The sequence below is a fragment of the Podarcis liolepis genome, assembly GCF_965112155.1.
Source record: "Podarcis liolepis genome assembly, chromosome: 5".
Taxonomy (NCBI): domain Eukaryota; kingdom Metazoa; phylum Chordata; class Lepidosauria; order Squamata; family Lacertidae; genus Podarcis; species Podarcis liolepis.
Genome location: NC_139556.1, coordinates 48,387,890 through 48,528,576, shown reverse-complemented (window position 1 = coordinate 48,528,576; position 140,687 = coordinate 48,387,890). Strand labels below are relative to the sequence as shown.

Genomic DNA, 140,687 nt, shown 5'->3' with positions numbered 1-140,687 from the left:
ACAACAACAGAGTCCTGTGGCACCTCAAAGGCTAACCAATTTAGTACGGCATCAGCTTCTGTGGACTAAAGTTCACTTCATCATGTAGAAGAGGAGCCATGGCTCAGTGATAGAGCTCGTGCTTTGCTTGCAGAAGCTCACAGGTTCAATCCCTTGCATCTGTGGAAAAGGCTGCCTAAAACCCTGAAGAGCCACTGCCAGTCAGTGCCAGAAGTACTGACCTACATGGATCAACGGCCTGACTTGCTATAAGGCAACTCCATGGGCAGTATTCATCTACCATGTCCCATTAGCAAAACGATTTCCGCTTGCACCATGGGACTTTCCCCCTCCTCCTCCTCTGTGTGCACCCTGCGCCCTCCCCAAACCTGCTCCAGAGGGTTGGCAAAGCACCTCAAATAGATTTAGGGGGTACACTGCAGGAGGGGAATAATTTTCCATTGCGAAAGCAGAAATCCTTCCTCTGGCAGAACATTCACATTCGCATATGGAATTGTGTTCAATGTAAACCTACACAGGAATAGAAAATGGGAGTAATGTAGATGTTGGAATTAAATAGCAATGGAATGCAAATAGTAATCTGTGCACATTAAATGACAGCTTGAATGTATTGCAAAATAAGCACAGTGACCCTTCACAAAAGCAAAAATAGTAGATAACAGTTGTCTTAGCAATGAGTAGTAAATTAGCACCTGTAGTGAGACAGGAAACTACTGTCTGTATTCAGACCCAAATGAATAGAATTGAACTTCTTGATAAGTTGCAATCTAGCAGTCATGCCTTTTTCCAAAGCTGCTTTTTTTAAAAAAGGATGACCACCTTATTATTAGTAACAGAGTGTCCCAGTAGGCTGAAATTTTTCGTTATTGGTTCCTGAATGCTGCTATTTCTGATGTCAGATTCTTTTGTATGGAGACTGGTCTGTTTGCCCTCTGTGGAAACACATGGCTGACAGATGGTGGCATATGTATCATCCTCTCTAGAAATAGCAAAATTAGAGGATTCTAAATAGGATTTTAAAATCAGTATTACAGCATGCATACAGCTGAGATGGGAAGCAATTTTTAAAATATTACAAAATATAATGCCAATGAATGGATGCATTAAAATGGTTGTGAAACCTGAAAACATCACTACTTTCTAGGAATACAATGAAAGGTAGTCAAATGCATAGATGGCATCAGTATGAGTCTGATCTACTATTTTTTAAAGAATCATATGCCAGTTCTTTTGGGACTGTGCCTGTTCCAAAGGCAAGTATGTAGAGAGATCACATGTTTGAATAGTTTCTCATTTGATAACCTCCATGTGCACATGGGAAGGTTGCCCTGGAATGCTAGCTTCCCATAGGATAGAGGGTGTTTTTTTATCTATGGGATCATTCACTCATGATATTCCCCTGGTTCTTTTCAGAAACAGTACCATTGGGAGGCTCTGCCTTGAGTCTTTTGACTCTGTAGGTTTAGGGGTAGGGAACCTTTTTTCAACTGATGGGCCAGATCCTGGGTTCCCCCATCCCAAGTGGGTCATTTTGACAGGTGGTCAGAGATGCCCACCTGTCAGTCACCTGACATCACCAATTCCCCCTTGGCAGTGTAGTTTGACTTTTGTATATGATACACAACGGCATTCGTAGGGCTAGTTCAGATGTTAACGGGCCTGGTAATGTTATGTACTGAAGTTCTCACCCTGGGCCAGCAGGGGGATACTGTAGATAGTTTTCACTCAGGTCCACATATGCAAAAAAAGGATCGAAAGTAACATTCAGTGATTGGCTAGTTACAGAAAATGGTTACTGTTACATTCTAGTGGAGCTCTATATAAGCAGGCTGGCTGAAGCCTTCAGTTCAGTTCTGTTCTGGCCTGTGAATAAACAAGAGCTGATTGAAGAATCGCTGTGTCGTCTGATATGTTCACCCACAACTTAACAGGTAATCTCTTCTGGGGCTTGGGAACTACCACAAAATGTGTTGATGGCCCCCAACTTAGATGGCTTTAAAAGGGGGGCTAGACAGCTTCATTAGACAGATTAATGGATCATAAGGCTATCAATTACTGCTAGTCATGATGGCTTTATGTTTCTTCCAAGATCAGAGGCTCCATATCATGACTCTGCAGGGTTCTGCTTCTAAAGTTTTCCCGGCATCTTGTGGAAGGCTATAAAGACAGGGAACACGACCTACAGGAATGGGAGGGGCTTGTCAGTGCTCCCTTGCTCTCCTTTACATGACTGTCATCACAAAACTGAACAGAATGCCCAAACAGGGCTCAGGTGAGGTGAGAGTCTGTGGCTAGGCTAAAACTTAATCAACTCCAGAGTTCAAATGAAAGGAGCAGATTTACTTAAATCAGTATAGAAGAACTAAAGAAATGCATAGTTGCCTAAACTAAAAAGGAAGTTGTCTTGGGTGTGGCACATTTGGGAGAAGTGTATTTGGTGGCAACCAGGAAAAGGGCCTTCTCTGTTCTAGTGGGGCCCCCCCATGAGATCACCTTTCTCTTAGGCAGTCACTGACACTATTGCTGTTTTGACTTCTCTTGGAAATACACCTGTGCTCTCAAGCTTTAACTGGTGCTTAACTTCAGTGGGATGTGGGTGGCGCTGTGGGTTAAACCACAGAGCCTAGGACTTGCCGATCAGAAGGTCGACAGTTCGAATCCCCATGACGGGGTGAGCCAGTGTGGTGTAGTGGTTAAGAGCGGTAGTCACGTAATCTGGGAAACCGGGTTCGTGTCTCCGCTCCTCCACATGCAGCTGCTGGGTGACCTTGGGCCAGTCACACTTCTGTGAAGTCTCTCAGCCCCACTCACCTCACAGAGTGGGGGAGGAAGGGAAAGGAGGGAGGTTGTGGGGGAGGAAGGGAAAGGAGAATGTTAGCCGCTTTGAGACTCCTGAAGGGGAGTGAAAGGCGAGATATCAAATCCAAACTCTTCTTCTTCTTCTTCTCCCATTGCTAGGTCCCTAGCAGTTCGAAAGCATGTCAAAGTGCAAGTAGATAAATACTTTTTTACCTCCGGCGGGAAGGTAAACGGCGTTTCCGTGCACTGCTCTGGTTTGCCAGAAGTGGCTTAGTCATGCTGGCCACATGACCCGGAAGCTGTATGCCGGCTCCCTCGGCTAATAAAGCGAGATGAGCGCCGCAACCCCAGAGTCGGTCACGACTGGACCTAATGGTCAGGGGTCTCTTTACCTTTAACTTCAGTGGACGGTACTATTATTTTAATTTGCCCTTGACTGCTGCTATATTTTTAGAGGGTGATTCCCAATGCTAGTCATACTCAGAGTAGGGCTGCTGAAACAAAGAGACCGGCATTATTCCATTCCCTTGATTGCAATGAATTCTACTCAGTATGACTAACACTGGATATCAGGCAACATTTTGCAGGTTTTTATTGCTGTTTTTAATGTTTTAAAGCTGTTTAAATTGTTGCTGTATCTTTTATTGTGAACTACCTTCGGATGCTACAGGAATGACAGTATAAAGCGCTTGAGTACAGTGAACCCTCTAAAACATATAGTCGCTGAATCATACTCTAAGGAAGGCTACAGACAAAGCATCTTCCGGTGGCAAGCAGACTACACGAGTCATCTGGGCAATTTGTAGAAGGCATTCAAGAGAGTGACAAAACCATTGGGAAAGCCTACTCTTATTAGCAGTGATCCAGGAAAGTGTCTGGGGTGGTGGTGGAAATAAGGATCTGATCAGAGAGACTTCAGGTGAGAGTCAGATCCTACATGTATGGACAGATGGCAATACCAAAAACAGTGTTTAGCCCAAGAGTAGGGAATCTTTGTCAATCTGAGGACAACATTTGTTGGAGGGCCACCTTGCAGGGGCTACATGCTACTGGTGGGTGGGGCCAGAGAAAAATGGATGTGATTCCCAACTTTGCACAATAGGCCACATTCCAGCCATGCAAAAACCAGAGGTTCCTTGTACACACACGCATGCACACACATCTCTATATCCTTCATTTAGGCAAGCAAGAAGTATTCTCACAATTCAAGGACACATTCCAGCAAGGCAAAAGCTTTTGAGGAGGGTGCAGGGTCAAGGAGGAGAGTGGACTTGGGAGGCATGGACTGTCCCAAGTCCCAATGGTGGGAAGGGCCTAGAGGGCTGCGTTCAGACCCTGGGTTTGAGGTTTATCCACTTGCAGTTTAGTCCCTGGATGTGGCTTTGGGAGGTGTAAAGGTTCCTCTCTCGCCAGGGGCCTCATCTGGAGTCATCAAAGCACAGCCTACATGCTTGCTTGCTTGCTTTTCAAAAGGTTCAAAAGGGAGTCTTTCAGCCAAAATGGCACACTCCAAAGAGAAACAGAGGCACTGAGTTTTTGGTTTCCACTATCCCAGCATCTTAGAAGGCACCAGCTAATCCAGTTCAGAGCAATGCTCCAAATGCACACCTCATGCTATAACTAGTAGAGCACATTGCCTCTCACGTTGGCTGTGATGCTGACTCACAACAAACACAACAGTATTTCATGTGGGACTCATGCTGGATCGCTAGAAATAAATTAGGAGTGAATTAATTTTATGGCCAGAACTACACACATGCAAGGAAATTCACAGGAAAGGGTGAAACCTGCCATCTGCCCTTGACTGCCTTGGCACAGAGGATTCATTAAGAGGCAGTTAAGGGACTTCCCAGTTGTTACTAGATGCCTATGTGCAGGCATATGTTGCTTTTCACCCTTAACTTTTGGATTTCCTCAGGTTATCGTTTTCTATACATCATAGCGAAATATGTTTGCCCAATAGCGAAGGCTAACATTCTTTTTCATCATCTCCCATGACATTAGAGATATTGATGGGACCAACACTTGGTGTAAAAGTGATACCATTGCCTGGTTTTTATTGGCACCGACTGCAATGTAGGAGAATTACAGTAGAATTTCAGTGACTTCCACCTCAGAAATGGAGGTTGTTCATAAATCACAAATTATATCACCAAAGGCCTTCCGAGACCCTCCTGCAACCTACTCCTCCAAGCTCCTTCTCTATTTCGCTTCCTCCTACACTGGAAGTGGACAACATAGTGCCCTCTATGTGTTTTGGACTCCCAACTACCATGAACCCCAGACAGCCTAGCTAATGGTCAAGGATTATGGGAGCTGTAGTCCAACAATACCTGGAGGACAATACAGTAACTACCCTTGTCCTAGATTAAAGAACCTAAGAGTATCCTGGCACCCTTCAGCTCTCCAGAGTACCTGAATCCAAGCGTCCCTGATACCCACCACCAGATTACCTAGCACCAGCAAGGATCTTGAAGCAGCCTTGGCAGCTTCTGCATTCAAGCAGGAAGTCAAATTTCCTTGCAGATTTCCTTGATAGGTTGCATCTTGGCAGCTTGTCTCTTTGACTTTCTGTTCAAGTACTGTATCTGGAACTCTCAATCCTCTAATCCATGCTGGTTCCCCATTCCCATTATAAAAAAGAAGTCAGAGGCTTAACACAGTAGCAAGCGGGGTGTATTTGCTCTCAATGATCCTCAGTCACAGTTTTGTTGCATATAGAATAGACCAGACACACATTTGCCCTAGGATGACTCTATCCTAGGTTGCTCCTAATTTCCATTATTTATCTTGCCATTCCTCCAACAAGTTTAGGATTCTCCCACTTCCCAACTCACAGCAACCAGTGGCGTAGGAAGGGGGATGTGGGGGCTGTAGACCGTCCCGGGTGTCATCAATGAGGGGGTGACAAAATGGCCAATCAGCTGGGAGGCGGGCGGGCCACTTCCCCGGTGCCAGCACTCGGCTCCAAGGGTGCAGCGCGCCCGCCTCCCGGCACTACCATCCTGAACTGGGGGTGGCTGCCACCAGCTTTGGGAACCGTGGGGAGGGGGGGCAAAGCCTGACTCCATCCCACTGGAGATGTGAGGCGGGGGTGAACTTGGAAGCAGAACCTTCCGCAGGAAAACAACAACATACACAAGCAGGCTCCCTGCAGCAGCAAGGGTCTTTCAAAACACAAGCAAAGCAACGAGAGGGGTGCCAGAAGGGCACAACAGCCTCCGCTCGGGGCTGGGGTCGCTCCAGAGGTGGTGGAGGTTGGTTGCTCTATGCCTTTGTTCTCTGCCACTTGCCCCTCCCCCTCCCACCCCAGGCATGTTGGAGTCATGTTCTGCCACTGACAGCAACCTCCTATCGGTCCCAAACAGCATAGTCAATGGTCAGGGATGATGTACTCCAGTGACATCTGGATGCCACCCCAATGGCTTCTACATAGTCAGGAACCTGGATTGTGGCCGGATTCCTAACTGCATATACAGACGCCATGCACATTCTCCCTTTCTGTTGAATGTGCAGCCAGAGGATGGGACAGACTCAGTGGATACTTGGAGACGGGGGGCAGGACCCGTGGGCATGATTCAACTCCTCCATATGTTTGCATGCCCTGCTGCTACCCATTATATATTGCCTTTGAACACTGAATAGATCTATCTTATTTTCCATACATTTGTTTGATTGTTTTTCAAATAATTTGCATTAGGGACCACCAATATTCTGCAGTTCTTAATCTAATACGTTACGTACACATTACAAAAATAGGTACTTCCCTCTGTTTGTCTGGAAGCTGCTGGCAAATAATTAATTTCATCTGGGTAGACCTCTGAGCTTCCATTCAGAAGACAGAGCCTTTACATAACGCTTACTCTGAAATTATATGCAGGGTAAAGTCTGACTCACCAGAAGTTTGTCACCCATTACCCAGCTCAGATTATCTGCCTCTGGATAAAGACATAATTTAGCTGAACATTGCTTGTTCTAAAAGTAAAACTGAGTTAAGTCTAACACTAAAGAGCACCCTGAATTTTGTCTAGGATGATATGAAAAACGCTAAGGAAAGGCCAGAGTTTAAGCAAAGGTGTTGGATTAAGGCAACGTGAAAAAATTGTTTTACTAGATTTATATCAGCTCTTGAGGCCACTTTCTGGCTCTCACAGCTACAATTCACAATGGTGAACACACTTCTGCTGGGTTTTTCATTATATTCTCATTGGGAGTGTTGCAAACTGCAGCAGCCTTGTCCAATGGTGTGGTTTCTCCTCCCTCACCTGACAAGCTGTTATCAGTACAGAAAGTGATTAAGCAGAATTTCTCCATACAGATAGAAGAAGAGTTGTCAGCTTTGGCCTGTTTTCTTTCTGGAAGGTCGAAGTTAAGGGCTTACAAGAGCTGAATGATCTGAACAGAAAGGCTCTTGCTGGATGCAGAGGTGAAAAGTTGCTCCACATCTAGGAAGATATAAAGCCTCCAGGGACAGCAATGATCTAGATGTCAGGAAATAAACATTGTGGGGAGTGGGTTGAAATGAACCTGAGCTAACCAGGAAAAAGTGATTCAGAGGACTAGTATAATCTACTGAGATAGCCAGAATGGCACATTGCACCTTTGAACAGGAGTTACAGAGATGCACATCCTTTCCCTCTCACAATCTTGGTATAATATGGATGGAGTGCAAGAGCCTGTGACTTTATTCTTTGAGAAACGAAAACTGTAACCATCACAGGTCCTATACGGTTGTTGCTCTCCACATACCTGCAATCATGTGGTGGTGGAGAACAAGGCCATACCCACTAGCTCTGCCCCATAGGAGCCAACTCCTAGGGGCCAAGGTCCCTTTGCCCCCTAATAAAATATTTGAGGGGGTCAGGGGCGCCCAAGCTGATGGGCATTGCCATTCAAATGGTCTTTGTGTGCCCATGCCATGTTATTGATTATGTGGAGTGGAGCTTACCATCTCCCCCTCCCAATATTTTATTCAAGTTGGCACCTCTGCTCTGCCCCCTCTGTGTCATCCCCACCACCACTGTCTATGTGTTGGGGGGGGGAGCCTGTAAAGGGGAGCTTGTTGTATGCACTTAGGCTCTCCCCATGATCGGGAATCCTGATCGTGCAGGGAACCCAACTTCAGGGAGATGGTTTTTACATATAATAAGCTCTTCGTTACAGACATTCCCTACACACCCACAATGTATGGGCAGCATGAGGGTGGGGTCAGTGAGGAACAGAAAGAATTTATGTCACAATTGCCTGGAGGGGAATGCCCATATAATCTTATAATGCCCAAGGAAGAGAGGTTTAGGCAAAAAAAAAATTAAATTACTTAGAGCTAATGGAAGAAGCAGAGACTGAACACTAGTTCCGAATAAAACTTCTGCCTAAACCTCTCTCTCTTGTGAGGTTCTGCTAATTAATAATTGTTGAAGGAATTAACCATTTTAACCGATATTTTCCATGGTTTGTTAATAAGGACAAAACTGTACATCCTGATATTATAAATGATTTGTTTATAACATTGTTTATAAAATTATAATATATAATTTGTTTATAGCTGCAGTTGGGTTAGTGTGTACGCAGCCTATATGGCAGCTGGGAATTGTCACCTCACACTTTCCAATGTAATTTTCCATCACTTTTCTCATAGGACTTTTTGTAGTTAGAAAAGTCATAGGATAATTGTACCCTGAAAATGTGGAAAGCAACCAAATTTTGTGTGAATAAACATCCCATCTGAAAGCACCCTAAGAGTAAAAGCCCTAATGGTTAAAAGCGACACCGAGGGTAAAAACTGAAAAGCAAAATCTGAAAAAATGTTCAAACATTTAAATTCAAATCCTGACTTTTTGCCGAAATTTGAATTGGTGCAATGCAAAATACTTTCAAATCTTCACTCCTCTCACATTCTCAGCCTGTCACTTTGGTCATGTAAATTCGAGTTTACTCATCCACCATCCCCAGTGGGGAATTTGTGGTCCTCCAGATACTGGTGAAGTCCAAGCCCCATCGTCTCCAGAATAGCCAATGGTCAGGGATGATGGGAACTGTAGTCCAACATCTTAAGAAGCACAGGTTTCCTATTCCTACCTGATCTTAGAACACAAATATGTTCCTCATTTTTGAAGGCCAATGCTTTTGAGGGCAAAATCTAGTCCAAATCGATGTTTAGCAAGTTTTGACAGAATGCCGTTTAATTCAAGAAGCATTAATTTTAACCATTTATCTCACATAGTCCCTGTTTGAAAAAAAAAGAGAGAGAAACATAAAGCTAATTACTCTATTATGTATTATGAGGTCTGGGTGTGTAAAACTTTCACACCAGAAGTGTCTTATTTTGCTAACTGCTTGAACATTAAACTTGAACAGAAAGGAATTGTTCCCATGACTCATATTTTTCATCATTTGGTCATTAAATTGTGATGGATATAAACCTATAAAGTACCTAAACTGAACCTTTTAACAATCCATGAGCAATACTATCATTTTTTTAATAGAACTCGCTGACCGTGCCTTTCTCAGATGCCATTTGTCACTTTCAGTGGGCAATAATCAATAACTTGGCTTTGAAATAAATAATATAGCAGTCGCAATATATTATCTTTCAGGCTGGCCTTATACTAACCACAAAACAGGGTCTGGGAAGATGAGAAGTTTAGGTAAATGTTAAAAATGGAATGACACTGAGAAGAAGAGCTAAATGAATGAGTGGACAAAGCCTAATCCTTTCTTATCCTAATCCTTCTTCCCACTTTTGTCCCATTTTGTCATGTCGTTGAGCATGTTGCATGCTCCTTGTGGTGGTTGGAAAGTTTGCATCGTATTCACATTTTTCAGTTAGGTCAAATAGTTGGTGCAGGTTCCAGAATGTCTGAGCGACTTCAGATTATCTAATCTCCACTTATCTATAGTTGTGATAGATGATCTTTGTGGTCCCTTCCAACTCTACAATTCTATGATTCTATTAATGACGCTCCCTGCATCAGTCTCCCCACTCAAGTGAAACAAAGGCATTTACATCCTCCTCCACCATTCTGCCTCACATTCTTTATACTTCTCTCTTTAGAACAAAAGTGGGGTTTCAGGTCCTAGCGCCCAATGTAATATGGGCATGTTTAAGAGGATGTGTTCAGTGTAGAAGAGGTTGACTCAGTGCAAACAGGAATTAAGCAGGCAAAACAAACAGTCTTGAATTATTGAGGGGATGTTTACTGAGTTCTTGCATGGGTGACATAGGAGGTACTGCCAGGCACACCAGTGCCCACTGGCACTGTGTTGGAGATCCTACTACACACATGACAACTAATCCTGGCAACCATCAAGTTCCAAACTAATGCTGTGTTAGATGTAATTTCTCTACGCTGGACTCTGGTTTCCAAATTTTTTAGATATACAGTGGTACCTTGGGTTAAGAACTTAATTCATTCTGGAGGTCCATTCTTAACCTGAAACTGTTCTTAACCTGAGGTACCACTTTAGGTAATGGGGCCTCCTGCTGCCACAGCTCCACCAGAGCATGATTTCTGTTCTCGTCCTGAAGCAAAGTTCTTAACCCGAGGTACTATTTCTGGGTTAGCAGAGTCTGTAACCTGAAGTGTCTGTAACCCCAGGTACCACTGTAATATGTTAGATACAGCAGCTTGTGTAAAACAACTTCTCAGTCAAGTGACAACATTGTTGTGGCTGTGATACAGCAAGTGTTCTTTCTGCCTGCCAATCAGAAAAGTTTGTAAACAGTCATCATATTGATTAGAATATACAGAATTCATTAAACTGTGTAGACAAGCTCACAGAGTTAAGTTGCTTGGTGGAAAACGCAAAGTCATTGTAAGGCTGCCTCTGATTTGGTTCACAAGAGATAGTGAACCAGTGAAGATCTAGAAGACTGGAGCTTTCTGCACTGTTGAATTCAATACTTCACTCAGTAGATGCAAGTACTCTGTTATTTCAACAAATATCACAAAACAGCTTTAAAGCATTGCTAGACCATCAAAGATCTTGAATGTGATCTTTATCACCAGATGTCACCATCTCTATTGACACATGAAGCACAGTCAATAGACTTGTTATGTAAGAGTGGGGAAAGGATATCCTTGCTGTTACTTGCAACTTTGGTAAAAATGGCTGGTTAAGTGATCCTGTGCTGGTGAAGTTGTACACAGTCTCTTCTTCAGAAAACTCTACTAGCACCCTGGATCAAACTATTTAGTTTTGGTAAGCCAAAGAGAAGCACTACACTCTCACATGTGAAACTTCAGTAATTTCAATTCTGGGTGTTTCAAATTCACTGTGGGTCCACTGTGTAAGTCAAGGTCAATGTCACCATTCGTAAATAGAACTCTTGTTTATTCAAACTTCTGATTATTGTTTTTCTAACCTCCCGCAGGCAATTCAGATAAGTAAAGCTGTACTATGTTTAATATTTATAAGGCTGCAAGAGAACAGTGGGGAACCCTTAATTACAATGGAAATGGAGATTATGTACTTAAATATACTGGAGAAAGGCTTGAATCACAGCAGCATTTATTATAAATAACATCCCCCTATACAAGTCTAAAAATAATCTCCTTAATGCTTGTGTGTGTGCATGTGTTTGATATTAAAAATGACTGATTTAAAGGAATGTGCTTCACCTTCTTTGCCAAGTAAGAAGGTTTGGTTCCAGTATGCTCAGGCTTAAATGCTGCCAGTATTTCATGTTCGGATAGTCATAAAGTTAAAGGTTAATAGGCTGTACAAATGACAGAGTTTAAAGGGGAAAATGAGCACCGGGAAGATCTCTAGTACTTAGGCAACATTTTAAAAATGAAGCTTAGCTTCATTGTAATATCTTCTCTCATGATGTTGATCATTAGTGAGAATAATTCTATTTGCATAAGCAATTTCTTTGCCTATAGCCCATCTCCGCTTATTTTGAGGGTAATTGTGACACATACTGACTCATAAGCCTTTGACACACACCGACTCATAATCGTGCTCAGTGACATAACAATCTGCTGCCCTGGAAAATGTAACAGTGCAAATGTAAAATGGTGGCCTCTGTGCAATGATGAAGGGCAAGTAGATGTTGTAAATGGAGGAAGCTTTTCATACTAGAAAATGAGACTGGCATGGAGGAAAAAAATAAGAAAAAAACCATTACAGGTTAAAACCATGTGCAGTGAGATCCAAAGCAAGTCTACTCTGAAGTAAGCCCCACTGAGTTCAATTAAATATATTCCATTGTTAACATGCATAGAACTGTAGCCTTCTTTAACAGTCTCAGATTTGATTAGAGGCTTTCAGCTGCTGTGATTTTAAGAAATAATTGTGATCTAAACTTAGTTACAGTTAGTTGAAATCTGTGTTATCTTGGAATGCAGGGGCAGATGGGGCTCATCAACCTGGCAAGGTAGCCCATCTAGGAAAAAGAAACTTTGATCCTAAACATCTGCTGTCTTGCAGTTAAACTAATTTGTGAGAAATCCTTTGGAAGTAAACCCTGAGGAACAATTTGTACCCACTGCTTTGTGAAATATCTCCCAGAGAAGAAAAGGCTAAGGATTAAACCCTACACAAATCCAGAGTGGAATCCCTAAGGCAGTTGGATGGTGTCTTGTATGCCTCCTTCTGCCAACTCCTGCAGCCCAGCTGGTGCCAGATGTATTGCTTTGCTTTGGACCACACCAAGAGGGGAGTCTTGTCATCTGGGCAGCCCAGGATCTCCATACACACTGCCCAGGCTTGCACCCTGTGGAGGTCACTGCAAATACAGCAAAAACTATGTGGGAGGCACCAGCTACAAGTTATAAGTTCAACCTGATTGGCGTAAGGTACAAGTACTACAGGTTGTCTTCATTGGTGGAAGAGATCATTGTGTCTCACTGGTCAGCTATGGCTTAAGCGGGGCAGCCCTTGGTCAACCCATAGCAGTGACCAGAAGAATGACCACTGGGAAGAGCACAGAGAGAAGATATGTCATGGTGCATCTGCAGCAGCACAACCAGAGAACTTCATCTGTCCCAGTTGGAACCACACATGTTTATTCCACATCAGTCTCTGCAGCCACAGCAGGTACTTCAACCTTCCAACAGTTTGACTTCACACCCAAAGGTGCACACTTTCATTGTCTCCTGAGGCAGACAGATGCCAACAACAAGTATACTAATTCAAGAAATAGGATGCAACATAGTTTTAATGATAAATCCCTGCTTGTTTCTTAATTCTGCCCTCAGGATCCTTTTCTTAATTTGTATGCTACCAGTCTGGACATTTTCATGGTGCTTGAAATCACTGGAAATGTTCCAACACCAGAGTAGCTAACCTGTGGCCCTCCAAATGTTGTTAGACTCTTGCTTCCATCAGCCCCAGTCAAAATGGCCAATGGTCAGAAATGATGGGAGTTGTAGTCCAGGGACAACTGGAGGATCAAAGGTTAGCCACCACACAGGTTAACCACACCCTCTCTTGCTTTGTAGTCTCCAACGGATTTGTCATTGCAGGGAACTTTATGGAGGGGGGAAGAGCAGAAACTTGGGACACCTCAGCACACTCACCAAACTATTCCCATGATTCTTTTTGGAAGCTGTAACTATTAAAACAATGGTTTATTTCTGGTAAAGGATAGAGACGGCCCCTTTGATACTTGAGCCTGATAAGTGCTTAATTGGGTTGTCCCAAACTAGTTGCTTATTTTACCTTTCCAAGATTTAATTGACGTAGCTGGAAGTCAGGATCAGAGTGAAGAATAAGGCAATTTTTGACAATTTCCAACTATTCAGGACCTTGAATGCACAATCAGGAAAAGTGTACCCAAGAAGCTCACACGATTTTGGAGTTTCCACAATTGTTTCAATTCTTGAAACTAACTTAAAAGGTTGCACCGGAGTGCTCTTTATGCAAGCGGAACAGATCAATCTTATCACCATCTCTATGAATTTTAAATAATAGCCACTTTTCTTCTCTTCCTTGGCTAACTGTTGCATGTTCAGAAGCTTTCCTTTTACAACGTCATATTTCTTCCTTCTTTAATAGAAATTACTTTAATGGACAAGATGATGTTAAAATTTTGATTTAAATGTACTTGGGCACAGTGGGAACATCAGTATTTTTATATTTAGCCTTCAAAAGCTCAAGAAATTGTGTTCTCATTCTTGGCAGGAGCAACTTTGCCCCACCTCTCCTAGAAGAAAGAGACTCAGGTTGATTCCTTCTTCTGAGAGGGGGATAAGTGGATCACATGTGGCCTGAGTGGCCAATGAGCAGGGAGGGTTAGCCAGCTATTTAAGGCTGACTCCATCCCTCTTCACCTGGTCATCCTCACAGACTTGGTGCCCTTAGGGCCAGGCCTGCACAGCCAGCAGGACTTGGGTACACCAGCTAAGCTTCATTTACCCAGTGCTCACTTAACAAAGAGGGAGTTTTCTTCAGTCCTCAGCTGGGAGGCAAATCACCTGCTAGTTTACTTGGCCAGGGGGAGGGATACTTCACTCTCATATTTCCATTGATTCCCCCTGCCTGCGCATATTTATTTGGCTAATTGCAGATCCTCCAATTTGTTTTGTATCATTGCCATTATTTATATAATGAATTTTTCCCTGACAGGAACTCAAGACAGCTTACAGATAAAATAAGGACAGATAAAAACATAGATATAGTAATCATTAATTAATCTACCCTTGTTGCCACATAAAAAGTTGCCCTGAGTCTTCTTTCTAGGTATGGGGCCACATATCTATGTATATGATCCAACAGGAAAGGGGAAATCTGGTTGCCATATTTACTTCATGTGCCATCTGGAAAATATGATGTTGGCACAGGCAGCTATGTTGCTGCTTAACTGCAGTTTATATCCATGTGCACTTATATCTACCATTGATTTTAATGGAGGGCTAGCTGATCCATCTCTCCAGCCTTCAAGCCAGGTAGCCATATAGAGGTATGATATTGTCTGTCATGTTTTAGATCTTGAGAGAATAGACCTAAACATATCTGAGCTACCAGTAATAGTTGGAGAATGCTGGTTGTCATAGGGGTGACTTACTCCTGATTTGCCATAATGTCAATGTTCCATTTAAATATGAATTAAGATGATGTCACCTAGCATCCCTGGACATCTTTGCAACTCATTAGTGTTGCAGCTTTTTTTTAAAAAAAATAAGAAACTAACATTCTAAATATGTTCTTTTTTTCAAAAAGAGGCCATAACTGAAAGTTGAATGAGAAGAATGCTTTACTCTTTTATTAGTTCACTTTCTGCTATATATCTAGTCTGTATGCCAAGAAAAGTATAATCAAATGGCAAGTTATTGGTTTTTCAATAACACAGTTTTAAAAAGAGAATAAAATAGCATATCTTACCTGGCAGTATTTATGAAACAATTAATATTGCTAGTGTATTTTCCACTTCCTCAATATTTCATATGCCGTATCAGTTTTTATAAACCTAAAAAGCAGGCATAGGCAAACTCCGGCCCTCCAGATATTTGAGACTACAATTCCCATCATCCCTGACCACTGGTCCTGTTAACTAGGGATGATGGGAATTGTAGTCCCAAACATCTGGAGGGCCAGAGTTTACCTATGCTTGTTCAAAAGACTACAAGAAAGACTAATCTGAGAACTAATAAGGAAGTGAGGCAACACTTTGGGGCAGAAATACAGCATTCATGTTGTCTTATCCAATTCTCTGACACAAAATCAAATGAAGTTGTAATTCTATTGAACTTTAGGGAGATGTTTCTGAAGGCACAATTGACCGCAATATCTTGTTTTTAACTCTGTAGTCTTAAAATTTATACCCATATCTGTTAAGCTTAATTCCACCATTCCTGTTGAGATTTATAATCCTGACATGTTTCTAATACTTTGGTTTTGCCCCCAAATGACAGAAACAATATAATGCTCTCTCGCGCATAGAGAAACACATGGTGGACGTGATACTGCAGCTCATAATATATGGATATTTTATTGTGGTCACCAGCCAAACAACAACAACAACAATAAAATTATGTTTCCCCTATATTGCATTCTAACCTGACATCCATATATGTAGGATAATGAAATTACTGTGGAGTGTGAGGAGAAGGCCTGTATTGCATAAAGAGTTTAATTTGGTCTGGAGGTTTTTGCTTATTCCCTTTGATGTATCTCAGAAATCTTCCAAGTAAACCAGCCAAAGGACCGTTCTGGGATTAGTAGAGTGACCTGGTCGCTGTCCATGGTACTGAAAACCAAAGCTAAGTCATTCTTGTTTGTTTTATTGTGAAGTAGGTGCTCTTTCATAGCCTCCCTTGCAACCTCATTTAGCCAAGACCGATGAGGCAACAGCACACTGTAAATGTTACTGCAAGAAGCTATTCAGTTCAGTTTGTTTCTCTGGAGTCTGTATGGTGGCGATTGCACACTACTTGTATCTTCACTTTATTTCACCTGCACATACATAACGGTAGTATTTCGGATTTGCAAATCGAAGCCTTGATGCAACTGATTCCATTTATCCAGGGGCATCCTTTAATCTTAAATTCAGCAGCTCCTCTGGCATTACTAAGGTATGTGATATAAATCAGATATGAGAGCCCTTTTAAGAAACTGATTTTTGGCTCAATGGACCGTAACCACTTTGAAATCAATGATTATTTAGGAACTCTTAAAACTGTAGATAATTTAGCTGCTGTACACACACATATTGGTTCTATTTTCTTCTTATTGGTTTACATGTGAATAATCTATATTTGTCTGGGTCTCTCCTACACAGGTGGTTGAGTATGGATTATAGCAATTCTCCTTTTTTAATACACCAGGCAGAGCTGTAAAAGATTTCAGCACCATCCCCACCCTTAGAAAGAGACTTAAAGGGCAAAGTTGGAAAGTTTGGTGTTGCAATTCTACTCAATTTCAGTGGAATGTGAGGAGGTTCAGCCTCATGTGAAAGGGCCCTGGCATTTTGCAACCTAATAATTATCATATATTATTTTTCTCTCCACAGCTCTAGAAGCCTTGTGACCATGTTTGCTTCTTGACACATGGTATCAAGCTTTCTAGCTCAGGCTCAGATAACTACTCTAGAATTCGAGGGAGATCCACTTTTAAACTTAAAAGTGCCTCTAGTTCTCGTTGCTGTAGACCCTATAATATAGAGCAGTAGGTGGGAAGCTTTTTTAACCCTGAGGGTTGCGCTTCCTCATGGAAAGCCAGGCTGGGGGTGGTGGTGCCACATTTCAGTAGTGGGTGGAGCCAAAGGCAACACTGGACAGAGCATCAGTTGTTACTCTTACTTTTGTACAGAAGGCTACATTTCTATACACAAACACAAAAAGCACATGGGGAGGGTATAGAAGAAGACCATTGAGAGGTGTGACCTGGAGAGAGTTCTGAGAGTCAGAAAGAGGAGGACAGAGGACCACATTTGACCCCCAGACCTGTGGTTCCCCATCCCTGCTATAGAGTCAAAACTTGTAAGAGTGGGAAACTTCAATTAAAATATTTGAAAACAAGGAGCTATGTGTAGGGCTTCCAGTGGGCAGGGAAGGGGATTTAATAAAAATTAATTTTATAATTTCCCATTTATAATTTCACACATTTCCAAAGTTTTATATCTGGACTTTACATAGGACTGTGGCTTCCATGGAAATGGGGTCTCCAGTATGGTACCCTCAGGTTCCCTGCCCCTGTCTTTTTATTTTCATTTTCATTTTAGTTTTGTTTAATTGATGTTGTTCAAGCAGGAGGAAATCTCGGGGGGGGGGTGCAAACGTTGTCAGGTATTTTGGGCTATGTTATATTTGGTTTTAGGAATGTATGTGCTTTGCCTGTTCGAGGAGACTAGTGAGGGGCTGAGCATCATCAGTTTTTCTTCTGTGAAATTGGTTCTTTGTGGTGCCCACAGCAGTTTGGGGTTTTTTTTAGATTTCCAGGTGTACCCTCAAGCCAAAAAGGTTATGGACTTCTGACATAAAGCATCACAGCTGGGACCATAAACCATACTTCTACTACTATAATCTCAGGAGACCATAGGTAGAGTATTAATATGGAATGAGTACCTTCTAATTATGTTGGTAACAATCTTTGGTCCACCCTTCTGTTCAAACTTACTGGAGAACCCATTGGTTGGGGTTAAGCTACAATTAACTCCTTCCATAAGGGAGAGTCTGCTCTATCCCTCCTTCTCTGAAGATAGAATGATAGGAACAAGGAACAGGGTCTTCTGGGAGGTGACACCTTCATTATGCCCTCCAAGCTTTCTTGGTATCATCACTTAATATCCCCACTTGGCCACCTAATGACAGGCACACAGACCAGTTTCAGATACAGCCATAGAGAAACCCTTTCAGACACAGAGAAATCCTTTCCCAGTACAGTAAAGGGATCAGTCAACACTAAATCAGCAGAAGAAACTATCCCAAACAGTGCATTTACACAATTGATTCTTATGAACATTATCCAATTAATTATGGGTTGTAAAATAGTAATAAAATAATTCTTGTTTAAATCCAATGTTATGTGCAGTTCTACAAACACTAATTAGGGAACAAATATTATTGATGCATGTGGGAATGATGCTAATGAATGTGTGTTGAAGATCTGCTCCAGGACGACTCAGCAGGATGGCAACAAGTATTCCTTAAATACACATAGACACACTATGATCTCATGTGAAAGCTTAGAGGAATTTTTTTTTAATGCAGATTCAATCTGTTGCTGTTCTGTCACTTTCAACACACCATTGTGGAGTGGGAGAGCCATTCTGTAACAAAGGCGATTTCCTGGATGTGTGCAGTGCAGCATAATTCAGCCAAACATAACCATCCCATCCTTGAAATGGGACTTAGTTGCAATGGTTTTAAAATGCCATTAATTTTAAAGGGACATTAAATCTGAAGTGTGTTCTATTCTAGGGGTGGGGAACCCATAGGCCCTCCAGATATTGCTGGGCTCCAATTCCCATCAGACCCAGCCAGCAAGGCCAATGGTCATGGGTGACCACCACCTGAAGGACCACAAGTTCTCTGCCCATGTTCTGTGTCCTTCCATGGGAGCACCTGGGGGCTAGGAGCTCACATAGCCTGTCCACTGAGAAGCTGAGAAGGAGAGTGGCTGCTGAATCCTCTCCCTCCCATTCCAAATAAAGGTAAGATGACTTGCTACACACCTGGAAGAAGAAGGGGATGATGGAGAGGTCTCTACAATGTGTTATGAGAATCCTGTCCACATATGCAGCTCTGCACTGGCCTCCAACAAGAGGGGTGAATGTAATTAGCCCTGACAAAATGTAGTTGCTAGCTAAGCTCAATTCAAATCCAAGGAATTCAACCTGAAATCCTCAATCCACTTGCCTGAGAGTAAGACACACTTTATGTGACTTGCTCCTGAATAAACCTGCCTAGAATTGATGTCTTAGTCATGATTAACTTTTGTTAGATTGTACCCTACATGAGTAACAGTTACCAAGGAATTAAGAGTAGGAGAAGATATGTATATATGCAGTAGTAATTGTTGTTGTTTTTTACTCCAGGCATCATGGGAAATATTATTTTTTTTATTCCTTTTATTTATAAAGCATTAATTTGTATTGAATTAATTTGATAAAGCCACATGCCACACTTCAGATCTCGCAGACATCATACAGATGAGCAAGACTCTTCCACTGTAAAATAGATGTATGACTTTTCTCTAATCTCCTTTACGGGTACAGCCATCTAATGCACACAACTTGGCAATACAAGGTACCTCAGCAATATTTATTGCAGCATTCTGTGTAAGTAGTCCTCATTCTGGTGTCTTCTATTACTCACTGTGTTCTAAAAAAAAGTTATCTCAATTGAAAAATATATGATCAATGTTATTAGTGTAATCCATTCATAGCTTTATAGACCCCAAGTCTTTCAGGGAGTGTCATAAATCTTCAGGATGACCCTGGTAGGCAGGAGTTTGCTTCACAGCTGTGATTCAATGGATGGCTTTAAAAAATCACAGTGCTAGACAGCTCCCTGTTAGATGAGAAAATCTGGAGACATTTGATCCAGCTCAATTCAACAACCCTAAATCCAAATCATGAAAATACAGAACCATGTACTTCACTCCATTTGCCAAATATGCACTGCTTTGCAATGCTTAATATTGAGTTACATGTGTAAACAACTGTGGATTTCTTATACCCACAATAAACTCTTTCGGTAATAGCATGAAATGAAACATTCAGATCCAGATATCACTTAAATCAAATGATTTAGGAGAAATTTAACTGTATGAATGAGTGCATATATATTTGTAACCAGTCCCTGAGTGGCACTGGATTAATATGCATCTGGCTTTCTTTTCAAACACAATTTAAACCATCTAACTGGTATAGCACACACCCAAATGAGCATGATTGCATGTGTGGATTCCTCACACTCTTTAAATACATCTCTGTCCCTTCTTTAGGCTTCTCAGCTTCACCTTGACACCACTTTTCTGGGTTTAATACCTCCTCTTCAGCCACCTCACCCAAGGTATGGTTTGAAGGTCCACAAAGCCACTACTTTGGTGATACTAAACAGGTATGGATCTGATCTGTACCTGAATGGGAATCACCTGTATGACACCTTGGGATCCATGGTGGAAGAAAGATGGTATAGAAAGGGAAGACAGTTAGTAAAAGTATTCTGTTAATGATATTCTGCTGTGTGTTGTTTGGCTTGCTTACTTGAATCATCTAGATTGCTTTGTGCAACAATATACAGTGGTGCCCCACAAGACGAATGCCTCGCAAGACGAAAAACTCGCTAGACGAAAGGGTTTTTCGGTTTTGCGTTGCTTCGCTAAACGAATTTCCCTATGGGCTTGCTTCGCAAGACGAAAACGTCTTGCGCTTTTTTAAAAAAGCCGCTTGAAGAGGCGCAGTTGCGACGGACTGTGCTTCACAAGACAAAAAACATCGCAAGACGAAAAGACTCGCAGAACGAATTCTTTTCGTCTTGCGAGGCACCACTGTATTTATGATGCAACTTGGTGTCTTTTTTTATTCAAACAGCAATCCCATCACATGCTACTTTTGCAAGTATCTTCAGCGGCATGTGAGGAGACACTGGGGAACATACCCCACCCAAAACAAGTCCTCTTGGGTATATAAAATTTAGTTCTGCAAGGTTTGAGGTGGGTGAGTGGGATGATGGTTGCAGGCCACAATTGTTGTTTTCCTGCCAGGGACTTTGTACGTTTCCCAACTGCATAAAAAGTAGGAAAATCAATAGCTGAAGCTTTCCATCACAGCATCTTCAAGCTGGGAAAAGTTTCCCCGTGGTGAATTTCCATCATGAAGCTGTTAAAGGCAAACATTCACAACTTGTATAAAATAGATTAGGAAGGCTTCCCATAATTTCCCTCTGTTCAGAGGGGAAAGTGGCTTGCATTTTTAGCAGCACCTGGAGAGTATGTAAGTAAATAAAAAATGGACTGGATAAAATATTAAACTAGAATTTTAAATAACACTGGAATCCTAAACATACTTACTAAGAAATCTAAATTATTTAAACAAATGTAAATTATTCCTGAGTGGATATATTTGGGATTGGATTGGAGCATTCATGTGAAATATGTATATGAAGCCTGGGGTCTTATCATTTGCCTCCCCCCACAAAATAGTAAAGATTTCAAGGGCCACCATTTCCCAGTTAACTATATATGCTGTATATATAGTAACATTTTAACTCGCAGTATGTCAGTCCTCTCATTTTGTTAACCTTCTGTTGTATAGGGATTCTGTATAGTAGTAGTAGCTTTGCTTGAAAATGTCTACATTTTAGGGTCCAGCAAATCACTACTGGAACTTTTAGAAATTCGGTGTTTTGCATATTTGAATGGACTTATGACATCCATTTTTAAAGTAAAAGCAAACAGCTTGCACTGGCCAGATAGGAATAATTTGAAGACAAACATGTGGGGAAACAATGTACCTGTCCTTTTCTCCTCTCTTTCCACAAAACAATACCCAACCTACCATCTACAAACCTTGCACACATAAATTTCACATATCCAAGGGGGGGGGGGTTAGGGAACATGTCCCATAATCAATGTTCCATGACATGCCTCTGAAGGTACTTTCAAAAGCATCATGTGATGGGACTGCTGCTCAAAGAGGAAGAAAGTGTCAATGCTTTCACTGGGCATGCCCAAAGCCACCTATTTGGGTAAACATCAGGCCTGACTCTATCCTTATGTCAAAGAGTCATGGGGAACCAGTGGAGCTCCAGGTATTATTGCACTACAACTCCTGTCTTCCTTTCTGGATGGGGTTGATGGAAGCTGGAGTCCATCAATAGCTGGGAAACCACACCTTTCCCATCCCTCAACCTGAGGCAGATTATTCTGGGTGTCATGAAGGGTCAGCAATTTGTTAGTCATTCCATTTATTATTGTTGATCCTTTACTCCCAAGGAGAAGCACTTTACTGCATTTATACGCACCTCCTTTCTGCCACTAGACTCAAACCTAGCTTGGGGCCTTCTCTAGATGTTCCTTCTATTGCACATTTATGATGGTTTGTGCTCATGATGGTATTGGGGTGGCTTTGCATGATTATGTTTCAGTACTGTTTGTGCCTGCAAACATTTTGGGGTGCATATTCCACCACAATGGTCTCCTTATGAAATGATGGCATAAAGTTCACTGGTTCTGGTTTCTCCATCAAAGTAGTGATTTGGAACCAGACCAGGCCTTGATAATGATGATGATGATGAAAATAATAATAATAATAATAATAATAATAATAATAATAATAATAATAATAATGTTTTATGTTCTTAACAATTTCCAAATATTGCCCATACTTTTTTTTTCAAAAAATCATTACATGCTAATCAAAACAAAATGAAAACACTCTCTCATCTAATGTGCCTTTAGAGCAAGATAATAGAGAAGGTTTCACAGTTCACTTTTAAGTTAGAGAAATACCATCCTGTCTGAGAGTTTGTAAACTGCGGTGTGTCCTCTGACTTCGGAAAGCCGCCCAAGGCAGCTGATCTACTCAAATTGAAGTCTGCTTTGTCTCATTGGTTTCACTGAAATCCAAGAGCCTCAGCTTAAGTGGGTTGTGGATCTAACTGGCAGCACTGGCTGGTCTATATTTCCATAGATGTTTATCTCACTCGGTACTCAGTCATGCCATTTTCTTGGCCAGGTGAAATCGAATCTATCTTCTCCTCCACCTCAGGCACTCTCCTTAAGGTTGCATAGATACTCAAGATCACTTAACAGCCTTTAACCATCTTGCAGTTGTTACAATTAAGTCAGTTAAAGTATGGTAAAGAGGTAGGTTTTTCTTCCCACGCTTTCACTGACAATATAAAGTGGAAATTATATATATGTTGGTGAATGTAAATGTATAACCAAGGAGGCCTGTTATTCTGGAATACCTATCACTGGGCACAAGGGATGGGACATAGGTGTGCAGCATTAAATGGATTCCTCTACATGTGAATGCATACTATGTGTCAAAATATGGGATGTAATAATAATAATAATAATAATAATAATAATAATAATAATAATTTATTTATATCCCACCCATCTGGCTGGGTTTCCCCAGCCACTCTGAGTCGCTTCCAACACAATATTAAAATAAAGTAATGCACCAAACATTAAAAGCTTCCCTAAAGAAGGGCTGCCTTCAGATGTCATCTAAAAGTCTAAAATGCCTCCAGCTTATTTGCAAAGGTGCCTTTAGTCCCTCTGGCATGACACTGTCCTTCTTGTTTTCCTGAGTGCTGAAACCTTCTAGCGATGGTGCCACACTAGAGGGCAAAGAGGGAGCTGTTCAAGTAAGTTGGGGGAAAGTGGAAGAGGTGCAAAATATTGGGATACCTTAACTTAGAATTCAAGCCATCATGTTTGCCTATATACAAATCTATGCAACTTGAACAAATCTAGCAATTGACTCAACCCATTTGAAACTTCTGCAATCAGGTTCCAGCTCTAACTGAGGGGAATGGACCCTGCCTGGAGACTTACAGCCCAAAAGGGCAGCACACGAAGGAGAAAGTCCAAAATGATCACGGAAACAGAGCAACTCCCACATGAGGAAAGGTTCAGAGAAAAGACAAGTGAGATGAGGCATGACAGAGATGTTTAAAATTAAGCCTGGTGTGGAGAAAGCAGAGACAGGAAAGTTTTTCTTCCTCTCTCATAACACTAGAATTTGGGGACATCCAATGAAACTGAACGTTGGAAGACAAAGGTGGGGAAAGTACTTCTTCACATAGTCAAGCTGTGGAATTTGTTCCCACAAGAGGTAGCGATGGCAACCAACTTGGGTGTCTTTAAAGGAGCTTAGACAAATCCATGGAGGATAAGGCTATCATTGGCTATTAACCCTGATGGCTATGTTCTATCTCTGGGTAGTCAGATATCCAGAGAATACCACTTGCTGGAAACCACAGGAGTGGAGAGGGTTGTTGCACTATGGTCTTGCTTGCATGCTTTCCACAGGCTTCTGGTTGGCCACTGTGAGGACAGGATAGTGGACTAGATGGGTCACTGGCCTGATCCAGATTGCTTCTCTTAGGTTCTCATGGGGAGAGAAAGGACACAGCAGAAAAGTACAGAAAGGAATATATACTGCACACTGTGTGGTAAATAATCCCAGTTCACTTAGTTATATTGTAAAATATGTAACCACGTGTTTTCAGTGCTTCCTTCCCCAATACACACAGAGAGAGAGCTAAAAGAAATTAATAGTTTGTTTGGTGTACATTGTTAAACTTGCCGTGTATTTCAGACTGGCAAAAATTGCTCTGTTCCACCTGAAGGTCCATTGAGCTGCGCGTCGCTCAGTCCAGGAAACGTGTTCGAGGCACAGTTACTGCTGAAATAGGGATGCTGAAATCCCATTGAGGTGAATGGTATTTGAGCAGCTGAACTGTGCCCTGGATTGCAAGCCAAGAGATGTCACTAGTTCTTCGCAGGACCCAGAAATAGAAACACTTCCATTCAGCCATCAATATTGCATAAGAAGAAGCTGGTCCTTCCAGACAGAAGGCAGGATCACTTGATCTTTGTCTCTTTCTCCCTTTGCATCAAATGCAGGGCCTTCAAATACACTTATTTCCTTTGAGTTTAAGACCCAGTAAGTGAAAGTGCTGTTAAAAGCAGTATAACCAGACAAGAACTTCTTGTGATGTTCATCAGAGAAAGCAAAAGTGGCTCCCTGTGGCTATTTTGGACTACAGCTCCCATCATCCCTATCTCTTGGTTGGGGTTGATCAGAGTTGTAGTCCAACAATATATGGCAAAGCCTGCCTGTACAAGATCCCTAGGTTGGTTCATTTGCCATTTGTATCATGCTAAGGCTGTGTACACATGACTGGTTTAGACACAGCTGGGTTGTTCTGTTTCTCAATTCAGGTCAAAACTGAGTGGGGGGGGGATCACAACAACATTTCGTAAGAAACAACAGGACATACACATAAAGTCATGTGTGTACTGTTTGCCAAACCAGCATTGGATGCAGAATAAATAGGAGTGGGTAAAAAGCCTAAATTCATGTATTCCAGAGGGCATGTAAGCATGTTAAGTTTCAATCTACTAGGAGTAACGGAGTCAGGCTTCCTTCTAAGTATGCATGTGTAGGATTGCACAGTTAGTTAAAGCAGCAGGGCTGGGCCAAGACATTTTGCTGCCTTGGTATCCTTCCCATTTCCATATAAAAAATACAAGGGGGGGGGCAGCTGAATCTGATTTCAACTTTGAGGCAACACACTTGCTTAGACTCAAGCTTGGGACACTCAGGGGATAGGGTTGGTCCACTGTTACCGCCCACCCTCAGCTTCTGCCGCCTAAGGCAGCTGCCCCACTCTGCCTAATAGTAGGACCAGCTTGCACAGCAGCCACCTTAAAAAAGAAGACGACAGATTTATTCTGGCGAAAAGTTTGGTGGACTAGGGCCTGCCTCATTTCCTAAGGAAGAATCCTGTAGCACCTTAAAGACCAGCAAATTTATAATGGTGTAGACTTGGGTGAACGACTTCTCTTTAATTAAGGTGCTGCAGGACTCTGGAGGTTTTGCAATAGCGTAAGCACAGCCTCCGGAAGCATGAACTTAATTCAAGCACCTCTTGAAGTGGGTACTAATCCACAAAAGTCTTATGTCACAATAAAACTGTTCGTCTTTAGGATGCCACGGGTCTCTTCTTTCTGGATCTCGGTGGAAAATGGACACAGTCACACGCACAGCAGTTGGACCCCAGAAGACTCCTGAACGGCCGCGTAGAATAAAGCAGAAACCACGGTTCTTTATCACAGGGAAGTCCAACAGAGGGCGCTATGTCCTTTAGTTTTGCTAAGGGGAAAACCGGAGCCGGGAAGAGTGCAAGCGGATTATTTTGGTTGCTCCACGTAATTAATTCCCCCAACGCACACACGCGCTCCACAAAGTGCTGGTGGCAACGCCATTCAAAACAATGTATATCCGATATATATAGAATTGAGGCAGTCAAACTAGTGATAGGCATCTGCTTTTCTTTTTGATCGCCGATCATGAAGACCATGCCAATAATTACATCTTGACTACACCAAGACTGCACTATAGCGGCAATGGGTTTGGGGGAGGGTGGCGGTGGGGGAAATCCATGTCTTACGTGACTTTCATTTGAGAACGATCTCGATAAGAGGAAGAGAGAGCCACGATTTCTCAGAAGCAGCAGCCACTTAGGCAAATCGGACTTATAAAGAGATCTATTCTGATCTGTCCCGTGGTTATTCATACAGCTACCGACTTCCACGGCCTGTGACTTTGCCGAGTTACATAAGCAAACAAACAAAAAGGGGGTGAGTGGGAGGAACAACAACAGCCACCTCCTTCTCCCAGCAATGACATTAATAGGAACTTCTATTTCATTACATTTTTCATATCTTTTCAGCCAACTATAATGCTCTCGGTGAGTGGATGTGCGTCTAGATATATTTCACAGGTCATCTTCGAAGTCTATAAAGACCAATCTTCATTTTCTGCGAGACCCAGATGTGACACTGGTCAAAAGCTTGATTTCACCCAGGGTGGTTTGTTTCTCCTTAGAGGCCCCTCGGCAGCATCTTCATGTTTGCCCGGTTTTTTTGAAGGCATCTCAGATAAGCCAAGCCAACACTGTTCTAGAGCGGGGTGTCGATAAAGTTTTAACGCGGATTTCTGTCTGAAAGCAATGACGTGATCCATGATGCTTGTCCTCTTCCCCAGTAGTAGTAGTAGTAGTAGTAGTAGTAGTAGTAGTAGTAATAACAACAACAACAACAACAACAACAACAACAACAACAACAACAATAATAATAGTGTGAAACATTCGGAAAATGTGTCTTTAATTTTAGGAAAGATTCGTAGAAGGGCAATATGGGTATGGGAAAGGGGTCCGTGACTCTAAAAAGAAAGAAAGAAAGAAAGAAAGAAAGAAAGAAAGAAAGAAAGAAAGAAAGAAAGAAAATTTGCAAAACTGGTAGGTAGGATGTGGCAGGGATATCTGGAAAAATATGGGAAGCAAAACGAACTATTGTAGCTGAATGGATTTTTTTTCAGTTGCAAAGTAGTGACTTTGATTAGATTCCCACGATCGCTTCCTTCGATTTCCTCGTGTCAACAGCAAAAAATAGATGTGTGCAGGGATGCCAAAGTATTTTTAAGTTCAGGGTTTTCTTTAAAAAAAGGGGGGGAGAAATTTGCTTCTGTTCGATCTACCTTATAAGCACCCTTCACATTTCTTACCAAATTTGTTCCCCCCAGATTTTTTTTTACCAAAAAAGCAATAAACCTAACTGCAAAAAAGAAAAAATAAATTCAAACAAGGCGCATTAGAGGAGAGTGTGTCCGGCGTGTGAATGTAGAAAGCACTGTGTCCTCCACATATGTTTTATTCTGTCCCACTTTTTAAAAAAACAACATTTTGGCAAGTAGCAGGCAACCTCTTTTGTTAGGTGAAACCTCCAAAACTACCTGAGCATAGTTGTGCGGCGTTCTTGCTTTAAATTTACATTACCTATATTTAGGAAACCATATTCAGTCTTTAACAAGGTGATCCTACAGTGTATATTCAGAAGCAAACCCAGCTAAGTTCAAAGGAATAGGATTGCCCTAAATCTATTTTGCTTAAACATGAGAGAGTTCAGAGGATGCAGAAAGCAACCTAATGAGAGACAGACCGGTTTTACATGAATGAAAAACCTCTACGCAGAATATTCACAACGAGCAATAGCTTTAGGCTCTTAGACTTATCCTCGCTCCTAAACATATTTGACTCACCGGAACCAATGGGGCTTAAGTTCTAGAGTATATTATTATTATTATTATTATTATTATTATTATTATTATTGATAGGTGCATCTGTGGCCTTTTGGCGTCCGTGGCGAGGAACACTTTGCTTTCACCCCGTTCCTGTTCATCTGGTCTTTGGCTGCTGGTGACGTTTGGTTTGGCAACAATTATCTGTCTTGATCTATAGAGAGAACAGTCTATATCTATTTGGATCCGATTCTCCATTTATCTTTATTTCTCTCTCGGGAAATAGCTCTGTGGAGAAGCTTTGAATCTGACACGTCAATTGCGAGCGCCTTCTCCAAAAGGCCAGCATTTTTTATTTTTTTTATTTTGGTTTTATTTCGGTTTTGAAGTGATCGAGCTATGGATCCCCTGGGGAAAGGTCACATCCCACGTCGAAGCTTTTGTGGGGGGGGGGAGAGAGATGGGATCGGTGGTGTGGTGCTGATGGTGTTGGGGTACTTTTCCACCCCGAGGGCTCACCCCGGATGGGATGAAGCTGCTCTGGAGAAGGGCAGCGCCGGCTGCCCCGTTTTAGGCAAACGGGATTCGCTCCCGCAGCGCCGGGGAAGCGAACCAGAGCAAGGCTGGGTTTGGCTGCTGCTGTCGGTGTGTCGGAGGCGGCCAGCCGAGTCTCCCCCCGCCCTCCAATCCTTGGGGAAGCAACCCCATGGAAAATCCCTGCCGCTGCCTCCTGCCCCACCCCTAACCCCATAGCGCAGAGGAGGTGTCCAGGCTGGCTGGCAGGTTTGGCGTGCGACCCTCCTCCTGATCTTTCTTCCGGAGGGTCAGGGGTAGGGGAGTTTGTACAGAGTGAGCAGTGTGTGTGTGTGTGTGTGTGTGTGTGTGTGTGTGTGTTGCAGGGGGGTCCTCACTTTGTGCGTCCTCGTCGCCCCTTCCTCGGCGCGGCGGTTCTTCAACCGAGCCAATACCCTTTTGTGCTAATAGCCCTGTCCTCATTTGCTGCCTAATTGGACTATATAAAGCCAATAAGAGGCGAGCTCTCGTAGCCTGGAGCCAAAGGACCAAATCGAAGGGGGGCGTGGAGGCAGCGAGAGATGGACGGGGCGGCGGCGGAGGCGGCGGGGAGAGGCGAGGGAGGGGGGTGCGCGCCGCCTGCCTCTCGCTTCTCTCCCTCTTCTCCCTCACTCACTCTGTTTTGCCCTGCCTAGTGGCACTGGGGGAGTCCGGGGGCCCAGCCGACGCCGCCGACGCCTTGCCCGGCCCGAGGCCGCTTGCCACGCTCCGCGCCCCAGCGCCGCTGCCGCCGCCCAGCGCCACCCCGCTGGGGTTGACATTTGGATTTCCGCGTTAGCATTCGGCGCCGGGTTGACGCAGGAGAAGCCGCAGCAGCAGCACCGGCAGGAGGAGGAGGAAGAGGAAGAGGAGGAGAAGCGGCCCCCACGGACTTCCAAGTCTCGCTGCCTGCCTGGCTGGAGGACCGGGACTCGTCCGGGTGTCGTGCGGCCCCCACCTCCACTTCATCCCTCTCCCCTTCCTTCCCCCTGCCGTCCTTCCCCCATGCCATCGGCCAACTCGGAGCCACTCCGGAGCGCAGTGTGAACGCCGTCCCGCGGACGTGGGCAACGTGGGAAGGATGCCCGAGACCGGACAGGACGCCCCCGGCAGCCAAGCCCAGCCGCCGCCGCCGCAGCAGCAGCAGCCCCCTCCGTCGTCGCAACCCAAGGAGTCGCCGTTCTCCATCAAGAACTTGCTCAATGGGGACCACCCCAAGGCGTCTCCTAAGCAGCCCCGGGCGCTCTTCCCTCCGGCGGCCAAGGGGGCTCTGGAGGGAGCCGGCTTCGCCCTGTCGCAGATGGGTGACCTCGCCTTCCCGAGATTCGAGATCCCGGCGCAGAGATTTGCTTTGCCTGCTCACTACCTGGAGAGGTCCCCTGCCTGGTGGTATCCTTACAGTTTGACGCCCGCCGGAGGCCACCTGCCTAGGCCAGAAGGTACTGGAGATCAAAGTCCTCTCTCCATCTCTCTCTCCCTATTCCCCTCCCCAGTCTATTCAGCCCCCCACCCACCCATCCATTTCAGTAACCCATACGAGCCAAAGGGGTCCAGGTCTCTTCCTGAAGGAAGCCCAAGTCTTTGTCACCAAGATGATTGGACTCCATCTCCATTGCTCCGTTGTGGTTTTCCTCGGTGGTCTCTGCTCTCCAGGGTCAGCCAGGTCTCCCCTTCTCCCAAACAAGCTCTCCCCCGGGGCAAATAAAGCCTTCCAGGTGTGAGCTAGGGTTTCCCGTATCAGTGAGAAGTAGCGATGTTTCCTTAGTCATCACTGACTTGTAGGCACTCGCCAGAAGAACATTTATTTAGTTTTGTGGAGATCAAAGGTTGGCTTTCGTTTCCTCACCAAGAAACTATATGCACTGAACGGAGTCCCCCACTTTCACCCCTCTTTGCGCCCCATCTGTTACTCTCCTCTCCCCTCCAAGTTTGGTGCCCCTCTAATTTCCACGGGATTTATTCAGAAACAAGAGGCATTTATCATACTGTATCTAAATATCTTCTCTCTGGTTCCGTCTCTCGTCCCAACCACACTTTCTTGGAAGGAAGTCCCATGAAATCCCCCACAGGACTTGCTTCCAAAGAAGTGTAGCTAGGATCCGACGAGGCTTACTCACAAGGAAATCAGCCTATCAGCTAACGGTGGGGATGTGCCTGAGAAGCAAGGAAAAGGCCATTTCAGGAAGTTCATTGACTTCCACGGTGCTCATGCTCAAGTTAGGAGCAGTTAGGATCGCAGCCTTTCGGTGGAGGAGCCCACGGCTGCAATCCTTAAAAACTCAGAACTTGAAAGTCAGCTCCATACAGCTAAATGGCACTTGCTCTCCAGCCCATTGCAGGAAGAGGAGGGAGTCAAGGCTGCTGGGTGGAGGGCAGGAGGAAGATCCACAGTGCTCAATGGGGCTTAGTCCTAAGAGAAGTGTCCTAAGAGGAATAAAAATGACTTCTTCCCAAGCATACACGTATTGCAGATCTCCCTGTTGTCCTACTCAGAACAGACCCATTGAAACTAATGGACCTAACTTAGTTATGGCCATTCATCTCAATGGATCTACTCTAATCATTCTGTTCTCAGAACTGCCATCATACGCATTTTTTCCTTTACCGAGCAGAGAAGTCCTATTAACTGAATCAAACTTGCCAGGTCTATTTCTCGGAAGTGTCTCTGCAGAGTCACCCCGAAGAGGCAGCGTCCCAGCGTCCTCCTAGGTGCGTTTCCTCGGAAGTAAGCCCCAGCTGTGTCCCACTAGGCTTACTCCCTTGTGAGTTCAGTCACAAGCCCGCTTTCCAGGGAGTGAGCTCCACTCCGCTCAGCAGGGAGGAGAGAGAGAGCGAGAGCGAGAGAGAGCTTGACAGTCGAGCAGGGCTGACGGGGGCCTCGCTGGCTGCTCGGATCTTGACTTTTGCTCTTTGTGTGCGTGTGTCTTGCTGTTCCTCTGCAGTTTCCGTGGACAAAGCCTTCCTCAGAGACTCCTCGCCGGCCTCGGTGGGCACAGACAGGGACTCCCCGGACGAGCCCTTGCTGAAGGCCGAGCGAGAGGCGAAGGAGCTGGACTCCAAGAGCCCCGACGAGATCATCTTGGAGGAGAGCGACTCGGAGGAGGTGAAGAAGGAGGAGAGCGGTGCCGAGGACTGGCCAAAGCGCGAGTCGGAGGCGGGCAGCCCGGAGAAGAAGCCTTGTCGCAAGAAGAAGACTCGCACCGTCTTCTCGCGCAGCCAGGTCTTCCAGCTGGAGTCCACCTTCGACATGAAGCGCTACCTGAGCAGCTCCGAGCGCGCCGGCCTGGCCGCCTCGCTCCACCTCACCGAGACTCAGGTCAAGATCTGGTTCCAGAACCGGCGCAACAAGTGGAAGCGGCAGCTGGCCGCCGAGCTGGAGGCGGCCAACCTCAGCCATGCCGCGGCGCAGCGCATTGTCCGGGTGCCCATCCTGTACCACGAGAGCGCCGGCGCCGACGGCGGGGGCAGCGGGGCGGGCGGAGGCGGCGGAGGCGGCCCGACGGCGGCCAGCGCGCCTGTCAGCCAGCCCCTGCTCACCTTCCCCCACCCCGTCTACTACTCGCACCCCGTGGTCACCTCCGTGCCGCTCCTGCGGCCCGTCTGAGAACTGGGCCTAGCTCAGACGGACAGGGGACGAGTCAGGGAGGCAGGGAGGGAGGGAGGGAAGGAAGGCATGAGAAGGGGTCATGAATGGATGGAAGGAGGGTGGCTTCTTTAAGAACCGCGTTGAGGGACAGCCACCCTCTCTTGCCTCTCGCAGCCCAGGCCTCCGGAACGAAGCATCGCCCCCCATCACCAAGGACCAGCAGGAACCAAGCAAAGATTTGGCTGTGTAAGTAGCGCCCGGATGCTCTGCGCAACGCCGGGCGTGGAGAGACTGTTCTCCTTCGCGGTTCGCTCCTTCTGCTTTTGGGTTGTTCAGGAGGAGGACAGAACAGTCGTGGTGAGACCACCACAGAACTGCAACCCGGGCTCTGTAGAAGTAGAGAGTGGGGGCTGATGAGAGTGCTTGGCTTTGCTCTGCTTTAAGATGGATTTGGCTATTTAAAAAAAATATGGAGAAGCGTTGCGCAAAAGGAGATCACCCTCGTGCATTGGTGGTGGTGGGGAGAAATCACGTGTCCAGATGGTGCCAAATGCTGGCGGGGAGAGGAGGGGGTGCTATGTTGCTTGGAAGCCTCCTGGCCTTATGGCCCTGGTCCACTTTTGAAAGGATCTGTTGGTCCTAACTGCCCGAGTCTCCAGTTCTCTGGGATCTCTAAGGAGAAACGCGGCAAGCGCCACCGTGAACCATTTTTGACTTGATTATTTATGACACTCCTTATTTTATTCCCTGTTCCGGGTGCGTATATCTTTAGTTCTTTCTTTCTTTCCAGAATAATCATCATGATAATCATAATAAAAAAAGATGTTGTGGAGAGCTGTAGTTCTTTGCCTTCCCCGGTCCCCCGTTTCTTCTTCAAAGCAGCAGCTCCTCTGGTTTATACCGCTGACCTGTGCAATATCGTACGATTCTGAAAGCACTATAGGGTGTATTTTTGTGGGGGGGGGGAGTTGTAGGTGAGGAAATGTCGGGGTTTGGGGGGGGAGAAGTGCACAAATATATCGTGGGAGACAAAAGGGGGGGAGCGGACGAAAGGCAGCTGCTCCTGAACTCCAAACTTCACAAGAGGTCGAGGGTGTCGGGCGCTTTAAGTGATGGACAATCAGTCTCTTTAAAGACGAATTGTAACTTATTTGCTATTCTGTACAGCTTTCTTGTCAGTTTCAAGGAGGGCGCGTGGGGGTTTTTCGCTTGAATGGGGTGGAATCTCGAATTCTTTCGTGTCAGTCTTTCTCACCTGTTGTCTGACAAATTATTTCCGGGCCTCCCCAGATTTATTTCCCTCCCCACCTTCTCCCTCTCTAGCAGGGATCAGTCCTATTTTTAAAATTTAAAGAAGAAGAAGAAAATATTGTTATAAGAATTCAGTGTCGTGATTGGAGGGAGGGGCGGGCTGAAACAAATAAAGAAAACCTGTTCATTACTGGTGACGATGGTGGTGTTTTGCTTGATTATTTTAGAAACGGAAGGAGGGGACTTTGGGAAAGGAGAGATAACAGGTGTCCTAAACCGTCTCACTAGTGGGACGCAGGCAAGCCCGCCTCTCCAACTCCAAGGGATCGCTGCCTGCAGAGGTAGACAGAGGAGTCTTTGTTCTTCCCCCCCAAAAAAAAAAAAAGGCGGGGTGGAGGGAACGAGCCGGCTAGGTTTGCCTGCGCAGAGGAGACTTTTTCTAAAGCAGTTTTTAAAAAAACAAAAACCCTCCACATAAGTCGAAAACGCCTGTTGCTGAGACTAGCAGGCGTTTTAGGGGCGTTTTATGGATAATCGGCTGCGCCTTCGAAGTCCTACGTGCGGTCTCAGGTAAACGTTTCTGCTCCAGATCATCCATTCACAAACAAAACGACGTATTTTGGCTAAATTTACAGACCTCGTCGCTTTCGGTAGGAGAAAGAATCAGGAGACTGGGATAAAACTGAGAATCAGAGCAAAGAGGGATTTTTTGTTTAAGGATGAGAATAGATCGGTGGGTTGTGGAGCTGGGAGGGTGGGGAGAGGGATCTTTGTCCTACAGAGAAGTCCTTAAAAAATAAATAAATAGGGGAGACTCTTGTGCTTGCAAGAACCTATGCGCTCTACGTCTGGTTTCGGCCCTTCTCCTCTCTCTCTGGAGCGTTCTGCAGTAGATAGCAGGCTGATGGCTTCACACGCCGCGAGCAACGGGTTAAAAAACCCCTAGCGTCACAGCTAGAGACGGAGAAAGGCAAGCAGAGGGGAGGATTGATTTGCACAGCCTTTTTGCGCGCTGAAGTGGGCAGCGCGCGCCGCTTGTTCCAACTGTGAGTCGCCGCGTGGTCTCCTCCTCTCCTGCAGCTCAGCATTCGAACTCAGAACCCTGAGCCTTCGCCAGCATCAGATTGGTTGACAGAAACTTCTAATCGGGAAAGACGCGCGCTTGGTCCTTTTTTTACTTTTGGAGAGACTCCGACTCTGGAGCCTTTCTGGTGTGCCTGGAACTCTCCAAGCGCACGGGGGCCGGGATTAGATTTCCAATCCGAGTGTATCTCTGCTGCAGAACTGCTCCAAAGCCACAACACTCTGGGGCTGATTCAAGGCACCTTATACCCTAATGGAAGCCCCTTCCTAGTCCTACTTTGAATCCGATTTCACTCCGGTTTGCCAATGTAAAATGTTTCTAAGGGACAAATCAGGCTGCTGGAGCTTTCCATTCAACTCCGAGAGAATGAAAATCATTGATGCTTACTACAGCTTTTTAATGAATTTGCTCTTCAGCAGTCCATCCAAGGGAGGGAGGGAGGGAGGGAGGGAGGGAGAGAGAGAGAGAGAGAGGAAAAAAAAAGGGTCATGGTTCTGTTGTTATTCACTCCAGAGAAAACTTACCCAGATAGTATTTTTCTGGGCGATTTTTGTTTTCTTTGTTCCATCTCTTGAGCTCAATTGGTACAGGGCGTGTGCTCTTCAATAGATCTTTGGGGCCCGCTTTGAGAGATAATATCGTTTTCCGTTTATAGAAAACTGTCGTGAATAATTCTGTGTGTGTATGTATGTATACAGTTGAGGCAAGGTTTCACCAGAAAAGAAAGAAACAAGAAGGAAGGAGAAGAGATAACCATTTATTTTCCTTTCGTTTGGGATTAAAACCTCTTGGCCTGTGTGATAAATGGAAAATAAACAGAAATGTAGAGTCAAAATACGATCTTCCTTGTGTCACCTGCAAACAAGCTGATGCCTTTGGGCTGTTTGCAATACTAACTTTGGGCCAAGCCACTAGCAATCCATTAAAAAGCCCTGTTGCAACAGCAAATATCTCCTTCCATTGGCGAACACCCTGCCGCAATGTTATCAAACGCCGAGAAAAATAACTTCTCTATTTGTGGTTAGTGCCTAGAAAACGGTTCCTGGCTCACCCTGTCTTTACTCAATCGAGAAAGGACCAGTTGGAGGCGAGCGCAGCTTGTTGCCCCCCCCCCACCTTATTTCTTTATCTTTCTTTTATATGTTACACCTGCTTCTGTTGCCTGCAATTCCCCCTCCCCTCTCTGCCAAAGCGTTCCGGTTCAAAATTGCAACAGAGTCCATATCTATTGGCTGAGACGCGAGGGTTTCCCCACTAGCCTATGTGTCCAGGGGTCAAGGCCTTATAACGCAGCCTTCTACAACATGCCCCCCCATAGGGCTGTGGGGGTTGTACAACGCAGGTTCGCCAGTGTGAGAGCAGGATGCTGGTCTGATCCAGCAGACTCTTTTTAAGAACATAAGGAGAGCCTTCTGCATCAGACCAATGACCCGTCTAGTCCAGCATCCTATTCCCACAGGGGCCAACCAGAGATTTTGGAGTACAACTCCCAGCAGTTTCGGCTGGTGCTCATGGTGCGTTGTAGTCCAACAACAGCTGGAGGGCTGCAGGGCACCAGTTTGGCGAAAGCTGCTGCGATTTAACGCGAGGTGTCCTCAGACACTGCGATTAGGAACCTTTGGCTAGCTAGACAGTCAGTTGGTAGGGAGCAAGTCCTGATCCGCAGCCCACTTAATGACCCCAAATTTCTCCTTCATAAGACCAACGCACCCAGTGCAGAAACCTGTAGTCCCCTCAAGCCGCTGACTTCAAAATCAAACTCCGGTGCGCAGTGAGGAAATGGAGGAATGAGTGGACAGGTCTTGGGCGCCCCTACGCCTCTCATTCTAACAAGAGGTTGACCTGAGGTCCATTCTCTCTGAAGGACCCCAAGCAGGGGCTGCTCCTTCCTCCAGCCCTCTGAAGGAACCCGCTGGAAGGGAAGCTCAACTTCCTCAGGTCTGTTGATCTGCCCCCTTCTCTCTCTCTCTCTCTCCCCGAGGCCCTTGCTTAAGTATAATTTCAGCTCCCTTCAAACGCAATCTGGAGCTCACTGAAATCAAGGTCCAAGGACCCACTTTTTTAAAAAAAGGAGAAGAATAGATCCAGGATGGACTCCTCCAAGTCTTGCTTGAAAAAATAAAAGCATCCACATTTCATCAAGCCAGAGATGTTTTAGTAGCAAGTGGGAAACGGCCACCCAAGAGCAATTCCTGCGCGTCATTGCGCGCCAGCTGTAGGCGTTTGCGTGGAGAAGTCCGGCGCGCGACCATAGACAAACTTGCTTCGGTCTGCAAAGTTTGCCGGAGTGCTCTGGGCTGTTGAAGGACCAGGGTTTTGATCTGGCGGTTAAGTAAGAGCCCTTGCTCACCCTCTCTTTCTAGGCCCGCACTTGGCCATCCCTAGCCAGGGCGCAAGGAACAGGCCTTCCCCGAGCCTCTGACCTGAGATCACATAGGCTGTGCTTGGAAATGTCAAACGTTTTATATGCAACGCGTGCGTTGAACTGGGGCTCCTTTATAGTGGACAGTAAAGAGGGCTTATTTCTCTTGTAAAAAACAATAGGTGGAAGTAGCCACTCAACCCCAATGGATTGTTGTACCTTTTATTTAAATAATAATAATGGTTCCAAACAAATCTCTTGGAAACCACCAAGGCAAGCCTGTTTGGTCTCAATTCAAAGGCAGTTGCTGCCATTTCTTAATCTGCAGCCACTCCACCGCCACTTCTCTTTATTGCCGAAATTGGACTCTGACAAATCTCTGCCTTTGTTTGTCATGCAAGAGAGGGAGAGTCTACTTTATCTTCCCCTGTTCCCTTCTGTCTCTCCTCTCCCCCCCCCCACCTTCACCATTCCTTTCTTTAAAGCTCCAGTGAACAGGACTCGCTCGGATGTTTGTATTAGCAACATACATGTATTTCTTTTATTTAGGAGTAAATAGAGGCTTGCTGTGTATAGGCAACAGCAGGCACCAAGATATAAAACTTCCTCGGGACGTCAGATCTGGCGGGGGAAGAATTCAGCAGACTTGGCGGAGATTAAAACGCAGAGCACACGCCGCCTCCAGCAGCCAGCAGCTCTGTAGAGTTTAGCAGAAGAATTGAAAGAGGTAATTCGATTAAAACATCTTGCTCTGTGGGGAAGGGGTATTTTACACGTACCTTTTTAAAAAAAGTTTCTACCTCGTCCTTGGACCCGGAAAGTAACGCGAGAAGGACGCTGGGCGGAGAGGGGAGAAGGTAGGATCAGTTTGAAAAAGGAAAGAAAGTTGGCCAAATAAACCTAGCTATGCATACTGTGAGATCGGAGAGGGGAGTAAAATAATAATAATAATCTGCTGGAAATTCAAAACGGGGGTGGGTTCCTCCCTCAACCTCCGCCTGCCTCCCTCCGCCCCGGAATCTGCTGCAAGTGTCTCTGTAACAATCACTTTGCTCTATCGACTTAGCATAGTGTGTGCAAACGGAATGAGAAGCCCATTAAGAGCATTAACAGATTGGCCTGGCATAATACAGCAGCTCATATTGATCGCCAAACGTCTGTAAAATATTGTTTCAAATGAATCTATTGTTCCTGTGTGCTCTTTTCGTCAGTGTTGATGACCTTGGGATGCTCGCAAACAGGCAAATTATCCTTTCAGGGCTCAATCTGATTAAGCAACCCTCCTTTTCTCCCCTTACATCCTTGCTAACTTGGCAATGAGCAGCGGGGTGGGGTGGGGAGGGCGCAGGATATATAGGCGTTCCGTGGCAGAGCTCTGAGGTGGGGCAGGCATGAGGTTCAGAGCCCAGAGCAGGGCTGAGCAGACTTCAGGCTTGGCGGGATCTGCTTTGGGTTGTGGTTTCGCTTTAAAATAGAATCATGAAATCCACCCACCGGAGCCTGGCGCAAAAGTCATTCCTTTAGATTGAAAGAATTCTGAACCCAGAAAAGGATTCTGAGTGTAAAAACCGAATAGTGCCCCAGACCTTCCACACTCAAATCCTCTCTCCCCCTCTTCATTTCAGCTGGGTTATTTAGGGAGGAGATAGCATTTGGTTGCTGCCATTGTTTAAATAATCGCCCCTGAGGAATCCTTGCTTATCTACTTCAAATCACCCAGAGATCTATCAGTAGCTCCACATTTCTGCCCACCACTGGCCTAGAGAACAGTCATTACAGGGACACCTGAAATGCAGATCTAAGTTTGTTTAGTCTTGTGAAGCACTCTGACGCTTACTCCCTAGCAAGCCTGCTTAGGATTACACTGTTGGGTGTCCTTAATCATAGAATTCGTTGCCTACCCTTGACTGTAGTCCAGGGGCGCCGACTTATAAAAAATATTGGGGGGGCCCATACCGGGGTCCTGCCGCTGGTTCGCTCGGGTAGCCGGGAGAACGCAGTTCGAGGTGGCGGTGTTGGGGAGAGACCCTCGCTCAGGGCGCCACTAGACTTGGCGGCCGGCGGCCTATCTGGGGGGTTTTGGAGCGTATTTCGGCGGAGCGATTGGGGAGGAGGGGGCTTGTTGCCGGATTCTTCAGCTGAGCCGGAGATCCGCTGCTGGGGGTCCCTGGGCCGAGTTGTGAGCACGGCCTGCTGAAGGGAGATCCAGGCGATTGCGCGACGGGGACGGCCGGGGCTCTCCGGCTAGGGCGCGCGGCTGGCTGGCTGGCGAGGGAGCAGGTGGGGAGGAGGCGGGGGTCCTCACTCTCTTAGGAAACGCACCCGTGCGCCCGATTGCCACAAAGTCCGAAGGGTGCGTGTGTGGAATTAAAAAGCAAAAACGAGATACGGGCAGGGCAGGCAAAGAGTTTTCTGCAAGAGGATGGAGGGCAGGTTGAAGAGAAAATCACCATAGGCGCCGACTCCATGGGGCCTGAGGGGGCCCGAGCCCCCTCAAAAATTCGTTTGGGGGGGCTCAGCCCCCCCAATAATCTCGGGCGGCGGTGGGCGCGTCCGCGGCTTTTATAGGGCGCCCGGCGCGCACCAGCTCAATAACGGGCACCGGTGCGGCGGGGGGCGCCGGGCCGGGGGAGGGGGGCGGCCGGCCTGTCTCCTTGGCAACCCCATTGAGCAGCGCCGGCTCCCCCGGGAGGGCCATCCCCCCGCGCCGCCGATCGCCAACACCGCCGACGCTGTGGCTGCCCGAGCCCGAGCCCGAGCCCTACCCGGAGCCCGAGCCCGAGCCTGAGCCCAAGCCCGTCAGTCAGTCAGTCAGTCAGTCAGGAAGGAGAAATGGGGAGGGAGACGAGGGAGGAAAATTGCGCGCAGGGTGAAGAAAGGAGAAGGGCGAACGAGACGAGCTTCCAACCCAAAAAAGGGCTGGAAGACTGGGAGGATGAAGGATCGGGAAAGAAAGCGACGCCTTCCCCGCCCGCGACGTCGCCCGCTTGTCATTGGCAGCGCAGCGGGCGCCCAGACAGCTGCGCGGCTAGCAAGGTGCGCCGCGTAGAGCACGGCCCTTGTGTGGCCCGGTGGCCAGGCAAGCTCGGGCGGGGACCCCCATGCGAATCTAAGACGGGAGAAGAGGGCAGAGCAAAGGGGGTCCCTTCCCCAACTTCCGGCTCTGAGACTTCCCTGCGCCCCAGAAAAGCGAAAGGATTTTCTCTTCTTTTTTTTTAATAAATATTTTATTAAGTTTTCAAATACAAAGTTAGAAACATACACTGAAGAAAAAAGTAAAAGAACAAGAAAAAGAAAAGAAGAAAAGAAAACCAACCATTCAACACATTTTTAATATAACTAACTGGACTTCCTCGCATCTCCCTTACCCTGCATTCTTTATAATAAAGATATCAGCAAATTATTACCTTGTTTCGTACCTTATTTTGTACTTTTCAAATACTATACCTCTAAATTTAACATACTTTTCATCAGTTACTTATATCTTAAATTAAACATAGTATTACCTTAGATTTTGACCTTTTCTTACTTAAAATATAATTTCCTGTTTCCCAAATCTAATTGCTGAAGCTATAGTTTCCGAATCGTGTAATTTTTTAACATTCATACAACTTATATTGTTTTTGTAAATAGTCCTTAAATTTTTTTCCAGTCCTCTTCCATTGTTTCTTCTCCCAAATCTCGGATTCTGCCAGTCATTTCAGCCAGTTCCATGTAGTCCATCAATTGCGTCTGCCACTCTTCCAGTGTGGGCAAATCTTGTGTCTTCCAATATTTTGCGATAAGTATTCTTGCTGCTGTAGTTGCATACATAAAGAAAGTTCTATCCTTCTTTAACACTTTCTGGCCAACAATGCCCAAGAGGAAGGCCTCTGGTTTCTTGGGAAAGGTATACTTAAATACCTTTTTTAACTCATTATAGATCATTTCCCAGAAGGCCTTCACTTTTGGACAAGTCCACCAGAGGTGAAAGAATGTCCCTTCAGCCTCCTTACATTTCCAACATTTATTATCAGACAGGTGATATATTTTTGCAAGCTTGACTGGGGTCATGTACCACCTATAAATCATTTTCATAATATTTTCCTTCAAGGCATTACATGCCGTGAATTTCATTCCGGTGGTCCATAACCTTTCCCAGTCCTCAAACATGATGTTATACCCAATATCCTGAGCTCATTTTATCATGGCTGATTTGACTGTCTCATCCTGAGTGATTTTCTCTTCAACCTGCCCTCCATCCTCTTGCAGAAAACTCTTTGCCTGCCCTGCCCGTATCTCGTTTTTGCTTTTTAATTCCACACACGCACCCTTCGGACTTTGTGGCAATCGGGCGCACGGGTGCGTTTCCTAAGAGAGTGAGGACCCCCGCCTCCTCCCCACCTGCTCCCTCGCCAGCCAGCCAGCCGCGCGCCCTAGCCGGAGAGCCCCGGCCGTCCCCGTCGCGCAATCGCCTGGATCTCCCTTCAGCAGGCCGTGCTCACAACTCGGCCCAGGGACCCCCAGCAGCGGATCTCCGGCTCAGCTGAAGAATCCGGCAACAAGCCCCCTCCTCCCCAATCGCTCCGCCGAAATACGCTCCAAAACCCCCCAGATAGGCCGCCGGCCGCCAAGTCTAGTGGCGCCCTGAGCGAGGGTCTCTCCCCAACACCGCCACCTCGAACTGCGTTCTCCCGGCTACCCGAGCGAACCAGCGGCAGGACCCCGGTATGGGCCCCCCCAATATTTTTTATAAGTCGGCGCCCCTGAAAATCACTCAGGATGAGACAGTCAAATCAGCCATGATAAAATGAGCTCAGGATATTGGGTATAACATCATGTTTGAGGACTGGGAAAGGTTATGGACCACCGGAATGAAATTCACGGCATGTAATGCCTTGAAGGAAAATATTATGAAAATGATTTATAGGTGGTACATGACCCCAGTCAAGCTTGCAAAAATATATCACCTGTCTGATAATAAATGTTGGAAATGTAAGGAGGCTGAAGGGACATTCTTTCACCTCTGGTGGACTTGTCCAAAAGTGAAGGCCTTCTGGGAAATGATCTATAATGAGTTAAAAAAGGTATTTAAGTATACCTTTCCCAAGAAACCAGAGGCCTTCCTCTTGGGCATTGTTGGCCAGAAAGTGTTAAAGAAGGATAGAACTTTCTTTATGTATGCAACTACAGCAGCAAGAATACTTATCGCAAAATATTGGAAGACACAAGATTTGCCCACACTGGAAGAGTGGCAGACGCAATTGATGGACTACATGGAACTGGCTGAAATGACTGGCAGAATCCGAGATTTGGGAGAAGAAACAATGGAAGAGGACTGGAAAAAAATTTAAGGACTATTTACAAAAACAATATAAGTTGTATGAATGTTAAAAAATTACACGATTCGGAAACTATAGCTTCAGCAATTAGATTTGGGAAACAGGAAATTATATTTTAAGTAAGAAAAGGTCAAAATCTAAGGTAATACTATGTTTAATTTAAGATATAAGTAACTGATGAAAAGTATGTTAAATTTAGAGGTATAGTATTTGAAAAGTACAAAATAAGGTACGAAACAAGGTAATAATTTGCTGATATCTTTATTATAAAGAATGCAGGGTAAGGGAGATGCGAGGAAGTCCAGTTAGTTATATTAAAAATGTGTTGAATGGTTGGTTTTCTTTTCTTCTTTTCTTTTTCTTGTTCTTTTACTTTTTTCTTCAGTGTATGTTTCTAACTTTGTATTTGAAAACTTAATAAAATATTTATTAAAAAAAAAGAAGAGAAAATCCTTTCGCTTTTCTGGGGCGCAGGGAAGTCTCAGAGCCGGAAGTTGGGGAAGGGACCCCCTTTGCTCTGCCCTCTTCTCCCGTCTTAGATTCGCATGGGGGTCCCCGCCCGAGCTTGCCTGGCCACCGGGCCACACAAGGGCCGTGCTCTACGCGGCGCACCTTGCTAGCCGCGCAGCTGTCTGGGCGCCCGCTGCGCTGCCAATGACAAGCGGGCGACGTCGCGGGCGGGGAAGGCGTCGCTTTCTTTCCCGATCCTTCATCCTCCCAGTCTTCCAGCCCTTTTTTGGGTTGGAAGCTCGTCTCGTTCGCCCTTCTCCTTTCTTCACCCTGCGCGCAATTTTCCTCCCTCGTCTCCCTCCCCATTTCTCCTTCCTGACTGACTGACTGACTGACTGACGGGCTTGGGCTCAGGCTCGGGCTCGGGCTCCGGGTAGGGCTCGGGCTCGGGCTCGGGCTCGGGCAGCCACAGCGTCGGCGGTGTTGGCGATCGGCGGCGCGGGGGGATGGCCCTCCCGGGGGAGCCGGCGCTGCTCAATGGGGTTGCCAAGGAGACAGGCCGGCCGCCCCCCTCCCCCGGCCCGGCGCCCCCCGCCGCACCGGTGCCCGTTATTGAGCTGGTGCGCGCCGGGCGCCCTATAAAAGCCGCGGACGCGCCCACCGCCGCCCGAGATTATTGGGGGGGCTGAGCCCCCCCAAACGAATTTTTGAGGGGGCTCGGGCCCCCTCAGGCCCCATGGAGTCGGCGCCTATGCTGTAGTCCTTGTCCCATATTACTTCCCTTGCTCTACTAAGGCTGAAGTTCTACAAGAATAGGCCCCACTGAACTCAGGAGGACTCATTTTGGAGTAAAGGTAGCACAAGGCTGGGCTGTTAACTGCTGCATTTTAGCAATATTCTCCCAATACAGCACATGCAGTGTGTTCCAGTGATTAGAGTTTTGGGTTTGCATCTGGGTGTGCCCCATCCTGCATTTCATTCAAAGATTTATTGTGGGAGCCAAGGGGAAAGAGAGAAAGGTGTCCTTTCTCCTTATCTGTCATTTTTGCCCCTCTATCTGTAAAACTGAAGGGACTTACCTGCTTTGAGGGCAGAAAATGAAGACTTGAATCTATTTTATTTTTTTACTCTAAAACCACTGCTAATGTTGTGTTGTTGAATCATGAGGTTGCTGGAGGGAGATTGATCATAACTTCATCCTTGATCTTAAAGTAAGCCAGAGGCAGGGGACTTGTGGTCATTCAGAGGTTGCCAGGCTGCAGTTCCCATCATCCCTAGCCATTGGCTACAATATCTGGGGATGATGGGAGTTGGGAGTTCAGCAACCTCTGGAGTGCCACGGGTGCCCCTTGCAGCAAGTGGAGCAGTCAGGTCCTCCAGTTCTAATAGAAAACAGTGAACATGTCAAGTTGAATAGAATGGAGGCTAAACTTCTAATAGCCAGATCCATAATGCACAGGAAGCGTATTTGAGAATGCTTATGGTGGATCAGTTACACATTATCACCCTATAGCCATTCTTGAAGCCATAACTTGAAGGGTTTGACTTGAAGAAGGTTTTCCACCCTCTTAGGGCTTGGGAGTGTTAAGCAGGGAGAGTTCTACTTTGCTTAAGTGTTGATCCCCCACACTGTGAAAAGTTTCATCTACTGATGCCTGCGGACCCCCTTCTCTCTCTCTTAAATCTGGTCAACTTGTTAGCTCTTCACTGGAGGATTTTAAGCAGAGGCTGGGTGGCTGTTTGTCAGGGATGCCTGCTGCATTGCAGATCCTGCATTTTAAGCAGGGGGTTGAGCTAGGTGACTTTTATGGTCCCTCCTAAGATTAGGGGGTATGAATAAGGATGAAACCCTATGACAGGGGTAGCCAATGTGGGGCCCTCTGTTGTTTTACTTTGCAAAGTGAGCTGAACCCTTTGCTGGGGAAAGTGGCTGCAATAGCACACAGAGACACTTGGTGTGGACAAACATGAAAACTTAAGCTTATTACAGAAAATACAAGTTGTATAGAAAGGAGTTCCAGTTCTAACTAATTAAGTTGGGAGGTGCAAGGGAGCCACCTTGCTCCTTGCACCCAGCAGAGATACATCAAAATATGACCTCTCTCCAAGAGGGTTCAAGAGAAAATGTGAAGGAGGCAGGAAGAGATAGCTGCAACCTGAGAATATCATTCTACCATCAAAGAAAAGGTCAGTGCAGAGATCAAAGGACAATGAGACAGTTTAGAAATTTGGAGGCTCCCTTTTCTGTCTGCTTCAACCCCATGCAAATCCCTAAGCAAGTTGAGTTGTGTGCTAACACTTTCAATGCCTTCCAAGTGTTGTGGATTACAACTCCCATCAACCCCAACCAGCATGGCTGGTGGTTAGGCACGATTGGAGTTGGAGTCCAGCAATATCTGGAGGCATAGGAGCCAACTCCTAGGGGCCAAGGTCCTTTCAGCCCCTCTGCCCAATAAAATATTTGAGGGGGCTTGACCCCAAAAGTTGGTGGAGATTGCTATTCAAATGGTGTGTGTGCACCATGCAGGGTGGGGCTTACCTACCCCCCCCCATTTTATTCAAGTTGGTACACCTGTCTGGAGGGCGCCACTTGGATACCCCAGTCCCATTGATTTCAGTGGGATCAACGGCTTGGCAGCTGTTTGCAACCACATCAGTTGGGTCTTCTTCCTCTCCTTCTCCAGAAAGTGTTTGTTTCATGAATCAGACTAACCAAATACCATTTATTTAAATAAATGTGGCTAGACACCAGTTTTCAATAATGCATTTAATATGGAGTTTTCAGTGATTCTGGCAGGCGTCTACAACTTTTGTCTCCCTTAGTTAATTCCGGCAAAGACACAAATTCCTTTGAACTCCTGAGTTTGCATGGTGTTGGCCCAATGCAAAGAAGAATGCCCTCACTCCTTTTAAGATGAAATGTAAGTTCTGCAACAGTGTAGAGATGGTAATGGCAAAATCCCTCTTGATGCCGTGGATCTGGATTTGGCTAGAATTCTTAATCTGGAGTTGGCCTACTTGGAAATTCCATTGAGAGGCGTGAGCCTGACTACAGCGTGAGGTGTTTTGGATCTGTTTGTCATCCTCTGATCTTAGGCTGCTCAACTAGTTATGCAGAATAAAGTGGCAGTGAATTAGAGTTCCTGAGTTGTGATCTGTACACCTTTAGATAACAAATGGGGGGGGGGGGTTTATATTTTTTGTTGCTTCCTGGAGAGAAAACTAGTAGAAAACTAGTTCATCAAAGAGAAGGGTTTGGCAAACCACTCGTGCTAGTTTAGTAAATGCAGGGAGCGTTAAAGAAAGTGGGGCAGCCATTCAGAATTATGACACCTCCTCTCCCCGCCTCGCCCCCAAGATCGCAGTATAAAACGCACGTCTCTGAATTAAGAGCAAAGTAGTGCAGTGGTTAAAGCAGGGAGGCCAGAAGTTCAAATCCCCATTCAGTCACGAACCTCATTGGATGACCTTGAACCAATCAAAAATAAAAGGGGTGGGGGAGAGGAGCCGCTGCCCTGAGCAATCTGGAAGCCGGTTTGAAATGTGCGTAATAACAACAGACATTCTCGTAACGAGCAATGCGTAAAATGCGTAAAGGCGCTTCTTGTTTGGAAACGAAATCCATCCGAAAGTGGAGCTGGCATCTCACCAGAAGCGCACGACGGAAACCAAAACCTCTGATCCAAAGCATATAGACCTGACATCGGAAGCACCGATTGCCACACATCGAGTGCTTGGGACGGGGAGGGTGCATAGATTTTCTGTTTCCAAAGACAAGATGAAGGAATGGGTTTCTGTCATCTCCAATATGAAAACGATGGTCTTCTCTCGCTCCTGGCCACTTTAAGATCAGAGCCAGATGAACCAGGCTTGCGTTTTGTTCTTCATAATTTGGTGGGTGGGGAGGCAGCTTTTCTGACACTTCTGTCGGCGTAAAAGCGCGTGGGTTTTCGAGTCAGGCAGAATCCTGCAGCGGGCACGAAAGTGCTTGGTCCCTGCAAGCATCTCTAGGTCGAAGGCGAGGCCATGATATAAGCCTGATCTCTGAGAAATAGTGTAGGGTTGTGGTCGCCTCCTCTCGGGGGGAAAAGTACAGTGGTGCCTCGGGTTAAGAACTTAATTCGTTCCGGAGGTCCCTTCTTAACCTGAAACTGTTCTTAACCTGAAGCACCACTTTAGCTAACGGGGCCTCCCGCTGCTGCTGCGCCACCCGAGCACAATTTCTGTTCTCATCCTGAAGCAAAGTTCTTAACCCGAGGTACTATTTCTGGGTTAGCGGAGTCTGTAACCTGAAGCGTCTGTAACCCGAGGTACCACTGTATATCCTAAGCACTGGAAAAAGCACAGAACAGAGCAACTGACCTTTCCAAGCGCCTGGAGTAGAGCGCCTTCCGTGCCTTGGGGAGGCCCTGCGAGCCTATGCTTTTCCTATATTCAGTGGGATCTACTGTTGGGTAAGGACACATAATAGTGCAACCCCAATAAATGTAAGGTTATGAATGGTGTGAACGGGAACAAAGGAGAAGGCCTTGTGTCCAGTCAGATCAATCGAGTGGGGAATCCCAGGCACCGAGGCGAATGAGGCCCTCCAGAACTCTCCCCAGGCCATGAGATGTTGCTTTCAACTGCGATTGTGCCTCTTGGCTACCTAGGAGGAGAGACGGGGAGGGTAGCGATCTCTGGGTTTTGCGTGGCTCGAAAACAGCCTACTGAAAAGTCACTTTTACTTATAGCTACGGCTGCCGCCACCAACCTGTGGCCCCTGAGACGCTGAGACAGAATGGGACCCTCGAGTTGAAGACGGTTCCCCGCCCCCCCCCATCACGTCTACACCAAGGCGTGGAACCCAGGGCTTTGGACTCAGCTCCCATCAACCCCAGCAATAGCAAGGGGTGAGGGGAATTGGAGTACAGCAAAGAAAGTAAGTGGGGAGCCGCATAGACCATCCCTTAGACCATCCCTGGTCTAAGATGACTGGTAGCTACTCTCCAGGATTGCAGACTGAAAGTTTTCCCAGCCATATCTGGGGATGCCAGAGACTGATCTTTTGCGTATAAAGCTGATGCTTTCCCACGGATCTATGGCCCAATCCTCGCTTAAACGAAATGACAGGTGGTCCGGGAAGACAGAGGAAAGTACCCTTTTCACGAATTAATAGTGAGCAGTGCACCCCTACGCATGTTTATTCCGAAGTAAATATCACCAAATAAGTGTCTAGATAGGGTTATAGCCTATGGCAAGGGTAGCCAACGTGCTGCCTGGATTGCAGATGTTGCTGGACTACATCTCCCATCATCCCTGACTATTGCCCATGCTGACTAGGGAGTTAGGGTCCAACAGCATCTGCAGGATGTCTACCCCAGGCCTATGGCATGGGATTTATTGTTGGGGTGTCCAGACGCAAACGAGGGCAGAATTCCTGCCACTTTAATAGAAGTACAGAAGAATGGCCTCTGGGAGACTATAGGCAGCCACGGTCTATCAGCCTAGTAACAGATTTATAGAGTTGGAAAGGGACCCCGTGGATTATCTAGTTCACGGTTTCCCAAACCTGAGTCTCCAGCTGCTTTTGGAGTACAGTTCCCATCATCCCTGACCATTGGTCTTGCTGGCAAGGGATGATCGGCATTGTAGTACAAAAAATCAACAACTGGAGACCCAAGTCTGGGAAACCCTGATCTGTCCAACCCCCATGCAATGCAGGAATATGTACCCATAGGGGATCAAATCCATAACTTTGGCATTATCAGCGCCACACTCTAACCAACTGGGCTATTGCAGAGGTAGCTAACGCGGCGCTCTCCCAATGCTGCTCAATAGTCAGGGATGGTGGGAATTGTAGTCCAATACTGTAATATATGGGGAGGGCGCCGCATCGGGTAATGTGGCTAATTTGAGCAGAAAGCAGAAAAAGTGCGAGGAAAAGAGACGACCCTTTTTAGTTCTGCTGCTCTCTGGATCCTCGAACCCGGCTCTCCAAGCAAGCTCTCAGCTGGCTTTTGAAAAGACCTCGTCTGGAATAGATGCTATGAAGAGGCACGCATAGATGTCTTGCTTGACTGGGGCTTGGCAAACCTTTGGGGATGATGCCACATAGAAACGTGTCCCTTTAAGGTGGTGCGCGGAGGTTTCAAATTCTTCCCTCCCTGAGTGGTGCGAATCAGTCCAGTTTCTTCCCGATCCATCTCTGGCAATTCCCCTTTGTCCCCAACAGAAACCGCTCCCTCTATTTCTGTGCTTTTAACCTCATTGAGACGAGTGGGGGGGAGGTCGGAGGAGAAAAATGGGGATGAAACTGAAAATAGGGGCGATTAATCGATGGCTCCATTAATTATGGATCTTAAAATGTGAATGTTAATAGGACTGGAATAGAAGCTGTGGAAGCCGTGCGGGAGGGAAAAAAATGGTTTAAGTGCTGAGGGCGTTGTAATAAAAAGACCTTTGGATCCGAGCGATGCTTTTAAAATGATCGTCCCCCAAATAGGCAATCTGTCTGTTCTTTGGCCCAGACTAAAGGTTGTCTCCATGAGAATGGCTGAAAGTGGCCAGACGCAAAACAAGACAGGGGCTCCTACACCTTTAATAGTTGTGTAGAAGAGGGAATTTCAGCAGGTGTAGCTATTAAAAGTACAAAAGCCCTCTCTCTCTCCCCATCTTTGTGATAGCATTTGGGCACCGCATATGACGAGAAATGACTGGATCGCCTGTTTGTCTCAACCCAGATTCTTTTGCATCTGGCCAAACGTGAACCTCTGCTCCTTGCCCCTCAACAAAAATCGAGTTTAGGGAAGCAGAGTAATGTCGATTTCATGTGGATTGTTGATAAAAGATAACTGGACTGAAAAGCTGGAAAAAGGCGGATGAAGACAGTCATAGCTTGCTTTTGGGTCTGTTGCGCAGCAGTGCTATCCTATCCATTTCTGCTCCGAACTAATCCCCATTGAACTCAACGGGGTTTAGTAAATCTGTATTAGATTCAGCCTTATATAGGAAGGTCAATACAACACTGCGCAGTCGGTTTACGCACTTGCACATTGCTATTCAGGTGGTGTGTGTGCCGCGTCATGTGAGCAATAATGCGAGCGGGGCTTACCTGCCCCCCCCCAATATTTTATGCAAGTTGTCATCCCTGATCCGATTCAAAGTGTCTCGCTGTAGCTTAGGGATGGGAAAGCGTGGCCCTCTGTTGCACGGGCTCCAACTCTCATTGGTTCCAACCAGCATGACCAATGGTCAGGGAGGACGTGAGCTAGTCCAGCTACAACTGGGAGCGCACCCGCGCAGCGTAGTTATTGCGGGTTTAGGTAATCCACAGTCGAAAATGGCAGGATCGCGAGTGGGAGGGGGGCAAATAAGCGAGGGCGCCTTTCGCCAGCGTCGCTGTGCGCTGCGTCGTCCTCTGCTCGCTTATATCGCTCAGGTTGGGTCGCCTGGTCTCTGCTCCAGCCTCCTGTTTAAAATAAATCTGAGGGATCTCTCGCTCTCCTAAACTCGAGTCGCTTTCATGATGGAGTGGAAGCATCAGATTTTCATCAAAGTTCTATTAAGTGAAACATAGGTTGCGGGGCACCCTCTGATTGAAACAGTTTAAATTTTAATTGTGTTTTTAATTTGACATATAGTTGCAGAAAGGAATGACACTACAACGCCAAGGGGCGGTCGATTTTCTTAATTTCTCCCCGAGGAATTGATGAGTCTATCAGGCCACTAGATTGGAAACACATTAAAGCTCTCTGGTTAGGTTGTTAATTGGAACTTGATGGATAGGGGAGCCTCGGATAGGCTATGCTGATCCAATCTGCCTGACTTTTCTGTTTTCCAATAAATTACACAATTCATTTTCTAGCCACAGATTACATAAATTGTACACCGCTAAGGCGCTCTCTCTCTCTCTCTCTCTCTCTCTCTCTCTCTCTCCCTCTCCCTCTCCCTCTTCCCCCCTCCTGCTCGCTCTCCTGTTTTCGCTCTCTCGCTCTCTCTCTCCCCCGCCTACCTCTCTCTTTTCAAAATAGGGAGCCTTCCTCGCTTCACCCATCCCTCTCCCCCCCCCTCGCTCCCCGCACAAGCCTATTGCGAGATGTCATTTGCACCAAAAAACGGGCAGCATAGCCTCTTGAATGAAAATCGAAACATAATCAACGTTTATACTTAGAAAATTTATTGAGATCATTTTCTCTGGTATTTCCTTATTTTAAAGTTTGGACGCTCCATATATCATAATCCACACGTGGCAAAAAGAGGGGCGCGGGGGGGGGAAGACTGTGTTTAATATTTATCGAAGCTTGATTCGGAGATCAAACTTGTTTATGACTTCATCTGTCATTTCAAAGGGGGGGGGGACCTGCTCCCGATATTACAGGCTCTCAACAAGCCTATTTTCCAAGCGCCGCAAAAGCTGGGGAGATCAATTTTTATTAGGGAACCTTTGAAAGCTTGCTCGGGGCCACTTGAAGAACTGAACCAGCGTCTAATCTGCAGATCTCGACTCCTAAGTGTCCCCTTCTGCCTTGGGGGGGGGGGTGTTCTTCCTTTGCTAGTTGCTTCCTGTTTAGTGTGCATGTGTGTGCGTTTTAAGAGCTGGAAAAGGGGTCCATGGAAACCTGGAATATACTCACACGGTCTTAAGTTAGATGCGGGTGGGGGACTCAGACAAGAAACAGCCTTTAACGTTCTAGAGCTCCTTTTCATTCTAGGCTGTGGTGCTGTTCGGCCATTAATAGTCTTATAGAACACACACACGCTTCAATTAGTATGTAATGCGCATTATACTCCCTTACTTTAAAATATGGTAAGTCAGCGATGCTGCGTTGGGGGGCGCTCTTGCTCGCTCTGCTGAGTGGGACCCTGGTCCCTGGACGTCTGCCCTAAAGATTTGCCCCCACGGCCCCGTTGCGTTTAGGTTTAGCATGCCTGTAGCATCCTGTGCCTTCTTCAGACCTGAGAGGGAGACCAAACAACCAAACCAGGAAAGGATTCTGGGAAATGCAGCACGCCATACATTTGAGGCACACAACTTTGCCCCAAGAATTGTGGGGTATCCTGAAAGAGCAGCCAAGTCCAACATTTCCTGTTGGCTAGAATGGGCACTCAGCAAAATGTAGATGCAATAGAGAGGACTTCCTGTCAGCCCTGCAGGAGCCACCTCCCCCTGAGTGCGGCCAGGTAGAGATGGGCATAATTTTTATAAAAGGGCTGGTTATGTCCTCATCTCTATCTCTTAGTCCATCTTGCTTGCTAACCACCATCATGCATCTACTACTACTGCATCGCTAGAGAGTTGGAGTGACTTGTTGAGTTTGAGGTCAAAAGATTCAGACTCCATCACCCACCCACACGTAACTGCAACCTAAGCCTCCCTCCAAATTGCTACTGTATGTGAACTGTGAGGAAACTCTATTTTATTCTGAGAAGACTGTTTTTGTTCTATGATTGTTTTGAGAGGGATAAAAGGGGAGAACACCAGGAAAATCGAGGCTGTACCCACACATTCTGGACAGCTTCGTCAAAAAGGCTGTAGTCGCAAAAGGGGTGTACTTTGCTAAATTCACAAACGTATGTAAGGAATCATAATATCTCCTAGTTTCTGTGCACATCCCTACAAGAATGGGACCTGCAGTTTGTTAAGGGTGCTTGGAGCTGTAGTTCTGTGAGGGGTAAACTACCATTCCCATGATTCTTTGGGGGAAGCCATGTGCTACCACAGGACAAAGGCAGGGGGAAGAAGTCTCCCAGCCCACCAGGGAATGTCCTCCCCCCCCCCCCAAGGCTAAGTTCTGTAATGTGTGGAATAAATCCTCGTGCTCATCCTGAACATCCTCCCCAGCCCCACTGTTTGGGTGCAGACAGACTTTTGACCATTAAGCAGACAAGCATTAGCCCCGGAACCCCTCTGCTCAGAAGCCCCTAGCCACTGCTGCCCCAGAGCTGAGGGAAAGAAGGAGGCACTCGGGCCTCCAGGGAAATCACAATTCACAGAGCCATAAGCCTCAGTGTCATCATCTTGCTCCTATGGCTTTGGCTCCTGCTATTGATCAGTGGAGAGTCCTCGTCAAAAGGCTGCAGGAGATGCTTCCGCTCTGGGGGTGGGAAGCAAAGGCGACCCCCAAAACAAAACAAAGCAAAAAAATTAAAAATCCATATAGTAAAATGGTTGTTGGGTGAAGATGAGGCTTTCTAGGTGTCTGTTCAGGGACGTCAACAAAAGCCTCTTCGATTGTAATATCTGCTGTTCCTTCTCTCCTTTCTCCCCGCCTCCCCCTTCCTGACAGATGTGGCCATTTAACAACTTTAGGCCGAAACGGGTGTGTATAAAATGCACCCATTTAGCTCTGACAGGGCAGATTTCACGCCCTGTCTGCCCTGGTTGTAAATTCTCCTCCACCTCTTCGCCAGGCCCAATATATCACCATTTCACCCAGGGCTTTTCCTGACCTGCAGGAGCATATGCCTCACTTTAACTCAGCAAATCAGAAGGAGCCAATGGACTGGCTGGCTCCCTCCCAGGCCTGTCTGCCTGCTTGCCTTATTTATTTATTTACTTACTTACTTACTTACTACCCTTTTCCCTGACAAGACTGAATGTGGCTTACAGATAAAAATAAGAACCACTGAAAACAATAATTAAAACTATACAATTACAATAAAAAGCAGCATGTCACCAGGCCTTTTCATCAGAAGCTGTCAGTTCCCAAAAGCATGTTGGAATGAGAAAGTCTTCACCTACCAGTTGAAGGACAACAAGGAGGGAGCCAGTCCATTTCTCTAGGAAGGGAATTCCAAAGTCTGGGAGCAGCCACCAAGAAGGCCATGTTCTGCATCCCCACCAAGTGTGCCTGGGAGGGTGGTAGAATTAAGAGAAGGGTCTGATCTTCTGGTAAGGAGAGACTTTTGCAGGACAGTCAGAGCAAGGTTTATGCAGAAGCAAGCACCAGCAAGTAGTGAGTATCAGGCTTGCAGTCTCTTGAGCTTGCAGCTGTTCCTCACAGCCTAAAAAAGTTATGGGTTCTAGGTCATTATGCTCAGCTTCAGCTGAATGGGAAAGTCTAGTGTAAAGAAACACATCCCTAGAAATGGAGGGAGGGAGGGTCTACCAGCATCTGTTTGCCCCTTTCCTTTCCTGGATCCACAGGAGTCCCAGTGGTGGCTGGTGTCCCATAGACCTAGTGAGGCTACTAAGAAGTCACATTTGTAGGACTGGATTTAGACACTAGGAGCGGATATATTATTTATCTTTCCTTGCTCATGTGAATGAGATCAACAAAGTACCATCCTCTGCAGTTTGAACCCTGCATAAGCAATAATCCAGGATGCTTTAAGGCAGACTGGATTTTCCTTTTTCCCCTCTTTAAAAACAACAATCACACACATATTGTGTTGTGAAGAAATAAAAGCAGCATTTACTTACATATGTAATTGAAGCAGCGATTCCGGTAGCAAAATGAAGACAGGTTTATAACTACTATGTAAGTTACAAAAGCACAAAATGTTAGCTCAGAAATGGTGTCTGAACTGCGGAACTCAGACACGCACGTATGGTCAGCTTGGAAGCATGATGAAGAAAGAAGAGACTGTCCAGGCAGTAGTTACAGCTTCCTGCCAAGGCAGACCCAAAAAGTGATCTCACAGAGTTCTCTCTAGCAAATTTTATAGGAAAGCTCTGTGACTCACAGCCCCTTCATGTGCCTATCGGCAAAACATGAACTGCTGGTTTGATTGCAGTAATGTCTGACGGGGTGTGGTCAAGGAGGCATGTCGAAGTTCAGGTTTTCTCCCCATCCTCCTCCCTTACAAAAGTCTTGTGGACACTTAGGCACCACTGTTTTACACTTAGTACCTGTAATTGTGGAAAACATCTGGTTCAGAAGGGATCCCTGATGCCACAGCTGCCCCTCTAGTAAGAGAAAAGTTGGGCACCCTTCACTTGTTCTGGTTCTCTCCCTATCCTCCTCCTCTGCAAAGAAACAGTGGACACTTAGATATTGGAAGTCGAATGGAATCTGTCCAAAAGTCCATTTGACTTCCAAAACATTTGAAAACCAAATCACGGCTTCTGATTGGCTGCAGGAAGCTCCTGCAGTGAATCAAAAGCTGCGGAAGAACGTTCGCAAATTGGAACAGTCACTTCTGGGTTTGCAGCGTTCGGGAGCCAAAACGTATGAGTTCCAGGGCATTCGACAACCAAGGTACGACTGTATATCATTTAAATGTTCCGCCTTGTTCCAAAAGGGGTCCCTGCTGTCGCAATTTCTAGTGCGAATTCATGCCACAATAATTGCACATGGACCATTGCACTGAATTCAATGAGGATCGCTCTGCAATATGACTAGGATTGCAGCCTGAATCAGGTAGTCTTAAAACTGCAAGAGGACTGTTAACACAGGGCCCTATACACTTCCAGATCTATGGGAGAACCTTAGGCCCACCCCCCCAGCTTACTCTACAACTCCCTCACCCACCCACAAGATTGTGGAATAGAATGGACGAGACTCCACTGACACCTGCACAGGGTGAGATAATACCAGTTGTTTGCTGCTCAGTGACAGAGCACACACATTGCATACAAGTGGTCCTGGGTTCAATCCTTAGCATCACAAAGCAGGGCCCAGAGAGACCGCTGCCTGGAACGCCACTGCCTGCCCATGCTGACAGTACTGAGGTAGGTGGATCAGGAGTCTCACTGCTTTGCACTGAGTCAAACCATTCATCCAACCAGACTGATCATGGGTGGTCTCGCCATCTGTAAATGTTGACCTTGAGGTGAGGGTGGAAAGAACATGCTTCGCTAGCAGCACCAAGCAGGATTGAGCCCTCTGCTCACCTGCAGATTGGCCTGTTAGCCAAAGGTTCCTCATCCTATCTAGCTTATTATTGTCATAGATCTAGGGTACCAGAGAGATATGGAGGGAAAATACAACCTGCAGAACTGTACCAGAGAAGAAATTCCTAGATTAGCTTCTGCAAACCAGCCTGGTGGCTGGCAAACTAGATGCAAATCTATTGACAAACTGGAGATTTGGGTTGTTGCGAAGAAGATGGAGAGGCATAATGTCGCAGAAAAAAATATGTCCCTTTTGAAATCTAAAGGTGTTATGGGACCAAGGAGGAGGAAGAAGACAGAATTCCATGCAGCACTGGCTGGAGGAGGCTGCACCAAGAAACAGGGAGCCATTCTGGTGGATCCTGCTTTGATATAAGGGTTGTCCCCCCCCCCCAATTGATAGAGTTCTACCAGTTAGGCTGAACCCTTCTAACATACCCTAAGGGCTTGAATGTGTCACGACATTCAACCTGACTTAAGGCAGCATATCAAAAGTATGTATGGGGGGAGACCTTATATAAAAGGGGGGCCACCAGTAGGAAAAGTCTGGTCTGTTTAGCTGTTTAGGAAGCTTCTGAGGCCTTCTGCCAATGACTTCTCTTTTCAGCCCAGCTCCAGGAAAAAATAAAGAGAGGGGCTTTGGATTTATTTCCACTTAGCCCAAAGCACACAGGCCTGAGCAAAACCTTGTGAAATGCCCTTAGAACATAAGGGGTAGCTTAACCCCTGTGCAGTCTATCATGTGGGGAAGATCCTAGTGAGAAATACCAGAGAATTGCTTTTAAAGCCAAGGAAGCCAAATGTTGAAGTATATTTTTTAAAAGATTTTTATTGGGGGAAAGGGAAAACAGGAATAAAAAAGGAACAGGAAGGCAACAAATCACACACAGAGATTTTAAATGAAATCAAAAAGCCAATCTAACTTAGCTAGCTTGAATTTTATGTGCTTCCCCAGACTTGTAATTCAGAGCATGTGCAGAGTTCATTGCGGAATACATGGTTCTAAATCAGCAGGGCAAAATGATAAAAACAAAGCTTCACTTGTTTATGAAAAGTAGAGACCAGAAGCGGCCTGCCTCTGACAGAGGGAGGCTGTTTTGTGATATCTGGGCCTGTCAAAAATTTATTTAAAGGCTAACTGCGCTGCCCTAATGACCCTGAGCTTACATTACAAAAGGGCTAGAGACAGTTCTGACTAGCTGGCCCATTAAAAAACAACAACAACCTTGGAAACCTTATTGGGAAATAAAAGACAGGAAATCTGTCTGTTGCAGACCAGAGGAGTGGTCTGATCAGAAGACACTGTTGATCTATATCAGAAGATAAAGTTTGTTACAGCCTCTCAGACAGAAAATCCCAGACACATCTCTCCTGTTCCCTGGCAGTAAACATACCAATAATACATAATTAACAATTTGCTGCCCTTTCATGACATTGAAAACCAACTGTCTGAAGCCGTTCCATCTACCTAATGGTAGCCTGGCCCTGAACAGAATAATCTTGGTTGGGATAGGGCATGAAGTGACCCTGAGACTTCCTGTGTGCTGATTATGGTCTGTATCACTGAACTATGAAAATACACCTCACCCCCTCAATTTTCAGAGGTGCCAACTTTTCCTCCCAGGCAGCAGAGGCCAAAGGCAGTCTGGAACTGAGGACTTTTCTCATAGGATAGCTTTCTATGGCTTTAGGAGAAGGTCTTTCCTTCTCTCAGAAATTCTGGAGCTGGGAACTCTGGGGATTGAATCGGATAGTGTTCTGCATTGTAGAGCGAGTATGTGCTTTGCTATTGAATAATGACTCCTCCCAACAGAACATGCACATATCAGAAAAATGGCGCAGAACTGGAAATCAGTGGGCTATCATTGTACTGTATTCTGATGCAGCATATATAGAAAGAAACAGGGGTTCAACTTGAATAAAATATTGGGGGGCAGTAAGCCCTGCCCTGCATAATCGATCTCATGACACGGTGTATGGACACTATTTGAATGGCAACGCCCATCAACTTTTGTGAGGGCTCAGCCTTGACCCCTAGGAATTGGCTCCTATGGAAAGGAAAGGGAAGAACATGTTGGAGGTGCTGTTGCCTTGAAGTTCAAATAGAGGCTAGAGCAAGAATCCACAATGTTATGCCTGTGGGTACACGTGCACCCACAGTGGCCTTCTGTGCTGCTAACAGAGTCCCCTTCCCCTGCTGAAAATAGGCTTGAAACAAGTATTCTGTTGTAGTCAATCAGGGTTGCTTGTGGTGGGTGCTTGTTTGCTGTGTGTTTGCAAGTGCGTGTATAGCCCAAGACAATGTCTCCAGTTTGCAGATGTGCTCACAAGCCCAAATAGGTTCTTGAACCTAGCATAGACTCTTAACAAGCTAGAAATAATCTTGAGGAACTTTCACCCCCACCAGAGAACCATGTTGGTGGGGAAAATACTAGGCCCAAACGTGTAATAAGGGGTTATCTACTCTAAGGGTTATCTTGAAATTTAAGAAAGAAACCAAGAAGGCAACCAGAGGTGGGGAAAAATTGTACTAATGAGTGATTTCATCTACCCTCACATTAACTAGGGAAATGAATAATTGGGTTATGATGAAGAAAGAAGTGATTCCTGAGTGGTTTCCAGGATTTGATGGAAGTATTGTCAAGCCATTTGGGAACGGTGACCACAGTGCTATTAAATGCAACATATACAGGAGTGGAAACTTGCCCACAAAGTCCAACACAGTCACATTTCATTTCAAAAGAGGAAATGAGGGGATTCATTAAAAGGAATTTGAAAGGGAGGGTCAGCAGGGTCAAATCCCTTCAGGAAGCTTGAAGGTTATTTAAAACCACTAAAACAGAAGCTCAGGCACAATGTATAGCACAGACTAAAAGTGCAATCCTATACATGTGTTCTCAACCCCTGGGACATCAATAGGACTTACTCCCAGATAAATGTGCATAGGATGGCAACCTAAGATCATTAGGATGTCAATGCTGTTAATAAGGAGGGCAATGGAAACGTTGAGAGGCAAGAAGGTTTTCTTTTTTTTTAAAAAAGGGAATTTTTTCCCAGATGAGAAGAATTGGAAGGAGCACAAACTCTCAATAATAAGATAATGTAGTAAGCCTACAACTTACACTTATTTAACTTATGCCCCTTCAGCTTTACGCACTTGGATTTTTGTTGTTTTTGTTTTAAAGTAAAAAGGGGGTGGGCATCCAGAGAAAATGAATTTGGCGATTTCACATTCCACTGCCTCAAGTGTCTTTTGACTATACACAGTTATGGTTTTAGGCGTCATCCCCAAATTGTAACCCCTGTGCATGTTGTGGGCTTACTGTACACACATAAACAAAGAGCCTGCAGAACAAAAAATGAGATGGATGTCGCCAAACATAATGAGTTATAGCCAGAGCTGTGCAAAGGAACTTGTTCCGTCAGTGCAAGGATTCATGCTTGCACACTGGGATTTTTTTTGCTCTCCTGCATCCCTTATTCTGTTTTTCGGGGTTCTCCTAATCCTCTGGAGCAGATTTGGGGAGTCTGTGGGGCATGTGAGTGGGAGGAAGTTCTGTTGTGCAAATGTAAATCCTTGCACTGATGGAATAAGTGTAATGGATACTGCCCCTTACAAATGAGCTTCCCACCCCTTTTCTTTTTTACATTAGTAATAGGAAACCAGATAAGGTAGGACCATTATATGACAAAGGCGTGAAAGGGTCACTTAAGAAGTACAGGGAGATTGCAAGGCAGGATAGTTAGTTATCTACATTAGTCTTTATTGCAAAATATGTTGGACAAATACCCACCCTAGAAAATTATGGGTTTGTCAATCTTACTTGTTTCTCAAGTAAATGGGTTCAAAGCATGATTAAAGAAATATTTGTTAAAACATGTAGAACACAGGTAGGGAAACTCTTTCAGCCTGAGGACCACAGTCTAGGAGTAAGTGGGTCCAGAGGCAAAGTAGATGGAACAATGAGTTGGCTGGATTCTACACATTTTCACACCTAATTAAGCCTCTATCTAGGCAAGCAAGAGACACTATCAGACTTCAAGAACACATGTTTTTGGACCCAAATTTGTAACTCATCATACGAGTACAGCAGTAACCATGAGTACATGTGCCCCAGTAGAAATATCCACCTGCCTCAAATGCCTGGTGGAATAAATAAATGTGTCTTGAACTGATGGCAAGCCCTTCACAATGAGGATGGTTGACACGCTTCTAAGGGAAGGGAGTTCCACAAACATGGACCACCACGAAGATAGCCCCAACTCCAGCCACCAGGCCAACACTCGTCAGCGATGCCATGATAAAATCTTCTTTTGCAGAGCTGAGGGCCCCAGTTAGCATGAAGACACACTCTTTTAAGTCTTTGGGCACAAAGTCGTTATGGTCTTTATAAGTCAACATCAGTACCTTGAATTCAGTATTCAGTGGGATTTACTCTTGTGTTAAGTCTGCACAGGATTGCATAGAGAACTTCAGCATGCAAACATGCTACTAAGAGAGCAGAATCATCCTAGCACATTTTCAAAGAAAAATCTGAGAACATAGCTATTAACAATCTGTGCAGGATAACAATCTGTCTCAGGGCAGAGGGACAAGAGCAGCTGGTAGAATCTCTTTTGGTTTAAGGTTGACAACTCAGTTTTTGCACCGGTTTGGGTTGGAAAGGGATATTCCATCTACAGCCTCATGACAGGGGATACACATGCCCCAGATCACTTACTTCTTCCTTAAGGCCCTTGAGTTACTACTGAACTAGCCCTGTTAGGTGCCACTAGTCTTCCAGGTCCTATTTCTGTCTTTGCTTGCAGGCAAGGTAAATAATGGCATATCCCTCTGCTCCTTAAATCCAGTGGAGATTCTAATCTGTATAGGTGACTGCCAGCAAAAGGCCCAGTGGGTGATTATTGACTATTCAGACCTTTTAATTATTTGCTCCTTATCAAATCTGGTTCTGGAACAGGAGGGTTAGTGGTAGATGTGCCCAAGTACACTTTAGTCCTCCCTCACATTGGGAAACTCACAATTAGAGCAAATCCTGCTATCCACCCAGTTATATTTATAAGCCGGCAAAGTCTTGCCAATTTTTTCCCCTGGCTGGGTTTCTATGCCTTTAAGAGCAGCAAGGGAGGCTGAAATGTACAGCGCAAAGCCTATGCATGTTTACTCAGAATAAAGTCCTACTGTATTCAATGGGTCTTACTGCTGAGCAATCCTGGTTTAGGGTTGCAGGCACGTTAAGTAGGTGGGAGCTTCACCTGTAAAACTGCTACCTGTTATACAGCTTTATAGGCTTGTGTGTGTGTGTGTGTGTGTGTGTGAGAGAGAGAGAGAGAGAGAGAGAGAGAGAGAGAGAGAGAGAGAGAGAGAGAGAGAGAGAGAGTACAACGTGGCAACCTTTAATCCAGAGAATGGTTGTAAAGGGTGATATTGTCCATAGAAAGGTCTCCCACTTTACGCATCTGTCTACATAACGCGCGTTTAGTGACAGCGGATAAGGCATGCAGGTTGGTAAATTATTCCGGATCGATGGCCTAAGATAGTGTGATGTCACAAAACCGGGAGGCTCGTTCTGCAAAGGAGCTGGAGAGAAGCGGCTCTCTCTCTCTCTCTCTCTCTCTCTCTCTCTCTCTCTCTCTCTCTCTCTCTTCCCGGCCCCTTCTCTCCGGGCAGGCTTTGGAGGGAGCAGCCTGGGCCGGCTGCGGAGCTGAGTGAAGGACGATCCCTTACATTGTGTTTCAGTGCGGGGTCTTTCCGGGTTAATGAGCTGACATCATGATTAAAGCTGACCATTTGTAATGTGTCTGGAGCCTGTTGAAAAGCACTGAAAAGGTTAATGCGGTAAACCAGGACAGCACCTGCCCCGCACGAGGAGGGGAGGAGCCGGGCCACTTTCCCTAATCAATTAGCCCCTTAATGAGTCTATCCAAAGTAGTTAAGGGGAGTGAATGATCGTGCCGCGGCTCGCTCGTCATCTCGCTATCCCTAATTATTTTATAAGCACTTGATTCAATATGCCGAGGCCTAACACGGGGGCTGGGAGTTAATGAAAATGTCATTTGGAAACGTCTTGACATTTGTCTGTATTGATCGGAATCTTGCTTTTATCTCTCATTATGTATTTTGGGGGAGAGAGAGGAAGGGGATAATCAGCCCATTAAGAAAGCCCATCGGGGGGAAGAGGGGGAACCCAGACCTGAAAGAGGACCGAAGGAGAAGGGAAGACGTTGACTCTCAGGTCTCATCTCCCACGCCACACAAAAAACGCTTCCAGGGCTCTGCTCTCCCCCTTTCTCCGAGTTGGGTCTGGGCAGAAGAGGGGTGGACACTATGACGGAAGCCTAGTCTTGAACCTCGGAGGATTGACGCACCATCAGCGTCCATTGTTCCAGGACTCATCTTGTAAGAGCAGAAGTGGCAGCAGCGGTGGAGTGGGAGTCAGTCCCGCTGGAAATCGAATTCCGCTCTGGGATCCCTTCTCCACTTCCTCGGATCCCAGCTAAGCGCGGGCTTGCGACGCAAAAGGCGTACTGCACACGCTCAGAGGCGCCCTTGCATTCCTTGCTGCGTCACCTTTTCAGAACTGAGCCCTGGCGCAGATCTGAGTCTAGAGAGGATTGCCGAGCCTAGCCCCCTGGGAGTAAGCCCCATTCAAGTTCAGTGGGACTTACTTCTGGGTAGACATGGCTAAGTTGTCCCAAAGATCATTATGGAGCCTCCAAAGGGCTGGAGCAGCATAGGTCGGACATGTCAGGATCATAACCGCACCAGTCACCAACGCAAACAATGACCCAATGAGAAATGTGGGAGGATATCCTGAACCCCAGAGCAACGTTAGGAGTCGGAAGGGGTAAAACCATCCTGAATGTAATTCTATCTTACATTGCACATAAACCATAAATATGGACCTTCTGCAGTACTTATGAATGTAAAATGTTGAGATCATCCCCAAAATCTGTTGACAGTGCCTAGTCTTGAAACAGTTCCTTTGAGCATGTGAAGAGTGACCTATCGTCACTCTGTAATCATAAATAACCCACACACAACTGGAATTGATAGCAAGGACTTCCACAGTCTGGAGTGTGCCCATAACCCCCAATACCGCTTATTTAGACAATGAGCACTGAAAAAACTTGGCCATCGCTTCCAATATGCAAAGCTTATGCAGAGAGGCATTTGAACCCAGACCTTCCGCCTTTTGACCCAGCGTGCAATCCAGTAAACCTGTTTGAAAGGGAATATCGTTTCCCCCCAACTTTGGGGATTTCATGTGGTGAATAGTAACTGTTCGTGCGCTCATTATTTACTCATTGTAAAACCCATTCTGTTATGCAGCACGGTTTCAAAATTCAGCAGATCGAAATTTGCCCCGCTTCGCTGTTGCAGGTGATGCGGTTCGAATCCTGCCGAACTGAATCCGTGGCTACTATAAATCACGTTCCACACCAAACTCAGTAATCTTCCTTCCTTCTCACTCTGCCCTGGTACGTTCCAAAAGAATAGCAAAACTTCCTCTAAGAGCGAACGCGGTTGGCGAGGGCAAAAGGGGCCAACAGTGGACACTGAGAATCAGAGACATGCCCTCATGCTCGGGGAACCGGGGCAGCCTTGCGGGAGATAGTTGATAGATGTACCCCCTTCAAAACTACAAGTCTCAACATGTTCCGGAGTCACGAAATGTTGAGTCAGATGCAAACGGAGGAAAAGACGCACGCGGGCGCGCAGATGGGTTCAGATAGGGAGAACTGAAACGGCCTCCTGGTGAAGGGCTCCGCTGGCTGGCTGGCAGTCTGAACAGAAGCACTTGCCCTTCGGAGGTGAGAATACATTTGCAACACTTTGTTGCAGGACCCACTTTTCCAAATAAAATAAAAAGGAACGGCAGTGCTGTTTTCACACTATGTTTGACAATCCCCAAGCAGGGAACTTGAGGAATAAGCGGTTCGAAGATGTCGACGGTGGCTGGGGCATTCGGGAACCAACCGCTTTGGATCTGCTTCATCGAAAATATAAATTGCCCTTTCAACTACTGGCAACATTGACATCGCTTTTGCTCGCTTCTTCCTCCTGAGCTGGTGAATCTCACGCAGATAAAGCACGGGAAGCAGACAACCGGCTCTTGCTCCACGGCGGCGTCTTGCGTAAATCATTAAAACAGGCAAATGTTGCATTATGAACGTGCTCTTTTCATTAAGACACCTGCCTTCACGTGCCTTCCCAATGCGATTGGATGGCTTTCCCAGCAAACAGTGGACGACTCTCGTTTCGTTTCTGGTTTTTTTTCCTCAGCCCGTCCCCCCCTCCAAAGGAAAGTTTCTGAAAACTTTTGGAGAGAACGATTCTCTCCCTCTCCCTCCCCCACCCCTCCACCCACTTTTTGAGTGCGATCAAAGCTGTACAAGCCCAGAGGAAGCGGGGCGATTGTATTACAATCATTGGAAGGCATTTATGTCAATCCTCTCAGAAAGCCTAAATAATTGCTTATTGTTACATACGTCGTATATATCTATATATACCCTGCGCCATCGGGATGGATTACATCCCATGGGGAAGATTAGGGATGTACCTGCATGAGTTTGGGAATGGGAAGGTATTTCTCAGCTTGTATTGCAAGCGGTCTCTCTCCCCCCCCCCGCGCCCCCGCCAGCTTTGCTGCGCGCTCCTTGCCTGGGCAGCTTGGCGCCAGACAACTTGAATGCGCGCAGTCTTTTCATTTCGCTTGCAATCTCCCATCCGTGGAAAAGCAGGGGCTCCCCCCCCATCCTGCCCCCCTTCTCCCAAGGGATGCAGATGAGTGACCGTCCCGTTGGGCTGAGGGTTTAAACAGCAAAGCGAAAACATTGGCTTTCATCCATGCATGGGTGTCTCCCCCGCTTCTTCTTCCCCGATTGACATTGCTAGACAAGGTTTTTCGGGGGCTGCGCGGGGGATAAAAAGTGAAGATAATGAAAGCGCCAAGGATCCGTTGTTAGAATGCTGCCCTTCTGGTTTAAATACCAGATCTCTTTCCATAAGCTGTTTAATGCCAAGCCTCTTAGCCTTCCGCCTGAGCCCCAAATGCTTGCAGAGCCAGACTGGAAATGAATGAACACAAATACACAAGTGCAGCGGGGCGTGTGTGCGTGTATTATATACCTGTATATATAATCTCTGAGGACTGTTGCATGAGGAGAATACTTTGTTTTAGGAAACACATATTGTGTACTAGCCCAATGAGCCATATACTAGGAACGTCGTCTTTTCCCCTTCTGTCTCTCCTATTGGTAGGAGAGGAGACGTCTAAGGTAGAGTTGCTTAGCCACTTGCTGAACCACTGGGAATAGTTTAGGACCCGTTTGCTCTGAAAGTCAACCCTGCTGGTTTCAGATTATTCAAGTGTGCTTCAGAACCCAGCCTCCGATCTCAGGACTTATTTTATACAGGCATTGTCAGCTACTTAACACCTTGGCAAAATGTTGGCGCGAATCAAACGCCCATATCAGATTGCTAAACGGTGTGATCATCCCAAAGCCTCATTTCGTTATTTAAGGCAACAAACTGAGGCAACTTCGATTTACCCTAAAGGGTTATAAATGATAAGGGCCAACGCTGGAAGGGTGGATTGGACACACATCAAACCTCTGCGGACTTTTAGCCCCGACTAGACCGTGGGTTTAATAATAATAATAATAATAATAATAATAATAATAATAATAATAATAATAAATCTGGTCCGCTTCCTTTTTGTCTGTTTCGACGAGAAGGGGCAATCCGATCACGTCGGTTTCGGTGGCCCTGCAAAGTCGGCGGCTGACAGCGTTCTAGAATTTTGAAACTTTCCGGGGCAGCCTGGCTGCCTGTGATTGGCCGAGGCGGATGTAACCTCCATGCAAATGAAGCCACGCCACCCCGCCGCCTGGAGATCAATAGAGATCTGAGAGAGAAAGGAGCATGCATTCAGGCTCGGCAAGCTCAGGGAAAACCTGCCAAGGCACGCCAAAAACACCCCCCCAAACTGGTCCCCCCAAAGGCAGGCGAGGTAGCCAAGCCCCCCAGGCAGCCCCCGCACCCTCCGACGAGACCCCCTGTCCCCAGCGCGCCTCTAAAGCGAGAGCTGTTCTCTTGTTTCTTATGAGCCCAGGATGAGCAACAAAGAAGACCCGAGCAAGTGTTGTCCCGCAGCACCTCCGCTCTCCACTTTCACCATCCAGTCCATCCTAGGCAGCGGCACCTCGGAAGGAGGCAGGGAGCCCAGCTCCAAGCAGGCAGCCTCCGCCTCCGCTTGGCCGAGCAGGAAGAGGAGCCTCTCCATATCCTCCGAAGAAGAGGAGCCGGATGAGAACTGGAAACACCCCGCTTGCTTCTGCCCCGACTCGCATGGTCCTAAAGAAACGTGCCACAAACACCACCAACCCATCAGTTTCACGTGTCTCAGTAAGTACTGGACCAAGGGGGAGGAAAAGAAAAGAAAAACCATTCGAACCTTCCTTTACTTCCTATTTAGGAAGGATGATATGTAGGTGCATCTTATTATATTGGCGGACCGTGTTATTAGGAAGAATGCAGCGTGTTGTGTGTGTGTGTGTGTTGAAAAAAACAGCTTTGCAAGTCACCACTGTTTTATTTGAACAGCAGTCTTTCTGATCGCCGGGCTTTTAGCGGGCGAAATTAACCTAGATGACATCAGGGATGGAATAGGTTGTGGGAAGCCCGGCGAACAGCGGTTTGAGCTTTTCTGCCAATGTATAGGGTGCAGTTTTCAAGCTCTCTCAATGCTATTTGTTTTGGTTGTTTTTAAAATCTGTATTTGTTTCCTTTTGTGCGTGCTTAATTCGGATGTCATACAGATTAAGGGACCCTTTCGTTTTTAAGAGACATGTTATTATCTTATCATGCCTTTTCCGTCCAGTCTTTGGGGAGATCACTTCTTTATTATGATGGATAACGGTGATCTCTCCCCCCCCCTCCCCGCACTCACCCCAACAAAAAGGCAAGAGAAGCCGGAGGTTTTTCGCAGGATTCCCGAATACATAATGTATGAAATGTTAAGATATAAAAAGTCAAGTTCTCTCGATTCAGCAGGAAAAGGGTCGTATTTGAAAACACGGCACGCCCTTGCACCGCGTTGACCAAGAATTCAGATTGAATTCGGTGGCGCTTACAGAAACTCCCCCCCCCCAAAAGAAAGTATGAATACGGTGGCAGCTTTAAGCTGCACTCCTAAATAGAATAACTTACCTGGGAGTAAATCCCATTAAACTCAGCGGGGCTTAGTTTTGAGGTGGCGAGTATGAGGTTGCGCTTTTAGAATTATAACCGAGAATGAACTGGATTGTAAAGGCTGCACTTGGAAACAGACTTACTCGTGAGCGCAGCACCGATGCGAAGGAGGACTGCTCTCCTGTGAGGTGCATTGAAGTTTTTGCCTGACCTTGAAAGGACTTCATAAATTCCAGTTGCAATTCGTTTATAGAATGATGATAAATATTTTCTTAGGAAGATATGGAAGAACTGGAGCTCTGGAACAAGCAGTAACCGACTCCCTGGGTTTAGTGTTTGGTGGGATTCGTATATTGGTGTCGGTGGGTTGTGGTGTCTGTGTGTGTTTGTTTGTGGGGAGGGACACATGGCCATGCCAATCTGATCCGAAAGGCATCTCCACCCCCCTTCCTTTTTTAATTTCTCCCTCCAAGGCAACCCGAAGGGGAACGGCTCGGCGATCAGTTCCGACCGGACGCCGCCTTTCCTTTCTCCGTCCCAGCCGGACTTCAAGGAAGAGAAAGAGAAGCACTTCGGGCCGGGCTCGCCGGCTTCGTCGGAGCGGCAGCGGGACAGCGCGGAGCGGCAGGCGAGCTCGGCCAAGAAGAAAACGCGCACGGTTTTCTCGCGGAGCCAGGTCTACCAGCTGGAGTCCACCTTCGACATGAAGCGCTACCTGAGCAGCTCGGAGCGCGCCTGCCTGGCCTCCAGCTTGCAGCTGACAGAGACCCAGGTGAAAACCTGGTTTCAGAACCGCAGGAACAAATGGAAACGGCAACTCTCGGCGGAACTGGAGGCGGCCAACATGGCCCACGCCTCAGCCCAGACTCTCGTGGGGATGCCCCTGGTTTTCAGAGACAACTCCCTCCTCAGAGTGCCGGTTCCCAGATCCATCGCCTTCCCAGCTCCCTTATACTACCCAGGCAGCAATTTGTCGGCCTTACCTCTTTATAATCTCTACAACAAGATCGACTATTGAACTGACGCCGCCGTCTCCACCCACGACCTTTTCTTCACCCGCCCGCCTGTTATTCATAGGAAAGGAGAAATGTGCTTCTTGCATTGTTAAGAAATACACCATGTGTATTCATTATTATGATTTTTTTTAAGGGGGGGAACCCAGGCCATTTTATTTATGGGAATCCTCTCTGGGTTAGTTTTGTTCTGCTTGTTTTCTAGACGGCCCTAGAGAATGTGTCACTTCCAGCCCTCTCTCCCTCGAGCCCCCTCCATAACCCATTTTCTTTAGTGTGTCCTTTTCTGACATAATAACAAAGTGACTTTCCGACCTCGAGCAGAACAGGAAACCCAACACATCAACTCACTTTTAGAAAGAACCGCGCGGCTCTGTCTGCGTGTGCGCGCAGGTAGGATAAAAACAGGGCGCTGGAGTGGCCAGCCATTTTCGAGTCTCCCCTCGCCCGCCCCCACCGTTCCTTTTTGCCCTGAGTATTAATTCTATCTGCGGGAAATAAATAATAATAATAATAATAATAGTGTATTTCAGATCTGTACATATTTTTAAAAGAAAATAAAGCATTTTAAACATCGTTGGTAACATGGATCAGATTGCTTGTGTATTTCAGTTGGCGTACCTCCCCGCCCCTAAAAATAAAATAAAATACATGTATTTGGGTTTTAGGTGTGAAAAGTTGGATGCGTTCTGCCCTCTGGGCCCCTCTCGCTGGAAGTTTGAAAAAAGAGGAAAGTTTCATCCGTGCAACGATGGGGGCTTCTCTCTCGTTGAGGTCGCAGGAAACCTCGATTCATCTCCAGCTGCGCTCCTGTCCAAAAACTGTAGCTAATGTCACAGCGAAATAAATCCAAGAATAGACGGGGAGCATTGATCAAAATAAAGCTGAAATATTGATATATTCGCCATGCTGACAACGCTGCCATTCCACGTTGTTTATAGGTCATACTGAAAAGACTGGGGTTTACTTCCTCCTGCTGTTAGGATCAGGATTAAAGTCAGGAGAAAGACATGCAGGAAGTTTTAAACTTCTTTCAGACTATTTAAGATCACCATTGTCATTTAGGGATATTTAATAAATAGCCATTTCTGTATGGGCTCAAACGATCAAGAACCGATATTCCACACACCTTTTTTTAAAAAAAAAAAAAAAAGTTCAGGCTACACAGTCCATTACTACTAAATCCAGCTGTAGTTACTGAATTTACACAGGTAAAACGCAGAGGCAGGCAGTCCCGATCCTAATGGTTTTTATTTGTAATGGGGGTTCTGTTCACGTCAGGGGAACTTCCCTTCCCTTCTCACTTCCGCCCCAAAAATGTTCCCTGGGTCGCTGTCCTACCATCCCGAGTCTAAGCACATCTCCCAAAACTCTTAGTAGTTGCTGAGGTGAAAAAGAGGGAGACTCGAAAGAAAGGTCCGCTGAGTTCAGTGAGACTTACTCCCAGGTAAGTCTGTATTGGACTGCATCCTTATTTAGGAAAAAAAATCCATTGAAAGCGGCCCGATTTTCCGCTTAAGGTGCCAATTGGCTTAAATCGTTTTAACTGGCTTTGGATCTGCGCTGTTTAGAGGCATGCTACGTGATTCGCATCCAGCTCATTGATATTAACCGCAGCGCCACTTCTACTTCTGTGCCCTCCATCGTAAAACCACAGATGGGGCGCGTTCCTCTTTCTCTTCCTCCTCCCCCTCATTAAAGTGAATGGAAAATATAAGCTTCTACACTGCAGATCCGGGTAAAAGCTTGCAAATGTCAAACGCATTCGGATCAAAGCGGCTCGTGTATATAGTTATTTGAAAAGAAGATGAACGTCCTTTATTAAGCGATCGGAGCTGACAAGTGTTTCCGGAAATGGGCTTTCTTCCTAGTTTGAGGTGTATTCTGTTAAATGCCAAGATCTCATGCCAGCTCCTTTTTAAATAGAAATGTGACATTATAACCAAGCCGTGATTGATCTGAGCGTTCACCCCAGCGCTGCAAAACACCTGCAGCCTCGGATGCGCCGAGAGGAGGAAGCGAATCGTTTAAACAAAAAGTAAATACTTCATCAAGTGTTATTTAAATTGCAGGCGCCGTTACGTGGTTTATCACAGCCACCTGTTCCTTGGTTCGCTCAGGATCTTATAGAGAAGACTATTTAAAATGCAATAAGTAACCACAATCCAGCTAAAATTACATTTACGATGTTTTAAAACGGAGAATTGGGTGGGGGGGATAACGCTCCATATGGCCCGTGTAAAAAATAAGCTCGGGATACCCGGAAAATAATATTTTTGAAATTGTTTATCTGAACCATTTTCTCAAAAGCCAACGAGGGTAATTCCCTATTAAGTGCATGCACGGACCTTTTATATCAGAAAAAAATGAATTTAGGGCAACCTGGTCCTTCTATTTTAAACAAACAAAAGATCTAGATAGAGCCTAGGAAATTCATTATTTATCCTTGACCGCGTAAGTTCCACTGTAATGCACGGGAGATATTTCTAAAAAGTTTTCATTATGATCAAGGTTGTGTGTGAATATTTGTAAGTAAATAAAAAAGAAGTTGTTTTTCAGGCTCTCAGTGGTGATGAAGTGTTATTCATATTGCCAACAAGGACTGTTTCCAGTAGGAGTACTTAGAATTAGTGCCCTTCCAATCTTTTCCGCCTCTTGAATTCAGACTATTACTACTTTCAGTTTCCTTGAATGTTTCGGTTTTGCCTCACTATACATTAATATCGAATACAGCTTTCTCGGTAAAAACATACCCCAAAACAGATGATTCGAATTAAAGTGGAATTTCAGTACAAGTTTATTGGATTTTAAATGACCCCTCTCTGTCACCCACATAGCAATAGCATCACAGACGTGCATGGTGTTTGCATATATTCGGTTTGCATAACTCAGATCCGTCGCCCATCTCAATCGCACGCAGTGAAGCAAAACAAAACAAAAAATCGTTTTGGGAAGAGCAATGGATGCATTTGGTGTTTCCATGCAATCCTTATCCTCGCATTGCAAATCGTATTGCTAATCAATCCTGTGCATTATTGCAAACCTTGGAACTGGTCCAACACACCAGGAGATATTTAAAAAGTGTTTTGTAGGCCAGTGGCGATACAGCGAAGAGGCAGAGGCAGTTTGGCTCTTCTATGGAAGCGTGTTCAGCCACCGCAGGATAGTAGAGGAAACTATGGCCGAGCTTAAGTCAACGACATAGCGGCCCCCAGGAGTTAGTATTGCACAGATCTCGTTGTTTCCATCACTTTTTAAAGGGTTGCAATCCTATACCCACTGACCTGGGAGTAAGCGCCATTGAATTTAGTGAGGCTTATTTCTAAAGCCAGCCTGCATAGAACTGTGGTGTGTGTTAACCTGAAATCCTTCTGTGAACGGTTGATGGAATTAATCTGCTTTAATTGCAAGCATGACTACACATAAGGATTTAGCAGGTTAAAAAGGAGGGAAACAATGAGATCTATACATTGCAATCTGCTTTAGCTGCGAGGTAGACTGATTAACCTTGGGCCGTCAAGTATCTCCCCAGCATCTTCTTTCTCCATCCGGGAACTATCCCCAACTTGCTGCTTCTGCGTCGATTCAACCGCGAGGCATCAATGGCAGGGCTATTACAACAATATTTTTTTCATGATCATCGCTCTCGCTATTAAGAGCATGCGCGTTTAATTTCCATCTGATACCGCTTGGACTTTCCTTTCAGAGGCGAATTGTCCTTTGTACTGAACACAGGATTATGCAAATATGTCAGAATCCAAGAACTCAAGGTATTAGGAAGGGATTTCGAAAGCTGCCTCAAAGCGAGAGGCATTGAACAGCAGGAAAGCCTAGCAAGAAGAGTCAAATGCTCGTATTCTGAATTCATGTGGTATACATGTGTCTTACTTGGCTTTAGATATGAAATTCTAATATTTTAGCTGATATTTATATACACATACTGAAAACAGTTCCAGCAATAGTTCGGTAGGAATCCTTTCTATCAATATAATCATGATAGTTACACATGGACAAAAGTGTGTGTGTATGATGCATGCACGTCTATATGTTGAAATCCATAGTATAAGGAAACGCGATGTAAATAATCAAGAAGTGGGAATGAAAAAAATTAAAAAGCCTCGGGTTCCCCTTCCCCCCCAGTTTTCTCACGTATTCATACATACACGTGCACACATTTAAAGCCAAAGCTGCAAAACTTTTTAATTTGGAGTCGAACTGAAAACAACCTATATATAAAAAAAATCCCGTGCAGAGAAATTTTGGCACTCTGCTGGATGCAGGTTTTGCAGCGGTGTGTTTTCTGCTACACAACTGCTATGGAGTCGTGGACGGGGCTGCCGCATACAGGGATGACGCGGGTGTGTACACGGGAAGATCAAACCAGGGGGCTTATGGAGGAAGCGAGAGATCTACGGAGCACTGGCCTATATGAGAGTTGCTGTGCTCGTACGACCACGACCCAGATTCAAAGCGCTCTTATTTGGAGTCATCTCCCTGTCGAGGCGACAAAGGACCTGCTTTCTGCCCAAACAGGTGCGGCTTGAGCAGCCGCTTCCATTCATTCTCCAGCCTCAAGAGCCGTGTTCACAATTGGCTCTAGCGCCAAAGGCCTCCCCGTGGCGAAAGGAGCGCAAGGGTTTGCCCCGGAGAGGGGCACGTAAGAAAGAAGGAAGACTCAAAGAAGCAGATGGGGCTTCTGTAGGCAGAGATGGGGGGGGGCAGCAGCGGAAGGCCGCGGAAGGGTAACTTGGGGCCCGTTGCATGCTGGGCGTTGTAGTCGACGCTACAAAACGCTGCCTCGCAGAGCATGCCGGGCGTGCGTACGTCCGTACGCGACCCGTTCAGTCATTTTAAACTAACCAATCGCCGGCCGAGGCGGTCGCCGGAGCTGGGGCTGTTGGGAGTTGGCTCGGTATTCGAGGCGCGCGCGCGTGGCGAGAGGAGGAAGACGGTTGGTTGCGTGTGAGAGTGAGAGAGAGGCCTCGTCGGAAAACTGGAGGACAAGGTAATAGGGGCGCCCCTGTTGTTGTTGTTGTTGTCGTTCCCCACCCCCGCCCGCCTTGGGACGGAGAGTCCTCGCGCGGCCTGGGGGGGACTCCCTCTTGGCCATTGCCTCTCCAAACCCTCGGAGGGAAGTGAAGCTGCGGGTCCTCCTTCCAGGCCACGCCCATTACACCCTCCCCCTTGCTGCCTTCTTCCCTTTCTGAGAAATTGGGGTGGGGGAGGGGGGGTGTAGGCATCTCATAAGGAATAACATAGGGTTAAGGAATAATAAGCAGGGGGCATCCTAAGAAGAATCCTCCCCCTCCCCCAATACTCGAGGTTCCTTCGTCGCTTCTGGGGTCAAACATTTAATAACAATGGGGTAAGGTTTTGTGCTGTAAATACCGAGGCTCGTTGAAATGATAAGTTAAAAGACAATACCAGAGCTTTGCTGGATCAGGCCAGTGGTCAGTCTTGTAGGAAGCAGGATTCTAAGATAACAAGATGCCATTGCAAGCAGTAGCACTCTGCATAGCTGTCAACGTTTTCCCCTTTTTAAGGGAAATTCCCTTATTCCGAATAGGATTCCTCGCAAGAAAAGGGAAAAGTTGACAGCTATGGCCCTCTGTGACTCTTGCTCCCTAGCAACTGGTACCTAGGCTCTCAGCTGGTGGGTCTGATATGGCTACCATGACTATGAGGGACATATTCTCCAGGAATTTGTGTAATCGCATGATCATGGAACTTTGATAGGGGAAAACAAGCAGTGGTTTAACCTTAGAGTGCTTCTGTGAGAGGGGAATTCTCACATCCATGGTGTACATTTTAAGAGATGCAGTTGGAACTACCACAAGGGTATTGGATACATTGTATAATATGGAATCAGTTATACTAGCACATTGATTTCTCCATATGCTGTTATTTGATTATTATTCATTTCATTTCTATGCCGCTTTATATTTTTAAGAAAAATCTCAAAGCGGTTTACAGCATATTAAAACATCAATAAAACAATCCAGAATCAAACATTTCTGAAGAAAGTCAAATATAAAGTATACAGTCAAAGCAATTATCAGAAGACTAAAATATTATCTGAAAGATTTCAGAATAAAACATTACAAAGGAGGTCAGCTGCAGAATACATATTTAACACAAAGTTAACAAAAAAAATCATTGATAAGTGAAGTCAAATATAAAACTCACATTGAAGTCAAATATAAAACTCACATTTAAAACAGCATAATTAAGAGAATAAAATATTATCATAAGCATGACATGGCTGTGGCAGGCACAGAAAGATGGGGCAAAAGAATCAATAATTAGGGTTTGTTGTCAGGCATAGCAATGTCCCTCTGGTCTCACCAGGAGCCTCTTTGGTAGGGCTGGGTGAGTCTGGGCCCCGCTCCCTAGGCCAGGTGGAAAGGGCCTTGCAGGGAACGGCCTTCACGACTCATAGCTGGGCACTGATGTTCTCAGAGCCAAAATAGCCTGTGCATAAGCAATGCACAAGAGCAGAACTTGCTAATGCTGCTTCTCCCACCTTTCTTTTTGGGCCACATTTCCACTGTTATGGGAGTATTTCTTTTCTCCTCCCCCCCCCCATAAGATGTTACATTACAGGCTGCTCAGTAATTTGCCAGATATTCGACTTCTGAAACGTTCAAAAACCAAAGTGTGGCTTCTGATTGGCTGTAGGAAGCTCCTGCAGCCAATCGGAAGCTGCTTCCAAATGAACATTCGAAAACTGGAACACTCACTTCCGGTTTTCAGTCATTCAGGAGCCAGAATGTTTGACTCCCAAGGCGTTTGGGAGCCGAGGTATGACTGTACTTGTAAGTAAGTAGATTTTTATTTATACCCCGCCCTCCCTGGCCAAGACCGGGATCAGGGCGGCTAACATCAAATATCAAATACATTAAAACACAATCAGACAATTGATTAAAATACAGCTTAAAAATTAGAATCAGGATGAAATTAAATGACTGCCCACAAATTACAACTATAGGGGTTGGAAACCTCAAGTATTCATCAAGTATTCATCAGGGCCAGCTATCCGTGTTGGTCCCACATGAACCAATAAAAGGGCCAAAGAGGTAACTTACAGGGTCCCATAGAGGGGGAGTCAAACTGTGCCCGGACCGAAGGCCAGGCGGAACAGCTCTGTCTTGCAGGGCCTGTGGAAGGATGTCAAGTCCCGCAGGGTCCTGGTCTGCGATAGAGCGTTCCACCAGGCTGGGGCCAAAGCCGAAAAGGTCTTGGCCCTGGTTAAGGCCAGTTTAGCCTCAAGGCCCGGGACCTCCAAGATACTATTATTTTCAGACCGTAAGGTCCTCCATGGGGCATACCAGGAGAGGCGGTCCTGTAAGTATGAGGGTCCTAGGCCGTATAGGGCTTTAAAGGTTAAAACCAGCACCTTAAACCTGACCCTGTACTCCACTGGGAGCCAGTGCAGCTGGTATAGCACTGGATGAATGCGGTCCCATGGCAAGGACTCCATAAGGAGCCTCACATTCTGCACCCGCTGGAGTTTCTGGGTCAGCGTGTTACAATAATCGAGCCTAGAGGTGACTTCACCTGGATCACTGTGGCTAGATCACGGCAAGAAAGGTAAGGGACCAGCTGCTTAGCATGGCGAAGGTGGAAAAAGGCCACCTTTGCTGTAGCTGCAGCCTGCACCTCCATAGAGAGGGAGGCGTCAAAGGTTACACCCAAACTCCTGACGGAAGGCGCTGGCACTAATTGAGCCCCTGCAAGAGATGTGACTTGGCCCCCCAACCCCATGTTGTCCTGACCCTGCCAGAGGACCTCTGTCTTCGAACGATTTAACTTCAATTGGTTTTCAAGCAGCCATCTAGCCACAGCTTCCAAACATCTGTTCAGTGTGTCCAGGGCCGAGTCAGGAGCTGTTCATCAACAGATAAAGCTGGGTGTCATCAGCGTATTGCATATTGACAACAGAGTTCTGGACCAGATGTGCCAGTGGCCCATCCAGCAGGCTTTTCTTGTTGTTGTAATTTCTCTTTAAAATCTACCAATGATACTATAGAAAATAATAATAATCTATAGATAACTTTTGTATTATCTTATTCAGATGACTGGGTCAAATGAATTTAAGTTGAACCAACCACCGGAAGATGGAATCTCATCAGTGAAATTTAGTCCTAACACATCTCAGTTTCTGCTGGTTTCATCTTGGGACACTTCTGTTCGATTGTATGATGTTCCTGCCAACACCATGAGACTCAAGTATCAACATACAGGAGCTGTACTTGACTGTGCTTTTTATGTAAGTCTTTTTTACTACTTTGCGTTTTACTATTGAAGTTATAAGAAGGGGATACAAGGTGTAACTGATTTAATTAGTAGGTTAATGAAGTCTTTAGGCTGGATTCCAAAGTGCCATGCACAGGGTTTTGCATGGACAGGGTTTTCAGCTCCTCCCATCTGACAAGAAACTACCTCTTGAAGATTGGGAGGCCCTCTGGAGCAACCCACCACCCTTTCTGTGCTCAGAAACACTTTGGAATTGCACATGGGCTTCTCTAGCCTGGCCTTTTATTAATGATTGAGCTTTAAGTTAAGTATGCCTTAAGTTAAGTAAGTTAAGCTTGTTTTGATGCTTGTGTGGGCCTGATGTTTTGTTGTAATGGGGAATGAAAAAAAGAATGCTAAAGATAGTCTTGCTCTCCAGCAACCAGTGAAAACTTTTAAAAATAGAGGTTATCTTTATCATTTTTTTAAAAGGTATCCTTACTGAGGTTTTTAGTAATAAGCCAGTGCAGCAGGTTAATATTTAATTTTAATTGGTTAAGACAGATGGCTGAACAGAATTGTTCAATTGATTGACAGCTCTGTTTTTAAAACTACGTATTTTGATTATAAGCCTGTATGGAAAATTGGGAAACCAGTAAAATTGTGTTGTATCAGTGGTCTTCAGTTCATGCATTACTTCTGCTTTGTCCTCCACTTTGTAGCTCCCTGAATATCTCCAATATCATCTTTGGAGGGTCTGCCAATCTACTGGAAGAGAATGTGGTGGTAGTGATAATATCCAAAAATGGGGCATTTTGTTCCATGAGCAGAGGTCCGCTGCACAATTGGGTGGACATTACTGGATGTCATCCACTGTCTTTTGATCTTTTTGTTGCCTAGTCAAGTACAGTATTTCATTCCTATATAATAGTTATGCTGCAGGATTTTATCAACATTAATTATTTTGGAAGCAATATCACATTAGCGTTGTCAAACACATTTAATAACAGAATTTATTTTCTAACCTTCAGTTTCATAATTTTGTGTGTAGCTTTTGCCCCAGTGAAGGAGCTGAAGCCCCTTGCACAGGGGTGGGGTTCAAATTCTTCCCATAGTTATAGTAACCATTGTGGGTGACCTTTGGCGGTAGTGCTACTGTTGTCATTCAGTCGCCCTCTTCTCTTTTGGAAATAAAATGGGTATGTAGGCAGTAGGAGAGCAGCGCCATCCCAAATTCTTATATGTATGCCTTTGAAAGGGTTTGTTGATCCCTTGCTGACACTGTTGGATAAGACTTTTTAAAGCAAAAATAATGCCTTTATCAAATATTTGTTGGTTCCTTGGAGTACAGATATAGAACATAAGTGAACAACTTTCTTCTCTTGAAGGACCCTACACATGCCTGGAGTGGAGGATTGGATCGGCAGTTAAAAATGCATGACTTGAACACTGATCAAGGTGAGCTAATTGATAGGTATAGTAGAATCTGCAGAAGTAGGAGAAAATAGATTGTTTCAACAGTAGATTAATTCACTGAAAATAGTGTCGTGAAATAGAAAAGTATTATGACTGGAATTCTTACAGTATAAATACAGACAGCATTAAAGTGCAAATTAAATGTGTTTCTTTTCTGTACAGTTCATATTTACTACGTCATTTGGTTTTATGTCTGCACTTTCTGTAACTTCCATTTATTTCTGTATAGTGTTGCTCTTGATTTTATTTAGTGCATTTAAAGCTTTATTAGTCAATGCAGATTTTTAGGCTAAGGAAAGAGTTAGTATTCCATGATAAGAACCTTGTGGTGTTTTGTCTTTAACTGAGTATTTAAAAATATTTGCAGGGTGGTACATTTTTATTTAAAAACAATCTTTTTGTTTTATTTACAGTTCTAGTCTTCAGTGTTGAGAAAGCGAAACTGTCAATATTGCTTGTATGACCTAGTTCTATGCAGTACTTTTTCTATCCTTGATAGTTTCATTTGTTCTTTTCCCTTTAGAAATGTATTTATGGGCTATTTAACACCTCCAACTTTGTTTTTACAGTCGTTTAGACTTGCCTGAGATTTTGGCAGAAGGGCATTATTCCGCATACATGTGCATATGAACTATGAGCTCATAGAGTAACGTGCGGGGCTTGAATTGATTTAAGAGACAATGGGGAAAATGCTGTAAACGGATAGCTCAGTCGGTAGAGCTGTGAGACGTTTAATCTCAGGGTCATGGGTTTGACCTACTATGTTGGGTAAAAGATTCCTGCATTGCAGGGGGTTGGACTAGATGATCCTTGTGGTCCCTTCCAACTCTACAATTCTATGATTCTAAATATGAAATCCTTAAACTGTGATTATATATTTTTGGGGGTAGTAGAGAAATTGGGGGGGACATCTGTTGAGTGAGATTTTAAGGTGTCAGTATGATTGCACGTTCTGACTTGATAAGAGGACATTTAACATCCACTCCCTTTACAAATACCCTACAATATTGATAAATAGTCATTGTAGTTGATGCAGGGATAATAGGATCAGACACCTAGCTGTTTGGAAGCAGAGTAACTGAATGTCAGGAAAGCTGCTTTTCATCATTGTAGAGGATGAAATTAGATGCTGTGACATTGTAAATGGATAAGAAGCTTCCAGGCAATGGTTGCTTGATGTCTTGAAAGATACTGGAGAATTGGGTTTGGAGGAGAAAGCTATTTAGAATAAATTCTAGAGGATTAAAAAAAAGTACTGATTTATTTCCTAAGTTGGAGAAAGAATCTGAAGTATTACAGGATTAGTATTCAGCATCACTTTAAAAGCTTCTAAAACAGTTTAATACTACAGGATACAGTGCTAAAATGGATGATGCTGTGGAATAAAGGTTTATTGACAGTTTTGCTGAAAGTGCCTAATTACTCACAAGTGGCAAAGGCATGAACTAATGTGGTCATGCTACATTCACCTACTATTAGATCTTTCAAACACACCATTCATGACTAGGATTTTCAGAGGACCCCAACAGAGTTAGGTGCACAAATCTCTTTTGTTCATTTGAAAATCTCTGCATGGGTACCAACACCCCCCTTAAGCTTCTTTGAAATACTGAGTTGATATCTATTAGTCTACATTTAACACTTCAGAAGTGTCTGTCTATTGAGAAGATTAGAGGATCAAGCGTCCTTTGAAAGATGTCCCAGCATGCACATACATTAGTGAATGGTATATCAGACCCTGTTAACTCTGTATGAATATTGTTTTGTCCTTTTTATTAAATTTGATTATCAAAAATATAGTGCAACTATGTGTTCAGATTATTACTAATCTTTTTTTTTAAAAAAAAACAGACAATCTTGTTGGCACCCATGATGCTCCTATCCGATGCGTTGAATATTGTCCAGAGGTCAATGTAATGGTAACAGGAAGTTGGGATCAAACAGTCAAGTTATGGGATCCGAGAACACCTTGTAATGCGGGAACATTTTCTCAGCCTGAAAAGGTTTGTATTTAAGCAATTTACAATACAATACTTTGCATGCCTACTCAGAAGTAAGCACTGTTAAGTTCAATGGGGCTCTTTTTCTAGTAGACTTGCATTTTTTATGTGGTTAAGGAATACATTTGAGCAATTAAAGTATTAATATCTTTCAGATCAGTTCATTGTTTGCATTAAAAATTTATAAACACTATTAATGAGGGTAAAATTACAGACTTAAGTGAGTTTTTGCATGATTAACAAGTACTACTTAAATACCAGAAAAATACAAAGTTAACTCTGTAGTTATTCTCAGTAATTAATGCAAGCTTAGCTACACCAGGAAAATATAATGACACTCTTCAGACATAACACAAAACCATGGTTTGTTGTTAAGGGCTTGAGCCCCAAAAACCTTAGACTTGTGTGCTCCTCCCACAAAGGGACAAGGTTTAAAGCTTTAGTCTTCTTTTGTTTCTAAACTGCTTTTCCCCATTGCTCAATCTTTAGTAAACTGGTTTTTAGAAACCATTGTTAATTAACAAACCAGGATAAGACTTGGATACAATAGGGAGATCCTTTTGCTGAAGGTATATTCCAGAAACCCAGCTGGTAGTATTACCTATGTTATATTGTGGTGTCAATACACTAATATAGGAAGGGCTTTGTTGGTGTATCCATTTATGCCAATGTAAACAGGAAATTTTGATTGTTGCAGCTTAATTTCTTTCAGCTTCTTATTCAGGGTCCATGAGTAAGGTCCTAGCAGCTGATTTCCAGCCTGCTGTAACTTTGGCTTACAAGTACTGTAAACAAAGTGATGGGATAAAGTTACGGCCAACAATAAACCTTGAGTTATGCATTTAAGAGTAACTTGAACGGTGTAACTTTTATTTTAACATGTTAGTGCAGCCTTATGGTATGAATAGCTGCATGTTTTGATAAATGGATGAGATGAGGCTTTAACTTCTTCAGCTCACTAAACAGCAGTTGCATTAACAGTATTTAAATTTTTATTTATGATCTCTTGCCAGTCTTCATTTTCATAGGCAGATACATGCAAATAGTTTTTGTCACTACTTCAAATACTTTCTAATCACAATGGTGAGCTGTCAGTCTAGACCACATCATGTCTAAATAGCCCAGTAATGTGGGCACTACATAATCTGAATCTATTGGCGAGATCTTTGATCAGGATAAAAATGTTGTTTTTTACTTGTGATTTATGGTTGCATGTAGCATGTAGAAAACTGTGATGAATTGCTCGCAGAATGCCATATAATAGACAGTCACACTGAATCAAACTTCTTATTGTTATAGCAAGGTTCATTATGTCACTTTTTTAAACAGTATCTCTGATAAATGTGTATACCTAGCCTATTTCATGATATTGGTTTCATTTGATTTATGGCTATGGGGTGCTGTAAAGAATACTTCACAGGTATGACACCAGTCTGTAAAGAAGATTTAAGGTAGTTAACACTCCTGATGCAGTTTTTCCTGTATATATTTTTCTATAACATTGCTTTTGTGTTATCACATTTTATACTGTATGCATTCTTGTATAGTAATTTGCTTTGTGTCACTGTTGTTTGAGCCATTGACAATTCATCATCAATAATAATAATAATTCATTAAATTTATATACCGCCCTATACCCAGAGCTCTCAGGGCAGTTCACAGAACAAAATCAAAATATAAAACCACAAAATATATAATCAAAATAAAAACAACCCAACCCACATTTTAAAAGGACATAGGATGTCAATCAAATCAACCAAAGGCCTGGTTAAAAAGGAATGTTTTTGCTTGGTGCCTAAAAGTGTATAATGAAGGTGTCAGGCAAGTTTCCCTGGGGAGAACATTCCACAGACAGGGAGCCACTGCAGAGAATGCTCATTCTTGTGTTGCCACCCTCTGGACCTCTAGGAGAAGGCACATGAAGAAAGGCCTCAGAAGATGATCTCAGGGTCTGGGTAGCTTCATATGGAAAGAGGCGGTCCTTGAGGTATTGCAGTCCTGAGCCGTTTAAGGTTAAAACCAGCACTTTGAATTGGGCCTGGGCCTGGAAACTAATCGGTAGCCCGTGCATTCTGTTTACATTCTTTTAGTCCTAGTATAAATGAAGGATCTGTAATTAGATACCAGATCTACCACATGTTAAGCATATGGAATGAAAGCATGTATAGTATGTATCTTTTTAGAAAGGTAAAGTTGAAATATCAAATATGTAACTTGTAGCTGTTACTTGAAAGAGTTTTACCTGATAACAGATTAATTGCTTAGTTACACAACTTTTGTTTTTAGTTTAAACTGATTTAAGCAACATTTTCTTGTTTATCACAACCATTATTTTTTTTTTTGCGGTTAGTTATGCATGCTGAAATGGCAAGAGTAAATAAACAGTTGAGTGTTCAGTGTAATATATTTTTTGATGTTCCTGCCAGCAAATTTTTCTCTGTGTGTAATTGACAGGTAGGTTATTGTTTTCTGAAACAATAGACAAACTTTCTTTAAAATTATTTATGTAATCATGACACAGATGTAATGATGCTTGATCTGTTAACCATGGATAAGAGTTTGAGAGCAATCTGTGAGCTTGAGCACTATCTCACCTTACTTCTTGCAGATGGATCTTCCTCTTCCCACCCCACATTTTATTTAAATAATTTAAATTCACTTTTTGCTTTCAGAGCCTAAAAACATTACATAGGCACCTGGGTTTTTAAAAATTATTTGTGTGTATGTACTAACAATGGTTAGCTCCAAACCACAACTATGATTATAAATGTATATGCAATCCATAGTTTGTGCTAACTATAGTTCCTGAGGATTTGTGAAAGCTGGGGTTAGATGAATTGGCAAGGACATTGTTATAACTTAAAGGGTAGAATTAGCTTTTTAGGTTTGTAGGTTGGTTGGGAAAAGAATGGTCTCCCTTTGAGGATGGAGAACTCTTAGCAGGAACAAGACAGATATAAGGAGGACAAACAAGAAAAATTGCATCTCTATAGCAAGGCTTAGTATGTAAAATCTTGGTATTCTAACATGGGTAATCTTGTATAGTCCATGTAGAATGCATTTTAGTGTTTCATGGAGAGTTAAGTCTGCTAGACTTCTACTTTTAAAAATCTTTTGTCATTGAACATGTTAATGGAACAGGTAATCTTTTCCTTCTACCTTTATACTGCTAAAGTAGAAATCCTAGTACTGAATGTGGAAAATGTAATGCCACTTTATAACTTTTTTCCAAGGTGTATACATTGTCTGTGTCTGGTGATAGATTGATAGTGGGAACAGCTGGTCGGAGAGTTTTGGTGTGGGACTTGCGAAACATGGGCTATGTTCAACAAAGAAGAGAATCAAGTCTTAAATATCAGACACGTTGCATCAGAGCATTCCCTAACAAACAGGTATTTAAATTGTGCTGCATAATAATAATAATACTACAGTGGTACCTCGCAAGACGAATGCCTCGCAAGACGAAAAACGCGCAAGACGAAAGAGTTTTCCGTTTTTTGAGTTGTTCCGCAAGACGAATTTCCCCATGGGCTTGCTTTGCAAGACGAAACGTCTTGCGAGTTCTTGCGAGTTTGTTTCCTTTTTCTTAAAGCCGCTAATAGCCGCTAAGCCGCTAATAGCCGTGCTTCGCAAGACGAAGAGACTCGCGGAACGGATTAATTTCGTCTTGCGAGGCACCACTGTAATAATAATAATAAAAAAACTATTATTTTTATTTATACCCCGCCCTCCCCAACCAAGGCCGGGCTCAGAGTGGCTTGTCAAATAAAAGTTTGTAGAAAAATAGTCTCAATTATACCAGCTTTTGATATTTATGATTATCTTGACTCAAAAAGTTTATTTTGAATCTTGCTAATTTTATTGCTATCTCTAAAACAAATGATCTATTTGCTGTGCTTTCCTAAGGTTTTGAAGCTGTTAATGGAGTTGGAAACTAGAGGAACTTTAATATTGTATTTAATTCTAAAATTATCACAGAGCTCTGAATTATGCAGGAGCAGTAGACTGGCATAAATGCCATGCGCCAAGAAAATTAGTGTTCTGGGAAATACTGTTACAGGATTTAGATAAAAAACTATTTGCTTAGGAGTCATTTTCTGTGCTGGGCATGGCTCTTTCCTGGATCTATCAAAGCTACAAAGAGAATTAACAGAAGAACAAGAGTGTCTTTGTTTCTCTCATCATTTCCTTCTCTGGGGTTCAATGTAGTGTTTAGCCATTATTTTCTGCTCTTCTTGAGGTGGGAAAAATATAAAGGAAAAGCCTAACAGACTTTTATTGATGTCAGATAGCAAGATATACCTAGCAGATATAGAGTTGTCTTATGCAGAGGAGGCATTAAATGAAAGCGAATTTTGTTAGATGTTATTTATAAGCAAAAGGGTTCTTCCAATGAGGTCTCATTTGGAATCTGTTCTCACTTTCTAAAAGACATTAGTGTGTGCCCTGTTTAGAGTTAATGTCAGAACTGGAATGCAACATTCTTTATCAGGACACAATGCTAAGAGAATAATCTATAATTCCCTTTGGAATCTTCTCAGACATTTTTACAAACCTTTAGGACTCAGAGTGCACCTGTGCCTCTCAATAGTTAAATGTGACATGTGTACATAAGATGTACACATCTTATAAATGTTTCATCGACATAGAACAGTTCATAAAGAAAAAACAAAACCCTATGCTCAGTCATCGAAATAAGTGAGGATTCTGTCTGTGTCCCATAGGGCTATGTGTTAAGCTCTATTGAAGGCCGTGTTGCAGTTGAGTATTTGGATCCAAGTTTGGAGGTACAGAAGAAGAAATATGCTTTCAAATGTCACAGATTGAAGGAGAATAATATTGAACATATTTATCCAGTCAATGCCATCTCTTTCCACAATGTCCATAACACTTTTGCTACAGGTAACATGAAACTTTATTTTTTTCTTATTAGTGCTGTTAGTTGATAATTCTTCAGTTATATTGACCAAGCAGTCATCTGAAAAGCTTCAGTTGTTCTGTGATTCTTTTAGAGAATTTGAGGTATCCTGTCTTTAGTTCTCAAATATATCATTAAAATATAAGCTGAAAAATACAGTTTCTACTTTGTAGCTGTTTTGCATACTTGTAAAACTGGGAAGATTGTTTGATGTGAAAATTTTCTGCAATAATTCAGAACCTATTTTATATCTTGTACCATGTGCTTCTCCCATTAAATAACTGAAATATCCTTGCACTTTCTAATTATATTTAATTGCACAGATATCAATAATGCTCGTTTCTGCTGCTTTGGCTCTTTGCAATCTATTTTTAGGTGGTTCTGATGGCTTTGTCAATATTTGGGATCCATTCAATAAAAAGAGACTCTGTCAGTTCCACCGCTATCCTACAAGCATAGCATCTCTAGCCTTCAGTAATGATGGAACCACCCTTGCAATTGCATCATCATATATGTACGAATTGGATGACGTTGAACATCCTGAAGATGGTATCTATATTCGGCAAGTGACAGATGCCGAAACAAAACCCAAGTGAGTAAGTTTCACCTGTATTTGAGCTTTTTCTACCGTTTATTCCAGGATTTATTAATTTTCCTAAATTCATGAATAGCATTATTGATTTCTGGTAGATAGTGCAGCTTGACAGTAGGACTAGAGTTGATTTTATCTTGGTCTCCCCAAGCTTTCAATATCCGTAGGTTGATAGACGGCTGGTGGATAAAATTGTCTACTTGTTTTGTGGGAGAAGAATGTCAAACTCTCATTCTTCTTGAATAGGAGCTATTATATGAAGTCATGGCATTATTGCCAGCTCATTGCTTTAAAATTAAGTTGAAGAATTCAGGATACTACATATGAGAGAGTCTAATTATATTAGGATTTTTAAGATTTCGAACTATTGGCAATCTTTGCACATAGATCTGGGTTTCTCATCTACAATACACCAAAGCAGAGCTGCTATAGTGATTGTTTAAATTATAAGAAAATAATTTTGAAACGGTATGTGTAACTCTTTAATGTCCAGAATTGTGCCACGTTTCCTGGTAAAGAAAATACTAGTTTTGGTTGCACAAAGCTAAAATGAATTTAGCCTAAACCTAAATACATTGCAATTTTCTTTCCCTTAGCACATTGGAGTTTATATCTTATATTCAGTTTTGCCACTTGAGTATATTACAGTGCTAAGAAAACTCATACGCCTGCAGTGTTTGGAACCTCTGTGGGTATTAGTTGTTCCCACTAGTCCCACAGCTGCTTGCTGTCTCTCATTAGCGTATTTGCCTTCAGGAAGGTGGGGAGCAGCAGATATGAGCATGTTTGCCTGTAGGGAAAGATAATATGCAAAAAGGCCTTTATGCTGTAGTATCCATAGGGATGGGTCAACTCCTACTCCTTGCTTGCTGGAACCCTATGATCTTCCAGTCAGACCTAGGTACACGAGAATGCACACATAGAATTAAAGAACAGAGTGCTTCTGAGCCCATTCTGAACCTAGGAATTAATTTTTAGGGCCAAAACTGAACTGAGCTTAAAAGACATTTCACACAAAAGTCCAGAGTTAATATTTTTTTTCCATTTCAGTGCCCTTATTAAGGTGGAAAATGTTTTTGTTGCTAAACATTTAGGAGTCATAAATCCTTGCTGATCACTAGATCTACCAGTACTCCCTGATCTAATTTTTGCTCACCTCTGCTGTAGTATAGGTGTGTATAGGAGAGAAATACACACATTATCTCCCTCCATTCTTAGCTCTTTAAACTAGCTTCTTCTTTCTCTTGTTGTGTACATGCACTACTTCTGCTGTGGAAGAAGAGTGGCTTTAGTTGGTGGGAAAGCTGTGTGGCTTGAACGTCCTCCTGCAAGGAATTGGCAGCTTACAGTTATTGTGGGCATTCTCACACTTGGCATTTGGTTGCTTATTAAGATGTAGAATTTGCCACACATAACATCCAAAAAGTGGATATTTCTTACTTAAAACTTAATCTGATTCTTGAGTCACTGGCGTGGACTTCATGGAAATGAAGAGTAGCCTTTCTAAGCCCATCTTGTGAGTACAGTTACTTGCCTCAGAATAATGTCAGGCAAATAAGCTGCTCAGGGCATCTTATAGTAAAGCATCATCAGGTGCAGCTAAATTAAGCTGAAAGTAATTGACATACAGTTTGTTTTGTTGAAGGAATGTTCTTTTTGCAAGGGAATTTCAGAAGATAGATGCCATAACAGGGAGGGTATTAGATTATACCTCTATCAAACCAAAGGAATACAGAGTGGTGTCTCCCATGCAGAACCGGCACAAAGAACTTCAAAGGGTTTGGGTGCCCTGGAAGATGCTGTGTCCCTGTGCCTGGGCACTTTTAAAAAGGCTTATTAGCACATTTAGGTTATAAACTTGGCAACTGTACCTGTGCTCTTGAGATTCATTTCTTTTTAAAAAACAAACTGTTGAGGGGCTTATACAGTAACGCTGCAATTCATTGTTGCGCTATGGTGAGTGTTTTGTCTACACAAGCATTTCAGCTTGTCAGACACAACAGCCCCCCCCCCTTTTCTGGGAGTACTCCCAACTTGTCCAAGCCAGTTTTGGGGGTTCATTGGGGAGGGGAGCTCCATTGTGTCTTTGCACAGGCTTCCATTGATGGGGCTCATTGAGTGAATCCCACTCAATATGTTTTCAAGCAAGAATAGTTATTGTTGAACTAGTGCCAGAGATGTCCAGGCCTGTTACCACATCTCATTTTAATCTACTTCTCTGGGTTGTTTTGAGAATAAAGTAGAGAAGAATTGTGTATGCCAAAGTGTTGCATCATGGTGAAGGATGCAGATATGAGACAAACTAAGATGTGATCATGAAAAATTGAACTAAAATGAACAATACCAAATTAATGCAAAAGTTGTGTTTACAGAAACTAATAAAAAAAAGGCAAAAGGTTTATTTAAAGTTTCCACCCTTAACTCTGGATCAGTTTTTCCGGGAATGCAGGGGAAATAAGGAAACAACAAAAAACACCCCTCTCCTTTTCCCAGTAGGAGCATTCCAGGCAGACTTTTTCTTATAAAACTCACTGTATAACTCTTATTTATTTATTTAAAACTTTATTATATAATAGTGCAATCCTAAACATGTCTACTCAGAAGTAAGACCTATTGAGTTCGATGGGGCTTACTCCCTGGTAAGTCTGTATAGAGTTGCAGTATTGGCTACCTTTTCCCAAACCTCTTTTACCTTAGGTCATGTTCATCACATTTGACTTAATCAGCTGATCTATGTTGAGTGAGATACTGACAGTAGAACAGTTAGTAATGATATTTCCTTTATGTTTAACACAAGGAAATGCCACCAGACCTTTTGTAAATATTTGTTGCTGTGTTGCTTCTGGGAGTACTATAAGCACTCATGGTATTTCAAATTCTTAAGAGCCAGCACCACAGTTCTACTTTCCAGGCATAACCATGACTTAAAAGTATATTTTAGATTTTTATTCGATTTTCCCCAGCTTTGACTTTGCCATGCTATCATCTGTTACACTAATATGAATGCAAGTTGCCAAAATCAGTATAGTGGGATTAAAAAAAATTGGAACTACTTCCCACATTACACCATGTTAATGGGAGTGCTCCTGCAGATTACTTGCATTAATGAGAATTATAGCATGGGAAGCAGTCTTCAGTCGATTGAGGGCCTGACCATATGACTTTGATTTCAGCTGTTTCTATCCTTGCGTTGTGTTTGCTAATTATAGGGATGCTTCGTTCTGCTTTCTGAGGAGGTTAATCTTCAATTAAACAATATTTCCTCTTGGCTGTCCATTATTTTCTGAAACAGATGGTTCATCATTTCCTGGGCTGTTAAACACAGCAAGGTTAAGGTTAGACTCCTGGGAATTAGTTAGTTTTGAATCTTATTACAGGATGTAGAAGCAAAACTAATAAGAATAGTACTTAATAACATTTTGTTGCAGCAAACAATTATTTATTAGCAAACAATTGATCCCAGAAGGGCAAATTGTTTGAGTCGGTAATGAGCTGAGACAAGGCAGAGCATATCTGTGTATTCGCAAAATAATTGTAACGTAATTGCAATGCATTTAGACAGGCATCTATTTGGACTTCTTTCTGCCTTTAAATGAATTTCTGAAACATTAATATGCTTTTCAGACATGTTGCTTATGCCAGTCTTCAACCAGACACTGAAGAATTCTTGTAGTGATCCATAGAAGTTAACTTGTGCCAAGTGATAGTGTCTCCTAAATTAGAGCTTTTCAGCTTCCAGTTGCAGACTTTTAATTGTTAGATTTGGAAAGGCAAAGAAATGACATGTATGATGTATGAAGGTTTATGTCAAGTTGGAACACTTTGTTGAAAATTTATTTGCAATGTTATGAAAATTCAGATAGTTCTCTGAGACATGCTTCTTTATTTTGCAGGTCTACTTAGCTTCCGACACAATGCTTCAGTAATTTTCTCTTTCAAAGTACGTCCACTTGCTCGTTACAAGGCTAGCATAAAGCAAATCCTGGATTAAATGAAGATACATTTCCAATAATGCTTTCACAGAAAGTAGTGTTTTGTGTAATCATTCAGTATATTCTATCATTCTTTTGTTTTTAGCTTATTCATGAAACACTGTTTTCTTATGTCTGAACAGTAATAAACTTTTCTGTTAGTTGATTCATTTGAAATACATTATTTTCTAGTTGAACTTTTGTACTTATTTAATAGTAGTTTAAATAGTTTAATAAATGCAATTTTCAAAAAAAAATTAATGCTATTATAAGTCTTGGATTTATCAGTGGAAACATCTACTTTTTAATCTGTTTTCTTTTTGGGCATGGTAGGATAAACCACATATTCAGTTTTATGTTGAATAAGGGCTCTCTTAGGCTGGCCAAAGGCTTTGTTTGAAAAACCTTAGAAGCACACATTGTCTCCAGCGCTTGCAATTTACCTTTGCAAATTGTAATTTGTCTTCAGCATGGCTGGAAAGATGGCAAAAGTGTGAATTAAGATGTGTAGTGCACCATTAAAGAGTGATGTCAGCATTTCAGAAGTTCTTTCTCAGAAAAGAATAAACTGGTTTTAGACATTTGCCCCCATTCAGCAAGAGAACTGCTATGATTATTTATTGCATATTAATGTATTTATATTCTGCTACTCGGTAACTCTCAAAGCAACTTTATTGATAATAATACGCAAAAGAAAAAATAAATACAAAGCAAGCCGGTTAATAAAGTAAATTCCATAGTAATAGCAAGAAAAAGTGATAAAATCAAAGGGCGAATCATATAAGAAGTCATTTGTGTACATTCCACCCAGCAACACTTCAAAACAATTGTGAAACATTACCAAGACCGGGTGGTAGGGATTGTAAATTGATAGGAGATGGGAACCTAGCTGTTTTAGAGATGACAATGTTTAGATATATGTATTTTGCAAAAATACATTCAAAATGTGCATTTAATTATGTATTTAAATTAATTTTCATGGCTTTATAAACAAAACATGGATGTGGAAAGAGGATAGAAGGGACTTTGGAATTAACACATGTGAAAGTAACATAGAACAGAAACAGACAGCCATTCATGCCTAGTACATTGCTACTTCATAACTGAGTATGCTGAGTATTTGTACCTGTACCATGGTTCATATGCAGCTGTGTTGGAAGCTGTCTTACTTCGGAAGCATTAAAAAAGAAATGACTACCTACTATCCTCTCAAAACACTTTTAAGAGGCCAGACTTCATAGTTTGGTCTTTTATTGGGCTGGATCACATTTAGCTTTGCGCCTGCCCAGTCTATGAGTGATAATCCAGTTGGGGTCTCCTACTTGTGCAGCAGGCCTCCTGCACAAATGGGACTTTCCATTGCCTCCCTTCTGCAACTCCTGCCTTCATCTGAATCTACTCTGGAGAGTTTGGAGACGCTTGGAAGCAGATTGGGACAGGCTGCAGAGACAAAGAGAGAAAGGGGAAGTCCTGTTATGTCCACTGGCCTGAAGTCTCATTCAGTATCTGAGCATCCTTCAGGTAAAGGATGTGCTGTTCTTGTGCTTCTAAAACAAGAAAACCCGGATAGGAAGTATTTTTGGAAGTGGGAATTTTTTCAACAGTTAAGGTTTTCTCCTGGTTATCACCAACATGCCCAAGATAAAAAACTGCCATTGAGAGAATAGTGGTGATGGTGGTAAGCAAATGGGAGCCTGCATAGGTAATACAGCAAGATAACCTGGCATGATGCAGAATGACAAAATGGTTGGGACAGGGCAACAGCTGTGTTCATGACTGAGACAAGACTATATGTAGTAAAGATAGGCATTCTTTCTCTAAGGAGGCAATTAATCTTCCTTTTATTAGCTCTCCTCCAGAAATATAAATACAAAGGTTTCGGAGCCAGAAGAAATCATACGCAATGAGCTTTCTTTCTCCTGTATGAGAAACGGCTGAGCGAAGAGGATATACAGACTCCTGATCAGTGTAATTGAGTTCTAAAAAGCTCCTTAAGTCATTGCCTCTTGCTGAATGGTTGAGGGCATTCCAGAGAAACATGGAGTCACAGCCATCATCCTAATAGACTCATCCATCATCCTTGCCTGCTTGCAGGGCTAAAAAAAGTCACAAGATGTCTCTCAAGAAAGGATTATGATAGTATATGATATTAGAAGCCAAGTGGCACCTGTGCCCCTAAATACTCCGGTGCTATACCTGAATGTAAATGTTGCCTTGATTGAATTAATGAGCATTTGTGCAGAACTGTAATTACATTATGACTGCAATCCTAAACACATAGGGGAATAAGCCCCATTAACATAACAGAACTTAGTTCTTAGTAAACATGCATAGGCTTGCACTGCACTGCTATTTCAGTGATTCAAGTGGGGTTTGTTAGATCTGTGTCATTAGAAAATGGCTGAGATTCCAGTGAATCTTAGAAATACTTACAATAATCTAATATCCACAATTCTAATAGAATCCACAATTCTATGATTCCTGTCCATATGTTTTCTCCTGCAAAAAGGTCTTCAGAAGAATGATGCACACAGTAAAACAGTACAATTCACATGGACATACATTGCTATGTAAATTCAAGTTCCCTGAATGCTGTTTTCAGAATGGTGGGAACTCCCATTGTTTTAAAACCCTGCAGCGTCTTTCATTCATATAGCAGCCCAAGGGGTGCTGTTTGGTGGCTGCTGCTTCTGGCTGGAGATTTTGCATGTTTATATTACACCCACCCAGGCAGTGGGCCACGGATGTTCAAATGACCATTGTTTCCACATATTGCAAAGGCTTATTTTCTGGAGTCTCTTGCGAGAAATAAAAGTCATTGGCTTGATGATAATGGTCTACCTTATCCCATTAGAAGTACTGATCATTGCCAGGCCACAGTCACTATTTTCAGATTAGGATATTTGGTGTGCTGTTTATAATTTGGCTTGTGTTCATGTTTGTGGCCATCAGATTTCAGCAAAAGTCAAGATTTTCCTTTCAAATATGTCATTTCACAGGAATGAAGTGCCATAACCTAATGGGGTTTAGTGATTCTGAATTGTTTTATCCTTTCTCTTATTAGCATCAAGAGTTGTGTCATGCAAATTCTGAATTTTGATCAGCATTTTTACTTTATTTTAAAATTTAAACCCAGTGTGGTTTTTAAAAAACGACTTCAAAGGCAGCACCTTGTAAATGTATTAATAGTAGTCTATCCTATATTTCTAAACAGTCACTTAAAAAACTATTTTCACTTTTGATCCCATTTACAACTCCTGATAATTCTCATTTTTAGCATTTATTTTGATGACATGGACACTCCCAGATTGGGCTATTCATCTCTACAGCATTAAGTCTTGATTGATTTTATTATTTTACTTCACTTTCCAGACAAGTGTTGCATGAACTATTGCAGACTAAGCGACCCAGATCTGTATCATTTTGACTAATCAAGTGACAGCTATGGTTGTGGGAACCATTCATATGCACTAAACATGTTGTGAGAGGTTGTTCTACCCTTTATGGCTGCTGACAGAACCACAAGCTTGAAACTGTAATAGAAGGTTCTTATTACACCTCAAAGTATAAATTACGAAATGAAAACCTCTTTGAAAAACTTTATTCAATTGAAGCATGTATGAATTTAAAAGTGTTGTTCTTTTTAGCCAACTCAAATTCAAAAGTGTAAGGTGGTTTTTTTTGAACTAGAGTTCTTAATTTGAGAAACAAGAGTGTGCTTCAAGTTTCTGAGTTGGCCACAATTAAATCATTTCCCCCATGCCCCCTAATGTCCTTAATCAACCCCCCAAAAGTATAAATTATTAAACATCTTTTTGGGATTAAATTTTTATTCCTAATTATACGCAAAAGATATATATCATAAAATATTCATCATATAATTGTGATTAAAATGTACAATCTCCCCAAAGATGTGATTAGCAATTTTAAACACCCAAAACTTAATTAAGCAGGTAATGGGGTTAGAGCTAAGTGAGACTTTTAAAAGGGTGGGGGGAATTAAAATTATATTTTAAGAAAGCTTTTTACCACTAGGTCTAAAGATGTCAAGAGAACAACCTACAAGGACTATAATAAAAATGAAGGTGGAACACTTTGTGTGTGTGTGTGTGTGTGTGTGTGTGTGTGTATTCATGAAAACCCATAGTATTTGATTATATTTTTTTCTGTGAGCTTTTAAAACCACCCATACAAGATTCCATGAAGGATTCCCTATCTAGATGGGAAACTGAGTACACTAAGAGATACTTCTTCTTTGGTGATTACTCGTAGCCGAGTAAGATTGTCTTCCATAAACACAGTTTTAACAATGAGTCCGTAAGTGACTGTGGAGGCCAATTCTGGATCCACATGTCCTTCCACAGTGGGGACATTGGTTTCCAGGCAGGAGCTGATCACGGTGTGGACTTGCCAAGCGTGCCTTCTGCCTAGTACGTTTCTCCCTTGCATCCTGAGTTTGAGTGTCTTCAAAGCCCATGACACCTTTGGTAAAGGCTGTTCTCCACAATTATCTAGCACATGTAAGCATAGAACACAGGTAAATGAGTTGATCCAAGAGGATGAAGTGGGCTGGCAACTGAACATAATAATGAATTTCCCTTTAATCTTTTTTTTAAACTACAAACTAGACCAAAAGTAATTTGTCCACACAACTTTTAATGTTGGAGGAGGGAATCGAGCAAATTCACAATGAAAGCTGCCAAACCGGGTAATTGAAACCATAGATTTATTTGTACGGTTCTTCCATTTCAGCTATACAGTAAATTAAACACAAAGCCCAAATATTAACATCAGATTTGAAGCAGCTTATTAATATATTCTGCCATCTTGTTAACATGTTAGGCTTTCTTTTTTAAAAAGAAAAGAAAAGAAATGAACATGATAAAGTAATAAAATAAAACTAGGCAGAGGATTAAAAGAAAGTGCTGCTTAACTTTATAAAGATAATTACCTGACACAAAAAGCAGCTAACAAGAAAATTTAGCTTTGGAGTTCATCCAAGAAAATTAAACCCATGTTGCTACCACATAGCCACCTAATCCAGAAAATGAACCTGGGCCAATGTAACCTTGTCAGAAAATGAGGAACACTAATCAGCTGCTTAGGAAGCAGCCCTGAAGAACTTTTACAGCACCGTGATGGATTATTTAGTTAATTCCAAACATTTGTGCTGCACCTTGAAGCAGATGTTCAGCACAACTAGCAGTTTGAAAGCACGTCAAAGTGCAAGTAGATAAATAGGTACCACTCCAGCGGGAAGGTAAACGGCGTTTCCATGTGCTGCTCTGGTTTGCCAGAAGCGGCTTAGTCATGCTGGCCACATGACCCGGAAGCTGTACGCCAGCTCCCTTGGCCAATAAAGCGAGATGAGCGCTGCAACCCCAGAGTCGGCCACGACTGGACCTAATGGTCAGGGGTCCCTTTACCTTTACCTTACAATAAAGAACTGCAAAAAAGCAAAGCCACATGAATTTTTTAAAAAATAATGAATCAGATGATAATGATGTAATCTGTCAGGGAGATTATATAATCAGGGTATGGCCAAAATTCTGAAGCCGAAAAGCTTTCTTAAAATGGAAAATCTTAGGTCTGTGGTGGAAAGCTGTCAAGGAGGGAATAAGGCAGTCTTCCTTAGGAAGGGAGTTTCAGAGGACCTCATTCTCATCCAAACTAGTGGGCAGTGGGCACACGAGACAGCCTGTGTTGATTATAGGTTCCTACAGAAGAGACATTATTTGTATTTGGCAAGGTTGAATACAATATTTTGCTGCCTGAGACAAACAACAAGATGGCACCCACCCCCATTCCACTTTGAAAAGCTGTCCAGACCAGTACTGACTCTTACACCAAAACTGGTAAAGGAACAACATCCATCTCTAAGTCTGAGGGCAGCAGGCTAGATTACGGGGTGCAGATCAGCCTTTTGTGGTGCACAGAATCAGGGCTGGCCCTGCCCTTAGGCAAAGTCATACAATCTCCTCATGTCACAAATGGAGAATGACACTTTGCATGTCATGAGTCTATCTCATATATTAAAGGTAAAGGGACCCCTGACCATTAGGTCCAGTCGTGACCGACTCTGGGGTTTACCTCGCTTTACTGGCCGAGGGAGCCGGCGTACAGCTTCCATGTCATGTGGCCAGCATGACTAAGCTGCTTCTGGCGAACCAGAGCAGCGCATGGAAACGCTGTTTACTTTCCCGCCGGAGTGGTACCTATTTATCTACTTGCACTCTGACGTGCTTTCGAACTGCTAGGTGGGCAGGAGCAGGGACCGAGCAACGGGAGCTCACCCCATCATGGAGATTCGAACCGCCGACCTTCTAATCGGCAAGTCCTAGGCTATGTGGTTTAACCCACAGCGCCACCTGTGTCCCAATCTCATATATTAGTTTCACCTTTTTAGTAGAGTTACTGAAATAAATGAACTTTTCCACGATATTCTAATTTTTCGAGTTTCACCTGTATTATCCCTACAGCCCTGTGAGTTGAGGTAGGTTAGGCTGAGAGTGAGTGACTTGCCCAAAGTCACCGAGTGATCTTCATGGCTGAGTGGGGATTGAAATCATGGTCTCTCAGGTCCAGTACTCTAACCACTATACCCCACTGGCTCATTTATTAGGCGAAGTACTAGAAGTCACCTAGGAAGGGCATCACAGGGCAAGGTCTACAACTCAGTGATGGTGGAGCACCAACAAGCTCTGAAGTTCCTTCTCTTCCTCCCTGTCCCCACAATCGCCTTTTGAGTTTTCAGAGCTGGCAGGTATGGTGTGCATAAAAGCAACAGGGGAAGTGAAAAACCACGGATGAATTTGCTATGCATGATGGCAGTGGCAATTCTTCAGGCGCGCAACCATATTGCTTTTCAACCCACTTCTCATGCAACAGCCTCATTTTAAGCAGACGCTAAAAAGACGTGCTTTTAACCTCAAAATCTTTCCCTCCTAATTTGCAATATACAGAATCGCAAACACATTGCAGCCTCAAGTAAGTACATTTTTTAAAAAATAAAAAAATAAAAAAATGGTAATACTCCCCTCCCACACACCCCCTCCCAATCCCGAAGGTTTAATTTTCATGATTATGTTAGATTATGAGTCATTTTAAATCATGGTATCCAGTAGAGACTGCTCCTACTCAGCAGCTCTTTTCAACAGTTGTTTATGGTAGTTTCAGCCTCTTTCTGCCTCTCGGAGGCTCTTTATTTTTAAAGCAAGGCAGACAAGGCCTAAAATTATTCCATTAAAGAGGTGCAATTTTTGTAATGGGACTTAGAGTGCTCTGCAGAAGTGCAGGCAAGTTTCTTCAATATCCTGAGCATTATTCGCTCATTTAGTTAAATGATGTTTCTAATTCCCTGGTAATTACATGTAATGAGGCACTCTTTCTCTTCTTGATGAGACTTTAGCTTAATATGAGATGTCGTCTTTTTCCCCCTCCTTTTTTTTTTAAAGGGATAATTACGCTTCCCAGGAAAAGTGGGGTTTGTTGTGCAGAATATAGCAAATTATTTTATTTCCTGCCATCTTGACTGCCAGTAAATTATAAAATTAAGTTTCAGAGAAGCATTAGCACCATTTTGGAAAAAGGCTTGAGATTCTATATTGCACCCCCCCCCATCTCCTTTATTCATCTGCTGATGTCCTCTGGGACCATTGGGCTATTATTTAAAAAATAGATGTTTTTCTGCCAAACCCCAGTATTTGGTGGCTGTGTGGTAGCAACATGGGTTTAATTTTCTTGGATGAACTCCAAAGCTAAATTTTCTTGTTAGCTGCTTTTTGTGTCAGGTAATTATCTTTATAAAGTTAAGCAGCACTTTCTTTTAATCCTCTGCCTAGTTTTATTTTATTACTTTATCATGTTTGTTTCTTTTTTTTAAAAAAAGGAAGCCTAACATGTTAACAAGATGGCAGAATATATTAATAAGCTGCTTCAAATCTGATGTTAATATTTGGGCTTTGTGTTTAATTTACTGTATAGCTGAAATGGAAGAACCGTACAAATAAATCTATGGTTTCAATTACCCGGTTTGGCAGCTTTCATTGTGAATTTGCTCGATTCCCTCCTCCAACATTAAAAGTTGTGTGGACAAATTAATTTTGGTCTAGTTTGTAGTTAAAAAAAAAGATTAAAGGGAAATTCATTATTATGTTCAGTTGCTAGCCCTTTTCATCCTCTAGGATGAACACATTTACCTGTGTTCTATGCTTACATGTGCTAGATAAATATGACTGGAGCAGGAGGCACATTTCTAATCAGGTGATCTGATCCAGAGCCCACGTTTGATAAGCTGCTTTTATTGTCCCTTGCTCAAGGGGGCATCCCTTTACAGGGCAGGGGAACTCTTCATCTTCAAAGAGACACATGCATGGAGCTGCCAGTCCGTTGAAAGGGACAAGAAAACAAGGGAGAGAGAGACAGCTCCTTGCAATGTTTTGCAAATACGACACATGCAGGAGAGACCTGCTTACTCATATGTTAGTTGAGCTTTGGTGGCTCTGGTGTAAAACAAAATAGCATTTTCTAAATACGGCATTGCTTGCAAAGGAACAATATAGGCAATTTTTTAAAATTTAAACTCTCCATATAACAACCCCAGTTGCTGGAAAGGCAGGAATCCAGCAAGGGAGAGAGAGAGAGAGAGAAAATGAATATTTAGCCATTATGCCGAAAGAGCAGAAGTTTGTATTCTTGTCCTAAATGCCAAGTTATATATGATGCTCAGCCACATATCATTTGTCTCTGATGTTTTTTCTTTTGTCAAATGTTTCTGCCATGGTTGCAATCTAAAGTCGTGTATGTCCGTCTGTCTGTTTCTTTCTTAATCCTTTGCTTTTCCTGCATTAACACCCCTCTCACCTTGGCTGCTGTTCAACCCGTGGGAGCAAAACGTCACGGCGAGAAAAGCAGCTTGGAGCATGTGCACAGATTATCTCCCCAAGTAGCTCTCCCTCTCTAGACTGCAGCCTCTGTGAGGACAATGCGTATTTCTGCAGCAGTGTTTTGCGAAAGGACAACAAACTGTGCAACGGAACATCACTTCATGTGTGGACCTAATGTCCAAAGGGAACTCTTTCCACTCTCTCCAACCATTTTTACAGAGGTGAGAGGGAAGATGCTATGGCGGACCTGCAGAGCTTGGAACATAAATAGCATTTGATGTCATATTTGTTGTGCTGCAAGTCAGTTGCTTTTGGCATCCCTCTTAGGACTCTTCCTCTTCAGTTGATGCCAGAAGCTCACAAATTCCTAGATGTTCACACATAAACTTTGGTTTATAGAACTGGGGTCAGATCTTGGTGTTGGCAGCTATGTACAAGTGCACAACTCTACATCAGTGAACTTTTGTTCATAGCATTGAACCATATGTCATCTTCCATCTGCTGACATGACTGATACCTCATGCACACTAGTCATTATAGTCTGATATTTAACATCCACTCTTTTTCTTCCCCCACACTCCTATACAGTAGAATATTCAGTTTGGAGTGTTATAAATGCCTTTATCCAGTCTCATTGACATTTTAAACAAACGGTGATATATTTAGTACAATAATTACAGTTATTTGATTACTTTTCTCTTAGCCTCAAGTAGAAGGCAACTGACATATGTGAGTGCCCCTGAGACTAATACTCTGTAATAAACCAACATTATTTATTACAAGATGCATTTTATTAATAGGAATTGGCAGTAATTAATTCACTCAAGTTGATGTTACTAATGATTACATGTAATTCATGAAATATTTATGTAAGAAGATGGTGGATGAAAATGATGCAAAGGTCATTTTGCTAATTAGTTAAATATCTGCTGCACTTCACATGAAATGTTTTACCTCTGTATTGTTTCAGCTTTGCTGGAATAATATGGCTATGAAATTGGGGAGGGGGATCCCTAAAGAAAACAAAATGGTAAAGATTATGATTATTGGTTTGAATATATGCTTGGGCTGTTTCCATTCTTTATTCATTTACCCCCCTCATAAATTCACTTCCTCGTTCTGAGTGAAAGATCCCATTGAGAGATAAAGCCACCTCAATCTAATTGAGGTTATCGGTTTCTGGTGTGTCTCCCAGTTTAAGGATAAGTTAATATATCTTTGTCTGTTTAACTTGCTGCTGCCGCCTGCCTTTTGAATCAAATAATGCCTGCCCAAATTAATAGCAGGCATCTGAACCGGAAAGATCATGGAACCAAAGTTGCTCTCTTCGATTTTCATATCAAAGCTCTTCCTGACATCAGCAAGCACCAGGTTAGTCTTTTATGCCTATCAATTTGGCTTTTATCCAGGGCTTCAATTATACTGTTTTTTGGTGTGTGTGTGTGTTTTATAAAAAAGAGTAGATTTTGTCTCAAGAAGGGCCATGGCTATACCAGGTCCCTTTACTATAGCCATGAAAAAGTCCAATGGTATCTGTGATGGCTATTTGTGGGTGTAGTGGTGAGTTGCATTCTGGCCTAGAGGTTATTATGGCAACCCATGTTGTAGGCCTCTTCTTCTGGGTAGGGGGGAATCCTTCTAGCTACAAGAAAATTGGACCCTTTGACCTACCTGGTCTGCAGTTGCTGCAAGAAGCAAATAAATGTGGCTTTAAATGTGGCAATAACATTGGGGCGGTGGTGGGGAGAGTCTATATGCAGGATGCTTCTCACAATGAGCACCAACATCACAAAGATGTTTCTGGGGACAGCCTTCTTGTTGCCATTTTGTGTCTCACTCATCATCACATCATGGTAATCTGGTGGAGATTGTTCCCAAGGTGATACTGCTCACGGATGTGAGACTCTGGTCCTAAATTGATTTAAGAAGATTTATATACCACTTTTTAGACTTTCCCTTGGACTGAGTTCCATGAATGGAGGGCCACTGCAGAAAAGGCCCTGTTCCTTGTGCCTGCCAGCCGAATAGCTTTACCGGTGGGCATCTGAACAGGGTCACTGATGCAGATATTAGGGAACATGTAGGCTGGCATCAGAGCTGGTCTATTAGAGTGATAGCCTTAAGTGTCAGATGTTGGGGGGCAGAGATGCAGTCTCTTGCTTGAGCCCCTAACCATTCCATTCTGTTGGAGGATAGATATAGCATATCCTGTGTTCCCCGAACTAGTCTGCTGCTCCCAGGTGTGCTGTCCTGCTTCTAGTACGTAAGATTCATCTGTCAGTTTATTTGGTTTCTGTATGTGGAATGTCACTTTTTGCCCTTTGCTTCAGGCAGCGAAATGTCTTGGGCTGGCCTTGACAGATATCATTAGGCAGTCCCTAAGGCAATCTGGTCCCAACCCATTTAGGGCTTTAAAGGCTTTTGCTTTGAATCAAGCCTGGAAATGTACTGGCAATCATTGGTACTGGTGAAGTCTCAGCGTGATAGGATCTGATTGCTTGGCTCCAGCCCAAAGATGGTGAGATGCCTTCTGCACCAGCTGTGGTTTCCAAGCTGACTTGAAAGACAGCTCACACAATGGCCTCTGTGTGGAGCTGGTAGCAGGTGTTCTGACTCCACAGCAAGAACAGAGAGGAAGCCTGAAGTCTAGATGCCAAATGCAACCTCTGTGTCTCTCCACCTGGCCATACCCCATCCACACACTTCAGTGACCCTGCTTTGTACCCTTCTTGGGAATTTTTGCTTGGCTAGAATGTTTCCCTGAACTCCAATAATGCCTCCTACTTGTCTGGATAGAGGAGAGAGAGGAGTTTATAGGGACTAGCCAACTGTACGGAGGAAAATTCACATTTGTTGCTCTGCCCACCGCTCTTATGTGACCCCTTGGAAGGCTGCTCAGAAGGGAATGCATCCCTTGGGCTGGAAGAGGATCTCCACCTTTTCTCATCAGCTTTTGCCATGTTGCAGCATAGTATTCAAAGAAGCAGGAGAGAGTGAGGTCCTTGAAGGATGTTTCCTTCCAATACATATGGCTGGTTAAGCATGAGCATGCTAATGAGATCCAATGGGTTTTATAGATTTGAAAGGCAAATATAGACAAAAGAGTGACCAGAAATCCAGATTCTGTGTGCATATGTATGTATGTATATATATATATGGAAGTTTTGCAAGGGCAGTATTTGATGGACTGTGGCCTATGTTATTGACAAAAAGCCAAGAGTCAACAGATAATAAAATGGAACACAGGGATATGCACATATCGTTTGGCTGTCAAGTGAATTCCATCCTACGGTAGCAGCTCATGCTGTTACAAACCATTTTTGGTCTGTATTTCAGTTACAAACAGTCTTCGAGATGGACAATTGGCTCTTAAAAGTGAACAGTTCTGAATTGCCTCAAATAAGCTTCCTATAACAAGCCACTGGTTCTGATGGAACAAATTTAAAATGCCTGTCTCCTTATCTTCTGTCGACATCATTTTTCAGAAGGGGCAACCAGCTCAAATTAAATAGTTTCTGTGCAGACAGTCTGTCTGTCTTATTGGGCTAAGAATGTTGCTCAGTTTGAAGAACTGTACTTCAAAAATGAAGATGAATTAGAAGTTCAGCAGAAATTAGAAGAAGTATAATGAGAATGCATTTAAAAATAAGCAAAGACTTATCTTTCTGCCATGTAGAAGTCCAAACTGGTGTAGCTTAACAGTTTCCAGAGGAATCTTATTTTTATTTAGGTATCATTTATAATCTGGGATGAATTATTTAGCAAAAAAGAAGTATATATATATATGAGATTTAGGTTAATTTTAATCTGTCTAGCCTGTGACTATATTGTACCAATAAATCTATATTAACTTCCAAAATTACTTTTTGAAATAGCTCACATGCTTTTGCTATAATCTGGAGATTCTAAGCTTAATTATTTAAAATAAATTAATCAAAGGACACAACTCAGCCAGAATTAAGCACATCTTATTTCTGAATCACTACATAGGAATAAATAGAACTTAAATGTACTTAAATTTTGGCTAGATTGTGTCCAATGTTTCTAGTTCTCAACATTCAAAAAGAAAAAAAAGAGAAAAATATTTATTTCTCCTTTAGAATAAGCACAACATATCCAACAATTTGATATCTGTCATATTAATGAGCATTGTATATGGATCTCATTTGTGAAAGGCATGCATATGATGAAGAGTGAGGCAGAAATATATTTAATAAATAAATATTTCAATAAATATGTCAGCAATGATGCTTTTTATCCCTTTTCTGATTATTTAAATATTCCCCAAATAAACAAAGTATTCTTGAAACTATGCAGGAAACTGTGACCTTGGGACATTATTTCTTTCTACTATACTCTCATCACTTCTGAATTGGTTCTTAGAATTTCACAGCATCCCTGATGGTTTGCTAGCAGCTTTAAATCAAAACAAAGATAACTTTCCATCCTGTTGTAAAAATGCCACGAGAAGATTAAGGTTGCTTAGGATATAGTTTTCCTTTCTTTTATGTGTTTTGATCTTGTAGGAAATGGGAGGAAAAACACCTCCTTCATTTGAAATCTTTTTCTGGAAGCCAACTTTTTAAAAACAAACAAACAAACCCAGAAATAGAGCTCCTTTTTCAAGGAGCTCAAAATGATGCATATTGGGTCTTTCCTATCAAGCTGAAAAATACTGCCCGAACCAAACCTCCATTTAGTTACTTAAAAGACAATAGAAAAATGGTTCATGTGTGCAGCCTGGACTTCTGAGCCAGATATGTAGACCCATTGATGTGCTTACATTGTGCCAGAGTCTTCAACAATGAGATGGGGGAAGCGGGGTGTGTGTGTGTAATATTTAATATTTAGTAGTCATAGCTGTTACTTTAGGCTGGGTATGGGGGCAGTTTATGTGCTAAACATGTGCAGGATGTCATCTTCCCAGCCTTGGCCTTGTGGGTTTTTCTTGATCAGTCCTGATGCTCGACTGGACTTTACATGGGAGGGGATGAGAATGAAATTGCTGGCTCCTGTACATGCAATCACTCCTTGTCTTCTAATAAAAGATAAAAGCTCAGATCGATCAAGAACACTTCAGTCTCAGCCTGGATGGGCTGCCAAGTGAGTAACAAAGAGTTGTTGAATCACAGAACTTGTCATTGGTTGCTTGGTACACTGTAACCTGCAGAACAGTGGTATAACCTGCGGGTCCTTAGCACAAGTGCTGGGACTTTGGGAGATTTCAGCCCAGGAATTGGGGAAGCTGTGACCCTAAAGATGTTGCTCCCATCAGTCCCATCCAGAGTGACCAGTAGTCAGGGATGATAGTAACTGTAGTCTAAAAACAGTGAGACAGCCATGGTTTCCACATTCTTGCTTTAGCCCTATTGTTTTAGAAATAATGAACACACAAAAAAGTTTTCTTTTCTCTGGGTTGCCATACTAAACCAACTAGTGGTAAATAAGGAAGGTTTGATCCTTGGGATCTCTGACACGCACATCTGGCAGTATCCCCATTAGGATGGGCAATAGGCCATGCTGGACTGGGGTGTTGTCCAGGGGTTTTCATTGGGTTTATTTGTTGCTATTATTGATATTTGGTGCTGGAAGAGACTCTTGAGAGTCCCACAGACTGCAAGAAGATCAAACCTATCCATTCTTAAGGAAATCAGCCCTGAGTGCTCACTGGAAGGACAGATCGTGAAGCTGAGGCTCCAATACTTTGGCCACCTCATGAGAAGAGAAGACTCCCTGGAAAAGACCCTGATGCTGGGAAAGATGGAGGGCACAAGGAGAAGGGGACACCAGAGGATGAGATGGTTGGACAGTGTTCTCAAAGCTACAAACACGAGTCTGACCAAACTGCGGGAGGCAGTGGAAGACAGGAGTGCCTGGCGTGCTCTGGTCCATGGTGTCACGAAGAGTCGGACACGACTAAGCGACTAAACAACATTATTGATATTAAATTTTTGTATCTTTATTTTTAGATTTTACTATGATTGATGTGTCTATGTGGAAATTGTTCAGCTTTGTTGTGTACTTTTTGACTACATAACTATGTTCATGATTATGTAAATATTCTCATGTTGCAAGCTGCCTGGAGCATGGTTTTAATTGCGGAAAGGCAGCATACAAATAAAATGGTGATGATGATGTTATAAATGTGAGACCTTGTGTTCTAGAAGTGGCCAAGCACAAACTGACCAAGCTGGTGTGAGCTCCTGTATATGCACACAATCAAGTATTTGTGATAATGCTGCCAGTGCTGGTAGACAGTTGCTAAAATGTGTTAGGTTATCATAACTAATCGTGTTTCAGTGGTCCTGCAAAACTGAATAGTGAATTTTCTGCTAGCAGAATCATTGCTACCACTGGATTTGCACGCTCTGAAAATGCCATATTATACACGGTAGCTAGTTTCTACGTGGACTAGTTAGTCATAACCATGTGAATTTCTTAACTCTCATGGATCAACATAAAAGCTATTATTCCTTAAATTAAGGTAATGCCTTGAAATATTTTATCAGAATTTTCAAGTTCTCATGGTGTCAATCCCCACCAAATCTCCCTGTTTCACAAAAGATGGACTCTGGGTTTTCTATTTGTGTTGAGGTTTCTTTGCCATGTGTCAGCAAAACGGGCCTCAACATTTGTCCCTAAATTTCTGTGTCATTTACTTTTGCTTGCTCAAGATGCTTGAAGATTGGGATAGCTCTTTGGTATGATGCTAACTGTTCTAAATGTAATGTAGCTTTATAGATTAGTATTAAATTCCTTGGCAGGGTGAGCCCAAGCAAGTAGTAAGCTAAGAAAACAACAGATCAAGCTCCATCTCTCGGAATTGTAATACTAAAACCAACTATGTGTTAAATTGCCTCTGAAAGAGTTTACATGTATTTCTGGGTTTTGCAAGCTTGCTGCCCATTGCAAAATCCTGCAGTCTATTTTGGCAGAGACTTAAAAGCCCTATTAACTGTAACATGGAAATATAATCATATTTAACAGGAAAATCTTTATGGATAATTTAAAGAAAAAGCAGCCTCCAAAGCAGACAAAGACTCTAACATATAACAGAATGGAACATTTGTTAAATGTTCTCCCCCCCCCCCTTTTGAAAATGCATTTGTAACCATTATTTTGGTGTCAGGTTTTCAGATGAAAGCTGTTTACCCTTTTGCATCACTAGCTACACAGTATGTAATCCAAGGATGGTGGCCTACTGATCTTTTTAGTTGTGTTTAATGCTGAATCCACATCATGTCAGGAAATATCCAGAGGTTGCCTAGTATCTTAGTCTATGGCCATGTGCATACTTTTAAAGCGTACCCAAAGCACATTTTTGCCCTCAAGAATTCGGGCAATCTAGTTTATTCACCACAGAGCTACAATTCCTAGCAACCCTTTAGAAACTACAGTGACCATATTTTTTTGAGGGGAGAAATCTGCTTTGAATGTGCTTTATAGAGGAGCAAGTGTGGACTATGGGTTGAACTCTGACCTGGGAGACCAGGGTTCGAATCCCTACTCAGCCATGAAGCTCACTGGGAGACCTTGGGCCAGTCCCCATCTCTTTGCCTAACCTACCTCACAGGGTCTTTGCGAAGATGAAATGAGGAGAAGGAGAGCCATGTACACCACTTTGAGCTCCTTGGAAGATGAAGGTGGTATATAAATGTAATAAATAAATAAAATATTGTATATCATCAGGAACATTTATTTTACATATACAAAAGTATAACAATACAATCATGCAAATCAACAGTTACGATATTCCTCTGAATCTCTGGACTTCCCACCTCCCCTCCCCCATGGGTGCCATTATCAAACCTTTCCCGCTGCATCTTTTTCAATAGTCTATGTTTTATGTAACTCCATTGTCTACATAGTTCTTGCTACATTACAATTGTTATTGCAATCCTGCTATTCTTTTCATCTGCTTACAATGGTCTGCAAGATAAATTATAAATTTTCCCCATCCTCTGTTGAAGTTTTGGTCTTCTTGGTTCCTGAGCTTTCCGGTCAGTTTTGCCATTTCAGCATAATCCAGCAGTTTAATTTGCCATTCCTCTCTGGTAGGGAGTTTGTCTTCTTTCTAGCTCTGGGCTAATAGCATCCTTGCGGCTGTCGTTGGGTGTTTATGTCTAGAGTCCCCAGGTGAAGTACCTGTTAGAGTGCTTCTGGAATGACTTGTTTGGAACCCCACACATCATGTGTCTGTCCCTTTCAGGATCTGCTCCACTCTGGATTCTGCTCAGGAAAGGCTTTGACTTGGTGTCTGAGTTGGCAGCCTTTTTAGGGCTCAGGGACACATATGCCAACTGTAGAAACTGTCATGGGCACCACAAACATGGGCATAACCAGTGGGTGTAAGGCATAGCTGTCAACTTTCAGATTTGAAAATAAGGGATCAGCAGCCTCGAAAATAAGGGATCAGCAGCCTCACCTGTCCCGGGGACAGTCTACGGGATATCTAACAATCCGGAATAGCAGCGAGAAGCAGCAGGAAACGACGCTGGAATAAGGGAATGTCCTGCAAAAAAAGGAGAAGGTTGACAGCTATGGTGCAAGGGGGCATCTGTCCCCCAAATCAAATAAATGAATTAAATACTTAATTGACCAATTGTGTCACAGATAACTCGGTTCTGCCCCGCCCCAAATAAATCCTGGCAGCACCCATGCACCCAAACAGGCTCTGGTGTTGTTTGGGCACATTACATGTTTGAAAAAATATTTGAAAAAACATTAGGTGCCTGCTATAGTTTGCAGCCTGTTTGGGCAGCATGTTGTCATTGGCACATGGCCTGATGGCTGGCCTTTGGCTTTTTTTGCAGGGACACTGGGGAGGGAGGGGGAACGCCTGCATTTCTATGCTGCCTTTATATTTTCTCATTGTGTGTCCCTCTCCCCCCTGGACTGAGCATGCATTAGATTTGCCTGCTGTTCCTTCAGCATAATTGGTGTTTATAGGATTTCTTGGCCTGAGCGGTGTAGAGAAATCACACACTTTTGTCTTTTTCTTTTTTCAAAAAAATATCTTGCTTTCACTTGATACCTGATGAGATATCAGGTTAAACACCGATTGCCTAGCAATCATCTCAACATATTTACAAATTAGCATTTTTAGCATATTTGGAATTTTGATGACAAAAAGCAAGTGGTACTGATGAAAGCAAGGGTTTGAAGGTGCCATGCTGCAATTACGTTAATTCCTTTCTTTTGGGTGCTCAGGAGGATACTCAGGCCCGGTAATAGCGGCACTTTTTACCGTGCCATCCTGGGGAAGCCGCTGATAACATTTTCCAATCTCAAAAGGTGCTTGATTTCTCCATTTGTGTTCAGGTTTACCTTGGTTCTGCAGTTAGCAAAGCCCAACCCACCTGCCCTATACAATTTGTAGTTCTCAAACCTATTTGAAAAATAATAATAATGTGAATGGAGATTTTACATCATTACAATTTCCTTTCCATTTAGGAAGCATCTGCTGTCTCGATATCTTGAAGGTCTGAAGAGGCCACAGACCGCGAAGCAGATGAAGCCATTATTAAAATGAAACAAAACAACAACAAAAATGAGAGGGGAGAGACACAGAATATGCTACAATACCTGCTGCAGCAACAGGCTCAACATTTTTATTAGTATTATTATTTTTACCTTGAAAAGGTTAAAAGCATTTTGGTCCTTTCAGAAAATGTAATTGCATTTCAGACTTGTTTTGTGTGTGAGTCTGTGGGAAATACAAGTTAGTTCTCTTGCATAAAAATGGGCACTTTTGCCTTCTCTCGCTTTTTTTTTTCCCCCCTAACAGGCCTGCCTATTAAGTAAACATTTAAAACCTAATTGGACCTTTTATCTGCACCCTGTCACACTGAGTGATCAACCATTATAAGCAGTCATATAAATGTCACTTTAAGTACTGGCCCTTGCGGAGATCCAAAAGCTATCAAGAAAGACAAAAAGGCCTTGGTATTTACTAAGACAACATGAAGTTTGTAGGGCTGAAAGGCTTTCATTGCTCAATTGACATGATTGCTTTTTTGAAGGGTGGCTTTTTAGAAACAACAACAGGTTTTAATTGGAGATGTATCTTTTGAAAACATCCCCAGTTTGATCTCACTGAAACAAATTATTTGTGTACCCCTTGTAACAAAGGCAATGTCTTTGGGATGCTCTACGAAGGTTGTTGTTGTTTTAACATATATGCATGATAATATCAGGTAGGTATATATGAAGACCCACTACCATTTTGGGCTAAGAGGTCCACTTGGAATTTTAACAAACTGCCTGTCACAAAATGTCTGCCAAAGGGGTGGGGGTGGGGTAACAGGATAACACAAAATGGCTGCCAGGTCCAAAAGAGATAGAATCCAGAATGGCCTAGGCATGACTGCCTCACTCCATAAATGGTGCAGAAAGATGCTTGCTTCAGTCAACACATACTGCCTCATAGAAATAAACTCTTTGCAACTCTCCTCAGTTCATAATAAAACAGTCTCTTCTGCATTGATGATTTTTGAGGGATCATTTACTGAATGATTTGTGCCACGGTCAGCCCTATGGTAGCGCCATGTGGCACAAACACCTGCCAATCACCTGGTGACGATCAAGTCCAGCTGGTGCCAGTGGTCTTGAGCACACTCACTGTTTTGCCTTGTTAGAGAAGGCCTTGGCTAACGCAATGGGACTTTCCTCTCTCCCCTCCATCTTGTGCACCCCAGGCGCCCCCCAAATTGGCTTTGAAGGGTCAGGTGAACCCACAGGACAGCGCACAGGAGGAGAAGGAAGATAATTCCATCAGGCAAACAGAAATGCTTGGGCTGATGCAGTGATCATCTTATTGTTACTTTGAATTCCTCCCATATCATGATCGTGTGAAAATGGGTTAGACCCAAACATGCATGAATAGAATAAATTCTAGCAATGGTGCTGGGGTGGTGTTCCACAAACTGTGGAAGATTTCACAAAGCACAGCACAAGCATGCATTCTGAGCCACGGTGCAAGACCTTGTGCAACATGTTTGACAAAGTCCGGTCTTTATTGAGGATTTGTTTTGATTTATTTGAAGTATGAGCATTCACCAAACATTCATCCTGATTCGCTTTGCTTGGTGTTTATACCTCTTCCAGTTAATCAGTTGTTCATCCCCCCCCCCCATTTACAATGCATTTCACTGTCATTTACTCATTCTCAAAAAACTCCCCCCCTTTTTATAAGGATTTGTTTTACTAGAATAAAAGAGAACTTTAGTTCACTTTAAAGCTGCCAACCTAAATTTCCTAGTCTGCACTTGAATCCCTCTTGCAAAATACTGGCAGTCTGGAGGCTCACAGAGTATATATATCTATATGTCCCGTTAACAACAGTCCATACCCAAATATCTAAAACTGCGAAGACACACTTCAACCAGCACTTGCAATGCCTTTTTATACAAGTGCCTGCAGTGCTTTGAGAAGCGGGAAAGCCCGATATGGCCATTGCGAAAAGTGTTGAGCGAAAAGTACAAGCGTGTGCGGTAGAAGGTGAGCACTTTATGGCTAAATACATGCTTCCTGGTCATAAGCCAGATTCCATTATGCTGCTGGATGCTGCCAGCGCACAGTGAGGTGCCTCGGTCTCCTCCTGGGCCACACTACAAAATATGTATTAATTAACAATCATAGGCTCTTTATGGTAGATGTGTGGGCCTGTAAAGACCAGAATGAGGAGGAATTCGGGATGCAGCAGCAGAACTTATTTTGAAACCAGGACTCTCTTGAAAGAATTCCAGCTTTCCATTCTGTTCACCATCTGTGCATCAGGCGAAGGCACAGCTGCCCATATTATCATATAATTTTACGCCTAGGCTGCACCAATTTGATGGCGCACGCAGAGGTTTCAGAGATCTTTGTGGGATTTGGCTAGGTGGCTCCCATTGCCTTTAATGGGCATAGCACTGCTAAAAACCCCAAAGCAGCTCTAAAATTGGACGAGAAAATCTTTTTGCAAGGGCAGCCAAGTTGGAGAGAATCTCTAGGTGCCTTCAGTAAAAAAGGGGTGGTGCGGGGGAAGCAGAATCAGAAAGTGAGGGAGAAAGACAAAGGCTGTGTTCTTGAACACTAGCTATTAACCATATACACCATGGAAGAAGATGTAGATGTATCTATGGAAGAATCCTCTTAGTGTGTCTATTGTTTGGCTCTCCAAAGTCTCTGAAGAGGCACATGCAACTTGCCATGTGGACTGGCCCTGTTACTTACAGACTTCCATGCTGCGACCAGCTGTGCCAGGAATGTCTGTCTTTGCAAATCAGAGAGAATGGAGCTGCTTGATATGATGAGTTGCTCTACACAATTTGGGGGCAGCCCTGGTATGGGGAAGCTGATGGAAGCTGTCTCCATGGGGCACCCCTAGGGTGTGTATTGCTCCAATTGCTACTCCCTTTTTGGTGCATTCAGACATACAGCAGAAGTCATGAAACCATTACAGGGCAAATTTCTGACAAGGTGACTATTGTTTGAAAAGCTTCCAACAGCTCACAGCTGAGGATGGTTTCTCTCCATTTCCCATTTTTAAACTCAACTCTCCAAATATCTGTATTGGTTTGCAATGAAAATTCATCAGACTGCAAATTTCTCCAAACATGCACATTTTTTTATGAAATTTTGGCTAATGCCCTCAGAGTTTATCATGGCAGTCTTCTTTGGGGTCCATCCCAGGCACCCAGCAGAACCAATAAAGGCAATGAATTACTTCCTGTTTGGTAATTAAATTAATTTCAACAAAAATCATTTCCTAAAACATAGCCACCAGTGAGCCTTTCCACCGTAAGTGGAAGTACATGCCTTTACTGGACCTATAGTGGATTTATATAGGAAAGTCTGATTGGAGAAAGGTGCCATCTAAATGGTGTCCATATTCACACTCCAACCTACTGTGTACACACAGCATTTCCAGTGCTCGGCTTTTAAGCTGCGTTCACATGGTGTCTTCTAAAATGCATATGTATCCTGCACTTTGTGAAAAGATGCTGCTGTTTGATGCATTGTTTCTCAGACCAGTGTCACACAGATTAGAGTCCTTCAGCTGTTCACGTAGTGTAAAGACTCCCTGTCCTGTCAGCACACCCTGAGGAGGACATGGGTTTTCCACACAAAGGCCCATATGTACCTGATTTTTCCCCCTAAAAAAAGAAAAGCAATGTTGGGGATCAGACTTTTGCATGTATGTACCTGTAAATGAAGGGATGCGGGTGGCACTGTAGTCTAAACCACAGAGCCTAGGAATTGCTGATCAGAAGAGTGGTGGTTCAAATCCCCGCGACGGGGTGAGCTCCTGTTGCTCGGTCCCTGCTCCTGCCCACAGTTTGAAAGCACATCAAAGTGCAAGTAGATAAATAGGTACCGCTCCAGCAGGAAGGTAGACGGCGTTTCCGTGCGCTGCTCTGGTTTGCCAGTCATGCTGGCCACATGACCCGGAAGCTGTACGCCGGCTCCCTTGGCCAATAAAGCGAGATGAATGCCACAACCCCAGAGTTGGTCATGACTGGACCTAATGCTCAGGGGTCCCTTTACCTTTACCTTTACCTTACCTGTAAGTGAAGTACCCGTGTTATGTGCTTGCCAAAGGGGAGGAGAGTGTCATGCTTGCATCTCTCTTACATGAAGGCAATTGCTGTCTGGGTAAGTGTCTGAACAAGACACACCTCCTAATTCTCCTGCCTCCATCACACATCCAAGGATATCTCTGAAATAACGAGGACTAGCATGATCTTATATTTCTTTTCCCAAAAAGCCAAGGAGGACTGGATGTTTGGAAAGTTATGGGGAGAAGTAAACAGCCCATAAATTGCTCATGGTTGCCTCATATTATATAATAGCTATTCCCAGAAACCCTTCTAAATTTCTTTGACCACTATCTTATATTTGAAGTCATGCTGTGAGATGCTGAAAGGCATCTTTTAGAATGGGCTGAAGCAAACAAAGCAGCTGGAAGCAGGCCCATTCGTGTTGCCGCAGAATGGAATCAGGAGAAGCCTATTGGTTAATTCACATCATCATTTTGGATGATTCTCTGCATTTTGGATGACCATGATTTATTCTTATGTAGGCTATTTTTCTCCCAAAGCTAGACACATTAAATATCTTAACCTATTAACTTTCAATAAGATTGTTTTACACTCATTTTAGCAGTGTCTTACCTCATTGTTTGTAGTCACCCTATGAATCGTTTGTGTCTTCCTGCCCTCAAGTATTGGGAGGGGGAAATTCATTCTTCCTGCAATTAGTATTCATGGTTCGCTAAGCAGAACTAATGCAACAAATCTTACTTGTTTTTTCACCGAAGGTTATGTTACCTGCATTTTCAGCTTGGCCTAGGGAAATGTCTCTTTAAGCAGAAGGTATTTCTGACTATCTATTACCTTATTGTGTATTCGAAGGCAGCCCTGTATATGGAGGTTTTTACTGTTTGATGTTTTATTCTGTTTTTATATTTTGCTGGAAGACACCCAGACTGCCTGGGGCAACCCAGTCAAATGGGTGGCATACACATAATAGAATTATTATTATTATTATTATTATTATTATTATTATTATTATTAAATTCTTCCATTTGGGCATGTGAGATTTTTCTTCTCAATTTAGCACTACCTGACAAAAACAAATCTAGATTTGACAGAGAAGTAAGGGGAAATAAAATAATATTTGCCCAGTATTTTAAAAATTATCACAGGCAGGCTTCATACACCATGCCTGAAAATTTCATCCAATTCAGACAAGTTTTTTTTTTTTAAAAAGTTATAAGTAGTTCACTTTTTTTTAAAAAGCCAACAACCTCAAGTCAAAAATATTATTGTATTTACTATCTGAAATGTCCACTTAAGTTTTTGTGTTTTTATAATTTACATACACACAGAGACTGCTTCCATATGCCATCCACTGTCATCCTTAAAAGTTTTTTGTGCCCTCAATTTTCAATTAGTAACTTCTTTTTTTGGCTAATCCTATGGGTCAATCAGGGCCAGATTTAGGTTTGATGAGGCCCTAAGCTACTGAAGGTAATGGGGCCCTTTATATGTCCAGCTGTCCTTTGTCAACAACAAATTGTCATTGTTTTTTGTGTTGAATATATACTATATGGTAATTTATGGACCTAATGGGTATCTAAAGCCATTTGCACATAACAAAATATGTATTTTATCAAAGTAATTGTTGAACTGAAATACAATTAAGAAGAAGTATATTAATAGTGAAATAATTATTAAGCTCTAACTGCATGTAGGTTTTATTTTATTTTATTTTTATCTTGCATTTGGGTAATGTACATCCAGTTTATTTTCCTTTAAAGTTTTTGGGGGCCCCCAAGGGAATGGGGCCCTAAACTATAGCTTGTTTAGCTTATACGTAAATCCAGCACTGGGGTCCATATAGCTTACTGACCATTTCTACCCCTCCTGCCGCGATTTTGCACAGGCAAAAGCTTTTTGTGTTTCAGAAGACTCCCAAAAACTGTCCTTAAAAACATTTTTTTAAAAAACTGGCCACATCTGTTTATACGCTTCAGCCATGCCCACTTTGACATAGAGGCCCGGGGGGCATGTCCAATGCAATTATTGAAAAAAGTTAGCCACTCTTAACTTAATGGCTAAAGTATATAATAACAGTATCCATGCACATAATTCCCATGGTGTATGGAGTTGGGAAAATCATGGTTGCAAAACCTTCAAACTAGGGATGCTATGGTTTTCCCAGTAGTGATGTATGGAAGTGAGAGCTGGACCATAAAGAAGGCTGATCGCCGAAGAATTGATGCTTTTGAATTATGGTGCTGGAGGAGACTCTTGAGAGTCCCATGGACTGCAAGAAGATCAAACCTCTCCATTCTTAAGGAAATCAGCCCTGAGTGCTCACTGGAAGGACAGATCCTGAAGCTGAGACTCCAATACTTTGGCCACCTCATGAGAAGAGAAGACTCCCTGGAAAAGACCCTGATGTTGGGAAAGATGGAGGGCACAAGGAGAAGGGGACGACAGAGGACAAGATGGTTGGATAGTATTCTCGAAGCTACCAGCATGAGTTTGACCAAACTGTGGGAGGCAGTGGAAGACAGGAGTGCCTGGCGTGCTCTGGTCCATGGGGTCACGAAGAGTCGGACATGACTAAATGACTAAACAACAACAACATGTGCTTGAAATTTTTGTGATCAATGACGAAAGACCAGACACTCAGAGGGTGGGCAACTTCACAGAAGTCAATTGAGCACTAGCTACTTTAACAGTTACAAGTCCTACCAAAGTAGGAGAAAGTTATTTTAACTTTGTGCATTTGGTAAATTTTTAATTCATAGTTGTTATTTTATAACGTTTTTTATTGGAAAAGTACTATTAGCTTAAGACTTAGGGATAACCCATAAGATTCTGAATAAATCCTTTCCCTCATTTAAAAAACAATCAGACATAATTGTTGTCCAAAATATACAGGGTGTAAATAGCAGTGACAGCATTTTCTGTTGTATTTTTATTCCTCTTCCCCTCCATTCATTAATAAGTTTAGTTATTTCAAAGGTAAAGAAGGAGGTGTTTTTTTAAAAAAGTATTTTACTGGGTCCCAATGTATCTCAGTGTAATGGTTTATATATAAGTGATTGTAATTGCCAAAACTACAGTAGAGTATTATTAGTTATAAAATGCACATATAGTTATATGTCCAACAGACAGCAAAGAACTGAAATGCAGTTGTATCCAAGGGAAAATAATTACAGCAATAATCAGTGTAATTCATGATAATGGCTGAATTGAATTTCACACCATAGCTCCAAGCACTTACATTTAATGAATGTAGTTTGTGCTTGTTTACTTAAAAGGGTTTTTAGCAGAAAATCGATAATGTAACTTCAGTGTTTCTAATTGCAAATACAATTTATTTTTTTAAATAGTCATTCAATAAGGATTTTTGTCGAGAAAATTAAGGTATATAAGTGTGGCAAACGTTGCCACTTTGATTAGGATACCTGTACATTAGTAGCATAGTTGCTTAAAATTATTACGTATTGATTAAAATTGATCTATGATCCATTTTAAGGGTACGCAATGTTCTAAACCTTGCAGAGTTTTGGGGGTTGGTGGGCAACTATGATTGTGCATATCATTTCATAATCAGAATGGCAATTAAAATGTGTCGATGTGAAAGTACCATATTTTTCGCACCATAGGGCGCACCGGACCATAGGGCGCACCTAGTTTTGGGAGGCGGAAAACAAGAAAAAATTATTCTGAACCCCAGAAGCCAGAACAGCAAGAGGCATCTGGCTTCTGGGATACCGTGTGGCTGTTCTGGCTTCTGGGGTAACCCCGCCAAGCCTCTTCAGGGCAGTGGGATGAAGGCTCCCCTGCCCAAAGAGGCTGCGCAGGGCTAAAGCAGAAGCCAGGACAGACGCGTCACTGAAGGGGCACTGCGCCTTCTCTCTCTCTGTGCAGCGCCCCTCCTTCACAGGAGAGGCGCTGCGCAGAGAGGGAGAAGGCGCAGCGCCCATCAGCGAAGCTGGAGAAGGAACAGAAGGAGACCCTTCTGTTCCTCCTCCGGCTTCGCATGACAGGCGCGTCGCTGAAGGGGCGCTGTGCCTTCTCTCTCTCTCTCTCTCTCTCTCTCTCTCTCTCTCTCTCTCCCCTCAGCGCCTCTCCTTCACAGGAGAGGCGCTGCGCAGAGAGGGAGAAGGCGCAGCGCCCTTCAGCGAAGCTGGAGAAGGAACAGAAGGAGACCCTTCTGTTCCGCTTCCAGGACAGGCGCGTCGCCGTGAAGCCAAGGAGCCTGCATTCGCTCCATAGAACGCACACACATTTCCCCTTCATTTTTGGAGGGGAAAAAGTGCGTCCTATAGAGCGAAAAATACGGTAGTTGGTGGGATTCTGCTTTGCGCTAACATAGAATGGTAATAATAAGACAATGTGCTAATGGATGTGTAATGATAATTGATTTTGGCTTATTCTTATGTTTATGCATGCTTTTAAAAGGTAAAGGGACCCCTGACCATGAGGTCCAGTCGTGACTGACTCTGGGGTTGTGGCGCTCATCTCGCTTTATTGGCCAAGGGAGCCGGCATACAGCTTCCGGGTCATGTGGCCAGCATGACTAAGCCGCTTCTGGCGAACCAGAGCAGCGCACGGAAACGCCGTTTACCTTCCCACTGGAGCGGTACCTATTTATCTACTTGCACTTTGACGTGCTTTCAAACTGCTAGGTTGGCAGGAGCTGGGACCGAGCAACGGGAGCTCACCCCGTCGCGGGGATTTGAACCGCCAACCTTCAGATCGGCAAGTCCTAGGCTCTGTGGTTTAACCCACAGTGCCACCCACGTCCCTTATGCATGCCTTTACCCCTACTTAAATGCTTTAGGTATTGGCCAAAAATTGCTACTTTTGAAACATTAGAGTCGGACACATTGAATTAGTATATCCTTGTTGATAGGTAGAAAGCACAACCTGGTACTTGTTTCTGTATCATTTATAGAGAAAATCTCACATAAATTTCAGGGGACCAGAATCTCACTATTACTATGCCTTCCATAGCCATTGGCGAGGTTATTGGTTGGATCCAGAGTTGTGCTTAGCAGAGTACTACTGGAGAAAGGGGATGAGAAGGGGGCTTTTGCATATTCCTTCCCCGTCAGCTGTTTTGGAGGGTTGGGGGCCTCTCTGGCGCAACAGAGAGATGCAGGGGAACTAAGGTTCCAACTAGTTCCCACTGAGCCAGGGAGGGAACCACACATAGAGACCGGAGTTTCTATTATGGATTAGTCATGCCTCTTAAAGTGACACACTAGGCACACTACAGCTTCCCAATATTATTTTAGCGTTCTATAAACAAACATGGCAGCCGCTACTGGTGGTTTCAGCATGTATGGCAGCTACTAATTTGCTGGGATGTTTTATGGCAGGATTAGACCCAGTAGTGAAAGGAGGATAACCAAAATCCCATTTGAATTGGCATGCCTAGTGTAAGTTTACCAGATATTTTTCAATGAATCTGGGTACACTTTAATTAATTAATTAATTAAATACGACACATTCGGGACGTTGAAGCTGCATCGATGGCAGTGGCAGAGGGGCGGTCACCACCTTGACCTCAACCACCATGTTTCCCCTTCCCCCAAGGCTTCTATCTCCTTTCTCCATGAGCCTGGGCAGCCCCTGAGTTGTTGGTTCTTCAGGGGTGGTGGGGAAGCGGTGTGCGGGGGGTCAGGCATGAAAGGCAGAGAAGGAGGGCCGAGAGCGGTGGTGGCAGCGAGGCTCGGGCAGTGTGATGCCTCCCTTCCCATCGGAGCAGCCCCAATCCCGTTCCTACTTGCATGGAAGCAGGAGGGGGCAGGGATCCCTCAGCTGGGAAGGGAGGATTCCCGTTGCCTAACTGAGAGATTCCTGCCCCCTCCTGCTTGCATCCAAGCTCTGATAGGCAGCGTGAAGCCTCCCTTCACAGCTGAGAGATCCCCGCCCCGCTCCTGCTTGCACGCAAGTAGGAGTTGGGAGGCTGCTCCAATAGGCAGCATGAAGCCTCCCTTCACAGTTTAGTTGCTGGGGTCAGGGAAGGTGGAGGAAGCCCGGAAGCTGCATCTTAGAGCACCTGCACTACCATCATATGGGGACTTCCTTAAGATAAATTTTAAATTTCTTCCAGTCTTCTTCCGCCGTCTCCTTCCCCTGGTCTCGGATTCTGCTGGTCATTTCAGCCAATCCCATGTAGTCTATCACCTTCATCTGCCATTCTTCCAGCGTGGGTAGATCTTATGTCTTCCAATACTTTGCGATGAGTATTCTTGCTGCTGTTGTAGCATACATAAAAAATGTTCTGTCCTTCTTTGACACCAATTGGCCGACAAAGCCCAAGAGAAAGGCCTCTGGTTTCTTAGGGAAAGTACATTTAAGTACCTTTTTCATTTCATTATATATCATTTCCCAGAAGGCCTTAATCTTCGGGCACGTCCACCAAAGGTGAAAAAAGGTACCTTCTGTTTCTTTACATTTCCATACCATCATATGGGGACTTCCAAGCAGCTCCTGAAGCCAGCCAGAGCCAACTGCTCCAGGCTGCTGAGACTGCCACTGCTGCGTTTCCTGGGGACATTAGATGAAATCCGGGGACATCCCGGGGATGGAATTTGTCCGGGAACTTATTTGCAAATCTGGGGACTGTCCCTGGGAAATGGGGACATCTGGTAACCCTAGCCTAGTGCCTTCTGGGATGCTGCATTAAGAACTCCCTGAAGATCTTAGGACACAACGTAGCCTCCTTTATTGTCTGCCTCACACGGACACTAAGCGATGGAAGAGTTTGCTTTTATGTTGCTGATAATGTACAAGGAAAACTTTACAAAAACGGGATACTGCTCTGAAGTCCATCTGTGGAGGTGAACAGAAGATTACAGTTCTATATGCATACATGCAAGACAAAAGATAACACCTACTTGTTTAATAACACCATGCATAAGATGTAGAAGATCTTGATCCTATCCCATCCTGTCTTGTAAAGTGAAGTTGTTGATTGTTGCTGTTTTCTCTTACTCACCACTCCACACAAAAAAAAGTCTCAAAGTGAACTACAGATCCATGAAACACACAGAGTTAACAAACACCACAGTAACCAAACTCTCTTCTCTTCTTAAAAATTCAGTGCAAGAGTGTTCACACAAGGCTTTGACTCACAGCTCAGCAGGACTCAGCCCAGGAAACCCATTCCAGGGCTAAGAGTCATAATAGCAATACAGTGGTGCCCCGCAAGACGAATGCCTCGCAAGACGAAAAACTCGCTAGACGAAAGGTTTTGTGTTTTTTGAGCAGCTTCGCAAGACGAATTTCCCTATGGGCTTGCTTCGCAAGACGAAAACGTCCTGCAAGTTTGTTTCCTTTTTCTTAACACCGTTAATACAGTTGCGACTTGACTTCAAGGAGCAACTCATAGAACACGGTGTGGTAGCCTTTTTTGAGGTTTTTGAAGACTTTGGTGATTTTTGAAGCTTTTCCAAAACTTCTTTTGCAGCCATTTGGTAAGTTAAACTTTTAAAACTTTTTTTGGGGGGTTTGGATTTTGGGTTGGGGTGTTTGGAATTCAAGGACTTGGTGTTGGGGAGGGGTTTGCAAGAATCTGGAAGCTTGTGTGTTTTTTCCTGCATTTTTATGATTTTCTGTGACCATTGGGCCACTCTGCTGTTTTTTTAAAAAATTCTGGATTTGAATTTCTGTGTGGTGGGTGGCTGGGGGAACAGTTGAGGAGGGGGTTCTTCAGCAAGAAGCAAAGAGTGGAAGAGGAACCTTCTTCGAGTTGTCCCCCAGAGTCTTAGAAAATGTACTGTACACTTTGTTGATTTTTAAATGTTTTTCTGTCATGTTTAGAAACTTAAATTATTGTTCCTTCAGTTTTTGAAATGCTCTTTACAGTATGTGTGACTTTAAAGAGCACTTAATAAACTCTTGTTGTACCAAATTTGGCTTTGTTTGGACTTTTTTTGACCATAGGAACGCATTAATTGAATTTCAATGCATTCCTATGGGATTTCGTGCTTCGCAAGATGAAAAATTCGCTAGACAAAAAAACTCGCGGAACGAATTAATTTCGTCTTGCGAGGCACCACTGTAATAATAAAACGGGTGAAAGATTTCCTTGCAGCTCTGTACATTCATCATTCATACATAAGTTTCTTAGTTTAAGGTGTGGTTTTTTTAAGTCTTGCATATTTTCCTCTGCTAAAGCAATTTATTTTTAAAATATGGTTGGTGAGAAGGGAAGAACGGGTAAATGGCTTCTGTTTATAATTATAATGAGCACTGGAGTTTTTTCTCCCTTTCTCATTAGCACATTTCCCCCTCTTTTGTTTTAGTTAAATAAATTGCATATACTTTAACTATAGAGTTTAATTAATTGTATTTAATTCATATTTGCAAAATAATCAATTCTGGAATTAATTAGCTTATTTGTTTGAATAAAGCATTTCAACTCAATGTTACAATTGATTACATGAAATTCAGTTCATTTTTTCTTTTTTTAAAAAAACAACTTAATAGGCATTTGTGGAATTTGCATCTGTAATTTTTGTGTGTGCTTAAAAGAGAGCTCTTGAACATTCAAGAAAGTGGGTATCTCTGGCATAGGAACATAAGAAGAACATTGTTGGCTAAGGCCAAAGGCCCATCTAGTCTAGCAAGCTGTTCTCACAGTGGCCAGCCATATGCCCATGGGAAGCCCGCAAACAGAACCTGAGTGTAACAACATTCTCCCCACTTACAATTTTCAGCCACTGGCATTTAAAGGCATACACCATCCAACTTTGGAGGTAGAACATCACCATCGCCACCAGTATCCATTGAGAGACTTATTGTCCATGAATTTGCCATCCAAGTTGGTGACCATCACTACTTCCTGGGGGATGGGCAAATTCCATAGTTTAACTATGTGCTATGTGAAGAGGGATGTGGGTGGTGCTGTGGGTTAAACCACAGAGCCTAGGATTTGCTGATCAGAAGGTCGCGGTTCGAATCCCTGCGACGGGGTGAGCTCTCGTTGCTTGGTCCCTGCTCCTCTCAACCTAGCAGTTCAAAAGCACATCAAAGTGCAAGTAGATTAATAGGTAATGCTCCGGCGGGAAGGTAAACGGCGTTTCCGTGCACTGCTCTGGTTCGCCAGAAGTGGCTTAGTCCTGCTGGCCACATGACCTGGAAGCTGTACACCGGCTGCCTCGGCCAATAAAGCAAGGTGAGTGCCGCAACCCCAGAGTCGGTCACGACTGGACCTCATGGTCAGGGGTCCCTTTACCTTTATGTGAAGATGTACTTTCTTTTGCCTGTCCTGAATCTTCTAACATTCAGTTTCCCCAGGTACTAGAGAGGCACCTTAACTCTCTTAGGGTGCAGTCCTATCCCTCCTTTTCTGTGAGTAGGAATGGGGAAGAAATTTTATTCAGTCTGCATTTATAAATGAACCATCTAATTCACCCTTGTTAAGGTTGCTCAGAGTTGTTGGGCGACAACTCCCTATTCCCTCCCAAAGCTACAATTAACAGAGTTCCCTGTGAAGAGAGATTAATTGTTAAACCGCTTTGGGAATTCTGCCTCTGACAGGGTTGCCAACTTGAATAAAATATGGCAATTCAAGTTGCCAACTTGAATAAGATATGCCCTGCACAATAAATCGCAAGGTGCAGTGCATGCACACAGTTTGAATGGCATTACTCGTCAACATTATTGGGGAGGCAGCTCCCTCCAATATTTCAGAGCTTTCCCAACTTTTCATGTTGGTGACACACTTTTTAGATATGCATAATTTCGTGACCCAGTAATTCTAAACTAACCTCCTTCCAGCCCTGGGAGGAGCATAGGAAGACCTACACACTGCAGCTGACAAACTAATGTGTCGCGACACACAGTTTGGAAAGCTCTGCCCTAGGAGTTGGCTCCTATGCTCTGGGAGGCAAATGGGGGCCTCAGTACCCTTAACAAACTTCAGCTCCTACAATTCTTTGTGAGAAGCAATGATGGTTTAACTTGGTATCATAGTGATTTAAATACATGGGGTCAATCTGGCCTAAAGCTGTAGTCTTATAAAGCCTTACAGGATAGGAAGCCTCATTGAGGTCCATGGAACTTACATCTGAGTAGACATGCATAGCGTTACACTGTTAAGGGTAGGGGGTAGACATGCAATAGATATGAAACCCTACATAAGCATGGGCAGACCTAGAAGAAATTGTTGAAATAAGACCAAAAACCCTAAATGGTTTATCTCTGTTTAGCCACAACATCCTCCTTCCCTTTCGTCACTTCCCCTTCTAATATTCCCTTTTATGTCTTCATTTCTCTTTTGTATTGTTAAGGAGGCATTTCACTAGGGAGTGCTAGAGAGAGATGGATGATCAATGGGAATGATAGGGTAGACTGGATCTGTGTATTTTAGAGCTTATCATTGTTGTTTTATTGTATTGCCATTTTGCCAATCGATACGATTTGCAAATAGGAAAAAAAGACCAATATTTTCGGGGTATGTGTATAATGAATCAATTCTGCATAGATAGATTGATTAAAAAGCTTGTGAGGAGGGGGCAGAAGGATGGATGCTTCATTAGTTTGGCTGATGAAATTTATCTGGTTTCCCCCATATAAACCACAACTGTCCTTCGAAAGTGAGGGAGTTTGGAGAAATGCAGACCACCTCTGAAGTCCTTCCTTTATAACCACCAACGTGGATCTCCACCGGAGAGTGTGGTCCACAACACTTTCTGGGTCTGTCCTTTCCTGCACAATATGCCTGTATCTTCATATATTGTAAGCTGTTCCATAGCTATGGGGCTCGTGGGAGAATAAATGACCACCGTCATCATTATTAATAAAACAGTGATTGTGAATTCATCCAATCTATGCACAGATGAGGAGGACAAATTAAGTTATTTCATAGGAAGTAGATTAAGACACAAAGGTTTTATTTTAAATAAAATAAATAGGAGGAAATAGTTTGGGATTTGTGTGGTGATTATTTTCTATGGTTACCTGCCCTCTCTATTAGAACTAGTGTTGCATTTTCTGGCAGGTTCAGGAAGGCATTTTACTCTACAAAAACAACTAGCTCTTTTTCCTGTCTATGATTACTTGTAATTATGCTTTCCCTGCTATTATTCTAATAGGCTGTCAGACTGCACAGAGGAGGCGTTTGGAATATAAGGCTGCTTTTATGGATGGACCGCTGGAACACTTAATATAGCTCTATTTTTGAATTATCAGATTCTATCCTTTTGAAGTCTGCGTTAGTGGAACTCCTATTTATGAGATGTGCTGTGCTTAAAGGTTTGCTATTGATGAAGAGGTCCAACAGAGGCCTTTATCGTAAGTACCGTAGCATTCTCCCCGAGAAATAAATAGCCTTGCTAAAAGGTATGTTGTGTACCAAGGTTGCAAATTACCAGCCAAGTACCTTATAACTGTATACTTCAAAAATACTACCGGGCTTCTTGCTTATTCCCTCTTTTCTGCAGAAATGAGCAACATTTTTAAAGACAAAGGAAATCTATTTGCCATCCAGCAATATTGGAGAAGAAGAAGAACAACAAAAAACCCCACCCCCAAACTCAGATGCTATTTTTGTTAATACAGAGTGCTGCATATTAATATTAAAACATACTCGTGGGTCCATTAAACAATACTTGATTCAAGTCATTTTGGGAATGTTTTCAGCATTTCTGTTTGAAAAATGATACAGGTCAGTCATTTAGCTGGGAAATTCCTTCAGCACTAAGGCAGCTGATTTAAAAGTCTCTACAGCTATGGACAAACATTTGCAAATGTTCTACATTTATTTGTCAGTTGATTAATATTATGCAGGGCAGCATAATAAGCACATGCAGAAGTGGGCAAAATATTCCACTTGCTACACCTGTGGTTAATATTTAAGATGATGACTGCTTCAGGGCATGCCATTTCCCCCTCCCTGTTAAATATAATCCGCTAAGTGGGTACCTGGGTTTGGACCATGGGCAGCTGACTGAGGTGAGCCATGAGGCATAGAAGGAAGCCAGTGGTGAGGACCAAAGGATAACCCAGGAGACAGGAGCACACCAGAGCTCAGGAAGACAGTTGTTTGAGGAAGTCTTAACTTTAACAGCCCTTCTAGTCTATGAGGGGCCAAGTAGCAGCTTGAGTGGGTGGGGTTAGGCCAAGGCTTGAGCCTATTAACTACCTAGGCAGGCACAGCAACACGCAATTCCTTGGGCTACTGAGGCTCCCAGTTTGACATCTGGCAGGAGATGGAATATCTTTTGCTGCCCCGCCCAATCGCTTGTTTGATTGGGGTTTTAAACCCCTTAATTGAACATTGATTTGGAGCTGGATCTTGATCAGGTATTCCCCAAGCTGGCCCAGGTCAGGTTATGGATGATCTTGGCCCCTGGATCTGGTCAGGGTGTGCGTGAGAGAGAGAGAGGGCCCTAGTAAAAAGTTTACCCATATTGCGATGGATCCAAGCATTTAACCCTTCCTTCTTGAAAGATTTAATCTCAGCACTTGGCTTTCAGATAAGAATCCTGCTTAATGTCCTAACATATAGCTAAAGGGACCCAAGGATAAATCCTTAATATCATATTTCTCCTCTTAGCAGAAATAAATTCTGAAGTGGAAAAGGCATGGAGGCTGTATGACCAGAGATTTTAGATTATGCTATTGAGTTAGCATAAAGGCTCCATTTAACTTCAAGATGTCATATTTAAATTGTGGTGGCATCAAAGAGTATGCATGCTTGTTCAGATAATAGATGCACTGGACAGCTGTTTTGAATCAATGGGTTGGATCCAAAGGTTGCACAAGCAGACCACTGTTTTGGCAATGATATTTGCAGTGGGAAAGCAGTGGGCAGAGAAAGGACTAAGCACCTCTCCATCATGGCTTTACTGCTCCAAATTCCATCCTCCCAAGGCTGCTCTTCATTACTAATAGGGAATACCAGGGTTTTGTTGCAGACATTCATGTGAAACATACAGCTTGGTCCATCAGATGGAGCATATGGCCACAGTGTGGAGCACAACCACAGCGCAGGGCCTCCACGTAGACCCTGTAACATTGAAATTGCCTTCCATGTGGGGCTATAATAGGGGTCATGGTCTTTTAAAAAGCTACAGGTGTAAAAAGCAAAAAGGTATAAATAAGATAGATTAACTAGAAATACTCCTTGATTGGGATTTATATTTTAGCTTCGCAAAATAATGGCAAACCAGTCATTATTTTACAGTATTTATCTGAGCCCTCCGCCCCCACCCCCTATTCCACTGCAACCTTAATGCATCAAGACCTTTCCTTTCCTCTCCACATCTCATTCATTCTTACCCATATATTTTATTTTTACTGATAGGTTCCCCCTTAAGCCTGTCTATTTGCTAGTACATTTGACAGATGACAGCTACTCTTTGGAATGTTTGATGGCATTTGTACGGCTATGATGCCAGGAGCGTTCTAAGCGCTGGTGTTGCATATTTATTGATCTCCATATTCCCAATAATCTGATGCACGTCACATTTGACAACATTATGTGGCGAGGTCAGCTAGATGGGGCTAATTAAACTGTTTCAAAGATGGATGTTGTTTTCCACAACATTAACCTTGCAAAATAGCTGCCATGCCGCATTTCACTATGGGAGTTTGGGTTTTGAGAAACTCCTGCACCTCTCGTCCCTTTTCCCTCCCCCCCTTTTAAGTTTGTTGATGCTAACATTAAACAAAAACCTGAAGCTATTAAACCTCAGTATTTATATACAATAGAAAACATGGCCGACATGGCATCATTCCAAATGAAAATCTTATTAGTGGCGTACGGTGCTTGTGGCGAAGTCCCGAGCAAACGGAAAATTGGTTTGGCTGTCGAAAATGGTTGACAGATTAGCGAAAGATGATGTAAAAGGGATGAATGGGCAACAGCTGAATTCAGGAGGATTAAACTGGTAAATAGAAAACCCTGATGTAATCAGAAAATGCATTGTGCTTTCATCTTCTGGCACAGTAATGCTATTCACGCCCGATGCTTATTGCACTCTGGACAGTATGAAATTTTGACTCTCCCTTTTAATATATATATAACTTTCATAACTTGTCTAACGCTGCAAGAAAGAATTGAATTGCTAAGGAAGTCCCTGGAAGTTCTCTCTCTCTCTGGTTATGGCAATTTAAATATTTAATTAGAAGCTTTCTGCCTTCGTACCAATGACATTTCAGACATAGAATTCTCAGGGCCCTGCAAAGTCTCCTTGGAGGCCTCTTTGCCACATTGAGCTGTTTCAGAACAGTTACCGTAACTCTTTTTTGATGTTACACTGGCTTTTTTTGTGTAATGTAAATTTCCGCCTCTACTTAGGATACACAGTTCCAAATATGATTTTGATAGGCAAGCAATTTAGAAAATGCTCATGTTGCCCTTTGAGCTGTAGAGTGCTGCATATTTTTACAGGGCCTGTTGGGACCTCGGTGCTTTTCAAGCCAGCAGAAGTAGGGAAAGGATCCTTGCTGTAAATGTATGCTGAATATTCGTAAAGTGTATGCTATAAATTTTGTTGAACACATCCCCTGTGTCTCAAGTCCAAGAGAACAGTATCTTCCACCTTGGGGAATCAAGTACTTGATGCTAAAAATACGTGTGACGTGCCCCAAATGCTGATGTGTAGCAGAGGCTAATCTTGGGCAAAAAGTGGATGGGCTCATCACACAAACAGCCCTTCTGCAGTGCAACCCTACAGATGTGTACTCAGAAATAAACACCTTTGGGTTCAATGGAACTTACTCCCAGGTAAGCATGTATAAGATCACAGCCTTGCATATCCAGTTAATAAAGGCAGGATATATAGAAAACAGTGCCTAATTCTAGGGAGTCCCTTTTTAAAAATGTGTTTTTATTAAAGATTTTCTTGGTTTATAAAAGTATGTGCAATCTCTCTCTCTCTTTTTTTCCAAGTAACATTTTTTACAGGTGAGTTTCATCTGTTGAGACATTAGGAAGAAAAGGGGGAAAGAGGTGGAGGAGGGAAAGGTGAGTGGGGTTGGGGTTGGGTGGTAATGTTTCTATTTTACTTAATATAGGGAGTCCCTCAATACAATGGTCTTCTGTTTATAGTATGCACACTTACTACAAACAACTTTTTATTCTGGGCAATGAATAGCAGCTAGTGTCAGGGACTGGACAGAGGAGGAGTGATGGACACCACCTCCCCAAGCCTGAACCTTCCAGAGACAGTACATAGATTTACAACAGTGGTTTGTGGGAGGTCACAGCTCAGATACAGATGAAGGGCAAAGTTGGGAAATAATGGGAGAGGAGGAGGCAGAGCCAGAACAGCTGGCTGACACGTTATCACTAGAAAGCATTCCAGACCCCCCATTTCTAAGAACCCAGCGAGCATTCAAAGTAGGAGAGCAAAGGGCCTGGAGACAAATGGCCCTAAGCAGCCACTGTAAGGTGGGTGGTGCTGTTGACGATTGAGGAAGTGGAGAGAGGGGTGTGGAGATTTACTCGGAGCAACACCATTACTCCAAGAGACTGCATTTCTAAGCCTCTCTCTGTGAATATTGAATAAAATGCATTGGTAAGAACTTTCCTTGTTTTATCCATTCCTGGCAGCCTACCGGGCTGGGGGGAGGAGGAGGGTTTTGGATCAGATTACCTGATGCCTGAAGGGATGCGGGTGGCGCTGTGGGTTAAACCACAGAGCATAGGGCTTGCCAATCAGAAGGTCGGCGGTTCAAATCCCCGCAACGGGGTGAGCTCCCTTTGCTTGGTCCCTGCTCCTTCCAACCTAGCAGTTCGAAAGCACGTGCAAGTGCAAGTAGATAAATAGGTACCACTCCAGCAGAAAGGTAAACGGCATTTCCATGCACTGCTCTGGTTCGCCAGAAGTGGCTTTGTCATGCTGGCCACATGACCCGGAAGCTGTACACCGGCTCCCTCGGCCAATAAAGCGAGATGAACGCTGCAACCCCAGACTCGGCCACGACTGGACCTAATGGTCAGGGGTCCCTTTACCTTTACCTGATGCCTGACAGCTAGCTCTTTGCCTAGTAACAACTTAAGCTGTGGAGAAACTACAGTGATTAAAATATTACATTTGAAAAACAATTTCACTAGATACAGGAATAATAGATTTTGCAGAAAAAAGAGTAAAATGAGTATATGCTGCCACAACGTCTAGAACAGCTGCCCCATGATAGCCCTGAAGGGGCTGCAGCTCAGGGGCAGAGCACTTTTGATGGAAAAGGATGCAGGCGTATTCTCAGTCACCTGCCTGAAACCCTGGAGAGACACTGCTAGTTAGTGCAGACAATACTGAGCTAGATGGACCACTGGACTTACACAGCCTCAGGCAGCTTCCTATGTTCTGTAAGGAAGGGCTGTAGCTCAGTGGTAATTGTATCTGCTTTGCATGCAGAAGGTACCAAGTTCAATCCTGGCATCACCAGGTAGGGCTGGGAGAAATCCTTGCCTGAAACCCTTAAGAACTTGGTATAGCACAGCCAGCGCAGTTGTGGAGATGGTCAGGATTGCAGCATAAGACATAATATATGGTGGGAAGCAGCACTCAGTCCTGGAAACTGGTGCTCTCCAGAAGACCAGTGTGATGATCCCCAAACTCTATGCTCCCATCACAGCACTGATCATCTCCCCCCCACATTTTGTAGATTTCCACTGGCCTGATCAATTACAACTATCGCCACAACATACTTGTTCTTTCACCACACCTAAGACAATCACAGTGATCAAAAGCATCATATGAAGGAATGCTAGGTTTAACAAATTTGCTTCTAAAATGGAAACGAAGAAAATGAATTTGAAATATGTCACAATAATTACAGAGCTGCTCACTTTTTAAAGAGGTCCAAACACCTATCATCTTTATCTTATAAGACATTTGTATTCCAGCACTTTTTTTTTAGTAACACCCCTCCCACCAATATTTAGTTTTCATGCAATAGGTTTATTACAACAACAAGGAAGTTCTTGGTTGTGGTGATTGAAGTGGAAGCCTTTGTGTTACCTTCAGTAGGCAACAACCCAATGTAATGAGGGAAGGCACAGAATATGTAGCCTGTGCAATGACTTTTGTTAGTGCAGTGGGGGTTCCCCCCTCTCTTCTCCCCATGCTCTCCAAAATCGGCTCAAGGGGGATCAGGAGAACATCCATAGTCTCTCTCTCTCACTCTCACTCTCTCTCGCTGTGTGTGTGTGTGTGTGTGTGTAAGTGTAAAAGAACCCCTTTTACCAGTGTTGAATATAGTGAACTATCTTTAAATTAATGTACCTAGGGTAGGCTTAATATAGTTGCTACTAGCAAACGACATGAGTGAACGTTACTATAGCAACTTCCCAACATCATGGTGCTTACTCTACTTTTGGGATACAGAGCATTCTCTTAAAGGCTTCTTAGAAGTAAAGGAAGAAATCACTATTGTTTAAGGTTTTTATTATCTAGCACTCTAGTTTTCACAGATCCAACTTGGAAAGGCGATACTAAAAAAAAGAGAGGGAATAGATAATTAAAAGGCAGAGAAATATTGTGTCTTCCTGATATACCCTTTTATTTACACATATATACCAGCAGAGCATGAGATGGAAGCGCTCACAGCATGAACACTCCCATCTTAAAGATGCCATCTCTGCTACCCCCAGCCATAAGGACATGAGAAGGACCCACCTGGATCAGACCAAAGGCCCACCTAGATTAGCATCCTGTTCTCATGGTGGCCAACTATGTACCAGTGGGAGCAGCACACAGCCATCATGACTATAAGTCATTGATAGCCTTATCCACCATGAATTTGTCTAATCCACTTTTAATGGCATCCAAGGTGGCAGCCTATTCTATCATTTAACCATTTGTGATGTGCAGAAGTGAGTAACCTGGCCACTGAATTCTGAACATCTTCAGATGCAGCCCCACATGCAACACGTTGCAGTAATCTGGTAACCTTTTCTCTTAGGAAGTTGCTCTAGCCTTTGGATCATTTTAGTTGGCCTTTTCTGAACTTTCCCTAGCTCAGTAGTGGTCTTTTTCCAGGTGTGAGAACCAGAACTCTACGCAGCATTCCGTAGATCTGTATAATAGCATTATGATGTTGGCAGCAGCTTTTCTGATGATCCCAGAATGGCAAACCCTGTAAGTATTGGGGGAAAACTTTCTAGCATTATCCAAAAGTTTGCCCTTAAAAGGAAATAATTGCCAAAAATATGGCCTCAGTTTATTCATATGAGGATGTGTGAGCGCTAGACATACCTACTTGAAGCAAACCTTATTAAGATCCAAAAGTAGGGAGGGGGTGGAAATACATTTGGCTCCCAGCTAGAACTGGTGACAAGAAAAGCTGACAAAATTATCTGTGGTATGTGCCGGCACACCTGATTCTCTCATCACTCAAGGATTGGGGTGTACACAACATTATCTCATATCCTGCAATTTCCCGTTTTTTCCCCTGAGAGAGCATGGCGACCATTTTGGGTGCTATGATCTCACTCAAAATTGCACTTTTTTGGGCTGCAATCTTGAGTGGCACCCCAAAAGACATATTTTTGGGTGCCGCGAAACCATGGCTCCGAAAAAGCACACATCCTTTGGGCTTCATGGTCTTGTACAGGTCATGCGATTTGTGTGGGAGCATGAACAGGAAGACACACATCCCAATTTAGGGACTCAACACGTTGGAGGGCATGTTATATTAGCTTAAATTTAAACCAAGACTGTGTGATCCCACCTTAACTTTGCGTTCACAAATAACCTGGCAAGTTTGCTACTTTGTGTTAGAGGTGCATGTATAAATTAGGGCGCAAGATCAATCTAGCACTGGCAGTGTTTCAACGTGCTTGTGGACTGTAGCTGAATGATTTGACTACCTAGGCCCCATGTGCTGTTGCTCTGTCAGCATGCAGATGGTGCACAATAGATTCGTGGCTGGGGACTAGCCACATGGGTTGGGTCTATATGCGCAGAAGTATGTCAAAGGCCAGCACTACTTTTAAAAAGATGCTGGAAGCTCTTTGTAGCTAGCGGTTGCACTAAGTAGCTCTTAAATCCAGGTGAAAGGCCACCATCATATATGAAATGCCTAAAAAAAGAAAAGAAAAAGGCAATCCTATTTTTTTACTATGTTAACCTGTGGCGCTTGCTAGTGAGAACAGCACCCTAGGTTAATGAGCTGCGAGTTTAAACAGTGGTCGAAGAAGATGGTTTTAAATATAGAATTGGATTTGTTTTTAATGCCTGTTGCTTTCCCGGGGCTTCTGAATCCAAAGGCCTTCCACTGAGGGAAAGCTTTTCATTTCACATTTTGGCCTCCACCACAGGCGACAAACAAAGGTTCCACATTGCTGTGGCTGGGGTCAGTTCTCCAGCCGCAGTGTCAATCCCACTGCCTGTAATTACGCACACAAAAAAAGGTTACCGAGATCTGCGGCTAATTTGCCATCTCTGTTTAGCAGAATTTAATAGCAGGTATTACTGCTGCCGCAGTAATTAAGGACCTTTGTCAATAAGACGGAATAGATGGCCACACTTTGTTGTAATCAGTGGACTCTTGAGAAGCCATAGGAGAGAAAAGCAATGAGAGGGAGCAATCCATTTTGTGAATAACTCGCCAGCTCCCCTTTTCCTCTTCCCCATCTCGTGAAAACCAGCAAGGGAATAATAATTCCCCAGGCGATGAAAGTTCAGGAATAAAAGTACTTACCCTCCAGCCTATTCTCTCTCTCTCCCCCCCCCCCCGCTTTTTATTTACCCTACTGTGATTTTTATTTGCTTCAGGCTGCATTTGATGAAGTATTGTTTAAACAGCTCTTGGGAGGAGACACCCTCCCCCCCCCCAATACATACACACAAACCTGGATATAGGGAGATGGCAGAAGAAGAAAGGGGAGGAATTTTAACCAGGCTGGATGATATGCATTTGCCTCAAAGGTGAAGGGTGCTCAGTTGATCAATTATTTCCTTTAGGTTTTAAAATGAAAGAAATGACAAAAAACAAGTGGGCTGGTGAAGAGGCAGAGAAAGTCATTTTGAGCTGTCTCTGCTCACAGTCATTCAGCTGTAAATGGGTCACTAACAACAAGCGAGAAGTGAACTTGGTGTAGCATTGTAAACGGCCCCCTCCCCCCTTTCCTCTCTCCCCCCCTCCTCACCACTAATGTACCCAATGAATGGCCTGGCATAAGACAGAGAGGGAGAGGTAAAGACTATCAGAAGCTGAAGAGAGAGGAGAAAAGAGAGGCTGCTATAACACAATTCAAAGAGTGCTTTAAGGTGTACACTCCTCTCAGTAATTGGTGAAGAAGCTACATTTCACTCCACTGATTTCCTGCCTTTTTACAGGTTTTAACAAGCATGATGCTTTTAATAGTAGTTTGAGTACCGGGCCTTTATGAAGCCTCTTTTTTTTAAAAAAAGCAGCTTTAACTATACCCTTTTCTGTCAGTAATGCCTGAAAAACTTCTACCTTTAATCATTCCTGGATCAAGCAGCAAACAAGCACCCCCTCCTCTTTTTTCCTCCCCCTTTCTTTTCTTTTCTTTTTTCAATTACATCCTGGATATTCACTGAACATAAAAAACCACCCACCCACCATCCCTCTACACAGCATTAAATGCAGCTTGGCCATCCACCTGTTAACTTCAAGGATCTGGCTTCATCCAACAAAGGCTAGAAATATAAAGTGAAAGGGACTGTAGTCATAGGCAGTGGGTGGTAATGCCAACCAGTGAATCTTTTCCTTGAAAGTCTTAATTACAAGTTGTGGTTGTTGTTGCTGCTGCTGTTATCCTCATCAATTTATTAATTGCCTTCTGAGCCAAAATCTCAATGCAATTTATGTATAAGATAATTAAAAGCAGTTGTTGTTGTTGTTGTTGTTGTTGTTGTTCTTCTTCTTCTTCTTCTTCTTCTTCTTCTTCTTCTTCTTCTTCTTCTTCTTATTATTATTATTATTATTATTATTATTATTTTAGGACCATCATGAGTGCCCACTTGCTAAGGTTTTAAAGACCCATTTATCCAGCTAGGAAAGACTGTCGGAACAAAATGTCTTCAATTGTTTCCAGAAAGTGCAGGCAGTGACCTCCAGTTGCATCTCAACAGGAATCCTATTCCACAGAATGGGGCAGCCACAAGCTGTCTAATTTACAACAGAGTTTCATGGGTTGTTGTTGTTGTTGTTGTTGTTGTTGTTGTTGTTGTTGTTGTTGTCGTCACCACCACCACCACCAACATCATCAGTTCCAAAATACAATATATATGCAGGTACTGGAGAAAGGACTAAAACAACAGATTTTGCTTCTAGAACTCTTACAGCCTCTCCCCGTCCATGTTTACTTGGAAGCAATTTCCACTAATTTCAGAGGGAATTGAGTAAGTATGCATAAGATTTATGTCTTATTCCATATTTCTAATTTCCTTCTGGAATGAGAAACTTGGTGATGATGTAAGACTACATCCATTGTTCTCCTTAGTTAAAAATATGTGGTGCTATTCTTTTCTGTATCACTTTCAGAATCTACAATCTTTTAAAAAAGGATTTCGGCCTTCGATGGACATTTTCATTACTTGCAACATTCCTGATAGAAATTTGTCCATAAAACAGAAAGCATAGAAAGCCCCAAACCAAAGCAGAACTGGAAAGGTCTACCGGAGGGAAAGGGAAAGCTGAAAGAGCAAGATGAAAACCTTGGTTATGAACGGCAGGAACATTGCGGGTGGCAGGAAAGCTGGCACAGGTGTTCTGGTATCAAATGTGCACTTTAAATCTGAACAAGCAACACTAAACTGAAATTAGGCAAGGAACAGTGAATAATAACCCAATAATGCAGTCCAGGATGTAATAAACGGAAGCAATTCTTTTTAAACCATAATTTTCACCACACCTGTGCTGCTTGGGGCTGATGGGAGATGTAGCCCCACACACCTGGAGGGCACCAGGCTGAGGAAAGCTGCTCTGCATTCCCATCAATGTACTACCAAGTTTTTGTGCCCTCCTACTTATTTGGGCTGCTGTGAGTTTTCCTGTTTTCTATTGTTTGTTTCGTAGTGTTTTACTGTATGCTGCTCTGATCTCCTTAGAGAGGAAGAGCAGAATATAAATAATTTTAAACAGATGAATATTGTTGGGAGATTAAGTAATGAAATTCCTCATTGATTCACCACCAGTGACACGATTCCAAGAGTGTACTCACCACCACCACAAACGGCAGCTGTGTATTTACCTTTTCCTTCCTAACTACGAGCTCCTTCCCGTTTACATCTCTTCATCTCCATGCGCACAGCAATGACTGCCGCCAAGTCTCCATCTCCAAAGATTTCCTGCATATGGGATCCACCTCAGGCTTTCCCAGGTTTCTTCCCCATTGGCTGGGCTTTCCCCATCCACCCTTCTGTCACCTAAGACACAGGCAAGGTAATTTTTACTAGCTGTCTTCATCAGAACATCTTGAAGAGCCAAGAGCTAGAATATTTGCTTTGCATACAGAAAGCTTCAGTTTCAATCTCTGGCATCTGGGAGAGAGCCTGGTGTGAAATCCTAGCAAGCCAATCAGTACAGACCAGTTTCCCAAACTTGGGTCTCTAGCTGTTTTTGGATTACAATTCCCATCATCCTGACCATTGGTCCTGCTAGCTAGGGATGATGGGAGTTGTAGTCCAAAAACACCTGGAGACTCAAGTTTGGGAAACCCTGGTATAGACAATACTGAGCAAGGTGGACCAGTTGTCTAACTCTGTACAAGGCGGCTCATTATATTTCTTCCTTAGTGTGTATGATCCAGGAATGTAAATTAAACTTTGTAACATGCTCAAGTTACTAAGGATATGTCTTCTGGCGTACAGTGGTACCTCGGGTTACATACGCTTCAGGTTACACACTCCACTAACCCAGAAATAGTGCTTCAGGGTAAGAACTTTGCTTCAGGATAAGAACAGAAATTGGGCTCTGGCGGCGCGGCGGCAGCAGGAGTCCCCATTAGCTAAAGTGGTGCTTCAGGTTAAGAACAGTTTCAGGTTAAGTACGGGCCTCCGGAACGAATTAAGTACTTAACCCGAGATACCACTGTACTTTGCTCATCTCTTGCCTCATTCCTTGTCATTTGGGAATACTGGTGGTTGGCTGGTTTCTTTAGGTTGGCTGTTTACCATGAGCCAGGCTTCTCCAGCAGCACACTCCAAGGCTGGGGTAAACAGCAAATGCTGGACCCTTAAGTCCAGCAGCAACAGAGAGTATGCAACAGGGGGAGTATTCGCAGGATAAGCACCTGTGAATATTCTTGCAACCCACTGGCTTAGAGGATGGTGGCAATACTACCTAAAGGTCAGAGTCATGGGTGGTGCTAAATTGTCAGTGTCACAGATATTTATTCACACAGCCACCTCCTCACAGAGTGCTGACGTGCAGAGATATCTGTGACACTGAGAATTTAGCATCAGGTGTTAAATTATTGTTATTATTTTATTTTATTACCCATCCTTCACCCTAAGGTCCAAGGCTGGTCACAAAAATTTAAAGCACAAAGCAGTTTAAAACAAATTACAATCTCAAGAAGAGGTTGGCTGCCAAATATATCTGTCTATTTCATGTATCAAAGATCAGGGTCTTTCCTTTCCTTTTTTGTATGCTGAGTAATTAATTAATTAATTAATTAGCCAAACTGCTTAAACTTTTCAGGAACATTTCTTGGAATTCATTTTTTCTGCTGCAGTCCCCAGGCTGTGATTCCTTTATGCCTTCTTTACATGTTATTTTGTATGAATGTAACAAAAATGGCTCGTGCCTGAGCTTTGACAATGATATTCATTGCATGTATGTTGCCTTTGCGACCACATAACCTTAAGCAAATAGCAGTTTCATTTATCATGTTTCATTTATCACAACTTAGGATTTTTTTTAAAAAAAAATCTTTCACAATAACTCATCTGTTTGTTGTGTACTTTAAATTGAATTTACTTACGCTGACCCAGTTTTCTTGGTAAAATGTGGATGGAGATGAAATTATTAAACTAGCCTCTTCTGAGTTTCTAAATTTCAGTGGTACAGGATCAAGAACCAACCAATGGACAGACTAGTGTGTTGGTTGCTTTTTCCATCCGTGACCCTGCCATTTTTAGTACATGGCCTAAAACAGCTTTGGCCCAATATATTTTGCCACCTGAGGCAAACTACAAAATGGTGCTGCTCTCTCCACCAGGAAAGAAGGAGTGAGTGAAGATCTACATCAGGAACAAAGAGGAGAATAAAGATCTACATCAGGATCTGCTGCCCCTGTATATCCTGCCACCTGAGGCGGTCACCTCACCTTGCCTCATGGGTGATCCAGCCCTGTCCTAAAAGGCCACAGTGCCTCAAGGCCTGAGATAGTTTGACTTCTCAGTAGGGCCTTCTCAGTAGTGGTGCCCACCCTGTGGAACGCCCTCCCATCAGATGTCAAAAAAATAAACAACTATCTGACATTTAGAAGACATCTGAAGGCAGCCCTGTTTAGGGAAGTTTTTAATGACTGATGTTTTAATGTATTTTTAATCTTTTGTTGGAGGTCGTCGAGAGTGACTGGGGAAACCCAGCCAGATGGGTGGGGTATAAATTATTATTATTATTATTATTATTATTATTATTATTATTATTATTATTAATTCGTCCACCCCTGCAACCCTGTTGGGAATTGTAGTTAAAAATATATGGAGGGCACCAGGTTGGGGAACATTGCCCTTGAGCTAACTCAATTCTTTGCTCCTCTTTAGCCTTCCAAATGCTGGTTCATATCACTAGCTGTAACAAAAGTGTAACTTCTGATATAAGGTGCCATAAGAAAAGAAACTAAATCCCATGCACTTCAATATTTGGCGGATGTTTGGTGAAACATTTAACTGCCTAAATTCATCAAATTAAAATCAAGGCAATCCAGCTATCGATTTACATTATTATTTAAATCATGTATTTGAATCAAATTTCCAACTTTCAAATTCAACTGCTTACTGGAAAAATATATGCAAATGAACTGGCTGCTACTTGCAATGGCAGTGCAAACATATCTGCTTGCAATTAAATGGAGTTGAGATTCCACACTATCCCTACCTCCAAGTGGTGTGAAATGCCAGGGGACCAGCAAGGTTCACATTTCCTTTGGAAATGAGGCACAGTGGAGACTGTGGTGTCTTTATGATATATGGTTTATTTACACACATGAGCCTATGAGGGAGGGGGTTACTCCAAGAGGGTTGTTGCTTCTCAAGTGGACACTCTTGGATGCCAGCAGAAAGCAGCCATGACACTCCGTGCCCCCATCCCAGCTTGCTGCTTACACACTAACACCTTTCCCCTCCAGCTCACATCAGGACAACTGCAATCCTAGACACAATTCCTGCTATCTACCGGTAACTCAGAGGTGGAGGAGGACCCCACCCCCGCCCTTCTGCCTCCTGGTACAGAGGCTTTGCTAATGGTGCACATTTCTACCTTTGTTTGCTTAACGACTCAGCCATTCTCAGCAATTGAATCTCTGTTGCACCCAGGGATTAATGGGTCTTGATTAAATACTGACCCTTTACTGGTTCCAGGAATTTAGCTGAGTCTTGCTCCACAAACTTATAACAATATGCTACATTCTCCACTCCAGCTTTTATCAGCCTGACCCCTTCCAGATGTCTTGAACTACAACTCCCATCAGCCCGTCATGTGGGAGTTTTAGCTCAAAGCAATTGTAGGGCCAGGCTGGCAAAGCCTGCTTTAGTCAAACTCAACTTGTGCAAGACTTTAATATAATAGTCAAAATAATTAACCCTAACCACTCCTTGTTCTGCACAGAAAACTGCAATTTAAAAAAATAATAATCAAAATTAGTATACCCCCTATCAATTCTTTTTTTGCCTTTTTCAAGACTAGTGTTGCTTTGTCCCATCAAGACTGTGAACCTGTTTGATGCTCAGAAAGGCTTGGAGTGGATGGTTTGCTGTTTTCTTTGATTTCTCCCCCAAATTAAAATGAATATTCAGTAGCAGTTACTTTGGTCCCGGGTACCCACACACCAACATCATGTTATGATATATTAATGTTAGTCCATGCTTTTATTGTGTATTCTAATATGACTTATGAGGTTGATGTGGAAAGAATGAAAGGCAACAAGCTTTGACGGACTGATTGATTTATTGATGCATCACTGTTTAGGGTCTGTAGCCCAAACAATTTTGATAGCTGAAGCCCATAAAATATAATATGTGCGCTAAAAGTGACACATTGAAGAAGCTGCTGCTCCTCCTCCTATTTCTTGAGTACCAAGTCATTATTTAGAGCTGGGGGTGCAGCTGTAGCAAACTGTTTCTTTAGAAGATAAATGTGTCAAATACAAGACCTGAGGCACACAATAATAAAAAACCTTTTAGAGACTAGACTTTTCCACTAGTTAAAGAAAACCTATTCCCATTTTGCAACTGGGGAAAAAAATGGAGTGCAGTTTCCCAGTGGTAGATAACAGACTTATTATTTATATTAAAAGTTTGCACACACACACCAAAGATACTGTGAAGACAACTTTGGCAAGAACACAGGATATCTAGATCTTGCCTTATTTTGCTTCAGTTGTGTACCGCAAAGAAAACAGTGGATTTCTTACATTTGAGCTATCTATCTATGAAAAAGCTTTCCCTCCATTTTCTAGCCCTTTCTTTCTCTTCATGATGGTTTCCTGAAATGCTACAGTCTACAAACATCATGAGTTATTCCCCTTCCTGTGCTACCACATTCCACCTTGTTGATAGGATAGAAATGTCACAGGTGTGATCTGTTTCTTTGAGAGGCATTGTTGTTGTTTAGTCGATTAGTCGTGTCTGACTCTTCGTGACCCCATGGACCAGAGCATGCCAGGTACTCCTGTCTTCCACTGCCTCCCGCAGTTTGGTCAAACTCATGTTAGTAGCTTCGAGAACACTGTTCAACCACCCCGTCCTCTGTCGTCCCCTTCTCCTTGTGCCTTCCATCTTTCCCAACATCAGGGTCTTTTCCAGGGAGTCTTCTCTTCTCATGAGGTGGCCAAAGTATTGGAGCCTCACCTTCAGCATCTGTCCTTCCAGTGAGCACTCAGGGCTCATTTCCTTAAGAATGGATATGTTTGATCTGCTTGCAGTCCATGGGACTCTCAAGAGTCTCCTCCAGCACCACAATTCAAAAGCATCAATTCACATGCATGCATGTGAGAGCAAGCAGTCTGAAATAGAAACTCCCCTCCCTTCCATGGTTAAGTGGGAACTAGTTGGGACTTTAGTCTTGTCTCTGTAGCAAATCCTGCTCACTGTCTTTCCTGGTTGTGGTGGCTGCGGCCTCGCATAAGCTGGGGGAGAGTCTGGGGGTTCTTGCCTGTGGATAAAAAAAATCAAAATCCTATAAAAAGTTTCAGAATATTCAGTTGGAAAAAATAATCCATGATCAGCCCCTTTGTGGCCAGATTGATCCTCCTTCCCTACTTGTCCTAAAGAAGCGATGGGAAACCTGTGGCCCATTGATAATGGACTCAAACTCTTATCATGTCCAGTCACTATGGCCGAAGGTCAGGGATCATGGGAACTCTGGTCAGTGGAGGCTGGTCCATTAGGGGCAACCTCACCAACCTTAGTGTGCCCTCAGCCTGCCTTAATTCTTACATCCAGTCCAGGGGTTGGTCCTGTCTCTCAGCTTCCTTCTCTTTACTCAGCAGGAAGGAGAAAGGGGACAAAACTAGAGTTCATTGCCTCTGTTTTTCCTTGGCTCTACTGTTGGTCTCCCGGCCCTACCAGTCCCAATTGGCACCAGCCACCATTAGATGTCGTCCAGCAACATCTGGAGGACGAGAAAATTATAAGAAATTTTAGCTTTGCAAAATATACTTTATGTCTATTTTTAAAAAATAGAATCACAGTGTTTTAGTCACAGTGGAAGCAAAATACGTTTCTACGTATATAAGCAAGATATATTTTTACTGCTTTGTGCCCGAATATTTTTCCCTGAATACTCGTGTTGTTTATACTACTTCTTTAAGTTTATTATGGTATTTGCAGTGGAAATCCCTAATCTGATATTTCTCCAGTGAGTTTAATGAGCCTGAAAAGTGTCATTTAGAGCTAGTTTTCTCTTTGTGCATTGAAAAATGTAATACAAGTAGTTATCTGTTAAATGAGATAATTACATCTCTACTTTGCTAAAGGCACATATTAGTGATTTTTAGCTTGTTTCACTTAATTAAAGCTTTGCAAAATGGAGAGTGCCAAACCGTTAATAGACCTGTTGGAACAGTTACCGAGACTGTGAAATAAAACCAGTTGTTCTGAACAAGTCACAAAAATAGATTGATGAAATGGCTGGCAGCTCAGACATAAATTTAAAGCTCTGGCTGCATCAGAGCAAAGGTAATAGCTGAGAGAAACCAATATTTTAAATTTTGCTCTTCCTCCTACAGTAATTACATGGAGCTTTTAATATATGTAATTAGAATGCTAGTGATAGGTGCCTTTGACCAGGGCTTTACTGTATAGAATTGGCTACTTAGTGTAACTGGGAATTAATCACTTTTCAGGAAGATGAAGGGATCAAGATTTCCCTCTCTTTCAAATGCACAAACTGATAGACAAAACTGATACAATTCTTTGAAGGCAGTAACATTTAAACTAGGAGTAGCCAGTGTGGTGCTCTCCAGCCTGACCATCAGTCCTGACCATTGGCCATGGGAACCCAGCAAAGTTAGGGGGGGACCGCATTGGCTACTCTAGTTTAAACCACCTGGAATTTAAATCATGTGCCAACATTAGCATGTACATGTAGTGTATGTAGATATGTGTCAGGACTTCAGGAAAGCTATTCCTTCCCTGGTTGCAGCAAGACAATATGTCTTGTTTTTACACCCACATAGGTTCTATATTTATAATGAGTGGGATTTTGCTTGTGCTGGAAGATACTTTTTCTTTTCTTTTCGGTACAGTGGTACCTCAGGTTACAGATGCTTCATGTTACAGACTCTGCTAACCCAGAAATATTACCTCAGGTTAAGAACTTTGCTTCAGGATGAGAACAGAAATTGCGCAGCAGTGGGAGGCCCCATTAGCTAAAGTGGTACCTCAGGTTAAGAACAGTTTCAGGTTAAGAATGGACTTCCAGAACGAATTAAGTTCTTAACCCGAGGTTCCACTGTACTTTTCTTCCTTATAGCCACATTGCGCTATCCAGAACCTCCAGAACCTCCATGCCTCTCTTAGTTCCTTTGGCTTCCCAGCATTCTTTCTTTAGAATATCCTCACATCTTCACTCATATGCCATAGCTCTCTCCATCCCTTAACTATCTTTGAATGTGTCCATGTACACATCCACACACATGGAACAAGGTTTCCTTTGACTTGCTTTCATAGAACCTTATGGACCATTTGAGCCTCCATGATAGTTAGCACAATCTCCCTTGCAAATTATCGACTGCTGAAGTAGCTTTGGCATGTTTACCCATAATCATTCTGTTTGTAGCAGCTGGAGAAGGCTTCA

At 43.4% G+C, this 140,687-nt stretch overlaps 3 protein-coding genes across 4 annotated transcripts; all 3 read left to right on the top strand.

Moving 5' to 3' along the window:
* Nucleotides 1–29,054: 29,054 nt before the first annotated feature.
* On the top strand, nt 29,055–32,224 carry HMX3 (H6 family homeobox 3). Its single transcript, XM_083505516.1, has 2 exons — nt 29,055–29,997; nt 31,501–32,224. Exons 1-2 carry the CDS (start codon nt 29,640–29,642, stop codon nt 32,160–32,162), a joined length of 1,020 nt encoding a protein of 339 aa, XP_083361642.1. The 5' UTR covers nt 29,055–29,639; the 3' UTR covers nt 32,163–32,224.
* On the top strand, nt 32,211–68,128 carry HMX2 (H6 family homeobox 2). Its single transcript, XM_083505517.1, has 3 exons — nt 32,211–32,390; nt 65,548–65,840; nt 67,100–68,128. The coding sequence occupies exons 1-3, from the start codon at nt 32,245–32,247 to the stop codon at nt 67,642–67,644; spliced, it is 984 nt and encodes a 327-aa protein (XP_083361643.1). The 5' UTR covers nt 32,211–32,244; the 3' UTR covers nt 67,645–68,128.
* Nucleotides 68,129–72,504: 4,376 nt separating this feature from the next.
* On the top strand, nt 72,505–89,088 carry BUB3 (BUB3 mitotic checkpoint protein). 2 transcript variants are annotated; one of them, XM_083505385.1, is made up of 8 exons: nt 72,505–72,644; nt 75,714–75,908; nt 77,263–77,332; nt 79,202–79,353; nt 82,584–82,742; nt 84,075–84,252; nt 84,644–84,860; nt 88,754–89,088. In XM_083505385.1, exons 2-8 carry the CDS (start codon nt 75,714–75,716, stop codon nt 88,761–88,763), a joined length of 981 nt encoding a protein of 326 aa, XP_083361511.1. In that variant the 5' UTR covers nt 72,505–72,644; the 3' UTR covers nt 88,764–89,088. The 2 variants fall into 2 exon arrangements, with proteins under 2 accessions (XP_083361511.1, XP_083361512.1); XM_083505386.1 differs by having other exon boundaries at nt 84,644–84,864.
* Nucleotides 89,089–140,687: the final 51,599 nt, after the last annotated feature.

Excerpts from the sequence above, each read along its gene's own strand:
- BUB3 (XM_083505385.1), top strand. The coding sequence starts at position 75,714 with ATGACTGGGTCAAATGAATTTAAGTTGAACCAACCACCGGAAGATGGA. Across the intron at positions 77,333-79,201 it reads TGACTTGAACACTGATCAAG|ACAATCTTGTTGGCACCCAT; the intron begins GTGAGCTAATTG and ends AAAAAAAAACAG. Across the intron at positions 79,354-82,583 it reads CATTTTCTCAGCCTGAAAAG|GTGTATACATTGTCTGTGTC; the intron begins GTTTGTATTTAA and ends CTTTTTTCCAAG.
- HMX3 (XM_083505516.1), top strand. The coding sequence starts at position 29,640 with ATGCCCGAGACCGGACAGGACGCCCCCGGCAGCCAAGCCCAGCCGCCG. Across the intron at positions 29,998-31,500 it reads CCACCTGCCTAGGCCAGAAG|TTTCCGTGGACAAAGCCTTC; the intron begins GTACTGGAGATC and ends GTTCCTCTGCAG.
- HMX2 (XM_083505517.1), top strand. The coding sequence starts at position 32,245 with ATGAATGGATGGAAGGAGGGTGGCTTCTTTAAGAACCGCGTTGAGGGA. Across the intron at positions 32,391-65,547 it reads CCAAGCAAAGATTTGGCTGT|GATGAGCAACAAAGAAGACC; the intron begins GTAAGTAGCGCC and ends TTATGAGCCCAG. Across the intron at positions 65,841-67,099 it reads CATCAGTTTCACGTGTCTCA|GCAACCCGAAGGGGAACGGC; the intron begins GTAAGTACTGGA and ends TCTCCCTCCAAG.